General features: G+C 44.0%; 1 protein-coding gene, 1 long non-coding RNA gene and 1 other non-coding gene across 4 annotated transcripts in view; all 3 read right to left on the reverse strand.

Annotated features, from left to right (window-relative positions):
* Positions 1–13,651: 13,651 nt before the first annotated feature.
* Positions 13,652–70,170, reverse strand: LOC132209349 (ral guanine nucleotide dissociation stimulator-like 1). Of its 2 annotated transcripts, XM_059644474.1 has the most exons (26): positions 70,036–70,170; positions 68,878–68,936; positions 67,445–67,518; positions 63,407–63,606; positions 59,906–59,968; positions 58,405–58,485; positions 55,988–56,065; positions 53,624–53,701; positions 51,474–51,551; positions 48,083–48,160; positions 46,028–46,114; positions 45,293–45,370; positions 39,976–40,169; positions 39,222–39,349; positions 36,862–37,077; positions 34,748–34,851; positions 33,882–33,960; positions 31,341–31,427; positions 30,747–30,779; positions 28,756–28,907; positions 26,966–27,025; positions 24,315–24,489; positions 22,344–22,559; positions 18,810–18,924; positions 17,232–17,346; positions 13,652–13,937 (listed from the first exon to the last, which is right to left on the reverse strand). In XM_059644474.1, the coding sequence occupies exons 1-25, from the start codon at positions 70,137–70,139 to the stop codon at positions 17,234–17,236; spliced, it is 2,730 nt and encodes a 909-aa protein (XP_059500457.1). In that variant the 5' UTR covers positions 70,140–70,170; the 3' UTR covers positions 13,652–13,937; positions 17,232–17,233. The 2 variants fall into 2 exon arrangements, with proteins under 2 accessions (XP_059500457.1, XP_059500458.1); XM_059644475.1 differs by lacking the exon at positions 59,906–59,968.
* A 26,847-nt stretch (positions 70,171–97,017) lies between these two features.
* On the reverse strand, positions 97,018–97,209 carry LOC132209366 (U2 spliceosomal RNA). The gene has a single exon (XR_009445458.1). It is a non-coding gene; the product is annotated as a U2 spliceosomal RNA (small nuclear RNA).
* Positions 97,210–140,656: 43,447 nt separating this feature from the next.
* Positions 140,657–144,179, reverse strand: part of LOC132209350 (uncharacterized) — a 16,228-nt gene continuing 12,705 nt past the window's right edge. The window contains exon 3 of the long non-coding RNA XR_009445441.1: positions 140,657–141,581. This is a non-coding gene — a long non-coding RNA (uncharacterized LOC132209350). The remainder of the gene's footprint in view (positions 141,582–144,179) is intronic.

Raw genomic sequence — 144,179 nt, forward strand, 5'->3', positions numbered from 1 at the left:
ATCCCTGATGAGCGCGAGGCTCTTAGCTACCTTCCTGCCCGGCACAGCACAGGTTTGGTCAGGGTGAATCACCGACTCCAGGACAGACCTGACCCGGTTGGCTATGACCTTGGCCAGGATTTTGTAGTCCATGTTCAATAGTGAAATGGGACGCCAATTCTTAATTTCTTCCCTCTCCCCCTTCCTCTTGTAAATGAGGGTGATAATGCCCTTCCTCATGGACTTGCACATTTCCCCTGCCCGAAGCGCACTATCGTACACCACTAGCAGGTCCTGGCCGACCAGGTCCCACAGAGCGGAATACAGCTCGACCGGTAAGCCGTCACTCCCGGGAGTCCTATTCCTCTCCAAGGACTTGAAGGCTCTGGTCAGCTCGTCCAGGGATATCGGCCGGTCCAGCCACTCCCTCGTGCCGTCGTCTAAGACCTCCGTGATAGATGACGGAGGCCATGCTGTCCATGGGCTTCGTGTTGTACAGTCTGGCATAGAAGGATCTGCTGATCCTCAAAATGTCGGGCCGAGACGACGTCACCGAGCCGTCGTCCTCCTTCAGCTGGCTAAGCACAGAGCTCTCTTTGTGCACCTTCTGAAAGAAGAAACGCGAGCATGTCTCGTCCTGCTCCATGGAGCGGACCCTGGACCGGAAGATTATCCTGGAGGCCTCCGCGGCAAAGAGCGAGGCTTGCTGGCCCCTCACCTTGCGGAGTTCCTCAGTGACATCGCCCCCATCAACTGCAGAAGGAGCAGGTTCTTCACCCTTTTCTGGAGTCGCGACAGCTTTCCCCACCTCTCACTCGCCTTCCGAACACCCTTGAAGACAAAGAACCTCTTGATGTTCTCCTTTACCATCTCCCACCAGTCGCCCGGAGACTCAAAGAGGGGTTTCACGGTTCTCCAACCGGCGTACTCCCTTTTAAGGTCCTCGACGTTCTCTGGGGTCAACAGAGTCGTGTTGAGCTTCCACGTCCCCTTGCCGGCCGGCTGGTCATCCTGTAAGTGACAGTCCACCAGCAGGAGGCAGTGGTCAGAGAAGAACACCGGCTCGACCTGACTGGTGGACCTGACTGAGAACGCCTGTGACACAAACAGGAAGTCTATTCTTGAGCGAATAGACCCGTCTGGCCGCGACCAGGTGTACCTCCGCTGCGCTGCTTCTGCAGTGGTGCTGAAAATGTCGAGCAGCTTGGCGTCCTTCACCGTGCCCATCAGGAATCTGGACGTGACATCCAGTTGACTCCCCCCACCCGCTGTCCCCGCGCTGGATCTTCCATCTGCATCGATGATGCAGTTGAAGTCTCCGCCTAGGATGACCGGCCTGGACGTAGCCAGCAGGGGTGGAAGCCACTGCAGGACGGCCAACCGCTCACTCTGTACCACTGGGGCGTACACGTTGATCAGCCTCAGGGGAGCATTCCTGTAGGTGATGTCAGCCACTAGGAGGCGCCACCCCACCACCTCCTGAACTTGAGAGATGGTGAAGTCGCGCCCCTGCAGCAGAATAGCCAGGCCCGAGGACCAACATTCGTTACCCCCCAACCAGATCGAAGGCCCACAGTTCCACGCGCCGGACCATTTCCCGTACCTGCCGAGGTGCGGTATCCCGCACTCCTGCTGAAACAGGAGGTCCGCCTTGATGGTGGTCAGGTAGGCCAACGTGGATACACATCCTGCGCTGGTCTTGACACTGCGCACATTAATGCTCGCAACTCGTACCCCCATTGTGGGCAGTGACAGCAATACCCTCCCCAAGTCCAAGGTCCAGCCCCTCCATCTGTCCCTTCATGCCCATTGCCCGGGCTAACTGCTGGACACTCTCCAGGCTGAGGAAACCGTCCGTGCTGCCTTCCGGGTGGCATCCCCCCGTCGGGGGTACGGAGGCAGGAGAGTCCAGCTCTGGGTCAGGCTGGGGACGTGCTGTTTCCTCCTTCCCGCCTGGAAGTTCCGGGGGGCCCTCCAGCGCCCCAACGGCGCGTGGCTGGGTGCCGGAGGGAGCCTCAGGACGCCTCCCGTCACCTGGAAGTGTGGTGCTGCTTTCCTTCTCCCTTGAGATCTTTAACTTCTGCTTCGGGCGGGCCCTCTCCGAATCCCCCTTGTCAGAGGAGCTCTTATAGCCCCCCTGTAGCTGCCTCTTCCCACCTGATGGTTGCGGTTCCTGGGCCCGCCGACGCATCTTCCTCCTCGCTTTCCAGACCGTCGTCCACTCCCCTGGGTTGTGGTACTGTGCCTGTCCATTCATGGTCTGTCGTGTTAGTGAGTAAAGTTTTTTGGCGCGAAATTTCCAGGTTGTATTTACGGAGTCTGTTGTGGGCATCATTGATCATTTCTCTAAGCATTCTGCGGCCGTTTTGCTCTGCTATTCTTCTGTCTCGTGTGGTGTTAAGGGGAGGTTTGTATTTGAGACATTTAGGTAGTACCTGTTTCCTTAGGCATTCATGCAGGAAGTACAGCTGTTCGCGGGTGGCACTCTGTCGGATGGCATTGGTTTCCCATCTTCGGGCCAGTTTTAGCGTATTGCGCCCATAGGTGCCAGTGAGTTTTGAGAAGATTTGTAGCTCAGGTTGAGGTTCTGGATGTGAGTTTGCTCGCTGAGCTGGAAGGTTAGTTTTCAGACGTTTCGTCACCATTTCTAGGTAGCATCTGAAAAGATGAATTTCCAGTTCTCAGTCTAGCCGACATTACCACAATTCCCACATGATCAATTTGGGAAATCTCAAGGAGGTGTAAATGTCAGGAGGTCATCCAGGAAACTAAACTGTTTAGAACATGTTGCAGAGATAATGGGAACTGCAGGTGCTGGAGAATCCAAGATAACAAAGTGTGGAGCTGGATGAACACAGCAGGCCAAGCAGCATCTCAGGAGCACAAAAGCTGACGTTTCGGGCCTAGACCCTTCATCAGAGATGAAGATGCTCTCTGATGAAGGGTCAAGGCTCGAAACATCAGCTTTTGTGCTCCTGAGATACTGCTTGGCCTTCTGTGTTCATCCAGTTTCACACTTTATTATACTGGACTATTAGTTTTTTTTTCCATGCAGTGTATTTCAATGGCAACGAACTGTGGACAGGACAGATACAAACCATGTGCAACCTGCCTTAGCTGCATTGAATCTTAGTTATGTTTCAAGCTTTTCTCAGAAAATATGTTGTTTGCTGCTCCAACTGTTTCAGCTGCCTCTGCAGAAATGGACAATATGTGCTGCTACAATGCGATCCTCTTCCAAATTATTTTTTGGTTTTCAGTTCTCCATTCATTCACTACACCTAATCACTATAGAGGCCAAACCAACCCTGTATGAAGAACTGAATATTCTGCTTGCTGCAAATCGCATATTCCAACAGAAATTTAACAGGGATGAGGAATGACTGTTTCAATAGTTAAGGGTCGGCGGTTGAAAGGCTGATGTTTTCCAAGCCGTTTGATATTGCTGGGACAGTTTTTTTTTGTAATATGCAAAAAAAAATTACTCAGGCCTTTCACAGGCCAACTCAACCTAAATGTAATTTACCGAAATACTACAGATGCAGGACATCAGAATGTGGGGAAGTTGGGAAAACAGAAAGTGCTGGAAATATTCAAGCAACATCTGTGAAGAGACAAAGCTAACATTTCAGGATGCAATCCTTCACCCTGCTTTGGTCCCAGATGCATTTTCCAATAAAACAGCTGACCCACCTCAGAGCTCAGTCACTGCAAAAATGAACATGCAGCTTTTGTTTTAAGAAAAGGGAACAAGATGTAAGCAATGAGCATCAAACATCATTTTGATAAAGACCTTGTGACCAAAGCTTCATCACCACGGGGTAGCTAATGCTCTAAACAGAGCTCAGTGTGCAGAAGTTATAAAGAGCAGAATTCAACTGCTAACCTTGAAGAATAATTTCTACTTTGCAGAAAATATTAAGGTTGTATGGACAGGGAGCCTTGCTGGGGAATTCAGTAATGAACAGGAACTGGGTGGGTAGCTTTATCAAACATATTGCGATCATCTGATTTGATAAATACCATAATTTGCCTTCATGTACCTGCCATTTGTGTTCTGAAACTGTGCTGATGACTGCCAAACGTGATGCAGCGGAGATTATACAAATACACCCATGTTGGAATTATTGAGAAAATCCCCCATATCAGCTGCCATGGGTCACCTTCACAACTTAAGCAATTAGCTGGTTTCCCTGCAGAACAGGACACATCAGATTTGTCACTGCAGCCAAGTTAAATCTTTCAGTGGGGATGTCTGAGCTCAGATTTTTGCAAACATCTGTATCAGGCCATGGGAAACATACATTACTGAAAGCAAGTTTGCATTTCATATTTCCACTTAAGGATTGCAGGAATATCCACTAGTTCCAATAATGAAGGGTAGTAATATAAACATGAGCATTTATTAGAGTCTCAGAGTCATACAGCACAGAAATAGACCCTTCTGTCCAACTTGTCTGTGCCGACCAAGTTTCCCAAACTGTACTAATCCCAGATATAATGGGAACTGCAGATGCTGGAGATTCCAAGATAATAAAATGTGAGGCTGGATGAACACAGCAGGCCAAGCAGCATCTCAGGAGCACAAAAGCTGACGTTTCGGGCCTAGACCCTTCATCAGGGAGGGGGATGGGGGGAGGGAACTGGAATAAATAGGGAGAGAGGGGGAGGCGGACCGAAGATGGAGAGTAAAGAAGACAGGTGGAGAGGGTGTAGGTGGGGAGGTAGGGAGGGGATAGGTCAGTCCAGGGAAGACGGACAGGTCAAGGAGGTGGGATGAGGTTAGTAGGTAGCTGGGGGTGCGGCTTGGGGTGGGAGGAAGGGATGGGTGAGAGGAAGAACCGGTTAGGGAGGCAGAGACAGGTTGGACTGGTTTTGGGATGCAGTGGGTGGGGGGGAAGAGCTGGGCTGGTTGTGTGGTGCAGTGGGGGGAGGGGATGAACTGGGCTGGTTTAGGGATGCAGTGGGGGAAGGGGAGATTTTGAAACTGGTGAAGTCCACATTGATACCATATGGCTGCAGGGTTCCCAGGCGGAATATGAGTTGCTGTTCCTGCAACCTTCGGGTGGCATCATTGTGGCAGTGCAGGAGGCCCATGATGGACATGTCATCAAGAGAATGGGAGGGGGAGTGGAAATGGTTTGCGACTGGGAGGTGCAGTTGTTTGTTGCGAACTGAGCGGAGGTGTTCTGCAAAGCGGTCCCCAAGCCTCCGCTTGGTTTCCCCAATGTAGAGAAAGCCGCACCGGGTACAGTGGATGCAGTATACCACATTGGCAGATGTGCAGGTGAACCTCTGCTTAATGTGGAATGTCATCTTGGGGCCTGGGATGGGGGTGAGGGAGGAGGTGTGGGGACAAGTGTAGCATTTCCTGCGGTTGCAGGGGAAGGTGCCGGGTGTGGTGGGGTTGGAGGGCAGTGTGGAGCGAACAAGGGAGTCACGGAGAGAGTGGTCTCTCCGGAAAGCAGACGGGGGTGGGGATGGAAAAATGTCTTGGGTGGTGGGGTCGGATTGTAAATGGCGGAAGTGTCGGAGGATAATGCGTTGTATCCGGAGGTTGGTGGGGTGGTGTGTGAGAACGAGGGGGATCCTCTTGGGGCGGTTGTGGCGGGGGCGGGGTGTGAGGGATGTGTCGCGGGAAATGCGGGAGACGCGGTCAAGGGCATTCTCAATCACCGTGGGGGGGAAGTTGCGGTCCTGAAAGAACTTGGACATCTGGGATGTGCGGGAGTGGAATGTCTTATCGTGGGAGCAGATGCGGCGGAGGCGGAGGAATTGGGAATAGGGGATGGAATTTTTGCAGGAGGGTGGGTGGGAGGAGGTGTATTCTAGGTAGCTGTGGGAGTCGGTGGGCTTGAAATGGACATCAGTTACAAGCTGGTTGCCTGAGATGGAGACTGAGAGGTCCAGGAAGGTGAGGGATGTGCTGGAGATGGCCCAGGTGAACTGAAGGTTGGGGTGGAAGGTGTTGGTGAAGTGGATGAACTGTTCGAGCTCCTCTGGGGAGCATGAGGCGGCGCCGATACAGTCATCAATGTACCGGAGGAAGAGGTGGGGTTTGGGGCCTGTGTAGGTGCGGAAGATGGACTGTTCCACGTAACCTACAAAGAGGCAGGCATAGCTGGGGCCCATGCGGGTGCCCATGGCCACCCCCTAGGTCTGTAGGAAGTGGGAGGAGTCAAAAGAGAAGTTGTTGAGTGTGAGGACGAGTTCCGCTAGGCGGATGAGAGTGTCGGTGGAGGGGGCCTGGTCGGGCCTGCGGGACAGGAAGAAGCGGAGGGCCTTGAGGCCATCTCCATGCGGAATGCAGGTGTACAGGGACTGGACGCTCCCAGTCGCAAACCATTTCCACTCCCCCTCCCATTCTCTTGATGACATGTCCATCATGGGCCTCCTGCACTGCCACAATGATGCCACCCGAAGGTTGCAGGAACAGCAACTCATATTCCGCCTGGGAACCCTGCAGCCCAATGGTATCAATGTGGACTTCACCAGTTTCAAAATCTCCCCTTCCCCCACTGCATCCCTAAACCAGCCCAGTTCATCCCCTCCCCCCACTGCACCACACAACCAGCCCAGCTCTTCCCCCCCACCCACTGCATCCCAAAACCAGTCCAACCTGTCTCTGCCTCCCTAACCGGTTCTTCCTCTCACCCATCCCTTCCTCCCACCCCAAGCCGCACCCCCAGCTACCTACTAACCTCATCCCACCTCCTTGACCTGTCCGTCTTCCCTGGACTGACCTATCCCCTCCCTACCTCCCCACCTACACCCTCTCCACCTATCTTCTTTACTCTCCATCTTCGGTCCGCCTCCCCCTCTCTCCCTATTTATTCCAGTTCCCTCCCCCCATCCCCCTCTCTGATGAAGGGTCTAGGCCCGAAACGTCAGCTTTTGTGCTCCTGAGATGCTGCTTGGCCTGCTGTGTTCATCCAGCCTCACATTTTATTATCCTGTACTAATCCCAGTTGCTTTTATATCCCTGTAAAGTTTTCCTCTTTTAGGTAATTGTCCAAATGTCTTTTGAACTTTGTAATAAGCAGAATTCAACTGTACATGTATGTGCCGCTTCCTCTGGCAGTTCATTCCACATGCGATCCACCCTCTGTGTGAAAATATTGCCCCACAGGTCCCTGCTGCTTCCCTCATGCAAATAATGTGTTTGGGCCTTCAGAAAACATCAGTAAGATTTTGAAAAATATAATTAAATAGGTTATTACTCAAAATTAGAGCTCGGGATTGGGGTTAAATATCAACACTTATTGGAAATTTCTTAAAGGACTTAAATTTGACACCAGGATTAAACAGCTTTGTTTGTGGATGATATGAGGGACTTAAGGGGAGGAAAGAGAGGAGGGGGAGTGGTGATTTTTGTTTGGGATAACATTATGGCTGTACTTAGCGAGTACTTAGGGAGGATTCCTGGGAGTTTGCCCAAGGAAATTATTTGCGTTGAACTATGAAATAAGAAAGGGATGACCGTCTTGTTGGGATTGTACAAAAGGCACCCCCAGTAGTCAATGGGAAATTGAGATGAAAAAGTAAGGAGATCTCAGATGTCTGTGAGAATAACAAGGTTGTAATGGTTGGGGCTTTTAACTTTCCAAACATAGACTGGGCCTGGCATAGTGTTAAGAGGTGGGATGGGAAGGAATTTTTTCAGTGTGTGAAAGAAAACTTTCTTATTCAGTCTGTGGATGTACGTACAAGAGAAGGAGCAAAACTTGACCTGTTAGGAATAAGGCAGGCAAACGATTGAGGTGACAGGAAGGGAGTACTTTGGGGCAAGTGATCGTAATTCTACCAGTTTTAAAATAGTTATGGAAAAGGACAGACTGATCAAAAAGTTAAATTGAAAAAAAATAATAATTTTCATAGTATTAGGCAGGAACTTCCAAAAGTTACGAAAACAGCAATTGCTGGTAAAGCTCAGCGGGTGTTACTGCATCTGTTGAGAGAAATCAGACGCTCATTAGTGACATTTAAGCAACTGCTGGACATGCACATGGACAGCAATGAATTGAGGGGAAGGCAGGTTAGGTTATTTTGTTTTTGGATTAGGATTACTCCACGGCACAACATTGTGGGCCGAAGGGCCTGTACTGTGCTGTACTTTTCTATGTTCTATGTTTCAGGTCGAGTGACCCTTCCTTAGCTCTGAGGGAGTGTCAATCGACCTGAAACGCAAACACTGATTTCTCTCCACAGATTCTGCCAGACTTTTCCAGCAATTTCAGCTTTTGTTTCCAATTTAGAGCATCCACAGTTTCTTCCACATTATTACTTTCAAAATCTGACTAGGAGAGATTATTTGCAGGTAAAGATTGGGAATCAGGACTCCTTTCAAAAAGAGATAAGGAGAGTCCAGAGACAGTTTGTTGACGGTAATGTGAAGGGCAGGGCTGGTAGGTGCCGGGAATGCTGAAAATAGAGAAAGTGAGGGTCTGGTTAAGAAAAACGAAGCATATGCTGTGTTGTTACAGCTGGGATTGAGTGAATCCTTGGACGAGCATAAGGACAATAAGTGTATATTTAGGAGCGAAATCAAGCGTGCATAAAAGGGACATGAAATAGCTTTGGCAAGTACAGTTAAGGAGCATCCAAAGAGATTCTATAACAATAATAAGGGCAAAACAGTAATGAGGGAGAGAGTAGAGCACTTTAAAGATCAAAAAGGCCGTCTGTGTGTGAAACCGCAGGAGATGGGTGAGATACTAAATGAATATTTCACATCAGTATTTCCCCTGGAGAAAGACATGGAAGCTTGGGAACCTGGGGAAATAAATAGTGATGTCCTGAAAACAGTCCATATTACAGAGGAGGTGCTGGAGGTTTTAAAATACATAAAGGTGGATAAGTCCCTGGGACCTGATCAGGTGTAACCCAGAGCTTTGTGGGAAGCTCGGGTAAATTACTGGGCCCTTTGCTGAGGTATTTGTATCATTAAAAACCATGTGCAAGGTGCCAGCAGACTGGGGGTTGTCTAACGCGGTGCCATTATTTCAGAAAGGTGGTAAGAAAAAGCCAGGGAACTATAGACTAGTGAGCCTGACTCCAGTGGTGGATAAGTTGTTGGAAGGGATCCTGAGGCACAGGATTTACAGGTATTTGGAAAGTCAACCACCGACTACAGATGGTGAACATGGCTTTGTGCATGCAGAATTGTCTCTCACGAACTTGTTTGAGTATTTTTTAAAGAAGTAATGAAGAAGATTGTTGAAGGTGGAGCAGTGGATGTTGTTTATATGAACTTGTCAGGCATTCAACAAGGTACTGCATGGGTAGACTGCGAAGCAACGTTTGATTACATGGAAAACGGGGACAGCTAGCCAGTTGGGCACAAAATTGGCTCAAAAGTAGGAGACAGAGGGTGATAGAAGGTTCCTTTTCGGACTGAAGGCCTGTGACCAGTGGTGTGCTACAAGGATGAATGCTGGCTCCACTGCTTTCTGTCATTTATGTAAATGGTTTGGATGTGAACAGAGGAAGTATGGATAGTAGAAATGTGGACGGCACCGAAATTGGAGGTGTAGTGGACAGCGAAGAAGGTTATCTGAGAGTACAACAGGACATTGATCAGCTGGGCCAGTGGGCCAAGGAGTGGCAAATGGAGTTTAATTTAGAGAAAGGTGAGGGTCTGCATTTTGGAAAGTCAAATTACAGCAGGGCTTATAAACTTAACAGTAAGATCCTGGGGAGTGTTGCAGAACAAAGAGACATTGGGGTGCAGGTGCATTGTTCTTTGAAAGTGCAGTTGCAGGTAGATAGGATAGTGAAGAGGGTTTTTGGTGTGCTTGCCTTTATTGCTCAGTGCATTGAGCAGAGGAGTTGCAAGGTCATGTTGTAGCTGTACAGAACATTGGTTAGCCTACTTTTGGAATACTGCATCCAATTCTGGTCTCTCTGCTATAGGAAAGATGTGAAACTTGACACAATTCATATTCCTGTCATTACGAGGATTCATTACAAGGATATTGCCAGGTTTGGAGGGTTTGAGCTATGAGGAGGGGCTCGGGCTATTTTCCATGGAATGTCAAAGACTGAGGGGAGAGATTTTTTAAAAATCATGATAGACATGGGGAGGGTGAATAGCCAAGGTCTTTTTTCCCAGGGGAGGGCAGTTGAAAACTACAGCACATAAGTTTAGGGTTAGAGGAAAAAGATTTGAAAAAGACCTAAGGGGTAATGTTTTCACGCAGAGGGTGTTGCATATATCGAACAAGCTGCCAGAGGAAGTGGTGGAAGTGGGTACAATGACAGTTAAAAGGAATCTGGATGGGTATATAAATAGGGAGGTTTAGAGGGATATGGGCCAAATGTTGACAAATCGGACTCGATCAGTTCAGGATATTTGGTTGGCATGGACAATTGGACCAAACGGTCGGTTTCAGTGCTGTACAGCTCAATGACTCCATGAGTACCAGAGACCAAAGTCCTCCTCACCTCAGTCTTAGGCTGAGGAGTAGGACCTGTCCACTCTGTCCATTTCTTTTCTGTTTCTTCCCTCCTTTTTTTGCTTCTTTCTTCTCAGTAATGTCCTGAATGTCAGGCCTCAGTGTGGATCTGGCAAGCTGATCTGTCGGCTGACATGCCCTCAGCGTGGTCTTCTGGCCTTGATGTGATTCCAGAGCAGTCTCCCGGCCTCGAGAGGCTCAAAGTGAAGCCTGGCATGGTCAGGTGTCAAAACTCAAACTGGAGGCTCGGTGCCAGCGCGAACTGGGTTAAAACGACTGACATTCTGAACTTTACATTTATATTTTAAAATTTATTCCTATGATCTATCATGGTGATTTTTAAAAATTTACTGTTCTCACTTATTCCTCTGATCTATAATCCTGGAACTTTTCTTTCTTTATTTTTCTAATTGTCTTCCTGACCAAGACTTTGTACTTAAGAATCTTAACCTGGCTACTTCTGGACCTAAAATGGCCCAGTACTTGGCATTTGAGTATATGTGACAATAAAGCTACTTCTCAGATTCAGTTCTAACATGGCACCTTATATTTGGGGACTACGCCCTCTGGTCATATAGTCTCCCATGAAGGGAATATCCTTTCAACATTCACCCTGTCAAGCCTCTTAAGAATCCTGTACAATTCAACTGGGTCAGCAAGTTTGCAGACGACACAAAGGTCGGAGGTGTCGTTGACAGTATAGAGGGCTGTTGTCGGCTGCAGCGGGATATTGACAGGATGCAGAGATGGGCTGAGAGGTGGCAGATGGAGGTCAACCTGGATAAATGTGAGGTGATGCATTTTGGAAGGTCGAATTTGAAAACTGAGTACAGTATTAAGGATAGGATTCTTGGCAGTGTGGAGGAACAGAGGGATCTTGGTGTGCAGATACATAGATCCCTTAAAATGGCCACCCAAGTGGACAGGGTTGTTAAGAAAGCATATGGTGTTTTGGCTTTCATTAACAGGGGGATTGAGTTTAAGAGTCGTGAGATCTTGTTGCAGCTCTATAAAACTTTGGTTAGACCGCACTTGGAATACTGCGTCCAGTTCTGGTCGCCCTATTATAGGAAAGATGTGGATGCTTTGGAGAGGGTGCAGAGGAGGTGTACCAGGATGCTGCCTGGACTGGAGGGCTTATCTTATGAAGAGAGGTTAACTCAGCTCGGTCTCTTTTCATTGGAGAAAAGGAGGAGGAGAGGGGACCTAATTGAGGTATATAAGATAATGAGAGGCATAGATAGAGTTGATAGCCAGAGACTATTTCCCAGGGCAGAAATGGCTAAAACGAGGGGTCATAGTTTTAAGCTGGTTAGAGGAAAGTAGAGAGGGGATGTCAGAGGCGGGTTCTTTACACAGAGAGTTGTGAGAGCATGGAATGTGTTGCCAGCAGCGGTTGTGGAAGCAAGGTCATTGGGGTCATTTAAGAGACTGCTGGACATGCATATGGTCACAGAAATTTGAGGGTGCTTACATGAGGATCAATGGTCGGCACAAATTGTGGGCTGAAGGGCCTGTTCTGTGCTGTACTGTTCTATGTTCTATGTTCTAACAAAATCACATCCTCGTTTTTTTTAAAATTCCAGACAGTCGTGTCCCAATCTGTTTAGCCTTTGCTCATAAGGTCATCCCAACACATTGGAGATCATCTAGTGACCGTTCTTAGTGCTGCCTCCAGTAAAATGATATCTTTTAAATAAGGGAGGAAAAACTGCTGACATAGTCCAAATGTGTCCCACCAGCACACCTCCCTCGTCTTACATTCCAACCCCTTAAAGTAAGGGCCAATATTCGATTAGTCTTCATGTTTACCTGCTGCATCTGTGTGCTAGCTTCCTGTGTTTTGTGCACAAGGAACTCAATTACCTTTGTTGCAGATTTCTGCTTTTTTTTCATTTGAATAAAACAACTCCTTTATTCGTCTTTCCAAATATACCAAATTTGCACTTTCCCACATTATAATCCATTTGCTTTTCGTCTACTCAAATAGCAATATTTCATTGTGAACTGTTTGTATCTCTCTCACAACCCGCCTTTCTACTTATTTTTATGTTTTCTGCAAATTTGGCCCAGGTGCTTACACTCTATTGACCCAAGTTATTTATATTTGTTGTAAACAGTTGCCGTCCCAGTACTGATCCCTGTGAAACTCCACTGGTCACCAAGTTGGAAAAGAACCTCTAATCCCTGCTCACTGCTTCCTGGCTGTTAGCCAATTCTCCATCCATGTCAACTTACCACCTCCAACACCATGGTTTTTATCGTAAGGCTGAACCTTTTGTGAGGCACCTTGTTGAACACATACTCAAAGTCCAAATACAACACATGTACTGGTTCCTCCCGAACTGCTCTGGTTCAGCATTCTTCAAAAAACTAATAGTCAGACATGATTTCTCTTTCATGGAGTCATGATGACTCTGTTTAATTAGATTATTGCTTTCCAAATGCACTGTTATTACTTCCTTAATGATTGATCCCAACACCTTTTCAACATTAAATGTTTGGCCTAAAGTTACCTGCCTTTTGCCTCCCTCTCTTTTTGAATAGGGGTGTCACATTGGCAGTTTTCCAGATACTTCCCCAGAATCCAAAGATGAGGAAAACTACAACAGTACACCCACTATTCCTGGAGCTATCTCTTTTATCTGTACCACCAATGCTTGTGCCAGCACGAGTTTCCCCACAGCACTGATGTGACAGTCACTGCAAACACCATTATTCAACAGTCTTGCACAGAAATTCTTTGAAAGTGCATCAAGGCCAATGTGGCCTTTGCACTAAAGCTTGCATTTTACAAATGGCATGGGGTCAGTGATGCAAGTGAGTAGACGGATATCAGAGGCCATTTTTAATGGAGGCACCTTTCCCACATATTGCAAACAAACTCTTCCAATTCTGTCAGAGCCATTATTTGTTCAACCAGTTTGTCCATCAGCTGCCCCCCCCACCCCACAAATAGAGATTTCCTGTGTGGTGCCAAGGTACCTGCCTTGCTCTCCAGGATTATGACTGTCAATTGCCCCTGATACATGGTTCGTGGAGGTGAGCTCTCAACACAAATTGCTGATAGGAGGTTATATTTAGTGAGGCAGCACTAATTAGATATGAAGTATACTCCCTCAGCCCAGAATTTGTCTTCTACTTCAAAAGAATGAAACAAAAGATTGCAATTTAAGTTTTTTAATTTAAAACAAATGTAAGAACATTGAAAACATTTATTGAACACTATTTTTAGAAACAAACTTAGACAAAGAACTCAGATGATTTTCTCTTCTATCTGTGGCTGGTATTGTTGGCATAGCCTCGATGTTGAACCATTTTAATTTTAAAGTGGTTATGTGTAAATGTCTAATTAGTGAATCCTATGTCGAGCACCAAGCGATTTACAGGAGGAGAAGGAAATAAAATACATACGACCTCTCAAAAATCAGGGCGGTGAGCTCTCTAAAGCCCTTCCTCACTAGAGCTCATTGATTCACATTGGGAAGGAGGCTCGAACATTGCCTGTGGAAGAAAGGAATGCCAGAAATGTTAAAGTGCTTGTTGTTCCTGGTGTTAATTTATACATCGTGCAAATGTGAATTTGACAGAGACTCAAATACTGTTAAAAATTCCTGATATTTTGCTACTTTGAATGGATTTTTGTTTTGGATCCATTTGAAAAGTGAATATACATAACCAACACTGTTCTGCACGTGAGATGTGATTGCATGAAGATAAAAAGGTCAATGAATGAGTGTCAGATTAGGCTGTTAACCAATGAGACCCACTTGAAACAATGACAGGTCTGAGTAATGGAACATAAGCAGATAAACTAGGAACAACAAGTGTCTTACAGTATTCATGTCTGAGGTGATCTGGTCCCCTGTGCATCTTTTAAATACCTTTTATCCCCAAAATGGTTTGCACTTTACAAATATATATTCTCTTATACGCGCGCGCATCTCACAATATCACCATTCAAAATAAATTCATTATAAAGCTGAGCACTAATTAAAGTCTCAAACAAGTGCAATACCACTGGCAAAAATACACAATGCTGTTATTTCTTGCAGTTGCAGTCAGTTGAAAACATATCAATGGGTTTTTAATGCAGAATTAGTTAAAGCCTCTGGAAACAAAAGGTTGGCTGGAGACTTTAAAGGCCGAGCCAAACTGGCCAGCTGAAGTACTCATCATCCCACCTAATGGTCTGGATAAATGGTTAGTTTGTTAGTTTTTTTTTCCCCTGAGATGGCTTGCACTTTACAGATATATCCTCTCATACACACACTCTCTCACTCTTACACTCTGACAGTTTCATTCAGTCTCAGACTTACACACATAGTCTCACTCAGCCTGTTATAGTCACTCACACACACTCAGTCAGTCTGACTCACACTTCACGCAGCCTCACTCACACTCAGTTTCACTCACAAATAATCGACTCATTCACACACGTGGACTGACTCCCTTCCCTCACACTCTCAAACAGTCTTATTCACACTCAGTCTCACACAGTATCACAAGCACAATCTCAAGGGTGGCACGGTGTCTTAGTGGTTAGCACTGCAGCCTCACAGCGCCAGGGACCCGGGTTCGATTCCAGCCTCCGGTGAGTGTCTGTGTGGAGTTTGTACATTCTCCCCATGTCTGCGTGGGTTTCCTCTGGGTGCTCCGGTTTCCTCCCACAGTCCAAAGATGTGCAGGCGAGGTGCATCGGCCACGCTAAATTGCCCGTAGTGTTCGGGGGTGTGTGGGTTGTAGGGGGATGGGTCTGGGTGGGATGCTTCAAGGGGCAGTGTGGACTTGTGGGGTCAAAGGTCCTGTTTCCACACTGTATGGAATCCAACCTAATCTCACGCACTCTCACTCATACAGTATCACGCTGACTTTGCAGCTTCAGTCACACGCATACACAGTCTCACTCTGACTTTTTCACACATACAGTCTCATTCTCACTTCACACAGTCTCATACACGTAGTTTGACTCCCTCCCACACAGACACTCACATTGTGTCACACGCACAAACTCAGGCTCAATAACACACATGCCCAATTTTGACTCTCACGCACCAACTCAGTCTCACTCACACAGGCTGTCTCTGATACTTTAGCCAGTCTCATTTGAGGGCACAGTCTCACCCACACAGAGACTCACTCACACAGAGTCTCACCTGCGCACAGTCTCACTCGCACGCAATCTCACCTGTACATAATCTCACTCGCACACAGTCTCACTCATAACGCTGTCTCACTCGCATGCAGTCTCACCCGTACATAGTCTCACCCTCACACGGTCTTACTTGGAGGTTCAAACACACAGTATCACTCTGACTTCCCACGATTTCACTCTCACACACCTTGCCTCTCACATTCACATAGCCTCACTCATACACAATCTCACTCTGAGTTCACAGTCTCAATCACACATGGTCTTGTTCAAACTCACTCAATTACACATGCTCTCTCACTCATACATTCTCACACAATCTTATTCAGTCTGACTAATATTCAGTCTCACACTCAATCGTACATTCTCAATTAATCTCACTGTGTCACTCAAACTCTCACTCACAGTCACACTCACATCGGATCACTCGCAGTCTCACTAACACAGTCTCACTCACACACAATCTCTCTCAATCTCTCTCACACACACACATTCTTATTCACACACATGGCCTCACTCTCACAAATGCACGGTCTCATTCACATACAAATTCCTACTCTTTCTCTCTCAGTCTCACTCTGACTCACTCACACACGGGCCCACTCAGACTCTCTCACTTACACACATGTTCTTAGTCACACACACGTTTTCACTCTCACAAATGCATGGTCTCATTCACATACAAATTCCTACTCTCTCTCTTAATCTAACTCTGACTCTCTCTCTCACAGTCTCACTCACACATATGGTCTCACTCACAGTCTCACTCTGACTTCATACAGTCCCACTCTCTCACACCCACTCACACAAACTCTCAGCATCACTCACACAGTCTCACACTGACTGTCATTCAGTCTCACTCACACATACAGTCTTACTCTAACTTCACAGTCTCACTCTTTCACACACTCACAGTCTCACTCACACATCGCTTACTCTGACTCTCACTCACACAGTCTCACTCATATGTCCCACTATGGCACAATAATTTTATGTTAAATTGTTGTAAAATTGAACATTAAGTAAAAACAGTTAAGGTCTCAAACAAGTGCAATATGACTGGCAGTAATAAACAACTCTATTATTTCTTGTAGTTACCCTTTGTTGAAGGCATGTCAATGGCATTCTGTCCAAATTAGTTGAAACCACTGGAGAAATAAAAATATTGAAGGCAGGAATGGAGTGCTGAAGAGTTTAAAGGCCAAACCAAACACTTCAGTTGAAGTATTCATCATCCTGCCATTGGCTGAACAAATGGCTGGTTTGCTTTTTAACCAAACAACCATTGAGGAACCCAGGCAAATTCAATCACAATTGGTCAACAAGATTGATAAGTAGAAGATTCTTTTTCTCATCCAACCAATTGATACATGACTGTGATGTTCATAGAAGACCGGTGGCAGGGTTCAATTCTCCAGCATTCCAGAAAAAATAGCTGATGTGCAAGATGTTTGAAAAGGACAAAAAAGCACTGGACTCAAAAGTTAATGTTAAGCAATTGTCTGAAGTCAAGTCACTCTCTCCAAATTGTCCAATAATTTAAAGTAGAACACTGCCAAAGTAATTTATTCATATATTGCAGGGTTTTTGATACTGAGCAGAGATTTTAGATCCAATAGAGTCTCATGAAACATTATGTTCCTTACAGCTAAAACTTGCATAGACATGAAGATCTTCTTTCAGTGAATCTCAGGATGAAGTCGTGATTCACTTTCTTGTCCATTGCGTAATACAGGATGGCATCGGCCGGAAGTATGAGCACTGAAAAAGCAGAGGGAAAGCACATTATTATTCACACGTGTTTTCATCATATTAATTGTGCACAGGTCCAACTGCTTCCTGGGTACGGAAATATCAATGGCTGGGAGGAACAGAACAAATGTACTGCAAGGATTCAGAATGTATTACAAAACACAAGAGAAAATCTTGGAGTTATACCAAATTAGGTAAACTCAATAACTGAGAACCATTGTATCTGAGACCCATTCTCAGGATGAGCATTGTTTGTCAAGACTAAAATCCATTTCAAACCTCTCACTGTCCGATGGCACATGCCTTCTTCATGACAGTTTGTACAATTCAGTGGCTTCATTGGGCCAGATATGAGGCTGTGAAGAGTCAGCATACAGTAGCCCAGGTAAAGATGTCAGATTTTCCTTACTACAGAACAATGCAAAACCCCAACTGATTCACGAATGACCCAGCAGCTGCAAGGTCACTTCTGCTGATACCAGCATCAAACACAAAAAGGTGCAGTGTGATCAATGCGAAAACACTGAGAAAAGCTATCCTCCCCTTCAGCATTGTGTTGGAATCTTGAAACTAACACCACTGAGGGCACCTAAATCAAACACGAGTTACTGATCCAGTGAATGGCCATTTTCTGAGGGCTATGATGGATGCAGAATAAATTCCAGCTTTGTCAGTGAGACTTACATCCAGGGAACTGATTTTTCTTTTCTGTGAAATCTGACAGGGATAGCATGCTGCAAAGGCATTGGGACCTTTCATTTTCATAAGGCATTCTGCTTAACACAGCCTGGATGGCAAGTTTTAAACCACAGCAGAATTAAACCCATGAGACCTCGTTTCTACTTTTCACCAGGAAATGGTTGGGGGAGGGTTGCGACAGATTAGCAACTTGACAGCAGTGACCCCATCCATGTTTCTGGTCTCTCAGCCACGGGCCAAAAAGAAGGGAAGAACAGATTAATTTCAGCAACAGGAAACATTTATTTTGGAATAACCAGTTAAAATAAGAATGAACAAAGCAGAACAATGTGCTAACAATGCGAATAATTCAGGATTTAATGCCACACCCAAATCCTGATGTACATCCTTCACTCAATATGGCTTTAGGTAGTTTTACAAAAGGGCTACTGGACTCCAAACACTAACCCTGACTTCTCTCTACAAGTGCTGCTACTTCTGCTGTGCTTTTCCAGCAGTTTCTGATTTCCAGCATTTGTGGTTCTTTGTTCTGATTTGGCTTTAGGGCAATCTGATGAAATAATTTGCTTTTATGAGGTGCAGATATTAGTTGTTTATTGGCTTTACATTCCTCAGACTTGAATCCTGCTGAACATGCTTGGATATGTTCAATGATACAAATTTAGATATCTGCAGCTTTTTGGTGAAATCAAAAGAAAATATCAATTCCCTTGCAGTGGTTATGCTGTTCAGAAATAGATTTAACTTAAATTGAAGCAATTTCCACTGCTCACCTTTATTTGATTCAATGATCTGTGCTAGAGCAAATTGCTGAGGACGCTCGGGTTCAAATTTGAGCGCGGTGATGGCTTTGTTGAGAACTTCAGATACACGATCTTGATTAGTCACCTAATTAAAACAACATTCACTTTTCATTAATGCATTAGACACACACACCAAATGAAATATATAATGCCTCAATTTCCAAAGGGCTTATAAATATAGCTGCTTTCACCCAGAAAACTAATTGGGACATTACACTGAAAGCTGTAAAAGTTACATTAATGAAATAATATCTGGTAGGACAGTTATTGTAAAATCTGCATTCGATGCTCCATAACACAGTTACTGTGAACAGTAAAGGTTGGAATTTGAATGGAAACAGAGCCCAGTGATCAAGTTTACTTATACACACAGTTTGAAACAAGTAACTAATGACGAAATTCATAATTTAAATAATCCACTTCCATCCCCTCCCACCCAAAACCCCCATACCATTTGACATAATGGGAACTGCAGATGATGGAGAGTCCGAGATAACAAAATGTGGAGCTGGATGAACACAGTAGGCCAAGCAGCATCTCAGGAGCACAAAAGCTGATGTTTCGGACACAGACCCTTCAACAGAAAAGCTTTGTTTCAAGGCTGAAGAGATGACAAGAGAGTTGCAGTGGGAGAGAGATCCACTGAGGTTTTTCCGGAGAGAGGAGGGTAACTTCTTCAGGTTAGGTATCCCTGGAAGCGGCTTCACAATGAGGTTAAAATTGTATCAGAGATAATGGGAACTGCAGATGCTGGAGAATCCAAGATAACAAAGTGTGGAGCTGGATGAACACAGCAGGTCAAGAAGCATCTTTGGAGCACAAAAGCTGATGTTTCAGGCCTAGACCCTTCATCAGAAAAGGGTCTAGGCCTGAAAGGCCAGACTGTGTGCTCCTGAGATGCTCTGCTGCTTGGCCTGCTGTGTTCATCCAGCTTCCCACATTGTTACCCCCATACAATTTGCCTGCTTTTAACATTTATTGTCATTACAGCAAATGGCTCAATGTTGTTTGTGAAGTCTGACATTTCCTAATGTTATGCTTATTCATATAAATTATTCATAAAATTGCTTTAACAGTTTGAAACATTTAGCAATTTGTGATTTGAAGACAGTGCAAATATTTAATATTCAATCATAATGTGACTGTACAGGAATAATATTTGATAGGCAGGATATTGAGAAGACCAGTTTTTTGGGCAATTGTCTGCTTTTGTTTAATTCTGTGTTATATTTGGAGATTGCTTTTCTCAGCTCAAATTTGAGCAATGACCTGGAAGATGAAATGCACCAGCAAATTTTCTGTTTCTTCTGGAGAACTGCAATGTTTTCTGGTTGAGTAAACTCACACTTAATTCTACTTTAATTTTGCTATAGTTCATGGCTAAAAAAATTACTTTTGCCACCCAGTCTAAAGCAAAGATCATATTAAATATATTAATGGATAGCAAATCCGAAAAATCCAAAAAATGTAGTGGAATTAAATTCCTGAGGAAGTGGCAGATGCAGACACAATTACAATGTTTAAAAGACATTTGAATAAGTACATAAATAGGAAAGGTTTGGGGGGATATTTTGTTCGGTACGTCTCGACAATTCTATAAGTGGTAGAGTCAAATATTACACAACTAGAGATTAGATGAACTACATTATCTTTCTAAAGAAGGGTCTAGGCCTGAAACGTCAGCCTTCCTGCTCCTCTGATGCTGCTTGGCCTGCACTGTTCATCCAGCGCGACACCTTGTTATTTTACATTAACTAACATCTCCAAAAGTGATCTTTTTTGAATCACCAATATCTTTTCCACTCTGTATGCTCAGACTTTAAATGATTAATCACTAATTTTAGTGATTCATTGGTGATAAATTGGATTTTCTAAATTATGTTCGAAGAAGTGCCACGCAAGTGTGCAAGCAAAATTGAAGCCTGTGGAATGAAATGGGCAGTGGCAGTATAGACTCAAAATTGGGTGAGGATTAGAACATAGAATCATGAAGAACAGTCATTTGCTCAGGCTAACTAAAGTAAATGAGGGAAACTGTTCACTGGTCCTTCTGACACTATGTACCAAGGTCAAAATCTAAGGTAATTGGTGGGGAGAAAAACCAAAAACAAAAAAGAATCCTGCTTTTTCCAAACTGCAATATCTGAATAGGTGGTTAAAGCAGATTAAATTACTTTCATAAGACGACTGAATAATTACATGGAGCAAAATTTGCAGGGCAGGGCTAAAAAGGGCAATGGTGGTGGTGGTGGGGGAGGTGGGTGGCGAATTTAGCTACTTCTTACTGAGATTTAACACAGACACAATAAGTCAAGCTTTTTTTTGCTTTGTGATAACATTCCACGATTCTCTAGTTGGCCTCTCATGACTGTATTAGTTGGCAACAATTTGTTGCACATTCATCAGGAGACATTTTGGTTGAGAATTTTGTTTTCTGTGTTTCATAGATGTTCAATTTAAACAAGCTGTTTGCCATTTGCTTATCCAAATTCTGCCTCAGATCTTAGGCTGGTTCTGCCCCATCTCCAGCTCACTGACAAGCTAACAAATATTCTCTTTACCAGAGTAAAGAGGCGCTGTTTGTTAACAATATTTAAACACTAGAAGCAATTTCCACACATCACACTGACCTCTGTGGAGGCACAATCAGAGTACGACTGATCCTGTCAAGGAAAATGCATGACCAAACATAACAATCTATGTGCCTTCTAATTTGGCCAATATTCCTTCGGCTTCCCTGAACTAGCCAGTAGGCAAGTATTCTGTTTTGGATTGCACTCTTGCTATTGGAACGCTTTGCCTGCAACGGTAGTAGATTCACCAACTTTAGGTACATTTAAGTCATCATTGGACAAGCATATGGACGTACATGGAATAGTGTAGGTTAGATTGGCTTCAGATTGGTATGACAGGTCGGCACAACATCGAAGGCCGAAGGGCCTGTACTGTGCTGTAATGTTCTATGTTCTTCTCCAACCCATTTTTGATGTGCTTTCTTCCATGTACCAGCCTTTTAAATTTCACATGAGCCAAAGCCAGGAAAGAAATATTCAATATCTCTGTTAGTATTACTCGATTGGCTTACAGATGGACCAAAGTGCCTGTGGTCAGCTAACTGAAGATCTGGTAACTCCTTGCTGATTTATTGTACAGTTAATGGTGCGTGTTAATTTGTGATATTTCCTCTTCAATAGTTATCAGCCAGTCCCCAAAATGGGGCAACAGAGTGCTGCACCTTGCCATGTACACTTAAAGGAGAAATGCAAGGAAAATGTGTTCAGGCCTAAAACCTAAACATTGCTACTGCATTACAAAACAGGATCAAAATGATGGTCAAAGCACTCTCATAGAGCAAAAAAGGCTTCAGCAATGTGGAAAATACACACTGAATATGACTGCATGGCAACAAATAATTGGGATAAAAATTCCTCTTGCGATACTGGCAGAGAGCAATGGCAATTATTTGGACCGAGCATGACGACAGCAAACAGTCCAGGGACTTACCAAAATAGTTTTGAATTCTTGTGCTCTGTCCTCCTCTAATCTGACTCGGATGAGGCAGCTTTTCTCATTCTGGCGGTTGTCCCTCCGACGTGTTGCACACCAGCAGCTGCCCAAACCCGCACGCCTACGAGACTTGGCTTTGTCATAATTTGGTTTTGCTGATGCACCACTGTTGGATAAACCTCCAGAGGAGGCAGTATCCACGGATCTTAATGACTGTGGAATAATTATTTTGTTTAAGAAAACGTTTGTCAATTGTTGCATATTAGATACTTCCCCCTTTCCAGTTATATATATTATTACACAAAATATGCTCTCCTGCTGCCCACAAAGGTGAAGGCATTCTGCGCATGACAGCCTAATTGCAAGAACATGAAGTTGCACATGAATTCTTGGTCATTGCTGTCTTGTGAAATATTTAACTTGCAGTTCTTTCCTCTACCCGTAAAGATCACTTCTGAGGAATTATACTCCCGCTTGTGTTTACTAGCTGTTCAGTCAACATCAACAATTCAGTACTTAGCATGCCCATAAATTACTAATTAGTTTCCTTCGGCACAATAATTGTGGTCATTTCACTTGACCATGTAAACTGGTGCTTCAATTCTAAGTTTGTCAGATAAACCTTTGGGGTTTCAGTTTGCACACAGTATGTGAACATGCTTACATAAATATTTATTTGCCCACTTCACCCTGCTACGCACAGAAATCTTGAATACAACTACACTGTTTGAAGTTAAAACACACATTTATGAATTGCAGGTGACTGCGAATGGGCCAACCAGTGCATTGTGCAGGTCAGAATGTGTGCGGCACAGCACCACTGGCAGAAAGAAAGACAGACAGCAACAGCAAACCATACAGCAGAGAACTAAAGAAACCAGAAGTGAAATCATCCAAGTCACTGCAGCTCTCAGTTTATGATTAACATACAGGGAGTCACAACACTAAACAGGAGAATCCATAAAAAGGAAGAGGGTATTTTGAAACAAAGAAATACCACTCCAAAACACCTAAATGTGACCTAATAATACTTAGCCCAATTCTTAGGGGAATACATTATGAAAATATCCCTGGGACAAGTCCTAGACATATTCTGTAAACAATAACCATAACACAACTTTGATAATCTCCCAAGATACAATGGTCTTCAGCAGAGAACGCACTAATCAACAGCTCAAAGCCCAAATATTGAAGAAAAACAAAAGGTGCAGTCACGAGGACTCCATGCAGAGAGCTGCATTACTTTGTTGCAATTGCTGGATCAAGACTTATCCAACATACTCTAAATACTGTTTTTGTGGGCAGTGCGCTTCAAGCTGCGACAGATGTACCCCATGCACTAAAATTTACTGAGTAGAAATTAAACATGCTGTGAATAATTAAAGATGAAATATTTTGGCTATTAGTATAAAATCATATAAAATATCTAAGCAAAACAAAGCCAACAGCACAACTCAAAAAAAAACAAATAAAATCAGCTCTCACTTCGTGAGCGAATAATACCTTTTCTGGAATCAAATGCTTCAGTAACCAGCACAAAGGTTGAATTTTGCTGGCAATTGCACAGCTGTCTTGCCTTCGTTCTGAAAGCAAGTAACCCAACTTTGGCAAGTGGGACCTGGGATGGAAAATTGCTGGCAGCAGCCAGTTATGAAGATGCTTGGTGGAACGGCATTCACATTAAGGATTTCAGTCTGGCTGAAACATCAAAATGGCTATTCGGCTAATAGCTCTTAAAAGAAAGGCGAAGGAGATTGGCTAGGCAGCCATCTAGCTCCAGTGGCTGGGACGGTATCACTGAGTACCCTTGTATCCTCTTGACTGCCAAAGTGTAGTCAGGATAATAGACGGCAGGAAGACAGAAGAAAGGAAGGAAAGAAAGAAGAAAAAAAGTGTCTGGACATTATTAGACAAACCAGAGTCTCCAAGAACAACATATTTTACGTGATGAGTGCCTCACTGTCTCACCTTTTCCAGCGCTTTTTGCGAAGTGCTCGGCTCTTCCATTTCCAAGTGGCTGGAATCGGATAAAATGTTGGCTGCGGTAATGCTGTTGTCTGAATCCTCATTCTGAAGGGATGCTCGCTGCTCAGAGCTTTTAGTTTGAGTGTTGTGTATTTTAACACCTCTCTTTGAAAACAGGCTGCACAAGGGAAAGGGGACACAACAAACATGAAAATGTCATTGCATTCTAGAGAAACTGTTAAAAAAAATTAAACTAGAATGAAGGTATATTGATGATGTGAGTACCAGGAGTTTGATGTTCGCCACATTTGACCTGTGAGAAATTAATAGTGGCACACTCATACCAAGAGCTCGCATTACTAGTATTGAACACCGTTACATTGTCTCATCGTTAGGGAGTATATGAATAGGTTACAATGTTTGCATATTCCAATGGCACAAGAATCTGGACTTTTTGCAGTGTTTGTTCAACTTGCTATCAACCTCAATCTCATGAAAGGCAAAATGTGGATTTGAATACCCACAGGGTGGAAAATTTCCCCCAACCTGGCCACATGCTAATGTGTATGTAATTTCATCCCAAAAGCTGCAGTTTATTAAAAATAAAACGTAAAACAAAGTAACACCATTGATAATTGATAGAAAACTGTATACAACACTTTGTAAGGTAGGACAGTGTACTCTGAATTTGGCCTTCAGTATATTGGTACTGCAAACATTAGGATTTCTATTCAGCAATTTGCATTTATATTGCATGATTTACATTGAAAATTTTCCAAAACTCCCAAAAGAAGTACAGCAGATGGCATGATAAATAAATTCCCACACTGAAAATCCCGATTGTTGGTATATTAAGCATTAAATAGTACAGGGAGCAAGAGCAGATGGCTGCTGAAATGTGAGATTGCACAATAATGCCGCAATGTTGATTGCCTGCACTTCGAGAATCACAATTAAGCCACGGAAGCCTAAATCACATCCATGTAACATCCACACTCATGTAAAGAGAAGATATCCTAGGAAGTGAATAAGTGTTTCCCTTCTCTTTCTTGGTTTCTATATAACAATAGTCACATGTCACAGTCCAGATCACTGCAAGGCACAACACAGCAACAAGGCATGGTTTTGCTTCTCTGAAACTCTACACGGGTAGGTGGTGGAAAATCTGACTTTGCTGAGTTCTGGTCAGTCCTTACCTATTGAACAGAAATATAAGATAATATCCCCAACTCAGGAAAATTATCAAAAACAATAACTTTGAAGTCTTTACACATGTATGCACAACAACACAAACACATACTTTCACGTCACCCACATGGAAAGAGATTTGAGTTTTATAGACAATAGGTGCTGGAGTAGGCCATTCGGCCCTTCGAGCCAGCACCACCATTCATTATGATCATGGCTGATCATCCACAATCAGTATCCTGTTCCTGCCTTATCCCCATAACCCTTGATTCCACTATCTTTAACAGCTCTGTTTATCTCTTTCTTGAAAGCATCCAGAGAGTTGGCCTCCACTGCCTTCTGGGGCAGAGCATTCCATATATCCACCACTCTCTGGGTGAAGAAGTTTTTCCTCAACTCTGTTCTAAATGGCCTTCCCCTCATTTTTAAACTGTGTCCTCTGGTCCTGGACTCACCCATCAGCGGAAACATGCTTCCTGCCTCCACAGTGTCCAATCCCTTAATAATCTTATACGTCTCAATCAGATCCCCTCTCATCCTTCTAAACTCAAGTCTCCAAGACCAGTCGCTCCAATCTTTCAACATATAATAGTCCCGCCATTCTGGGAATTGACCTTGTGAACCTACGCTGCACTCCCTCAATAGCAAGAATGTCCTTCCTCAAATTGGGAGACCAAAACTGCACACAATACTCCAGGTGCGGTCTCACCAGGGCCCTGTACAGCTGCAGAAGGATCTCTTTGCTCCTGTACTCAATTCCTCTTGTTATGAAGGCCAGCATGCTATTAGCTTTCTTCACTACCTGCTGTACCTGCATGCTTGCTTTCATTGACTGATGTACAAGAACGCCTGGATCTCGTGTGCTTCTCCTTTACCTAACTTGACTCCATTGAGACAGTAATTTTGAGGTGGAGCTTCAAATGTGAGAAGCATGGCTGATAATTTTTCAACAGAAGATATTTCTGCTGCCTGCTGGCCCACAAAGTAGAACACAAATCTGATTTTTCACTCAAAATCGTTAAACATTGCTAGTTTTCATTATACAGGCCCACAAATATGCAAATTTAATTCACTGTAACACCTTTTTTGCTTACTTGTCTCTCATAAACAAATTTATTCCGGTGAAATTTAGCCATGGTGCAGAAACTTCTCTGGATAAATGAGAATCACTAGGCAATACCAAGCTCATCACAGGTCCACATTCTACACTCATGGTCATAGCAAAGAATCTCTATCAATCAGTCTACACTAGACACATGCACGAGGTGAGAATAACAGCACCACTCCTTGCATCATCTCAAATTACTCGAACAGTTACTAAAAAATCTCACTCCAATGAAGCAATAATGACCACACATCAAATGTCTCTATTTGTCAAGGAACAGATGTAATTACCTTTCTGTCCATTCATCCCAATAATAAAGGAAATAATGAGATATTTGCGTTGCTTAACATGGGATACTTACCAGCTGAGGCGTTTAAACACACTCTTTTTGGGCTTTGGCGGTTTCTCGAGTTCAGAGGAGCTGCAGGGTGGCAAATAAACATTTTCAGACAAGATTCATTTAAAAAGAATCAGATGCTTTTGTTCAATATTCTTATTATTTATGGCAAAATCAATCATTTACATAGATTTGAAATTGCAGAATGATAATTTTGTTTGCAAAAGGCACGTGATTTCAGGCAGGAGAACACTTAACATTACTTTGACTAATGAGCGACAAAAGTTCTCACTGTAGGCACATCGATCTTTTCTGCTTTATGAACAGCAGATCAAGACAATAAGAGTTCTGAAGAAATGTCACCAGACCCGAAGGATAACTCTGCTTTCTTTCCACAGATGCTGCCAGACCTGCTGAATGTTTTCAGCAATTTCTCTTTGTGTTTTTGATTCCCAGCATCTGCGGTTCCTTTGCGTAATTTTTTACCAAGATTATAACCCCCTCAGTCTTTTTGCAGAACACGTGGAATTGAACAAAATGGTCGAATTTCTACAGCAGGAACAGAAAAAATTAACAAGGACTGGGCTTGAAAAAAGTTAACTGGAAAACATGAGAATCAAACTTCCAGTGCCGAAGGTGATACATTAGGTTGTAAAGTTATACAGGAGTTTCTCTGGGCCTCATCCACACTGTCATGTGAATGTACAGACAATGTCAAACAATGAAAGGTAGTCATGAATCAGTCACTTCAGGTGACTAAAACACCACATGCCACATCTCGGAGGTAGTAAAATGAGGAGTATATCTCTTGACCAGACTTTCTGTTGCTGATATTTTCAGACAAACTGTCCGAAAATCAACTAAACTATCCGAGAAGTCCAAAAGAACTTTAAATATAACTTATGATCCATGCAAAGTGAATTTCGGTAACATTTTGTAATTACTGTTATAAATAAATACCATGTTTGACGTTGGCCCAATACTGACTGTGCCACTGATGGAACTGACGATAATGCCAGGTGCTTGCTGCACATGGGCATCCATAGCCTGAGGATGGGCTTAATAGTGAGCTTTGATTTTCAAAGCAGGAATGTAAATTGCTACATCACGTACATTTTATATAAGAACTTCGGTCCACCAATTTATGAAGAAGCAAACTGTTTTCAAACAATGTAATTATTACAAAGCCTGCTCTGTCAAAACTAAAAAATAGTTTCAGTGATCTATAATCTGGTTCCTTAATCAACTCTGGTCCAGGAATGGCAAAGTGTTTTGTTTTTCAGTTGGAGATTATTTTTGGTTGCATTATTAAAAATATACTGTGGCTATTTCGAGATGAGGGAATGATGTTTTTAGGCAACCATTGAAAGATACTTTAAAATGCTGGCCAATTGTGTAGGGTTATTGTTAATTTTATGTTAGTAATAGGATTATGTATTTGAAAAGAAATTGGAAGGTAAAGAAACATTTCTCAAAACTGGTACAATTTACATCTGGATTTGTAGGTGCACCCACAATAGGAGCTCTTGGACATGTTGCTAAAATTGGTCACTCATCAAGTTTTTTGCATTTTCCTGCAATCATTGGCTTAGTGGTAGTATACTCTGCATTATTATATACCTTTGAAATGCATTTTGATGCACTACAACAGAATTGATTCATTGAGCAACTGGCTTTATCCTCATAGGTCAGAATTCATTGTCAAAACTTTGAAACCAAGGAAAAGGAAGACAGTAAGTAAACTGGCAGCTCACTAGCATTAAACAGCAATTATAACTAGAGAAGATTTCACACACAACCCTTAACTGTTTTACCTGCACACTCCTACAATACCAGTTACGTACTCGCTATCCTCACTTAAGTATTGTTGCAGAAAGAACAAGTCTAGAAAATTCTCGTTTGGACGAAGGGTGTAAGATGAGCAAGCAAACTGCAGGGATTTGATACCCAAAATTATTTCATATTCCTGAAAGAACACAAATAAATAATGAGCTGTTAAAGCAAGTTTAAACTGCTATAATTGCTCCTGCTAAATCCGAGTCCATGGTATTTTGAACAGCATCGATAACTTTATTCAAAGTGCATAGTACATCATGTCACAAAAATATTTCTGCTTTGGAAATAAATGACACGAACGTGATTTTTGAAGGAGATATTTCTGTACAAATTATCCAGGATGGTTTCAGGACACTAACTCCCAAAACAGTGCTTCAAAGATGGATTATTTTTAAAAATGATTCATTTAAGAACCATAAGCTGATTTAGGGTGAAGACAAGAAATGTTATGAAAGATCATTCATCCATGCAAAAGGAAGTCTGCCAAGTACAAAATAAGTGGCTGATCTATAGTAACTGATACCAAGACAGACGGTGAAAATGTTGAGTTAATTTTTCAAGGTTGCACCACCATGAAATTGAATGGACCATGAGCAGCTCGAAGTTACTGGACTATTTTCTTTCAACCACAGTGGCTTCTTGGTTGAATCTTGTCACAATTTGACATGTAAAAAGGGGCAGACCTTTCTAAGTCAAACTCTGACAACATGTTACTGCCAAGTTGTAAAGTGCCAGCCAGTTTTCAACAGGTCAGTGAAAAGAAACACTTCACTACATCCACATCAGCCACGACAAATGGCGGGCCATTTGACAGATTACATTCCGAGCTGGTGAATTGGAGTCACACAGCGTTGGATGCCTATTTTACCACCCAGCTGATTTTACATCACATAGCCCAGTTTGGCAAATTCAGCATCAGCTGCTTCTGATCGGAACCTATTCTATTCATAGGGACCTCAAGTTACAGCTCTGTAAGCAAGAATTCATTGTTTGCCATAAGGTCAAATTCCTCTCAAATTCATATTCTCAGGTTGCCTGCTGAATGTTGCAGTACAAGATGAAAATACAATCTGAGTGGGTTATCTCTGGGTGCTCTGGTTTCCTCCCAAGGTCCAAAGATGTGCATGTTAGGTGGATTGCCCATGCTAAATTGCCCGTAGTGCCCAGGGATATTTAGCTTCAGTGAGTTAGACATGGGGAATGGGTCTGGGTGGGACCCTCTTCAGAGTGGCCCTATGAACTTGTTGGGCCGCATGGCCTGTTTCCACACTATAGGGATTTGATGATACCCTCAACAGTAGCCATGACAACAGGGATGTTTGAGAATTTGGTATTACCAAATTCAGAAATATGGAGTAAAACATACTGCCCAGTCAGTGAGAATCCAAACAGGTGCACTCCCTCAATTTCTGACATCCCATGATGAAATGATGCCTCTCATATAAAGGAAAATACTAATATGGAGAGATTGTTTACCCAGTGTCTTCAATAATGAAATAGCTTCCATGACACTGAGATTATTTGAACAACATCTTCATTCACATAACGCCTAGCATATCCTGTACATGGCTGTGACTGTTCAAAGGTAAATTGCAGCACATTAGCAGCGCAAAAGCAGTCTATTTGACTGAACTGCTCCATGCTGATCTATACACCTCTCCCACCTTGCTTCAAACTCTAAATATGCCGTTGTGTCCTTTCTGACATCTAACTTTCTCTCAAATACATCTGTGCTCATCCTCTCAACGAGTCCTGGTAGCAGCAGCTTCTGCATTCTGGCTGCTCTGAGCAACAAAGCATCTCCTTAATTCTTTATTGGATTTATTAGTGACCATATACATTTAGGATGCTGTTGGGGACTCCCCCTACACCCCCATCAAGCAAATAAAGCAGCACAAGATTGAAAAGCATGCTTTTCCCCTTTCATACAATTCCAAACATTTTGTACAGTGCAATTTTCAGTACTAACTTTTTGTCTCTTGTCAAAGTTGATCAAGCCATTCTGTAAGAGATAGACAAGGACTAAGAAAATTAATTCAAATGTACAAAGGTCAAACAGTACTACAAGATCATGAAATTTAAAAGATCAGAAGTGAAATACAAGCTCTGTAAACTTGGTTCCGTTTTAGTATATCGTCAAAGGCCAATCACAAATGATCTATCATACCACCAGGTCATATCTTGGACACTACATAGAGTCCTTTGCTCCAGTCAAGTAGATCAGTACCAAGCTGAAGACATTCTCAGCTGTTCAACTGCTCAATAGGCAGTGACATCCAGGTAACCAATTTACCTGTACAGAATAAAAATGATGTGCAATTTATCCAACCTTTTGAAAAACTAAACCCATATTCAATTAACTGCAAAGTGATTTGCATGTTCCTTTGTTTACAAATTGTTTGATTCACAGCACAAAGCATCAAATTATTCTGATTGGGATTATTAATCAAGCTCATTCATTTTTTTATTGCTTTGATTCTCATCTACAAGCAGCTTGCAATGAAACCATAATAATAGCGCTCATCAGCAAATAAGGAATCCAAATCTTGTAAGAGAGACTTACTGAATGGTAATTCGGGAAAGCCGAATCCAGCGCTGAAAATTCTGTTAAGAAAGTTCCCAGGTACGGCACAATTCCCTGAACAATATCCTGGAAAAAGAGAGGTGAATTTGTTTAATCCATTGTGAACTCATTGTCCTATTTCTCAAAATTACTACTCCATGTCTTATTTATTCCCTTGATCATACAACTAAATCTATTTAGAATCAAAATTTAGGACTCAAAATTTTAGACAGTTATACAGTGGAATGCAAAGTTAGATCTATAAAGGCCAGGCAAGTTCAACGTTTGATCCCTGATCTGTGAACTGGAAACCAAACTCAATATTTGTGTAACCTCATCATTTGGAGATTGGAAATGTTCTACGTAGTGTGCAATTTCGCTTGAAGATAAAAACAATTTACCTCACCAGATCTCCAAAACTTTGTCTCAACAAGTTTAAATGTCATTTTTTTTCTAAACTCAAGAATATAATTCTTCTCAATGTCTTTTCATAGGACACCTCTCTTACCCAAAGAAATAATTTAATGGTCTCAGACGGTGGGTTGGTTAAGAACCTAACAGCCTAGGAGATCTATCGGAATTGGCAAATTGGAACCAATATTGGGTTTGTGGCAGGAAGTAAATGCGATTTTTGAGGGGCTTTTCGGCAACTTGATGCTTTCATCCAGCAGCATACCACAGGACACAGTAATAGTTCTTACTGTGCGTACATTAATGTTGAAGGCACGAAAGCTCCAAGTATGAACAGCCGGTTCACAGATGACACAAGAATTGGACGGTTGTAAACAGCAAAAAGCCTTAGTCTCTCGGGTTACACATATGGGCTGGTTAGAAGGCTTGAACAGAGGCAAATAGAATTCAATCCAGAAAAGTGTGAGGTGAAGCATTTTGGGAGTCTAATAAGTCAGGACAATATATGTTCAATGAGATAATAAGGTGTGGAGCTGGATGAACACAGCAGGCCAGGCAGCATCAGAGGAGCAGGAAAGTTGATGTTTTGGGTCTGGATGACAGAGGATCAGAAGGACCTTGGTGTGTGCATAAACATATTCTTGAAGGCAGGAGGACCTGTGGATAAGTTGATAAAATATTGGATACTTGCCTGAATATAAGAGCAAAGAAGTAATGATGGAACTGTAAATAACATTAGTTGAGCCACAGCTGGAACAATGTGTGCCGAGAAACGAAGGCATTTTGCTACTTACTACCGCTCCAATTCTTGTGTCATCTGTGAACCTGCTGTTCATACTTGGAGCTTTTGTGTCTTGAACATTAATGTACTCACAGCAAGAACTATTGCGGTGCCCTGCACCATTGCCAAAGCACATTTGTGTAAGATGCTGCAAGATTAGCAAACCATGCACTGTCATTCACTGCATAATCTGGGAGAAAGCTTTATGGAAGTTATACAACTGTCCAATCATGAACTCACATTTTCCCCTGTATACTTACAGAATTTTGCACCACAAAAACAATCATCACGCAGAGCACACATTTTTGATTATAAAAGCAAACCTACTTTTAGATTCAATCTAGATCAGAAAAATATGTTGAAATTCTGCACAGTGCACCAATCACAACACACAATAAACAAAGTGTGACAGCAGGGCAGTAGAAATTCTGGGGCAAACATCTGGAAAGCAATGTAAAAAGATCGTTCACTGCAACTGGAACATTGAGCAGTTTGAAACATGGAGTGTCTGTCAAACTGACAACATGCTAGCATGATTACTGCATTTCTCCCTCTTCAAATACCAGCTTAAAAATGCTTCAATTCCATCTAAGAATGATTTAGAGAATAAGAAAACTTTGACAATTTTCTGAGCTGGACAACTAGTTTGGTAAAGTGGCACCAAAATATTTATATCTGACCAATTATTTTGTTCTTTTATCAAATTCAGGAGCAAAATGAGTGGACAAAGAGCATGATAAAAGGAGTGAGGAGGAATGGCTAGAAACTTGTCAGTTTTCGTCCAAGCTAGTTGAAACTAGATAGTTGATGTCTGAAATACTGAACAAACAAAGAGATATGAATATCTCTCCATTCCGACGCAGCAAATAGTCCTTACTGCGGAGAACAATAAAAGGAAAACATGGTAATTGAGTAAAAACACTTATGAGAACCAGTTAAATCTCTTAATGTTTTTATTAATTACAAGGCCCTTGAAGTGTACAAAGCAAAAGAAAAAGAAATTGGCACATATCGCACTTTAGACATTGCTTCAGTTCAAATTTCCAAGATAATGAACACTGAGAAAGATAATCTATGAAGGCTGCATCACTGCAGTATAACCACATTTGATGTTGATTAAAATGTTAACTGCAATATCATCAGCAATTACAAGAATCATGGCAAAACAATCTTGGAAGACTTGAGCCAAGCCAGACCACCTGGACTGCAATACATATATTCCTGTTGCAGTATTGATTGACAGAATCTGTACGCATTCAGTCACCAACTGAGTTCATTGCAGATATTTTACTATAAACTGTTGATCATGCCCTGAATATAGTCACACTGGGCCAAGTGCAACACCTTACCTCCATTAGCAGCTCTCTACTTGCCATAAAGTTATCTTCTTCATTGTTTGAAAGGTCTTCAAATGTTATCTTACTGCTCCTAGTCAAGAGAATGAGACAAATTACTCTTGACAGAATAGAGTCAAGATAACAAACAGCTGATACGGAATCTGACAAATAAGCAAGTAATACAGACAGTGAATGGCAGTGAAGCATTTTTACAGTAAGTATAGTTATTTTAGCCAAATTGTTCAGAAATGTTTTGGCAATCTCTGGGGCAGGTAGAACTTGAACCCTGATTGTTGAAACCCAGGGATGGGGATACTGCCATTGTGCCGCAAAAGCTCTTGAGTGCAGTCGTTTTGGTGAATCTCATTGTAGCAAGAGAGATTTCATTCCCAAGCTGCCTACAAAAAACAACCATGATCAAATGGTCTGAGGCACACGAACATAAACTACAGGTGTGCACTTCAAAGTGTTATAGAGTGCTTTCTTGGGAGATTAAAATAATTGTTGTCTTTGTATTTTAGCATCCCACACAAACCTCTGGCTTATATCACCCCATCACAGCATATCCACAGGAAACTGTGTTACGTTCCATCCAACAGCAGATCAGTTTTGGAACACGATAGTTAAATATTTCAAGTTGCCAAACAGTTTTCTTTTTCCACTTAAACAAATTAACTCTTCGCTCCTTCGTGAAAGAATGAAAGATTCTGCCAATTAGCCAATTGTTAGGATTGCACTGTAGTGCCTCTGGTAATCCTGTTAATGCACCGAGTGTGTGAAGATCACTTGTGCAAGTAAACCTGGAGGTCAAACCTGCAATTTCCTACCTCATACTTATCAAATAAAAATTACATGGCTCTTTCTGAACAATGACTTACTTTGACACGGCTGCCCAAGTCTTCTTCAAATTGAACACACTATTCGATTGCAATGCAGTGGTAATTGCATGCACTGACGAGAAATTCTGCAAAGTCCTACATTCCTGTCAGAGAAAAAAAGCCGTGAGTTCTGTGGAAAAAGCAGTGACTCCCCATTACCCAACACCTCAGACTTTTTAAAAAGGTTCTATCAGAAAAATGTTAGCTGAGAAAATAACAACATTAACAAACAAACTTTTTGAGGGAAAGAATTCCATGATTCTTGGCAACTCAAACCTTGATATTTGTTTTGTATCCCTCTGAGACAACCTCTTCAGTTCCCTTGCTGCCAGCCTGTGACTGGTTAGATATGATTACTGACACCAAAGGAGAGCTCAAAAAGAGTAGGATTGAGACATGGACATCTGAGTGGTAGAAGTGGCGAAGGTAGGGGGGTGGAGGCGGGGTAATCATCTTTGGTATATCCATCACATTTAGCTCATAAATGAATTTTAGGTTGTATTATCTGACAGAATAGGAGGGCAGGACCAGTCACGTGAGATACTCATTCGAGGGAAAACAAACAAATCAGGAAATTGGGTCTACTTTTATGAGTCACTACGTTATTGATACTGAGTTAACTAATCTTACATAGATTAGCAGCTGAATGTCCTTCATCTGTTTCCACCACCCCCCCAACCTGTTGGAGGCAGGGAGAAAACTGGATCAAATCAAACCTCCCAAATGTGTACTTTGGGTTGTGGTGGAGACGAGGAGGAAGCCTGCGAGTGTTTGTTATCAGGTCTCAAAGCCACTTCTGCTTGGGGAGGAAGGCCAGGGAGGGGCAGGGTGATCACACCATTTGGGATTTCTTTGGAGGTGCGTCAATTGGCATAATCATAAGTGCCTTATCTGATTAAGGCCAGCAGGTAGGTTCTCAAGCCCAGAGTCTTCCGGCTTCAGGGAAATAAAGCTGCTGCAGTAAAATGGAAGTAATGGAGGGCACTTCAACATGGAAGCCACTCCTTGTCAACTATTGTAAAAACTCAAAATCAGAACTAGAAAAGTCAGCCAAGTGATCAAGTGATTCCTCTTCAGAATAGCCTTTGATAGTGCCAGTGGATATGTCAGGAACTCTTTCATCCATGTCTACGACTGGGTGTCAGCCTACATTCGGTTGAACTGCTCCATATTGTAAAACTGGAGACAGACTTTCAAATCCCCATCAAGGTCCCATTAATGCCTCAAGACTCTTAACGAGTCAAAACTGATGCAGGCAGTGTTGCCAAGACCCAAACCAGACTTCTCTAAATTAGCTGGCAACAGAATTATTGTGAACTTTCATTCCAAACCTTACTAATGAATGAATATTTTGTTGTCACGTGTATACGGGAAAATACATTGAAAGTACAGTTTTGTTGCAAAATCCAGTGCAATTTAGGATTACAAAATCAGTAAGAATCAATTACTTCCTTTACTTAATTAGTTAATTACTCGGTTCCTATCCTGATCCTTTCCAAATGTACGAGTGGGAATGCCACATGTTGGCGACAAGTACAAACCTGGTATCAGATCTGACAGCCCTTCCTCACTCTTTTACCGATTGCTGACTAACATGCTGAGACAAATTCCTTTGGCAAACACATAAGAAACAGACAACCAGGCAAGTTACTGAAGTGCCGTCATGTAGGCATACAGAATGCAGAACATTGGGAATAAAATGTACACTGTTTCGTAGACTGATTACAGCTTGGAAGGGAGGCAAATAACACTATGTAATGCCCAATAACTAACTTCATTTTTGAAGGGCCAGTAAAAATCTGAAATCAGTTTGCCTTTTTTATCCACATAAATATTTTTGATGAGAAAAAAATACATTAATACTTCAATGCAACTGTAAACTGAGGCAAGAACTATTAGCAGCCAGCACTACAGAAATTATGAATGCTAGGATTTTCCATGAAGCATTCAACTCTTATTCAGAAAAGTATTCTGCTTGCCAGTTCAAGAGGCTTTCAAACCTTGGACATATCAACACATAGTGTTAATGGCTTGCTCTCTTCCACCATGGTTGTTTCATGCACTGTGGACTTTAACATGTCACAAAGGCTAAAAACCAATAAAGAATAGTGTACCTGGGCAACATCAATCCATTTCTCAATGATTTTAGCCCTCTGCCGTGGTTTCAGCTGTTGAGGTCTTAATATGGTGCTGGTGACACATTTTGTAACATTATTGAACTGTGTAATGGTGGCCTGGACGGTTGATACCAGATGCTGTTTTTCTTCCTTCCCTCGTTGAGACCAGATGGACCCTAAACATTGGCTGGGCACAAGTTTCCGAAAAAGATCCTGATCAAAAATAAAAAGGAAACAAAGGGTAAAGGTATCAGTCGTGCCATGTTTTTAGCAATGAACGACAAACAAGATTTGTCCGTCCATGGGTACATTCGTCCTGCTAGTTTGCAATTGTACATTAAAACTGCGTGCTATATTGTCAACGACTGGCTACATAATACTCACATTGATGCACAAGCGCACATTGGCTATTCAGACAGATCAAAACCCTCGAATTTTCAGTCATCTGCTTCCTATTTGTAGGTTAGATTTAAAATCACTGGTTATCTCCACCCAACTCCGACTGGGCTCCACGCACACCATCATGCATGGCTCTGCTGGCAATAGTCACTGCTACAGATGCTCAGCCCTGGTGGCCCACAGGCTAGACAGGCTGGGCATCAGTATAGCGGCCCTGCATCATGTCTACTTCTCGCACCAAGGCAGGTTGACAGAACACAATGGCAGCCCGGCCCTCTGTTGGTTCAACAGATCTCAATGTCAACACTTCCCCACTGTTGGTTTCATGCTGAACACGAATATTGCCAAACGTCCAAGCTTGTCAACTGGCCATTCAGATTACATTGTGTCCTTCTGTCTCCCTCTTCAAGATGAGCAACTCCCATCAACAATTATGCCCCAACAGTGAAAGTTAACACAACCGGCAAATAGTTCCTTCAGATCCCCGTAAACTCATTCAGAATGGAGAAATTTGTCAGTCTCGTCACTTTCAAAGCCAGAGTTGGCTGTGACAGGCTGCAGTAGAAAGGAGTGCTCAGAAACCATCGAGTGGGAAACTGTTGCATGTTTATGCAAGCATGGTGGGCTCTCACTTTTAACAGTCTGATCACGTCACAATGATGTCATCGATCATTTCTGGCAAGGAATAGCTTAGGGTAACCCTGCTGCCTCGACAGCAAACTACATAATAAAACTCCTGCTGTTTAATGCTTCAGCCCCCTGGACCTGTGCGGTAAAGGAAAAAAAAAAAGAACTGGCAATGAGGATCAAAAAAAACCGCTTTGAGATTCATCAGGTCAAACCACTGATTTGAAAAAAGACTCTCAGCCCTCACTGCAGATCTCTATGATTCAACAAAAGAAAAGCAGCTACATTCCTCGACAGACACCCAACGAGGTTGCTGCCCACCAAAAATGGCTGCTGTCATCATTATGTCACATGATTAGACTCTAAATGCCAGTCGGTATATACATACACATATGCAACAGAAACTGCAGTGAAAACAGACAGTTACCTTTGGAACTCTGTGCAGAAAAGCAGCTGCCCCTCAACAAACTGAGATAACAAAGTGTGGAGTTGGAGGAACACAGCAGGCCAAGCAGCATCTTAGGAGCAACTGTGCTCACCCAGCTCTGCACTTTGTTATCTCGGGTTCTTCAGCATCTGCAGTTCCCATTATCTCTTATCCCATAACCAAAACCAACTTTTGACAAAGTGGTCACTTCCAGATGAGATCGCTGCACCCCTGTTCTGAACACTAACATATGCTTGGGATTTTTGAGACCTAGAGGACTACTTACATTCTAGAGTCACACCCAATGCTGACATACAGACCACTGAACTTCCACTTCAAGCCTAAGCCTATGACCAGACTTTGACATAACTCAAATTTTGATTCAGCAACTACGAGTCTCATTTTTTAGAGGTAGACATCAAGCCACCTTGCAGACAAGACTGGAATACCCTGTGGCTGATTCCACTCCAGAAGATTCTGGGAAAACAACAAAATTGCCATCCTGGATACTTCAAACAAAATCAGTGGACTCTTGAAGAAACAGTGACTGTTATGATGAAACAATTAAACTTTTACCCTGAAATACTATTCATTTTGTAAAGGTTCAACACTAAGTTACAAAGGATTTTCAGTGCTCTCTCAGGTCACTTATTTCACATGACGTTCATTCAAAACAAATGACAAGTGCTGAAGTATTAGTTGGCAGGTATTTCAAGCGAGATACTGAAGTTACACGTCAAACAACACATTTTAACATCTTGGAAGACTGCATTTTGAAGGGAATTCAGTTATAACGACTGGTGGAGCAGTAATAGCATTAAACAACACAGAGAGATTCAGATGCCTACTGCTGACTGAAATATCTTATTCAGAATGACTGGGCCCCAGATTCCTGTTTACTCACAGCATCCATAAAAGTCAGCTGCTCTGCAATGAAGCGTGATGGGTAGGACAGGAGCTTTTCGTCAACTTGTTCGATGGTTTGGTCGTGTTCTTCTCCAATATAGAATCTAACTCTTCTACGGTAGCCTTCTGTGCAAGTGAAGATAGACATTTATTTTGTGCCCAAAGTTCACATTGCTCTAAAATATCTCACAAACTTGTGAATAGAAGTCATGCATTGGTTTACAATAGTTATCTAATATTCATACTTCTAAATCTAGATTTGGTGAAATTAATATGATATTGCACTGAAATCCTCTTGTTGGGAGCATCTCAATTGCAAAAGAAATTGTATTTAATGACAGATTCCCATCCCAATTTCTAGCTTTAGGAAATCTTCCGAATCACAATCTATTGTTTCACAATAACTTGCAAACTTATTACATCAGATTATAAAATAAAATGTCATTGACGGCAACAGTTCAAAAGGAAATTGTCCAGAAAGTCGTATTACATGCTGCTGGGTCTTAGCGGACCATATTAGAGTATCAAATCTATGCAGAATTTGGTCTTGTACATCACGTAGTACAGGGGTAATCATTCAGCAATAATTTTAATTAACTTCGTTTACCCAAAAATTTGGAAGTAATTTTGAAGCTTGTCAAAGGAAACCAAAATGAACTAAATCCTGAGACAGAGGGGCAAGCCGCACACAAACTTGTAGGGAGGCACCCTGAATTAAAACCACATTTTTGCAACATAATTATAAATCTTACTGAACATCTCTTTCTCCGCTGTTTCCTCCACCAAAAACCGACTCAGGAGTTTCTGGGCCCGATGTTCAGCATCTGACCCCGGCACTGTCTGGTTCAAGTAGCAAAGTACCTTCCGGAGACAAGAGTAAGTTGGAACTTGACGAAAGTCTTCGGCAGACTCCTCCAGCCAGATTTCAAGAATTTCAGGTATAGCACTGGAAATAAAGTCAGAGTTTATATCTGTTTATCAGGGAAGCAAAACGTGTGGGAAAAAAGCTTCTAATTCTACAAATGTAAATGCAATAGATTAAAGTTGGAATATGGGGTCATCGTGCTCACACAGGAGATGAGCTGCCATCTTGAGCTGCTGCAGTGCACATGGCAATGGTGATCCTGCTGTGCCATCAGAGGGGGGCTGTGTGGCACTTTGACCCAATGATGAAGAAATGACTGTCCAAGTTCGAATTACGCTGGCCATGGATGGAAACTGCAAGTTGGCCATGTTTCCAAGTTTTCTTCCAGGTAGATTGCACAAGTAAGCTTAAGGCTCACGTATAAAGTGATTTCACATGGGTCTGAGGTTACTTATTACACCAGCAGGACCTCTTGGTGTTTAGAGTTTGCTAGTAAAGAGAAAGTGAGCTTTGACAAAAAATCTTCTTTATAAAAGTCAAATGGGACAAATCAGATGAACAAAGAAAAACACAAGGATAATGATGATTTGTTTGGCTTTGTTCTGGGAGTTGCATTGCCAGCAGTTGGATACCTCGGTAACATGGATAAATTGGGTCCAGCTGAGGATGAATAATGAAATACTCCAACATAGTCAGCTTTCAATTCACTTATTTTAACTGCCTGCCTGGCTAATACTGAGAGGCCACGTAGCATTATTTCACAGGTAAATCAATGGTTACTTTTTTGCAACAAGACGTCAGCGGCACAGAGAAGTCATCACACCACTGAAATCGAACCCTTTGCACAGAAAAACTCCCCAGGGCACTTCACAGCAGATTAACCATTCAAAAACTGACAAAGGAGGAGATATTCAAACAGGTGTCCAAACATTTGGTCATAGTGACTCTTCATGAGTTTCTTAAAGGCGAGAGATGGTGATGTCTAGAGGAAGAAACTATACATCTGCAGGAAGAAGCACTAACGGTGGTGGGCTGATGAAAAAAATAAGAAGTACACAGCACACTGGACGTGGCAGAACAGAAATGTACCAGGCAAAGTTTGGGACTTAAAATAATTCCAGACAAAAGCAAAATAAGAACGTGAAAGGATGTGAACACAAGAATTGAAAGTTTTTTTCGAAAAAAAATCTAAAGTTCAGACATTGGTCAACCGAGAGACAACGTGGGCCAGCATGGACTGAGTTGCAGCTATGGTCTATGATGCAATAGGCAGAAGAAACCTTTGATGTTCCAAAGACTCCAAAAAGTAAACATTTGTTTGATTGGCATCCCCAATTTACATGGAATATTTTACACTGAAAGTGCTGTTCTAGTTTTTAATTTGGAATTTCCTTATCTGCAGCCCTACACTGAAACAGATGATCACTTATTTGAGTCCGTTCATAATAGATCATTACAGCACAGAAATTATATGATGTGAAACATTACACACAGACATTGGGGCTTCACTCAGACTTTAACAGCTCCATTCCTGTTAAACAGTGGTTGGTGTAGGAAGTGCTAGGCAGCCATAGTGCCATATGCAGCAATAGCCTCTTGTTGTTTGAGAAAGATATACGACTTAGAAATAGTTTACACTGGAGGGACTATTTTGACTTCATCTGCTTTCAGGTCAGTTGGCATAGGTCGTACTCTTTTGCAATGATTCAAAAACACAGCTGGCCCACACTGCTAAGATGCTGAATGATATTAACTAGTGAACATGGCAAATTATGAAATGAAGTGACTCATTTTTGGAAATGTCAAGAGATTGTTTTTCAGTGAGGTCAGAAGAATTATGAAAAGCTTGATAAAAGGTGAAGTTTTTAATCAGCTTTTTAAAAAATGGAAAAAAGCATACTGTGCATTTCAGATTTTAGAGTCTAAACAGCTGAAGCCATGGCTGGTAACAACAGGACAAACATAATCTGGGATAGGCAAAAAAGTGAAACTGGACAGGAAAAAAGAGAAACGCCTGAAGTGGACACAAGGAAATTGCAGAGATGGAGGGACAAGGCTGTGGAAATGTTATTTGTTATGTTACCTCTCGGAAACAGTGACTAACTGAAACACACTGGAAATGTGACTTAAGGAAGTTGCCTGGGCTCATTTGGTCCTGAATCTTTCAGAAATGCTTCGATCACATTACAAACACTCGAACAGTAACCCTCCAAAAATATATAGAAAGAAAAATCAATTCAAAAGATCACAAAACCAAAAAATTCCATATCCTACTGAAAGCCTTCGTGGCTGGGAAATAGGTTGCTGAGCTAAAGAGCCTCTACCCTGCTGACAATATGGTAGAACTTAATTAGTACTGTGCAGAGTCCAAAATTTGACCCAAAACACTTTTCTGTCGTCCCACTAGAATTAAAGTCTCTGTTTCCAATAGATTCATTAACAAGTTACTACATCCCTACCGAGTAATCTGAAACCTCTAATCAGCTGCAGTGTACAACATCATTTCATTTAATTACTCATTATCATCCTTCCACCATCTAAAAGGATCATTTCCGAAAGCGAGCACAACATAAACTTAGATTGCAATGGCACTGGAGAGAAGTGTATTCTTAAAGTATTAGAGTCTTCCAGAATTGAAATAATTATGTACAGGTGCACTTTTGTCTTTCTTTTCAATTCTGGCCACTTGCGCATCTGAGATTAATTGTTTCATCGATGACAACTTCACTGGATATGTTCCTGCCACTTCTGCCCTCACTCAAGATGTTCCTTTAAAACCATGTTTTGACCATGCTTTTACTCAACCCCCAAATATCTGTGTTTTCTGCAATGTCAAACTGACAGGTTGTAAGCTACTATTCTGTAGAAAACAAAAATGATATTTTTCTACATTACTCAACCCAAAAAACTTGAATTCAAAAGGAGATTAACATACCAAATAACATGCCAAACCAGCACATTACTTTCATGAGGATTACACTGTCCTCAATCGGGGATCAGGATAATTTAGGTTCCTTCATACACTTCATCCCTATATGTCTCTTGAGACATTAGTACAGGAATATTGTGAAATTAATCAGGACCAATTTGGTATCCACAATTAGCTGTGTTCATCCAGACATGAATAGCTAGGTGTTGGAGAAAAATGTCCAGATAACCACCATGCCCTGTGGCTTAGATTTCTAAAACTTTGTTTCATTTACCCAAAAAGCCAACTGGGTGGGTTAGAGTGAATAGCAATGCACAAGGCATCCCAACTGTGTTCTGAGTTAGTAGGTACTGCTGATGCTGGAGTCTGAGATAACAAGGTGTGGAACTGGATGAACACAGCAGGCTAGCAGGCTAGGGCCTCAGGAAAGCTGGCATTTCAGGTCTGGACCATTCTTCAGAAAATTTCTGGTGGAGGGCCCAGACCCGAAACATCAGTTTTCCTGCTCCTCTGATGCTGCCTGGCCAACTGTGTCCTATTTGTTTGATTAACAAGAGGGATTTTTCCTTTGCTGCATTTTTCATAAATTGTTTGAGCTTTCTTTCAAACTTCAGTGCAGCCCAGTTGTGAACGCTTGCTATTGCATCTGAAGTAAAAATATTCCCTGAAAATCCTCACTCCCTCAAATTGACCATTTTTCTCAAAGCAATACTGCAAAAATTTGCCTTTGTATTTGCTCACAAGTAATTTATCTGTGCTGGGCCCTTCAGGCATTGGCTTTCTTGATTATAAAAATGACAAACAATATCAACTCAAGAAAACAAAATAAATGAATAAGCAAACCATGTACAAAAGAAAATAAATCACTGTATATATAAAGATAAGAATTTCAAACTTTAAAGTCCCCAAGTCCAGTCCAGCACTCAAATCTATTGGATAAGTGTTCTTTTGTCTTAATCAAAAAGCACAGAATTTAATCGAACGGCCAGACAAACCAGAATAATCCTATCTTTAATCCCATGCTGCCAAAGTGTCATGCAGGGCAGCATGGTGGCTCAGTGGTTAGCACTGCCACCTCACAGCTCCAGGGTCCCGGGTTTGATTCCAGCTTTGGGTGACTGTCTGTGAGGAGTTTGCACATTCTCCCCATGTCTGAGTGAGTTTCCTCCAAGTGATCCAGTTTCCTCCCACAGTCCAAAGATATGCAGGCTGGGTGGATCAGCCGTGTGCTAAATTGCCCTTCGTGTTCGGGGAATGGGTCTGAGTGGGATGCTTCAAGGGGCAGTGTGGACCTGTTGGGCCGAAGGGCCTGTTTACACACTGTAGGTAATCTAATCTTATTCAGAGCAGTAAAACAACCTCAGCAATCTGGTATAGCTCAAAAATAACTAGAATTCCAGCTAGAGATGCATTTGTGCGATGCTTTCTACAGTCAAATATCTTTGAAAGCACTTCGTTGACAAACTTCAAACATGAAAAATGATTTCACGAGATTATTTGGATTTCATAGATTCAGGAAGTATTAATTCAAGATCGATTATATGCAAAACGTACAACAGCAGCACGGAGTGGGAGGGCTACCAAAGTCAGGACACCACAAACAAACCACTTGCCAAGTATCTGACTGCTCTAGACAGCGGTATCATTTGGTTTCAACTATTCACAGGAAGTTTGCAGGATAACTTCTAATAAAGTGGTGTGAAGAGGAAAACCATTCCTGCAATAATGCATCATTATCACAAACTAGACTAATGACAATCTGAGATAAACAACCCCAAAAGCGTGATCATGTAGGACAAACAATTCCAAAAGATAAAGAATTTTGGATGATTTACACTGAAAAATATTAACAAGCCAATCTCTAGGAATAATGCAATCATTGGACATGCAAGGCAAGCAGCTTCTTTAATGCAAAAACAGAGTTAACATTTTGGGTCCAGCGACCCTCCCTCAGAACTGGAAGGGTCACCCGGACCTGAAACATTAACTCCGTTCTTACCTTCACAGATGTTGCCAGAAATGCTGAGCTTTTCCAACAACTTTGTTTTTGTCCCTGAGTTGCAGTGTCCGTGATTCTTTCAGTTATTATTTAGCTTCTTGAATGTGATTGTTATGGGTTGGAGTGCCGTTTGCCATCCTGTTCTGGGTGCCTCATATCTTCATGACAAAGGCTCTACATTATTTTACAGGTCTTTCTGGCTCTCCAGCAATTCTTCTCACATTCTTAAATTTCACATTGAAAATACAATTTCACTACATGTCAAATCAAACTTACATTTTCATTAGTGTTTCCTTTTCTGCAGGACTGAAATTATATTCTTCTAGAAAGCTTGATCTGTTGAAGTCTATGCTTCTGCAATTGATCATAAACCACAAAAGAAAAAGCAAATTAAAATGGTGTTTAGGTCTACAGTTGGTTGCCAGACGTAAAATAAAAAAATGAAGTCTCAAAATTCAGCATCCCAAACTGTGATCAGCTAACTTTATGAAACAAGGTCACACTCTAATTGTAAAACTGCATAAAATAGTGAATACGTTCTTTAAATTTCCTCAGGAAGTTTACCAGAAATGCCCTTGAGGGCCAAAGCAGCTCACCAGCAGTGGTGGCGGCTGGTGGTAACAGGGGAAAGGAGCAGGTGCAAGGAGTGAAGCCACTTCTTCAATAGCTTACATTTGCTACTAGTCCAGAAATTTCAGTCTGAGATAAACTCAACACCTTCACACGCAACTGCTGCTTGTGCTTTGTATTGCTTGTTCCTCAGAATTAGGGAGAGAATAGGCAAAGAACTCAGAAGCTGTTTCTTCATCAATGTGCCATGATCTGGAATGATATCCGTGTTTTTGTTTCTGTGGTATGTGTTACAGAGTCATACAGCATGGAAACATCTCTGCCTTCATGAAGAGATTTCTGATTATCCAACCTATGGCCACCAGCTCTCCAGCCATTCCCTTTATACACTACTGTATTGCAAATGAAGCATAACATGGTCACATTTTGGATCAAACTCACTTCTTGACTGTCGCTCCCTTTTCTGGTGAACTTAAATTCTGAATTTCATCAGAATTCGGACAGTGTTCAGACTCAATGCTTTCACAGCTGCAAATGAACATGAAGAACAATTTAAAACACCTCAAGCAAACCCTTTCATCTTCAGTTAAATCCAGTAAAATACCCATGAAAATTGAAGATTCAGAATTACAAGCCTCCATCAGATGGTTTTATAAAACAGGTTACACACCAGATGGTGAAGATTTCTGAGTCAGCATAAAATGTGAGCCCATATGCTCCCCAAGTATTCTTGCTTGAGACTGGGATTACAGTTCCTGTGATGCTGTCCCACCAATAAGATGAATCTAGTTGCTGGATTTATCCACACACTTTTGAACATAAACATAGTACATGTTGTAATCCTCCACTCCTCTGATACCACCCCCTGTATTCAAACAGGATTAGGTTGTTGTGCAAAGTGCCACTGCAGCCTCAAGCTATTTTTTTCTTTCTCAGTATCCTCAGTTGTCTACAATTCACTTCCTTCTGAGTTACCAACACCAGGGACAACCAGCCGTTCTAATCAAAGCAGAAATTGCTGTAAAAGCTCAGTGGCTCAAATTACTCAAAAATGTTAACTCTGCTTTCTCGCCACAGATGCTGCCAGACCTGCTTAGCTTTTCCAGCAATTTCCATTTTCGTTTCAGTTTTCCAGCATCTGCAGTTGTTTTATTTTCACATTTCTAAAATGCTGTCCAACCTCAGCTCATCCTTGTCTCAACTATTTACTTTTCATCGTGAATTGGACATCAACTTCTTCTGAATAGTATCTCAGCCAGGCCCTTACCTCTGTGAAGATTAAACAGTGGATTTATGACCATTAGCCCCACTTTTGCGACCCTTTCACTGCTCACAATGGAGGACGACATTCGGATTCCCTGTTAACATGAGCTGCCAGCATCATTTAGTTCAACACTTCCCTTCTGAACTACTTATAATTAACTCGGTACACATTGGGGTCATCAATAATCCTCATCATTTGTACCATTTGCCACTATTTCCTGCTTGTGGAAACATTCTGACACTGTCACTAAACAACCTCCTTCTGTAAGACAGACTGCTGTTTCATTGCAGTTTTCCCTGAACTTGTGTTCAACCTTACTTGCTGCAAACGCCTTCTTGCTCCTTTTGAAGTTGGACCTCCTCCAAATCAAAATTATTCTGGATTGTTCCTTCTTCTCTTCTGGAGCCAAAATAAATATCTTATGATATGGTGCTTCCTGAAATGATCCATGTCTGATATTTGATCGATAGTGTGTGTGTATGTGTGTGCACAATAATTATAGAAGTGGTAGTGCAGGTTGAAGATATCATCAGGATTCTGAACTTCAAAAATTGGAGCATTGTATGAAAAACAAATATGTTCTGACTAATCATGATTAAACAAAAACCTCCTGATTTCCCCTCAACTCTGGTATTTACCAACCACACTTCAGGAAGGGATTTGAGAGGGTGCACAAAACATTCACAAAAAATATTACCAGAGATGACAAACTAGACAGCCCTGTGGAGAGGCTGAAGGAGCTTGGGCTGCTCTTGGAGAAAACTAAGAAGTGATTTTAAAAGTGTTCAAAATTATAAGGGATTTGGTTGGAATGGATAAGAACAATCGGTTCCTTGTGACAGAAGGCTTAAGGAGAAAAGGACACTGATTTAAGATGATCAGCAAAAAGAACCAATGGTGACAAGGATTTTTTTTAAAAATAGCATCATTAGAAACTGGAAAGCTCTGCCTCATTGTGTGGTGGATGCAGCTTCAATTGCGGTCTTCAAAAGTGAGCTACAATTTTCGAAAGGAGAGGTTTCGCAGTATTACACAGTAAAAGGACTTAGGAGTGAACGTAGGCAAGTCCCTCTTTGAGAGCTGGTACAAACATTATCAAATCATTGTCTCTGGGCTATTACCATTTGATGGCTGTACAACATTGCACAAACTGCTGGCTCCCCAGCTATTTCCTACCGCTTTGTCATATTCTGAATAATGACTCACTTTGTCATGCATGCAGTTAAACTTACTTAGCAATTATTTCGCTGGATCCTGAAGAACCACAACTTCCATTTTCCTCACCATTTGCACTGTCAACATTTCCAGAACTGCAATTGATCAAAGAGGACAAATTAAGTCATTTAGAATAGGCAAACTCATCCAGAATTAAATCCAACTCAATTCAACACAAAAAAATCACAGTCTTGAGAGCAGGTTCTTTTGACTTCCACAGGATGCCCACAGGTCTTCATATTGAGGCAGTGCTGGGGTGGGGGTTGGAAGAGACAGAGCAGGGCAATAAGGAGAGAAAACCATTTCTTCAGTATTTCACCCTTGTTGAAAGCCGTTCCTGCGCTGTGCAAGAACTTGATACTGAAAGACAAGGAAAATTCAATCTACCATTGAAAAGCTTTGAAAGCTTTATGCTAATTCAACATTATCCCATCTCTCAAAGTAAGCCAAACATTGCAGAAGCAGTCAAGCAATTGCTTCATGTGATTGCTATTGTCTGGATTGGTGCTCACTGCACTGCCAATTGGGGTATCTTCCTGAGGCAACCCTGACATAATCTTACAGCAAATCCCAACAGTTTCCTTTGACAGTATTAGATCCCAAATACCATACAACAGGATTAATCTGACGTCACATCAAATTTACTTGTCAATTACTCCTTCAGTTTCTGACAAACTTAGGTTTCTACCCACCACACAGTGTGACATGTCAACATTTTCACAGCTGCAAATGGTCACAAAACACCAAATAAATCATTTTACTTGTGCATATTATCATAATGTTAATTTCTGGCACTCTTATCAACATTGGGATTTTTGGCTGAGAGGGGGAATGAGTCAGTAGATGAGGTGTAAAGATGTCAAATAAAGAACCTCTGCACTGGGACAGACAATAAACATCCCAAAAGAGAGGATTTAAGTTTAACTTCCTCATCTCTGAAAAAGAAACACAAGCTCTTTACAGACTATTGACAATTCAACTCTCACAAGCACAGCTTGTAACTCAAAGTTTGATTCGGAGCACTGATGTAGGAATTTGTCATTGCTCAAATTCACTGAAGCTTAAAGGTCAGATTAGTCACCAGTGGCTGTTTTGCTGAAAAAAAAATCATTTTTCTATCCTGCTTCTTTAACAGTTCTGAGTTTAGTTAAAGATCTGGACAGAATAAGCTCAGGATTAATTCCAGGTCTCTGACTTGGGAAAGTGCCTGACTCCATGAATACACATGGCAAATGGCCAAATTAGATAATTAAAAATGCAAACTATTCAATGGCAATATTGTATGGGAGATATACCAAGGCTCGGACACGGGGAGCAGGTCACATTCTTAATTGACGACATATTTCTTCAAATGTTACGGACATTTGGAGGACACTTCAATGAACTTGGAGGAAGTTTGTGGGGAGGGTGCAGCTGAAGCAGGAAGGAGGAACACAGAGAAGTGCTGAGGTGGGGTAGAGGAGATTAACTCATTTCTTTAGCAATTTTACCAGAGCCACATTGTCCAGAAATATAACCTCAATATTGATCTGAAAACAATTTCCCATCTAAGTGTTTTGGATGCTTCAATGGTGATGCTATTATTTTAGACAACTGTCTCTGTTATAAATTTTCCAGGGAGGCAGCCCAGCAGACACTTTATTGTGAGAGAGATAATGGGAACTGCAGATGCTGGAGATTCCAAGACAACAAAATGTGAGGCTGGATGAACACAGCAGGCCAAGCAGCATCTCAGGAGCACAAAAGCTGACGTTTCGGGCCTAGACCCTTCATCAGAGAGGGGGATGGGGGGAGGGAACTGGAATAAATAGGGAGAGAGGGGGAGGCGGACCGAAGATGGAGAGTAAAGAAGATAGGTGGAGAGGGTGTAGGTGGGGAGGTAGGGAGGGGATAGGTCAGTCCAGGGAAGACGGACAGGTCAAGGAGGTGGGATGAGGTTAGTAGGTAGCTGGGGGTGCGGCTTGGGGTGGGAGGAAGGGATGGGTGAGAGGAAGAACCGGTTAGGGAGGCAGAGACAGGTTGGACTGGTTTTGGGATGCAGTGGGTGGGGGGGAAGAGCTGGGCTGGTTGTGTGGTGCAGTGGGGGGAGGGGATGAACTGGGCTGGTTTAGGGATGCAGTAGGGGAAGGGGAGATTTTGAAACTGGTGAAGTCCACATTGATACCATATGGCTGCAGGGTTCCCAGGCGGAATATGAGTTGCTGTTCCTGCAACCTTTGGGTGGCATCATTGTGGCAGTGCAGGAGGCCCATGATGGACATGTCATCAAGAGAATGGGAGGGGGAGTGGAAATGGTTTGCGACTGGGAGGTGCAGTTGTTTGTTGCGAACTGAGCGGAGGTGTTCTGCAAAGCGGTCCCCAAGCCTCCGCTTGGTTTCCCCAATGTAGAGGAAGCCGCACCGGGTACAGTGGATGCAGTATACCACATTGGCAGATGTGCAGGTGAACCTCTGCTTAATGTGGAATGTCATCTTGGGGCCTGGGATGGGGGTGAGGGAGGAGGTGTGGGGACAAGTGTAGCATTTCCTGCGGTTGCAGGGGAAGGTGCCGGGTGTGGTGGGGTTGGAGGGCAGTGTGGAGCGAACAAGGGAGTCACGGAGAGAGTGGTCTCTCCGGAAAGCAGACAGGGGAGGGGATGGAAAAATGTCTTGGGTGGTGGGGTCGGATTGTAATTTGTGACTGCTATAGTCTGGAGTGGCACTCATCACATTGCACTAAAAATTTTGAAGAAATCAATGGTTCCCCATCATTCTCTTTTCACACTGCTGCATTCCAAATGAAGCAGAATTAAAACACATCAAAATTATTTCCGATCAACCTTGCTTCCTCATGGTTACACAGATGCCTGGCAAACTTTGATTCCCACCCACCCGACAATCTATACGGCCAAAATATCTGCAGCTGCAAGTGCTCATGAAGCACAAATTAAGAAAAGGATTTGCATCTACAACTGATTTATAAACACTGAAAATAAATTTTGAAGCCCAAAATGCTCAGTATTTCAAGTCCTCATTCGGTTAAAGTCCAGATGAATGACTACACTGGATGGTTTGCTTTCCAAATTTTCAGAGAAAATATGTCGGTCACTCCAGTTACGTAGGCTGGTGCATTTGACGGGAGGTGGGAGGTTTCGCAGTTTAGCATTGTTGCAAGTTAGACCACCAAGGTCTGGATGTTGAGGGCCAATCAAATTTTCACTGAACATTTTTGAATGTTTTCTATAGATCAAAGGCTGAAATGTGTCATTGATTTAATTACTGGCAATGGCCTCGGAGGGAATAAAGCTGTTTCTTTAATGTGATTTTTATCGTCTCGAATGGCGACATAATCTTTCAAGAGCTACTATATTCACAGCAATTTCTTTTCATGGTATGTATTACGAATGAAGCACAGAAGGATGAAACTTACTTTGAAATTTCTGCAGTCGCTTTCGGTGAACTTGGTTCTTCAACTTTATCAGAGTTTGGGCTGTCAAAGGTTTTGGACCTGCAATTCATTAAGACCATAAGACCATCAGACATTGGAGCAGAAATTAGGCCATTCGGCCCATTGAGTCAGTTCTGCCATTCAGTCATGTGTGATAAGTTCCTCAACACCATTCTCCTGCTTTCTCCCCATAACCCTTAATCCCCTCGATAATCTGTCTCAGTTTTAAATGTACTCAATGACCTGGCCCCCACAGCCTTCTGTGGCAGTGAATTTCACAGATTCAACACTCTCTGGCTGAAAAAGTTTCTCCAAATCTCCATTTGAAAAGATCTCCTCTTTATTCTAAATGTGGGCCCTTGGGTCCTAGTCTGTCCTACCAATGAAAGCATCTTCCCAACATCCACTCTGTCCAGGCCATTCAGTATTCTGAAAGTTTCAATTAGATACCCCTCATCCATCTAATCTCCAATGAGTGTAGTCTCACAGTCCTCAAACGTTCCTCATATTTTAAGCTTTCCATTCCCTGGACCTTTCTCATGAACCTCCTCTGAACCCGTTCCAGGTACAGTGCATACTTCCTGAGATACGGGGCCCAAGTCTGTACACAGTACTCCAAGTATGGCCTGACCAGAGCCTCATAAAGCCTCAGAGGTACAGCCCTGCTGTTACATTCAAGTCCTTTCAAAATAAATGCCAACATTACATTTGCCTTCCTGACTATATAAGGCAAAAATTAAAGACATTGTAAACAAGCACTTGCACCCAGAAATGGCTTCCTTACAAAACGAACATTGAAAAATTTCATGTGGAATCCATAAGGCCATAAGTTTTGGGGGCAGGAATAGCTCATTCGGCCTACTGAGTCTGTTTTGCCATTTGATTCTGGCTGAGATCTTTCTCAAGCCCAATTTCCAGCCTTCTTCTCGAAACCTTGATCCTCTTATTAATCAAGAACGCTTCTCTCTCTCTATCTTAAATAGACCTAATGACTTGGCCTCCACGGCTTTCTGCAATGTTTTCCTCAGATTAGCCACTCCTTGACTGAAGAAATTCTTTCTGACCTGAGTTCTAATGGTTGGTCTCTTCACTCCACGACTGTGCCCGCATGTCCTAATCTCTCCTACTCGTGGAAGCATCTTCTCCGTTCCACGTGCAATCCTTCCAGGCCTCTCAGTATGCTGTAAGTTTCAATGAAATTCCAACCCATCCTTCTAAACTCCATCCTGTACAGAACCAAAACCCTCAACCACTCTTCAAATGAGAAGCCCTCTCAAGTTTTCAAGTACTTATCAACTGGATTTGTTAAACAGGCAACATTTCTGATGTGTATAACTACAATAGATCGTGATTTGTTTTCCCCCTCCAAGTTTTAACTGGTGGTATACAAGTGATTGTGACTGAGTCTGGAAGAGTAGCTGGGGGGAAGCTGCAAGGAAGAAGGAATTTCACCTTTCACACAAGTTTTCAGAACACCACGGTCTGTTTATTTTTGGGCAATGGGGGGAGGTGGGGCATGTAATAACACTGGAAAGCAGAGAGTTAGAGAGTCAAGTTTTTCAATACGTTTACCTGCATTGCATAGTCCAATGTTTGGAAAAGAAACATTCCATTAAAGATCCTGTGGAGAGGCTGAAGAAGCTCCGGCTGCTCTTGGAGAAGACTAAAAAGTGGTTTTAAAAGTGTTCAAAATCATGAGGGATTTGGTTAGAATGGATAAGAACAATCGGTTCTTTGTGACAGAAGGCTTAAGAAGAAAAGGACACTGATTTAAGATGATCAGCAAGAAGAACCAATGGTGACAAGGATTTTTTATTAAATAGCCTATTTAGGAACTGGAAAGCTCGACCTAATAGTGTGGTGGATGCAGCTTCAAATGGGGTCTTCAAAAGTGAGCTACAATTTTCGAAAGGAGATGTTTCGCAGTGTTACACAGTAAAGGGATTTAGGACTGAACATCGGCAAGTCCCTCTTTGAGAGCTGGTACAAACATTATCAAATCATTGTCTCTGGGCTATTACCATTTGATGGCTGTACAACATTGCACAAACTGCTAGCTCCCCAGCTATTTCCTACCGCTTTGTCATATTCTGAATAATGACTCACTTTGTCATGCATGCAGTTAAACTTACTTAGCAATTATTTCGCTGGATCCTGAAGAACCACAACTTCCATTTTCCTCACCATTTGCACTGTCAACATTTCCAAAACTGCAATTGATCAAAGAGGACAAATTAAGTCATTTAGAACAGGCAAACTCGTCCAGAATTAAATCCAACCCAATTCAACACAAAAAAATCACAGTCTTGAGAGATGGATTGTTTTGACTTCCACAGGATGCCCACAGGTCTTCATATTGAGGCAGTGCTGGGGTGGGGCTTGGAAGAGACAGAGCAGGGCAAAAAGGAGAGAAAGCCATTTCTTCAGTATTTCACCCTTGTTGAAAGTTGTTTCTGGGCTATGCAAGAACTAAATACTGAAAGACAAGCAAAATTCAATCTACCACTGAAAAGCTTTGAAAGCCTTATGCTAATTCAACATTATCTCACCTCCCAAAATAAGCCAAACATTGCAGAAGCAGTCAAGCAGTTGCTTCATGTGATTGCTATTGTCTGGACTGGTGCTCACTGCACTGCCAATTGGGGTATCTTCCTGAAGCAACCCTGACATAATCTTACAGCAAATCCCAACAGTTTCCTTTCACAGTATTAGATCCCAAATACTGTACAACAGGTTTAATCTGACGTCACATCAAATTTACTTGTCAATTACTCTTTCAGTTTCTGACAAACTTAGGATTCCACCCACTACACAGTGTGACATGTCAACATTTTCACAGCTGCAAATGGTCACAAAACACCAAATAAATCATTTTAATTGTGCATGTGATCACAATTTTAATTTCTGGCACTCTTATCAACATTGGGATTTTTGGCTGTGAGGGGGAGCCAGTGGGTAGATGAGATGTAAAGATGTCAAATAAAGAACCTCTGCACTGGGACAGACAATAAATATCCCAAAAGAGACGATTTAAGTTTAACTTCCTCATCTCTGACAAAGAAACTCAAGCTCTTTACAGACTATTGACAATTCAACCCTCACAAGCACAGCTTGTAACTCAAAGTTTGATTCGGAGCCCTGATGTAGGAATTTGTCATTGCTCAAATTCACTGAAGCTTAATGTCAGATTAGTCACCAGTGGCTGTTTTGCTGAAAAATTAATTTTATTCATTTTTCTTTCCTGCTCCTTTAATAGTTCTGAGTTTAGTTAAAGATTTGGACAAAATAAGCTCAGGATTAATTCCAGGTCTCTGACTTGGGAAAGTGCCTGACTTCATGGATGCACATGGCAGATGGCCAGATTAGATAATTAAAAACGCAAACTATTCAATGGCAATATTGTATGGGAGAAATACCAAGGCTCGGACACGGGGAGCAGGTCACATTCTTAATTGTAGGAATATTTATTCAAATGTCACGGAAGTTTGGAGGACACTTCAATGAACTTGGAGGAAGTTTGTAGGGAGGGTGCAGCTGAAGCAGGAAAGAGGAACAAAGAGAAGTGCTGAGGTGGGGTAGAGGAGATTAACCCATTTCTTTCATATTTTTTTACCAGAGCCACATTGTCCAGAAATATAACCTCAATATTGATCTGAAAACAATTTCCCATCTCAGTGTTTTGGATGCTTCAATGGTGATGCTATCATTTAAGGCAAATGTCTCTGTTATAAATTTTCCAGGGAGGCAGTCCAGCAGCCACTTTAATGTGATTGCTATAGTCTGGAGTGGCATTCCTTACATTGCAACAAAAAATTTGAAATCAATGATTCTCCATCATTCCTTTTTCACACTGCTGCATTCCAAATGAAGCAGAATTAAAACACATCAAAATTATTTCCGATCAACCTTGCTTCCTCATGGTTACACAGATGCCTGGCAAACTTTGATTCCCACCCACCCGACAATCTGTACGGCCAAAATATCTGCAGCTGCAAGTGCTCATGAAGCACAAATTAAGGAAAGGATCTGCATCTACAACTGACTTATAAACATTGAAAATAAATACTGAATCCCAAAATGCTCTGTATTTCAAGTCCCCAATTGGTCAAAGTCCAGACGAATGACTACACTAGATGGTTTGCTTTCCAAATTTTCAGAGAAAATATGTAGGTCACTCCAGTTACGTAGGCTGGTGCATTTGACGGGAGGTGGGAGGTTTCGCAGTTTAGCATTGTTGCAAGTTAGACCACCAAGGTCTGGATGTTGAGGGCCAATCAAATTTTCACTGAACATTTTTGAATGTTTTCTATAGATCAAAGGCTGAAATGTGTCATTGATTTAATTACTGGCAATGGCCGCAGAGGGAGTAAAGCTGTTTCTTTAATGTGATTTTTATCATTTCGAATGGTGACATAATCTTTCAGGAGCTACTATATTCACAGCAATTTCTTTTCATATTATGTATTATGAATGAAGCACAGAAGGATGAAACTTACTTTGAGATTTCTGCAGTCGCTTTTGGTGAACTTGGTTCTTCATCTTTCTCAGAGTTTGGGCTGTCAAAGGTTTTGGACCTGCAATTCATTAAGACCATAAGACCATCAGACATAGGAGCAGAAATTAGGCCATTCAGCCCATTGAATCTGTTCTGCCATTCAGTCATGGGTGATAAGTTCCTCAACATCATTCTCCTGCTTTCTCCCCATAGCCCTTGATCCCCTTGATAAACAGGAACCTATCTGTCTCAGTTTTAAATGTCCTGGCCTCCACAGCCTTCTGTGGCAGTGAATTTCATAGATTCAACACTCTCTGGCTGAAGAGGTTTCTCCAAATCTTCAATTGAAAAGGTCTCCTCTTTATTCTAAGACCGTGCCCTCGGGTCCTCGTCTCTCCTATCAATGGAAGCATCTTCCCAACATCCACTCTGTCCAGGCCATTCAGTATTCTGAAAGTTTCAATTAGATCACCCCTCATCCTTCTAAACTCCAATGAATATAGTTCTGGATTCCTCAAACGTTCCCTATATGTTTCGCTTTCCATTCCTGGGATAACTGTCGTGAATCTCCTCTGAACCCATTCCAGGGACAGTACATCCTTCCTGAGATATAGGACACAAATCTGCACGCAGCTCTCCAAGTACGACCTGACCAGAGCCTTACAAAGCCTCAGAGATACAGCCCTGTTTTTACATTCAAAATAAATGCCAACATTGCATTTGCCTTCCTGAATATATAAGGCAAAAATTAAAGACATTGTAAACAAGCACTTGCACCCAGAAATGGCTTACTCACAAAACGAACATTGAAGTATTTAGTGTGGATCCATAAGACTATGAGATATAGGGGCAGAATTAGCTCATTCGACCTGCTGAGTCTGCGTTGCCATTCAATTCTGACTGTGATGTTTCTCAAGCCCAATTGCCAGCCTTCTTCTGGTACCCTTGATCCTCTTATTAATCAAGAACCCTTCTCTCTATATATCTTAAATAGACCGAATGACTTGGCCTCGATGGCTTTCTGCAATGTTTTCCACAGATGAGCAACTCCCTGACTGAAGAAATTCTTTCTTACCTTAGTTCTAAAGGTTGGTCTCTTCACTGTGCGACTGCGCCGGCATGTCCTAATCTCTCCTACTAGTGGAAACATCTTCTCCATTCCATGTGCAATCCTTCCAGGTCTCTCAGTATTCTGAAAGTTTCAATGACATTCCCTCCCATCCTTCTAAACTGCATCCTGAACAGAACCAAAACCCTCAACCACTCTTCAGATGACAAGCTCTCCCAAGTTTTCAAGTGCTTATCAACTGGGTTTGTTAAACAGGCAACATTTCTGATGTATGTAACTACAATAGATCGAGATTTGTTTTTCACCTCCAAGCATTAAAAGGTGGTTTGCAAGTGACAGGAGTTGAGTCTGGAAGAGAAGCTGGGGAAGTTGCAAGAAAGAAGGAATTTCAACTTTCACACGTTTTCAAAACACCACGGTCTTCTTTTTTGGGCAACGGGGGGAGGTGGGGCATGTAATAACATTGGAAATAGAGTTAGAGAGTCAAATTTTTCAATATATTTACCGGCAGTGCACAGTCCAATGTTTGGAAAAGAAACATTCCATTAAAGATCGTGTGTAATGCATGCCCAATCATTCACTGGCAATTAAATGGGAGGCGGGAGGATTAGGAAAATGGCAGGGAGGGGGTTTGCCACCTATACATTGCAAAGCTATGTGACATGGGCCAGTTCTCTTTGACACCTGGACTCTCCTTGACTTCTAAGGACTGCCTCCCTCATTTCCCTGATGGCGCCCACCTACACAACCTCAGTGACAATCAGCATTAACAGTTGGGCTGAGAAAGATGCTGATCTGCCATCCCTTTCTCTGGACCAGCAGCTGTCAAAACTGAGCCAAACTGTCAACTGGTGAGTAACGCCGGCAGCAATCTCTGTATTGGTTACCGTTGGAATCGGCCAAGGCCTCCAGGTTTCAGATCCAGCAGAAGGCCTGCAGCATGAACCACAAGCTTCCATCTAAAATTTCTTTTTACAACACTAAGAACAGAGCAAATATTAGAACAACAGCCAACTGTTTCTTTAATATAAAAAAAACAAACTACGGACGCAGACAATCTGAAAGAAAAGCAGATGTTTCTGGAGAAACTCTACAGGTTTTGCAGCATCTGCAGACAGAAAACAGAGTTCAAGTTGAGCCAAGCGACACTTCTTCAGAGATGCAAAGTTCTGAACAGGGGAACCTCAACTCAAAGCGCCCACTCTGCTTTCTCTCCACAGATGCTGCTCAGTTTCAGGAGAAAGTCTCAAAATAATGTTCCTGAAAATGGTGGCCCTCCAGCAGCTGCCCTTCACATAGTTGTATTCTGATTAAAGCATTATTTCCTCACACATTGGATCAATACTTACTTTCTGATCTCTGTAACTGTCTCTGCAGGCACTGGATTTGCAAGCTCCTCACAGCTCGGAATGTTATCACTGTTTCCGCTGCTGAAATTAGTTGTGAAAAATGTCATTTTAAACAAACACTTGCAGCCAGTAATTGTTCGCACATCGGCAGTTTCCTTTGTATTCCTTGTACTCTGAATAAAGCAAAACCTTAACCGCTTGTTGTATTCAAACTTATTCCTTCATGATAGATTTTAGAGTGCATGGTTTCCCATCTACCTTGTTGTTTGCACTGTCAGGTATTCTGCAAATGGTCATAAAAGCGCTATCAAGTAAATTTAAGCGAACATCTACATCCACAATAAAATTATCGTCATACACCTGAAAGACATTGAGTCCGTAATTTGAGCCATTGACAGCTAATTTTGTAACAACAGGTCTAGACGCAACTACAGAATATGGTGATTTGTCTCCACAAAGCCCTTGACTGCAGTTTGCAGGATAAGACCGTGAGACTGGGGTATGGCAGTAAAGAAAGAGAGAGAGAGAGAGAGAGAGAGAGAGAGAGGGAAGGAGAGAGAGAGAGAGAGACGGATGTATCAGATCCATTTCTTCATCATTTTATATTTGTTGCAAAGTCGAATAATATCTTAAACAAAGAGCTCCAGGCCCAAATATAGAAAGGCAACCAACTGTCCGATGAAATACTTCAGATAGTGTCTCGACATACAGGGCTGCATTTCCCAAGTCAACTGGCCTTGGCCTGAGACATGACATTCTTGGTAAAGTGAAGGGGAGTTCATGAGGAAAGCTGAATTCTCTTCTGCACCATTATACTGTATTGTCAGCGGTGGGCAAAGTAGCTGGTTTCATGACTCACTGGGCATGAAGTAAGTCACCAGCTGAAAGCCACTTGTGCCTGTCTGTCTTGCAAATAAGAGAGTTCCACAACTCCCACAGTGGACATTGGCCTGCAAATCTCTTTTGTGTAAGCTCAGCAATACCAACCTTCATGACAGCAAAGAAAAGATTGCAGCTCTGCCTCTATTTCATTCTTTGGTCAACAGTTTTTATAAAATAGATCACCCTCCAGATGTACTGGGAGTAGGTTTTTCTTCAAAACCTTCACAGGAGATTTGAAAGACAGCACAGGCAGACTGAGGGGAGGGGAGGAGGTAGGAACCTCAATTCTTCAACATGTTGTATCCTTAATTCAGAGTTCAGCTATCTAAATGTTTGGCGACAAATGGAGATCTGAATAGTGAATAGATGAGCAATTTTTCACTGAACACTTTTGGATCTTTTCTGTTGATACAACTTTTCTTTTTAAACAAACAAAATCTGTGTAGATTTTTGATACAATCAAACAACTCTGTTCATGTGACTGCTGCTGTCTAGTGTTTGCTGCATTGCTGTGGGAGGAAGGCCCTCCACAGATCTTACAGGAAGTGCCAGCAGGTTTTTTAACATTGTTGTATTTTGGATGAAATTTAATTAAGTCACACATTAGACTAAAGCTTACTTTGTGCTCACTGAATCGATAACTGGAATCTCTTCTGCCTCTGAGGTGCCAAAGCTTCCATATCTGCAATTGGTCAGACAGCACAAACTAAGTGATTTTAAACAAGCTTGAATCTACAATTTGCATTCAGCCACTGAAAAACATCTGAAGGTTCAGGATTTTGGCATTTGAAGCCTTGATTACCAAGTTTGTTAATACTTTGCATTGAAACTCCAATTTGGCACTTTACAGCATACCTGCCTCATCCCCTGCCACAGAGAAGAGTAAAGCATTCAATGTGGTTCAATGTTTTTTTAAAAAATCACTGTTTTAAATTGACAACCACTGCCCTTTAGACACTCGCCCTTCATTCTAGTCTCTTCTACAGGAGGAAACATTGTCTCCATGTCTACCCTGTCCAAATCGTCAGGTTTTTTTTGTTTCAAACACGTTGCCTCTTCCTTCCCTAAACACCAACTGATGCAAGCCTTGCCTGTGCAAATTTTCCTTGTAAGACAAGTCACTTAGTCTTGGTGTTATTCTGGTAAACCTGCTCTGAACTGCGTCTAATATATTTACTTCCATCCTTGAAATACACTGACTAATATAAAGAAAATCATTCAAGATATTGGATAACCAGTGATCCCTAATTTTGTGCTTAAATTCCCTCATGATAAAATGAAAACATTTAATTGCTTTCCAAATTACTTAATGTGTCTGTACATGATCATTTTGTGATTCATGCACGAGGATACCCAGATTCCACTCTATCTCAGAGCAATGCAATCTCCCTCAATAAAAACAAAACTGCTATTCTTTCTGCCAAAATGGACTTCAAATTTACCCATGTACAACTCTATTTGTCATATCGTTGACTACTTGCTAAACCTATATTTCTCTGCAGTATTCCGAAGTCCTCTAAGGTTAATTTTTTAGCGCATCTTTGTCACATCACCAAATCTGTCAGTCATAAATTCATTCCTTCAGAAGTCATGGGCTGGTCGTCAACACTTGGAAAACTTGGGCAGGAACAGATTTTTTAAATTATACTCATACTATACGATCCTAACCATTTTGAACTCAAGTTAATTCTCACGTATAAAAGCACACGTAAAAAGGGATGAATTCCCTGGATCTAATTACAGAACACCAAAATAACTGTAGCAACTAGTCAGACTGTTTCTCCCTTTCACCATGGATAAAGGAAAATTTTGAAATGTAGGGTGCCTGTAAGGTGAACGGATGCTATAAACATCCGTTGAATTATGATGATCTTTTAGCCGAATTAAAATGGTTGGCTCAAACACTAATCTTAAACACAAAATCTGACCAATTGGTAAAATGGGTTTGAACTTTTGAATGGCATGGAAGCCACTTTGTTGTTGACTTTTTAAAAACTCCAAGAATCTCCCTGCAGATGGAGACTTTCACCAAAAGACAATGGACAAGTTAGAGATCTAAGCAGCCAAAGTCATAAACAGTTACACTGTGAAAGGAGGAGATAGTAAATATAACAGATGATTGTCTTAACCACAGCTACCTTAGAGTTTAATGAGAACCAAACTCCTCAAATTTCAACAAACCACAGTTTGCTGAGATTCCTTGGTTTTACGAAATTTTCACTTTACCTTTAAAAGAATACCATCATCTAAGATGACCACCGGCCTAACACAAAAGCAAATAAGAAAGTAATAACCTGCGAAGAATCGTTGTCCACTATCTCACCTCTGAGAGATAACGTGAGACACATGCGTGAGCTGTGATGTTTCAAATTCTACGGCAAGTATGGGTCATCTTTTTTTAAAAACTCAGAAGCTTCTGGTTGGAATTATTCTGCTGGAACATTTATTTACTTGGGCAAAGAATTGAGAATATTTTGGCAACAGGCAAAAAGAGAAACCCAAATTCCCTTTTGAAAGGTCCAGCTGGATCGATTTCTGCAACCTATTGGGTTCATGAAAGCCTGCTCATTAGCTTACTGCTTTGAAGAAAAATCTAATAATCTCTGGTTATTTGCTGATTTTCTCCAATTTTTTAACCATAGCACATTTGGGAAACTTTTCCTACCCAGGGATATCCCTCTAATGTCAGAGGTACATCAATTGCAGGTCAGCAGTGGTGAGAATCGCTTTGTCCCCGAACTGAGTTTTTATAAGTTACCCCAAAACACCATTTGTGAAGTACATAAACTGTTCAATGCTCACCCAACATGCAAAAAAACTAATGTATGAAAACTGAGGTGACAAGAGAAACCATCACTGATGTCATTTGAAAAACATTTCACCCATTATTACAGAACTGCGGTATTCCTGCATATTTCAGTTGGAAGCAGACATTCATTTGACCAACATTTCAGTTTTGCAATGAAGGTTCCTCACCCTGAACTCAGCTTCCAAACTTTGATTGTTATGCCCAACACAGACTTACAGACAATTGATCAGAGATAATGGGAACTGCAGATGCTGGAGAATCCGAGATTACAAAGTGTGGAGCTGGATGAACACAGCAGGCCAAGCAGCATGTTCGGAGCACAAAAGCTGGGTCTAGGCCTGACATGTCAGCGTGTGTGCTCCTAAGATGCTGCTTAGCCTGCTGTGTTCATCCAGCTCCACACTTTGTTATTACAGACAATTGATAGGCTTCTTTCAATTAAAATAACATTTTTCCATTCACTACATGCAGAAACTTAAACATTCCAAACATAGTTGTAGGAAGCTCCAAACTACATAAAAAGCATTGAAGGAAGTCAACGTCACTGTTTATCTTTAATACCAAGGTCCAGACATTGTCCTAATACATTCACCACACTTTTTAATCGTTGTATTGTACTGGTTCTCGATCGCTTCATTATTGCGAAAAAATAATCAAAAATACATTGGCAGCTGTCTCAGCATTATGTTTTGTGAGTATGTTTTATTCACTTCTGTCCCAAATCACTAGCCGGGTGCTTAAACATGATTTGTGCCACCATTTGGGATCAGGGATATTGGAAGGCGATGGGGGCACAAAACAGGAGAACTGAAGGACTGCTTTGCCTTGTTGTAAACAAACAAGCTCATCAGTCCCACTGCAGTCTCTCTTTATGAAGGACTTCAAGTCTAATTACTTTTAATCAAGTTATTCAAACTTATTATGACACATGACATAGGAGATAGAATTTGAATCCGGACCTTTTAGGCAGAAGGTGGAAGATAAAACCATCTGTGTGGAGGATAAAATCCTCCAGAATACTTTAAAAAATGTGGACTTTTCTGATGAAACTGGATGAAAGTTAAAGCCCAAATTTGCAGAGCTTAATGTCCAAGGGATTGGGGTGCAGGTAAGTTTGTGTCTTCAATGAACAAAAAATAGTCTCCCTAACTGAGGGTTGGATGGAGATTCTCAGTTTACTGAGAGTTGTTTCCATATGGCTAGTTTCAGCGATTCATTGCCAGAAGGATTAATAACAAAAATTACTCGACAGAACATACTTTTCTATCATTACCATTAAACAAAGGAGATGCTCATAAGATTTATGCTCACTTGTCCAGGAGGATGTACAACACACTTTCAGCAGTGGTATATGCTTTGTATGTCGAAAAGAATGTGCGGATGTAGAAACGCTCCTTGTTCATGAGAGCGATTACAAAATTTTCGACAAGTCTTTTTGAGGTCTCAGAGTGAAGAATTTGAACGTTGGAGGTATCGACAGCGAGATGGGATGGAAGCTCATCTCCTGATGCCTACAGAGAATACAAATTTAAAAAGTAAATGTGATGCAGGAACAATGTTTATTTGTATAGATCTCTGACATGGTAGAAATATTTCAAAATGCTTCACATTTACATAATCATTTAAAAATCGCTCCAAGATTCATGAAGCTAAAACTAGGGCAGGTCACCAAAAGCTTGGTCAGAAAGATTGGTTTTGAGGACAAAGAGGAGATGTTTTGGAACAGTGTCCCAGAACTGGGTAGCTGAACACACCAATGACAGGATAAAGAAGATCAAGCATGCAGGCAAGATCAAAGTGGCCGGAATTAGAAGTGCAAAGATATGAGCATTGAAGGGTTGGAGGGGAATACCATTGATGAGGAGATACAATATGTTCAATCCAATGATAAAGCAGCTGGTCACTTCATGTATTGCTTGAACCATTAAAAAAAACACAAAGTTAAAGTCAAAACATTACAGAAACATGGCCAGCTAGATTCATACAAAACAGAAATTTGAGCCTTGGAGTTATTTTGTGTCGATCTCAAGAATATTAAACCATCATTTTAAGTAAATAAACATTTAATATTAAATCCCTTCAGCTGACTACCCACTATTTCTCAATTTCTACTTTAATCCAGTCATCAGACGGGCCAGAAAGTTTCCACAACAGAGAAAATGTGGAATTATGTGCAGCAACTTCTGTCTACAGCTCGAGGCCACAGCCAGCAACAGGAAACATGACAGTCTGGCTTCAATCCTGTTTGAATTCTCTGCTAACAATATCACTGACTTCACATTTCTGAACAATATTGTTCTGAGGAATCTAATTACTCTTGAAAGCAAGCTTACATAACTGGAAGGAAAGCAGAGAGGTGTAAAATGTTTGCTGACTTGGCGGAAAATAGAAGGAGGGAGAAACTGAAGAAAAAGGAAACCTCTGTTTTTTTTTTGTTCCACAACTCGTGCCATGCAAGGTCTCTTCCAATGTGCTGCCGAAGGGTTATCATACTTGATACTGTGGAGTGTGCAAAAGAAATTAAGAACTCTCACAAAGAACTTCATAGTTCAAATCACATCAAGCACCCCTATATCAAATTCAGTTTCCTTCATGTCAGCAGATGAATATACCTTTGGGATTGGGCAGGGGTCAGGGTGGAGCATGTCAGCAAAGGAGGGAATTGGAGCACTCTTGAAGGAGCCTGATTTGAAATTTGAAATCCAATGCGAACCTCTCAACTTTGCCAGAGTAGCTGACCGGTTCTGTCAGAATTATGAATCGTCTGTATTCACAGGAAATGTATTTCCAAGACTTGTTCCAAGTAATAGAAAATTGTACAAAATGTGTTTCAATTAAATGAAGTTGCCGTTTTAAGAACTTTACCCCACACAAGTATAAAAAAGCATGACTGCAGAAAAGCATAACCTCCAAACAAAGATAACAAAGTGTGGAGCTGGATGAACACAGCAGGCCAGGCAGCATCTTTGGAGCACAAAAGCTGACGTTTCGGGCCTAGACGCTCCATCAGAAAAGGGGGAGGGGGAGAGGGTTCTGAAATAAATGGGGAGAGAGGGGGAGGCGGACCGAAGATGGGTAGAGGAGAATATAGGTGGAGAGGAGACAGACAAATTTCGAGGCAGGAATGGAGCCAGTAGAGGTGATTGTAGGTAGGGAGGTAGGGAGGGGATAGGTCAGGCTGGGGAGGTCGAATAGGTCAAGTGGGTGGGATGAGGTTAGACAGAAGGAAATGGGTGTGTTGCTTGGGGTGGGAGGAGGGGATAGATGAGAGGAAGAACAGGTTAGGGAGGCAGGGGCAAGGTGGGCTGGTATTGGGATGCGGTAGGGGAAGGGGAGATTTTGAAGCTCAATTTGTTTATGTGTCATCATATTTTGATCCAGAAAGACAAATAACATTAAAAATAAATTGATGTTTTATGACGATGATGACAATCTCAGTGAGAGAAATTATGTAATGTCCATCTTTAAATATTAAAAGAGCAAAACTATTGAATGTTTGCAATACATTACTAAAACAAAGGCTACCAGCTGCCAATACATTGCCTTCAACATTTTTAATGGTGAAATCTCTGTTCCTTTCTCTCTCACCCTACTACTCATTCCTTCCATCTGTTCTGCTGTTGTGGTAAAAGGCTATCAGCTCCCCTACTCAAATTTACTTCATAATCATTCTTCCCGCTCCTTTCCTTCCCATTCATTGCACGGTGTAACAGAAGAAAGGACAGGATATCTATGGAAGGATGTGCCCTCCAGTGTTCTAAGTTTTCACAATTCCAGCAAAAAGGAAAAAAAAATACAATCGAGCGCAGTAAATCACGGTCCCTCAACGCACAGTTTTTGCGGCGATAAATCAAAACTGGTGCGTTTTCTCAGTATATTGTACACATGCAGTCAGTAAGCAATCAACAGGCATGGAGGAAATCTCTCAAGCAGATATTAATATGTCAATAAAAGCAGGATGGAAGAGTTGAAGTTAATTATGCAGCGGAGAGAATCAACTGAAGTGTGCACATTCAGGTTTCAAATATTAAGTAGAGTTCCACATGAACATTGTTTTATTTCCCTCTCGTAGTCAAAATGCCACAACACACTAGCTTGCCTGACAGATGACATGTTCTTTTCTTGTTTCGAATTCAGGAACTGGTTTGCAAATCTGGTTCAGATTTGGACTTTGTTCACTGAAGGTTGCCAGGCACAGCATGTGGCAGAGCAGTGGAAAGTGGCCAGTGATTGAAACACCATCTAATGCCCACTCTTAACCCCTATTAACACACTCCAGTTTGTGGCGACAAGTTAGTTCTAGTCATGATGATTGTCAAAAATTTATGAAAAACATGACAGTTATTTTCACCACCCCCACTACACGACATCAAGGGACACAATTCCTCTTCATGATTATATCGTTGCTCTATGTTCATCATGAATGTAAATTGGGTGACTATTCTATCTCAGTCTTAAATTGAAAAGAAGAATTTGCACATGTCGCTTACTTAATTAATAACAATTAGAAAAGTTTGAACAGATCTCTATCCTAGTACACAGCATACTTTTGTTACTCCATTTGTCTTACAGTTTGCTTGCTGAATATCTCAGAACTTAAACTATATTTTTTGAATTCATAGGAATAAGGTCTCTTGAGCTTGCTCCATTGTATCACATCATGATGCATTTCTCTCTTAACTCCATTTATCCATTTACTGTGAATACACTAGCGTAACATAAATGGCAGTCTTGAAGTTCTGAATGAACCCAACAGACTTCAACTTCAGAACCTCCAATGGACGACATTTTTTGGAAAAACGTCTGTCGCCAGATTTCACACCCATCGGACGTAGCTCGGATTTGAAAAGTGCAGCAATAGATATTTCCTGACATAAACAGTCAGTGATTATCACAAAAAAACCCAGCTTGTCTGTTCCAAAGTGACCCACCTTCGAAAAAAAAGTCACCATTACCACACCACATCATAGGGCTGTGCTCACATGAGTGAGAGAGAGAGAGACAGCTGGTGATTGTTTAACCAGCATGTCAGGCACGGGGAGAAGTCGATAAGGACAAACCCTCATGGTCAACACAAATGTTTATTTCCTCTTTCAATATCACCTTGCTCTTCCTTAGAACAATTGAAACTTTAAAAGGCCAAGTGAGCAGATGAGAGCATCAGCCTTCAAACATTTCAGCTCCCTCAAAATAAAACGGGACAAACCTGTGACCAAATATATAAAACATCTTGCACATCGTGGAAGAATGTGCGAGTGAGTGAGTGTTGGATGGTGTAGAGGAATATGAAGAATAAGTAATCAGGGGATTGGAATTTGTTGTGTGTGAAAAAGCAAGGATAGTACATACCATTTTTATTCTGAGTAGTATGACGGAAATCTGACTGCTTCGGCAAGCTGACTGACCGGAAACAACAGTCAAATCTATAAGATAAGTGAAAACATCATGAGAGACAAAACCAAATTCAACATATAAAGAGAAAGACTGCCATAAAAAAATTAAATACTGGACCAAAAAAGATAAAATGCTGACTTCAGTGTAGTTACATGTGTCCATGATCTGTTTGCTCTTCTGATATCATGTTGCTCTTGTTCAGAAAACACAACTTTAAAATCCTAACTGAGCCAACACGGACGTCAGGATTCAGACTTTTTAGGCCACTCAAAATAAAAATCAACAAAGCTTTCACATCAATATATGAATAAAAATCACTCTACACACCCTGGAAGCACTGTCTCAGAATCTAAAGGGAGTAACCCAGAGTCAAAGCAAGCGAGGCTGCCTTCATGCAGGATCGGTTCACCAAGAGCAGTCTCTGGCATTAATACAGGGTAATGGGCTCTGCCAGATGGACACCTGAGGCAGTCAGCTTCTCAGAATCCACACCTCTGCAGTCCAGTGAGTGGGACACAGTCAGCCCAGTGGGAGACCGAACCCGGTGTGGGGAGTGGGGAGAAAACAGCTGGGAAACTGTAGAGACATCAGTTAGATGTCGGGTCACCTATTGCTCAGTCTGTCAAGGTCGCAAAAGGGGGCTGCCACATCAGTCCTCATTGTGCTCAAAGATATTACACTGAGAACTGTCTGACTCCAGGGTCAGGCTGCTGTCATTGATGCAAGGCTGACAACTACTACTTTTCACAGGTGTCATGGACCGCTGCTGTTTTAATCTCGTCGGATACGGGAGGCACGGTGGCTCAGTGATTAGCACTGCAGCCTCACAGTGCCAGGAACCCGGGCTCGATTCCAGGCTCAGGCTGACTGTGTGGAGTTTGCATATTCTCCCCGTGTCTGCATGGGTTTCCCCTGGGTGCTCCCACAGTCCAAAGATGTGTCGGCTAGGTGGATCGGCCATGCTAATTTGCCCGTAGTGTTGAAGGGTGTGTGGGTGAAAGGAAGATGGGTCTGGGTGGGATGCTTCAAGGGGCGGTTTGGACTTGTTGGGCTGAAGGGCCTGTTTCCACACCGTAGGGAATCTAATCTAATTTAATATGTCACAGATGAGTATGAGCAAATGGAACAAAGGAGCAGGAATATTTCCAAGATAACAAAGTGTGGGGCTGGATGAACACAGCAGGCCAAGCAGCTGCAGTTCCCTGCTGTGTTCATCCAGCTCCACACTTTGTTATCTTGGATTCTCCAGCATCTGTAGTTCCCATTGTCTCTAAAGGCAAATTTCCATGTGAGGTCTGGAATAAGTGAGTCGATGCCTGACTGAACACAGGGAGACAAGGAACTGGATTGAAGCTTGTGCTTTGTGAAAAATTAATGATAACTCATACCTTTCAGAATCAAAGTGGGTTGGAGTCTGAGGAATGAGAAAGGTGAAGTATCGTCAAACCTAAAAGACAAATGAAAACACCATAAAAGTAAAAACCAAATTCAACATGAAAAGAGAAAGAGTACGATCACACTTAAATACTAGACCAAAAAATATGCTGACTTCAGCCTCATTACATATGTCAAATATTCATTTGCGCCTTCACTGTCTACTTGGTCTTCCTTCAACAATTTAACATTTTAACATGTCAACTGAGCAGCCAGGACATCACCCTTCAGATACTTCAGTTCAAAATGAAACTCAACAAAGCTTTGCTCTAATCCAACACCTTGAACATCTGGAATGATTTCCCAAAGGGCCTTTTTCATCTAAATACTATTTTTTGGCTGCTGTAATGTAGGAAAGGCACTGGTTAATGTGCAGAAAGCACGTTTTCATGAATAACAATTGGTAATGATTAGCTTTTCCATTGAAATAACATTCACTGAGGGATAAATAGTAGATGATTTATACGGGAGAATTCCATTCTTGTTTTTTTTGCGAATTGTTGTGATAATGGGATCTTGCGGTCATCCGAGATGAACATTTTTCCTGCTAACATCACCTTCAGCAAAGACCAGAAGAAACATTTTCCTCCATCAAAGAGCGGACACAAAAATGTGGCCAATATAATTTTGGTTTTGGCAAGTACTGGAACCATTGCGACCCACAACATACACGCATTAATTCAATCGGGTTACCCCAAATTCACATCATTTTTCCAGTTTTCCCGTCTTTGAAATTCGTACTAAAATCCAATTTCTTTACAAATAGTGTCCAGTATATATTGAATTCAAATTACCTCAAAACTCTTCTCACAACCAAGAGTGATACCACAAAGGTATTGCTCCTTTCCCTCCGCTTCAATTAGTGTTAGTTCTAATTACACTGATGAGGGAGAGAAAAGAAATAAGCGATTCGCACTTGAAACTGCAGAGCTACAAGTCTGCAATGTTCACCTCACGTTGTCTCAACATGAAGTGAAGACACACAGCAGTTATTGTTTATTCTTGTTTGTGTTTATGACATCACAGGCAAACCATTGTGATGTCACTGGGCTTATTCTTTTTTAAAAGAAAACCTTCCCGAGAAAGAACACAAAACCTGTTCGAGCAGTTACCTGCTGTTTTCCACTTCATCTCCGTGTACGCGGTTGTCATGTGGGGAGGGCTTGTTTGTAAACGTGGGCATCATAACATGGATGCAGTTTCCCATCTTCACCATCTTCCCTTAACAGCCTTCCTGGGATATTGCCCATGGGGGTGAAGGCACCAGGAGGCCTGCCCACATGTGACCAATACGTCTATTAATTTATTTGGTGGCCAGACTGGCTGGTCAGCTGTCAAGAGGATGGATGGTCTCATCTGTCCTGAAAGTCCCTTAAAAACATCCCTGAGGTTAATTTAACCTTTATATTCACCTTCGAATCCTTTGCACTCCTCTCATCACAGTCACAACAACACTTACTGTTATGTCCTGCATGTTCACCAACTCTCTATTCATGCTCATACATTACCTTCAGTTCCAGAGCCCTTATCTTATCTATTAGCCACCAGTGTGACACCCTACAAAGTGCCTCTTGGGAATCCAAGTGTTATGCAGCTGTTGGTTTCCTCTTTGCGACCTCACTTGTTTGACTCTGAAAAAGGAATGAAATTGTCAAACATGCCTGGCCCCAGGGTGACCTTGAACTTACCTGCAACTGCCCTGTCTCCATCATGGAATGTCTTCTTCTGGATTGACCACGTTGATTTAATCAGATGATACGATTTTTGTTTTAAAAGCATTGCTGAAACATACTTAATGAAGAGACATTATTAAGCACTTTCCCAACTGATTGAAATCATGTTAACTGGCTTTATCCCTTATTTTTGCTCCTCTTTCTTTCTTACATAGCAGTGTTACAACTGCTAATTTCTACTGAACTCAGACTTTTCCAGAATCCAGGATATTTTGGTAAATCAGAAACCAAAATATCTACGATGTCTGAAGCTGGGCTCCAGGGGTATTCAGTTTCTTGGAAGGACTGACAAGAAGGAGGAGGTAGGTCAGCATTACTGGTTACGGAATAAAATTAATATGGTAATGACAATGGATATTAGTTCTGGTGAAATGGAGTCTGGGTACAGTTTAGAAACATCAAGGGACAGAAATTGACAGTGGTCGATGTATATCCACCCCAGTCAACTCAAGTGGTAATTTTAGCAGAAGGCACTAAACAGGAAATTGAAGACACCAGCAGAAAGGGAGAGCTCTAACTGTGATGAAAGGTCACTGACTTCAAGAGTCAGGTGACTTCAGTCTGCATAAAGATTGGGCAAAGCAAATCAGTTATCATTGCATACAGGAGGAATTCCTGACATACTTATTAAATTCATTCACGGGATGAGGGCATCACTGGCTAGGGTAACATTTATTACCAATTCCTAAATGTCCAGAGAGCAGTTAAGAGTCAACCACATTGCTGTGGGTCAGGAGTTACATGTAAGCAAGGCTGGCAGTTTACTTCCCTTAAAGGACAACAGATTCATGCTCATCATTAGACGCTTAATTCCAGGTTTGTATTGAATTCAAATTCCGCCGTCTGCTGCAACTGGATTCAAACACAAGTCCCCAAAGTACTATCTGGGTCTCTGGATTAAGTGTCCAGTGATAACAATCTCAGGCCACTGTCTCCCCAATGAAGTGTGTGCAGTGCGGGTTTCTGGGTCAACACTTTGAGGAACCAACAAGCAAAACTGAAGTTTGAGGTGGGAAGACTGTGTCCATGCCCCCTCGGGGAAGTGACCCTCATTTTCACCCACAGAAGGAAACTAACAAGGACACCTTCCACTGAGAGTGCCAGAGGCTTTCGGAGAGAGCAACCCCCAGAAAGCAGAACGTCACTCACTTGGCTCTATTGTCCCATTCCAGACTCCAAAACTAGAACCTGTTTACAGCAACAAATGGAAGTATTTGATGGATGCCCTGGGTTTGTGCTCCTCCCCCATTGCTCACCTGCAGTTTTCCTGCTTCACCTTGTACTTCCAGCCAAACATCACTGATGTCAGCTGCTTCCTGCCATTCCAAATGCTGCTCCTCAAGTGGAAGGACAAACAGCAATGTGGAAATTCACACATATTTCTGGTCTGTGGAGGAAATGATACTGTTATAATTTCAGATAATTTTTAAAGGGCTCTTTTTGACCTTTGAAGCAGGGGGTGTGCAAACACTATCACAGGCTCGAACTCACAACCACTTGTTTCTGAGACCAGTGCTCTGACCACTGAGCTGTGCAGCCAGGCACAAGGCATGGAAAGAGGGTCTCATGTATTGGAAATAGCAAAAGAATAGATAACTGGAGACTATTATATATCAAGACGTAACAAAACCGAAACAGAGCAGAGGGGCATCATGTGCAGAAGGTTGGGAGAATGCAAGGCCGAATCAGACAGTGTCCTGAGTGCCATAAACTGATCTTTCCTGCTGGTCCAGAGATTACGATTCAGTGCCTTCACTGTCGTAGCCTGTTCATGGTTATCATTTAAAGTAATAATCACAAAATATTGACTGATCTTGAGAAGCAGAATTATGTCATTGATCAGTCAAAATCAATTCACTCCATGTTACAGTTCCACAGCAGCAATGCCAGCTGAAACTGCCTGGTGTGCAATCAGTTTAAAACAAGAATAGAGGGGAGGTCAGGAAAAGTGAAGGGCAATGGTAGTTTGTGAGAGGTGACTGGAGGCCAAGTGGAGCCAGGTTCAATGTGGGTGTTGAAGACCAGTCTTCACTGTTACCCTGGCATACAGATCACATTGGATCAATCACACAAGGATCCTCCTTTGTGTGTTGTCTTTTGCACACAACAACTCGGGTCAGTGCCTCGAGGGGCTCGGATATTTTTAATTTGGCAACTAACTCAGGTCAGTGGTGCACAAACTAAGCTGTGTCGGGACACTATTTAAATGGGTCACCACTCATTGCAATGACCCAGAACTATGCAGAAAGAGGAAGAACACCAATACAAAATCTTCGCTTTGAATGGCTATCCCTGCAATTTCATCCACAGGTACTGACTAAACAGCAACACGAAGAGGACACATTATGCCCTAACACACTGGACACACTGCCACACATCAAGAACATATCAGAACTGACAACTCCTATGACCACTAGGAATTACGGTAGCACACAAGCCCAAAGCCATGCTACGACAAACATTCTCAAGGATTAAAGACACCATACCCACGACATGCAGAACTGACAGTGTTTACAAAATACTGTGCAACGATTGCCACAAACATTATATCAGACAGACAGGAAGGAAACTAGCCGTCAGTGTACATGAACATCAGCCGGCAGCAAAATGACATGACAAACTTTCCCTAATATCAGTACACCCGGATAATGAAGGCCATCAGTTTAACTGGGACAACATAACCGTAGTAGTGCAATCCAAACATAGCCACACATGGGAATTCCTAGAGGCATGGTTCTCAATCCATAATGCAGTCGGCACACATATAGAATTGGACCCCATATGCAACCCATACAGAACAGAATGCGAAATGACACAAGTTGCCGGAACAGACCGGGCAGTATAAATTTCAAGTGGAGGAGAACAACATCGCTTCTTCGGAAGTCTCACTCATGACGTTACCTTGCGTGGTGACGAAAAGTCTGAACGAAAACAAGCCAGCTGGGTGAGCAAGTTTACAACTTTACTTGTTATCTTTACCGTTTAATGTGTGGCTCAGTGTCAGTCTTATACACACAGTGTTCTACCCGCTTCTCCTGCTGTACACAAGGTTTCCCAGCAAAAGGCAGCTTTGTGTGGAACACATGCAGTTTCTCCTGACAATGGGTACTGTTGCCATGAGCTGGGATATGAAATATACAATGAGCTGAAGTAGCCCCACACTCAAGTTACTCATTTACCTTTTAATTTCAATTTTCAATTTCCAAAACCCAGCAATCCATTCACTTAAGCTGCTGGGAACCTGACAAAAACAGCGTTGGCCAGACATTCCTCTTCGGGAGTGTCTGTCAATTTGCAAGGGTAGAAAAGCTGTCAACTTCACTCGAGTGAGAGAGGATACAATATTCCAAACTTCCAATTCAAAATCAGATGCCGTCTCAATTACACCACTGGCTCCACACGTCTTGCTGCAGCTTTCATCCTGTCGATTGCGATGTAATCAGGGATACTGGCGGAAAAACCATTTGCAAGGTGAATATCCTGCAAAATAATCACCGTCGCTGCTGCACTTCAACGTTCTCCACTTTGTGAAGCGGTGAATGTCACTGGCAAACGAAACACATTAGCCCTCACATGCCTGGTTCACTGTCACCTGTTTCTTTGCCACCCGTTTCTCTGCTGGAACTTGCCATTGCTTTGTTCACAGTCACTGCAAAGTTCTGCCTTGCATATTTTTTTTATTAAATTATCTCCTCCCAACTTAAAGACATTCCCTAGTCTTGAAATCTCCCATCCTTGGGAAATGACGACCACAATTCATACTATCTACATGTCTCATTATTTTATGAACTTCTAACAGGCCGCCTCTCAACCTCCTAAGCACCAGCAAGAAAAGTCAAAGTCTATCCAACCTTTCTTTATAAATCAAAGCTTCCATACCAGGCAACATCCTGGTAAACCTCTTCTTAACGCTCACCAGCTTCATGATATGCCTCCTGTAATTGTGTGACAGAAACCGCACATTGTATTCCAGAAGAGGTCTCATCAACATCCTGTGCAACCTCAATATGACTTCCCAACTCCTAAACTGAAACAATTGAGCAATGAAGGCTGCCGTGCCAAAAGACTGTTTAACCACTGTCTAAATGAGATGTAAACTTCAAATAATCATGTACCTGGATCCCCTAAGTCCATGAGTAGGCACCTTAACAGTGAGAGAAAGTCTGTGGGAGGATGAGGAATAGTTTTGAATTTCTTTGACCTCACATCTGAAGAAATTTATTGGACACATGCAGCTGAATAAGTTCAACAATTCATACTCCGTGAAGAACTATAAATGAACCTGAAGATTTTTCAATTAAAAAGTAAAGTTAGACCCTCTCGAGTCAGAAGGAAGCCATCGCAGTTCTGTTTCTGAACTTCTCCTACCCAACAGGTTCTGCAACATGTCCATATGAAGATGGATAAGGGAGAACCAGTGGATGTAGTGTACCTGGACTTTCAGAAAGCCTTTGATAAAGTCCCACATAGGAGATTGGTGAATAAAATTCGGGCACATGGTACTGGGGGCAAAATACTGAGTTGGATTGAAAATTGGCTGGCTGACAGGAAGCAAAATGTAGTGATAAACGGGTCCCTTTCAGAATGGCAGGCAGTGGCCAGTGGGGTACCACAAGGTTCAGTGCTGGGACCGCAGCTGTTTACGATATATATTAATGATATAGACGAAGGCATTAGAAGTAATATTAGCAAATTTGCTGATGACACAAAATTGGGTGGCAGTGTGAAATGTGAGGAGGATGTTATGAGAATACAGGGTGAGTTGGACAAGCTAGGTGAGTGGACGGATACGTGGCAGATGCAGTTTAATGTGGATAAATGTGTGGTTATACACTTTGGTGGCAAGAACAGGAAGGCAGATTACTATCTCAATGCAGTCAAGTTCGGTAAAAGGGAAGTACAACGAGATCTAGGTGTTCTTGTACATCAGTCAATGAAAGCAAGCATGCATGTACAGCAAGCAGTGAAGAAAGCTAATAGCATGCTGGCCTCATAACAAGAGGAATTGAGTACAGGAGCAAAGAGGACCTTCTGCAGCTGTACAGGGCCCTGGTGAGACCGCACCTGGAGTATTGTGTGCTGCTTTGGTCTCCAAATTTGAGGAAGGACATTCTGGCTATTCAGGGAGTGCAGCGTAGGTTCACGAGGTCAATTCCTGGAATGGCGTCCGGGACTATCATATGTTGAAAGATTGGAGCGACTGGGCTTGTATACACTTGAGTTTACAAGGATGAGAGGGGATCTGATTGAGGCGTATAAGATTATTAAGGGATTGGACACTCTGGAGGCAGGAAGCATGTTTCCGCTGATGGGTGAGTCCAGAACAGAAGACACAGTTTAAAAATAAGGGGTAGGCCATTTAGAGCAGAGTTGAGGAAAAACTTCTTCACCCAGAGAGCGATGGATATATGGAATGCACTGCCCCAGAAGGCAGTGGAGGCCAACTCTCTGGATACTTTCAAGAAAGAGATAGATAGAGCACTTAAAGATAGTGGAATCAAGGGTTATGAGGATAAGGCAGGAACAGGATACTGATTGTGGATGATCAGCCATGATCGTAATGAATGGTGGTGCTGGCTCGAAGGGTCGAACGGCCTACTCCAGCACCTATTGTCTATTCATTCACCATATCCAGATACATGAACGTTGGATCACTCTCCAAAGGTATCAGTAACTATTGCCAATCCTCAGTTACATCTGGAGAACTTGATGTTTGACCTTTCTGAACCAGTGCAGGTCATGTGGTGAAGTCGCACTTGCAATGATATTAGGTAACGAGTTCCCAAATGATCGTAAAGGATTAGTGATGTTTTCCAAAAGAACAATTTAAATGTTTTCACATTTTTGATTCAATCCAACGATCTGACATATTACACAAGGTTGTCACAAAACAATATTTGATACCAGGTACTTATTAGGACAAGTGACCCAAAACTGGCCAAAGAAGTAGGTTTCAAGGAATATCCTGAACAAACAAGGGGACTTTGAAAACCACGGATGTTTAGGGAGTAAATTCAAGAGCTTATGGCCTTAGGAACTGAAAACATGAAAAAGGTGGGAGTTAAAACCAGAAATCCACAGGAGGTTGGAAGTCAGGGAGAACAAATGTCTTGAAGGAAAAAGCAAAAGGACAGTAGATGCTTGAAAGTTGTAACACAAGCAGAAATTGATGTAAAACTCAGCTTATCTGGCAGTGCTTGTGGAGAGAGAGAGAGCAGCATTACTGTTTTGTGTCCAGTGACCCTTCTTCAGATATATCTCAGAGGGGTTTGCAACTGGAGGGACTATCAAACGAAAGTGGTGTGATGCCAAAATTTCAAAATAAGGATATGAATTTCAAAACCTTGGTGCTTTGCCACTGAGAAAATGTTTATGTTAGTGAGCACAGAATGGCAAAACTTGAAGATGTTAAAATCGGTGAGAATAAACACATGGGCAGCAGATTTTTGGATCAGTTCAAGATTTCAGGGAAGTAGTATTAAGAAGCCGGCCAGGAGTGTGTTTGGGGAGTTAAGTCGAGAGGTAGCAAAGGAATGGATGAGAGTTTCAGCAGCAGATGACCTGAGATGCTGTTGAGGTTGAAATTGTATGTGGTCTTTGTGATAATGAGTGTGGGGGTGAGTAATGTGGTTAGAAGCTCATCTTGGGGTGAAATATTGCACCCTGACTGTGACCAGTGTGTTACCTGCCAGTTACCCGGGGCAGGGATGGAGTCAGTGGCGAGGGAGTAGAATTTTGCTCCCAGCCTGGATTGACATTTTTCATTGTCTATTTAAATGTGATCTATACCCCTTTTCAAACAAGAACAGACTTGGCAGCAGAACTAATTGGTGAACCAACTGTCAGCTTTATTGAGACAAAGTGTGGAGTTTATCTGTTATGAAGTAAACTACAGTGACAAACTCAGACAGCTACACAGTTGAATGTGGATTATACTGCTTAAGTCAATAACTAGGCAGTAGAGCAGTGAAACAACTTATTGGAGTTTCTGCAGCCGCGGTCTTCAAACTTTTTCTTGTGTTGGGCTTTTATCTTCTGATTCTCGTTGCTTTCCATTGCACAGACCTTTCTTGAGAGTCTCTTTTCTGCTTGTTCTTTTTTGATTAACCTCCCTCTCTGTCCAATCACAGTTCATATGAACAACACTCACCTCACTTCACCACGTGATGTTCTTCATATTCATAATTATTCCCTTTACATCTTACCTGAGGACTGCTAGACCTGTATTTATTACCCTTATTTCATCGCTATTTCTCTATTGGCTGACAGAGCGGTATCAAGAGTACCTTTAGCTTTGAGCTGCCGGAAGCCTTTTCAATCGCGACTTATTAAAAAATAACAAAAGAACTGGGATGTTGTCAATCAGGAACAAAAACAAAGTTGCTGGAAAAGCTCAGCAGGTCTGGCAGCATCTGTGAAGGTAAAAAGACAGATCCAGTTTTCAGTCTCATTCGTCTCAAAATGCAACATTGCGACGACGTTCATTTGCTTCCAACAATAACACAAAGCACTGCGCATGCTCCAGCTCACAGTGAAGTCCGGCTGATTGATGTCAGTGCGCGACCAATAGGAGCACAGGTGTGCCGTGCATGACCGGACGGATGTCGCCCAATCGGAATGAAGGGAGGGCGGGATCAGTGAAAACCACGTGATCATCCACGAGTGCGGTGCAGAGTCGCTGAGATAACCGGAACTGCAGATGCTGGAGAATCCGAGATAACACGGTGTGCAGCTGGATGTACACAGCAGGAAAGCTGACGTTTCGGGCCTAGATCCTTCGCTGAGACCAAGATTTGTGCAATTGAGGTAAGAGCAGGCCACAGTAAAGAAAGCAAAACGGTAGAAAGCTGGAGGGAAGTGATATTCGTATGGGTTTGGAAGTTTTACAAACAGTTAGTGCACGTCGGAAAACACACCCATTTGAAACTCCCAGACTCACGTTTGCAGAAAACAAATCAACGCCTCAGATGGCGATAGGCCCGTGTGACCGTCACCATCTTTATTGGGGGCAGTGATCCGCGGGGCGCATGCGCGACAGCTTTGAAACTTTAAAAGGGCCGGGGGTGAAGCTGGAGGAACATAACAGGACAGGCAGCATCAGAGAAACAGGAAAACTGACGTATTCGGGCCCACACCCTTCAGAAATGGGGGAGGGGAAGGGGATGCTGAAACAAACAGGGAGAGAGTGGGAGACAAGTGGAGAGGAGACAGACAAGTTAAAGAGGTGAGGATGGAGCAGGTAAAGGTGAGTGTAGGTGGGGAGGGGATGGGTCAGTCTATGGAGGACCAACAAGTCAAAGGGGTGGGATGAGGTTAGCAAGTAGGAAATGGGGGTGTGGCTTGAGATGGGAGGAGGGGATAGGTGAGAGGAAGAGCAGGTTAGGGAGGTGGGGATGAGCAATTGTTTATTGCGAACTGAGTGTAGGTGTTCTGTAAAGTGGTCCCCAAGCCTCTGCTTGGTTTCCCTGATATAGAGGAGGCCAGAACGGGTGCAGCGGTGCAGTATACCACATTAGCACCTGCATACCCCATACAGATTGCCTCAAAGCCCTACGCTATTTCCTGTCCTGCAGGTCTGACCAGTTCCCCTCCACTGACCCCATTATGTGCTTCGGTGAACTCGTCCCACTGCCTACAGACAAAGGGGGTGGCCATGGGTACCTGCGTGGGCCCAAGCTTTGCCTGCCTCTTTGTTGGAACAATCCCTCTTCCGTACCTCTTCCTCCAGTACATGGATGACTGTATCGGCGCTGCCTCGTGCTCCTATGAGGAGCTCGAACAGTTCGCCCACTTCACCAACACCTTCCACCCCAACCTTAAGTTCACCTGGACCATCTCTAACCACCTCTCTCACCTTCCTGGTCCTCTATTTCCATCTTGGGGAACAATCTCAAAACCGATATATATTTCAAGCCCACTGACTCCCACAGCTACCTAGAATACACCTCCTCCCACCTGTCAAGTTTGTTTTCGGAGACCCTCACGGACGTGCTGCAATAACAAGACACTGACCTGTTTAGAAAAACACCAATCATTTTCTTACCAAGCAAGTACAAGCTGTGAAGAATCACTGTACTCAACCCGGCACACAGTGCAAAGTCTCACAAGGAGTTCTCCCCGGACAGTCCCTGCTTTTTATACTTTACAAAAGACATGATACAGAAAACGATTTCACAACCTCCAATGACATGATACATAAAACAATTACTACAACAGACAAAAACAGGATACCAAGCAATTATTACATCGACAACATAAAAGACCAGGATATAGTATCGATTGCTTGTGAAGTAGCTGCTCATGGCAGGAGGTGATTTTGAGTTGTTGTCCGGGACAGATTGTGATTTCAAGTTGCCAGTGTGTCTGGCTAGGACAAAGTCAGTGCCCTGGCTCCTTAGTCAGCGACAGAAGTTACATGCTTTAGAGGTTTCACACCTTTACAAAATTTCCCCACCTAACCCTATTTGATACAGATTGATTCTAATTTCAGTTCAGTCAGGAAACTTAAGACAGTGTCTGCATGCCGATGTGTGAGAAGATAAGGAGTTACAAAAGCTTTACACTGAATTCCTAGCTGGGCAGGAAGCTTCAGGGCAGTGTCTGCATACCGATGTGAGTAGATAAAAGACTTTACTTCTATAAATCGAAGTCTCTGTATAGGAATCAAATGCAGATGAAAGACTTTGATTTCTATACTTCTTTAAATTAATGGGATGTTATCACATTAACATCTCACACCCACCCACCGTCCTGCAAAAATGCCATCTCCTATTCCCAATTGCTTCACCTCTGCCGCATCTGCTCCCAGGATTCCACTCCCGTACATCTATGATGCCCTTGTTTTTCAAGGACCGCAACTCCACTCCCCACCTCCCCACCAGAGTGGTCAAGAACACCCTTGACCGTGTCTCCTGCATTTTTCTACAACTCCTCCCTCGCACCCTGTCCCTGCAATAACAACTGAAAAAGAATCCCCCTCATCCTCACATACCACTCCACCAATCTCCGGATCGAACACGTCATCCTCTGACACTTCCGCCATCAGCAATCCGACCTCACCATCAAAGACATTTTTCCCTCCCCACCCTTGCTTGCCTTCCGGAGAGACCAGTCTCTCCGTGACTCCCTTGTCCGCTGCACGCTGCCCTCCAACCCCACTACTCCCAGCACCTTCCCCTGCAACCAAAGGAAGTGCTACACTTGCCTCCACACCTCCTCCCTCTTCTCTTCTCCCCCCCCCCCCCCCCCCCCCCATCCCAGGCCCCAAGAAGACTTTCTACATCGAGCAGATGTTCACCTGCACATCTGCCAATGTGGTATACTGCATCCCCTGTACCCGTTGTGGCCTCCTCTACATTGGGGAAACCAAGCGGAGACTTGGGGACCGCTTTGCAGAACACCTACGCTCAGTTCGCAAGAAACAACTGCACCTCCCAGTCGCGAACCATTTCAACTCCCCATCCCATTCCTCAGATGACATGTCCATCCTGGGCCACCTGCAGTGCCACAATGATGCCACCCAAGGGTTGCAGGAACAGCAACACATATTCTGCCTGGGAACCCTGCAGCCCAATGGTGTCCATGTGGATTTCAGAAGCCTCAAAATCTCCCCTCCCCCAACTGCATCCCAAAACTAGCCCAGCTTGTCCCTGCCTCCCTAACCTGTTCTTCCTCTCTCCTATCGCCTCCTCCCACCTCAAGCTGCACCCCTATTTCCTGCTTACTAACTTCATCCCACCCCCTTGACCTGTCTGTCCTCCCTGGACTGACCTATCACCTCCCTACCTCCCCACCTCTCCTCATCTTTACCTGCTCCATGCCCGCCTCTTTAACTTGTCTGTCTCCTCTCCAAATATCTTTTCTCTCCATCTTTGATCTGTCTCCCCCCTCTCCCTATTTCGTTCAGAATCCTCTTCCCCTCCCCCGTTTCTGATGAAGTGTCCAGGCCCAAAACGTCAGCTTTCCTGCTCCTAAGATGCTCCTTGGCCTGCTGTGTTCATCCAGCTCCACACCTTGTTATCTTGGACTCTCCAGCATCTGCAGTTCCTATTATCTCTTATCCAAGAGAAATGTTTGTTTCTTATGGATTTTTTTTCCCAGACTGTTGGATCATAGCAGCTCACACTGCTCTTGCTCACTTCTGTGCTCCCTGATCACCTTTGTCGGTGTCTAATCTCTTCAGTCTCTACTGATGGATAGATTTGATCTCTGTAGTATTTTACTGTAATTTCCTTGTACCTTTTTTGTAAATAAATTTTCCTCTGCTGCCCACCCCCTGACCATGTGCTGCTCTCTGACCAGATTAATTTTTGAATGGTATCTTTCACAGTCAGGAAATATTTTCCCAGAAAGAGTGTATTTTTCTTCCATTTCAGACCACCAAATTCTACAGCGTTTTTATCTGTCATTCATTTTGCACTTCTGCAACATTTACTGTGTGTTTCTCCTTCCACAGATACCAGCGATCGTTGCCAAAGCCCTGTTACCTGTGGAGAAGGTGATGTTTAACTTTCGTGTGCTACTGCAGTTTGTATGATAAAGGTGCTCTCACAATGCTCCATTTGAGAAGTTACAGATCATTCATCTAGCGATACTGAAGAGCTACTGAAGAGCTAATGGTGTATGTCCAAATCAACAAACTATTTGTATTTTTATCATGTTTTATAATTTCACAAAAATATTATCAACAAACTTTTGACGTAAGGCCATATTAGGTCAGGTGACCAAAAAGTTACCAAATCTACAGGTTTTCCTGACTCTCTCAAGGAAAGCAAACCTAAGAGGTTTATCAGGGGAATTCCAGATCACGTTTTCTGGCAACTTTAGAAACAGCCTCCAATAGTGAAGGGATGATTAAACGCATTGTTGGAGTCTGGAACTAAATGAGTTATCCAAGTCTTGAAGGTTGTTTGGTGCAGGGAGATAGGGCTCATCACAGCCAGGAATTAAATCACTGGTGAGAATTTTAAATTGTTGCTTATAAATAGGAGCCTTTGTGGGTCAGGGAGCACAGCAGTGATGGTGAACAGGTCTTGGTACAAATGAACTTGTGTGCAGCAGAATTTTAGGTATTCTTGAGGTTGCAGGGATGTTGAATGTGGGAGGCCGACTGGCAGTGAGTTTGGATAGTTAAGTCTAGAGGTAACACAGGAATAGATGAGAGGTTCAGCAGATGAGCTGAAACTAAGGTGTCACTGTCAGTCATTGTCACTGAAGTGGAAGTAAGTGGTTTTTGTGCAGAGCTCTGCTGTTTACCCTCCCCTCACCTCAGGAATTCAGCTGTTTGTGAATTTGCGGATCAAGTCTGTAATAAGATCAGGAACCGAGTGCCCACCATGGCCCATGCTGGGTGTCACTGAGCAGGTTACTGCTGAGTAAGTGCTGCTTACGACCGCTGTCGACGACGCCTTCCATCACTTTACTGATGATAGAGAGTAGATTGCTTGAGGGGAAATTGGTCGGGTTCAATTTTCAGTGTTTCTGTGCTGAACAGACCTGGGCAGTTTCCCAAATTGTTAGTAGATGCCAGCGCTGTAGCAGAACTGAAATAGTTTGGCTTGGATGCTAGCAAGCTCTAGAGCACTAGTCATCGCTACTATTGTCAGAGTGTTGCCAGGGCCCATAACCTTTGCACTGTTCATTCATTTCTTTAATATCATGTGAAATGAATCAAATTGGATGAAAACTCACATCTCTGTTGGGGACCTCTGGAGAAGGCTGAGATGGATCATCCAGTTGGCACTTCTGGCTGAAGATTGCTGCAGACTTGTCTTTTGCATGGATAGGTTGGGGTCCTGTGTCGGGTAAAGATGGGGATTTTTGGCATTCTTCCTCCAGTGAGTTGTTTAATTGTCCATCACCGTTCACGACTGGGTGTGGCAGAACTGCAGAGCTTGCATCTGATCTATTGGTTATGGGGTGGCTTAGCTCTAACTCTTGCTGCTTATGCTATTTGGCATGCAGATAGTCCTGTTTGGTGGTTTTACCAGGTTGGCACCTTATTTTTTAGGTATGCCTGGTGCTGCCCTTGGCGTGCCCTCCAATACTCTCCGTTCAACCAGTGTTGGTCCCCTGGATCAATGGCAATGGCTGTCTGTAGGATATGCTGGGCCATGAGGTTACAGATTGTGCTGGAGAAGGTCTGCTACTGTTGCAGTCTCTCTCAAAGCCTCATAGATATCTGGTTTTGAGCTCCTGTGTCTGTTCCAAGTCTGTCCCTTTTAGCCGAAGTTAGTGCCACCCAACGCAATGGGGGGTATTCTCAAGTTTAAGATGAGGCTTTGTCTCCACAGGACTGTGCGGTGGTTGCTGTTAACAATCCTGTCATGGACAGATGCCTCTGCAGCTGGGAAATTGGTGATGATGAGATCAGCTATATTTTCCCCGTTTTGGTGCGTCAGCACCTGCTGCAGTCCCAGCCAAGCAGCTTTGTCCTTCAGGACCCGACCAGCCTGATTGGTAATCCTCCTGCAAACTACTCCTGATGTGGACATTGAGTCCATTTAGTGCTATTCACACTCGCAGTGCTTTCTCTAAGTGCTGTTCAACATGATGGAGTTTTTTGTTTCTTAAAATTCCCTCTTGGGATGTGGAAATCGCTGGCTGGACCAGCGTTTATAACCTGGAAGGCAGTTAAGAGTCAAGCACATCACTATGGGTTTGGAGTCACATGTCATCCAGACCAGGTAAGGATGGCACATTTCCGGAAAGGGCATAAGTGAACCAGATGGGTCTTTCCTGATAATTGGCAATGGTTTCATGGTCATCATGAGAATCTTAGTTCCAGATCATTATTTAATTCATGTTTCACCATCTGCCATGGCAGGATGCGAACCCAGGTCCCCAGAATGTTACCTGGGTCTCTGGATTAATAATCTAGCGATAATACTACTGCTGATTTATCAACCAAGGGAGGATGGTACATGGTAATCAGCAGGAGCCGTGAGACTTCCAGGCGTCAGAGTCAAAGTTGAGTACTCCCAGGTCAAATAATCTGGTCAGAATAGCACTGTGCTGTCACGTCTGCTGGGACAGGGCTTCACTAAGGACAATGATAGTGGTGTGTGTCATTGTTTGCCAGGTATGTTTCCATGAGTCTGACACTGTTCCTTGACTCGTCTTTGAAGCGGCTCTCCAAATTTTGCCACTAGCCCCCAGATATTATTAAGCAGGAGTTTGGGGGGCCGATAGGGCTGATTCTGCAGTTGTCTTTCCTAGTTCCCTGGTAGATGCCAAATGGGCCACCCAGCTTCATTCCTTTGTTGAAACTTTGCAGTGATTTGCAACTGAGTGGCTTGCTGAGGTTGGCAAATTTCTTTCCCCAAAGGACATTAGATTTTTTTTTCACTCTGTCATCAGCAATTGTTGCCATGGCAACCAGTTGATTCTTCCAGTTTTTTTAATTGAATTCAAATTCCACCATCTGCTGAGATAGGATTTGAACCTGGACTTCTGTTGTACATTTTAACATTCTGGATAAAAGTTAGTCATCAGGTTTGTTCACTCATTTTTAAATATCACTAACACAGGCATTGTTTCTTTGCAAAACACTGTCCATCATCCTGTCTCCTCCATCCTCCGCTCCAACAGCAAGTGAAGGAGACACATGCAGTTTCTATGTCACTAAGATTGAGACAATCCAATCAGCTGCCTCTGCTGCTTCCCTCTCTTCCACAAGCCCACCAAACCAAATTGCCTAGCATGTTGCTCCTCGTTTTAGGCTTAAACTTGCATCTTTGTCCAGTTTCATGTCAAGCCTTATCAGAGCTCATCTTAACCCTTTGCCCTATTCTCACTAAACTACAAATATTCCAACTCTTATTTCTCCTCCTCCTCCTCCCTGCCTCTTCCCCCATGCCAATTCACAGATATTGTTACTTGTTCTGTCTGTTTCTCTTTTCTGGTTATGTCCTTCTCACCCATTCTGTTTAAAACCAATGTTCGACCTCACCGTCATTGGAAAATCCCACTCCATCTCTCTTTCCTGTCTGAAATCCATGTAGTAAATGTCCCTCAAGGATCTATCCTTGGCCCATGCTGTTTCTCACCAACATACTTCCAGGAGGTGAGATCTTCGACAAGCACTGTGTTAACTTTCACATGTATTCTACAATGTTCAGATCTAACTCGTCTCCATCACTTTGCTCCACTGTTACTCAATTATAAAACTGCTTTTCATGCTTCCACTACTTGATTAGCTGAAATTTCCTCCAATAACACTTTGTGATAGTAAAACACATTGCCTTCAGTTATTATTACAAATTATTTTTCCTTACTATTGTACTGAATCCATCCCTCTCATTGGGAACTGTCTGAGGCTGAACTGCACCCTTCTCAATAATGCTCTCATATCTGGTCTCAAGATGAACATCTTACCGTACATTTCAATCACAAATGCCAGAAATTTCAATCTCTAAAATGCTCCTTCTCTCCACCTCACTCCAGCTCATTCGCGACTGAAACCCCTTACCCATGTCTGTGTTGCCTTAAGCTTGACAATTCCAAAAGAGAACCCTCTCCTCTGCCTTATCAAGAATCTGCTCCCACGATGAGAAATATTTCCTCAGCATTTATCCTGTCAACTCCCTTGAGAATCCTCTATTTTTAATTAGAACATCTCTCATTCTTCAAAAAAATCTAGTTAGTATATTCCAGACCTGTTTAGTCTTAGCTTAAAACATAATCCCTCCAAACCAATGATCATCTTAGTTCAACTTCTTTGAAATGCCTCCAGTGAAGTGATATACTTGCTCGAATAAGTGGACCAAAAAAGCTGCTCACATTCTTCCAGATGTGGTCTTGCCAGCAAGTTGTATATTTGTCCTAAGACATGTATTCCAAACTCTTCTACTGCAAACACCTTGACATAAGGATAACATCCCATGACCCTTCCCGATTACCTGTTGCAACTGTGTGCTCGCTTCATGCTTCCTGCACAATTATTCCTGAATCCCTTTTGTGTTGCAGTTTTCCACAGTTTTTACATTTTTAAATAACACTGTTCTTCGGTCATCTCCTCAAAAAATAGCAACTTCTCATTTTCCCAAATTATACTCCATTTGCCGACTTGTCGCCCATTTATCAATATCTCTCCATAAACTCTAACCCTCATGGAACTTGACTGTTATCCCTTTTTATGAGATCCTCCCTCATTCTTCTCATCTTTTTGTTGGGAGCACTGGGCAACATGACACATATGTAATTGCTGCCTTTTTAAGGGGCGTTTTTTCAAATGACTGGGAGAAGCTTACTGCCCATTTCTCAGAATCGAGACAACTTGTTCATCAAGTTGCATTGGGCCGGAAAAGCTGATGTCTCATTGTGGCAGTGCAGCAGCACAGAAGGAAAGAAAAGGAAGCAAATCCTGCTGCCTGCATCGCACTAAATCTTGGCCATTCTTTGCCTTGTGTCAAACACCTGTTGTTCTGTTCAGTGACATGAAGCCCCAATGTGGAAATTCCAAGAAACCCAAATAGAAATCCCTCAAATCAGCTGCTGACTCCCACAAGGAATAATGTGCAGCAGGAACAATGCACAGTTACCCTCGGCCAGGAGGAGGGGATGTTGTGGATTTCTACTCTGACAGTGATGGATTTTATGAATTTGTGTTACAGGATATTACAAGTGGACTTTCAGGTAGGAAGCTCAATAATTGTAACACCAAACTCTGACAGAATTACTCAATTCATCAGGACCTGGATATTCGCATTGTGTGTGAGTATTGTGTTCCTGCTCATTCCCATTTGCCATGTAAAATTTCTCTCTTATTACTCCATTCTCTCAATAGATCTTTCCTACAACTTTCAATATATGTCCTGTAGTCCTTTTTTATGGCCAGTTGTGTACGTTTTACCATTCTAATGTTTATCTTTTGTAAACACCTCCTATCAAAGGTCCCCTCAAAATCCTTTGTTACAAGGAGATCAATCTCCGTTTCCCCAAGCACCTGATTACCCAATGACAGTTTGCTTCTTGTGTGTGAGGCACTCATCCACTTTTCATTTCCACTTACCTGCATGAGTACAGCCCCAACAATATTAAAGGAAGTTAACATCCTCCAGATGAAGCAGTGTCGGAGTGGTGTCCCATCCACCACATTCAACATTCCCCTCTACACCACTGAGGCAAAGTGGCATCACTGTGCCTAAGGTGAAGTCACCATTATCCTACCTGACCATAGGGCTAGTTTAACCTGAAGATTACCACACCCCAGGCAAGGGGAGAGGTTGAGAATGAGAGTCCATCTATTGTCGATGGATATTCTCAATATGTACCAGCAATACCTAAGTCACATGAAATTATAACTTTAAAAAAAACCCTATCCATGCAACTAAAAACCCTCTTCGTACAAACCATTCTGTTAAATCTCCTCTGCCCCCTATCAGGGACCCTCCCGTCCTTCACGGTGTGTGGGGGATCTTTGGTTTGCACAGACTCAGCTCGTCTCTGTTCCTGTCTGTGATGTCATCATGCTGTGACAATGGCACTGAGCCTCACTCTCTGTGAGGGTGGTAGGCACAGAGATCCTCATAGCGTTTAAGGCATATTTAGATGCACACTTGTGATGCCAACACAGACAAGTGTATGGGCCAAGTGCTGGAAAATTAGATTAGAATAGTTAGGGTGTGGTTTTTAACCAGCCCAGGCTGTATGGGCCACAAAGCCTTTTTCTGTGCTGTAGACCTCCGAGACTCTTCACATAGGAAGATGCCCAGCAATATTTCAAGTTATTTCAGAAAATGAGATATTAGACTAAATGACTCATGATTGGTCAGTGTTTTCGGGAGTAAAGTGAGGTATAGAGGGAAAGCGGTTGACTTCAATTCTGGGGCCTGAAGCCCAGGAAATTGAAAGTGCTGCCATCATGTGGATGAATAAAAATAAGGATTGTATTAGAGGAAAGAAATATCGTTCTTGTATCACTGATCTGTGAGGCTGGATGATATGAGAGACAGGAAGGGTTCTGAGACTGGAGAAGACTACAAAAATAGAGAAAAGTGAGCTTGGAGGAGATTACAGAAATGGGGAAGATTGTGAGGCTGGAGGAGACCAGACAGAGGGAGTTTGTGACGGTAAAGACAATTATAGAGCTAAAGAAGTTTGTGGGCTGGAGGAGATGACAGATAAGGTGGTCTGTGAGACTGGAGGAATCTAGATAGATGGTGTGAGTTGAGGCTGGAGGGGGATTCCAACGATAGGCAGGTCATGAGGCTGGAGAGGGATTCCACAGATGTGAAGGGTGTTGAGACTCGAGAATGATGCCTGCAACAATGCAGGTAGTGAGGCTTGAGGGCATGATCTGGAGGGTAGTGAGGTCTGAGGTATGATTCCTGCAGTAGGGAGGGTAGTGAGGCTCCAGGGTGGATTATTATCATAACAGCACAGTGGTGTACTTACAGCAGATGGAGTGCAGCAGTAATAGAAAGTACCACTTTCTCCAAATTGAATAAAAGTGGAAATCAATATTAGCCTGTGCAGCAAAGGCCACATCCCATAAGTCAATTAAAATTGATGGGTCTCTGGTTTGGAGAGAGTGAACAAAAGCTCAGGTAATTCTCCATTGTAGCAATGTTTGGTAACCGTGGAGTACAACATTCAGATAATTGGCAAAAAATGCAGAGTGAAAATGTGAAGAGTGTTTGACTCAGCAAGTTCCCAGGATCTGGAACAGTCTGAATGGCAGCTGGATGCAGATTTAGCAGTTATTCTCAAAAAAGAGTTTGGATTTAACTTTTCAAGGAATGATGGGCAAATGGTGGGGGAATTGTTTCAGTTTTGCAGCACCTCCAGAGTGAGAGTGAAGCCTTTGACACGATTCCACATGGTAGACTGATACGTAAAGTTAGATCACATGTGATTCAGGAAGAGCTCGCTAATTGGAAGCGGAATTGGCTCAGTTGGAGGAGAGACGGTGGTGCTGGAGGATTTTTCAGAGTGGAGTTCTGTGACCAGCATGTTCCACAGCATTTGGCACAGGGTCCACTTTTGTTTCTCATTTATATTAATGATTTGGATGAGAATTTAAGGGACAAGATTAGTAAGTTTGCAGATGATACTAGAATTAGTGGTATGAAATGTTGGTATAGTGGTCAGTGAAGGTTATCGAAGATGACAGCAAGATCTTGATCAATTATGTCAATGGGTTGAGGAGTGGAGGATGAAGTTCAATTTGAATAAATGTGAGACATTGTATTTTGGTAAAATGAACCGGGTAGGACTTGCACAATTGATGGTTGCACCCAGGGTAGTGTTGTGGAACAGAGAAATGCTGAGATTCAAGTGCATAATTCTTTGAAGTTTATGTAGACAAGTAGACAGAGTGATTAATAAGTTGTTTAGCTCACTTCCTTTCATTGCTCAGACCTTAGAGTCTCAGAGTTGGGATGTTATGTTGAGGTTGTACAGGACATTGTTTTGGCTTCATTTGAGGTATTGTGTGCAGCTCTGGTCGCCCTGTTACAGGAAGGACATTATTATTAAACTGGAGACAGTTCAGAATAGACTTGCTGGGATGTTGCCAGGAATGGAGGGCTTGATTATCAAATAGACGGCCAAAGCTGGCACTTTTCTCACTGCAGCATAATGGGTTAACGAGTGGCCTTGGAGGTTCATAAAATCATGAGGGCACAGATTATGCAAATAGCAAGGGTTTATTCACAAGGTTGGCTGATTTCAAGACAAGCGGACATGTGTGTAAGGTGAGAGGAGAAAGACATATTTAAAAAGACATGAGGGAAACTTTTATTTTTATGGAGTTTTCCATGTGTGGAACAAACTTTCAGAGGAAGTGGCAGATACAGGTACAGCCACGTTGTTTAAAAGACATTTGAATTAGGACATAGACAAGAGAGGTTTAGAGGAGTATATGCCAGATGCAGGCAGATGTGATCAGTTTAAAATAAAACTTATTTATTTAATATACATTTCAAAATTCTAAATTGGAGTAAGGCCAACTTTGACATTGTTGGGCAAGAACTTGCAAAAGATGATCCAGAGAGGTAATATGCAGGTCAAGGAATGCTTGGAAAGTGGGAGGTCTTCAAAACTAAAATAAGGAGAGCCCAGACACAATATGTTCCTGTTCATGTGAAGGGCAAGGCTGGTAAATGTAGGGGATACTGGCTGACTGGAGAAATTGAGGCTGTGGTCAAGAAAAAGGCGGCAGCACATGTCGGGTATTGACAGCAGGAATTAGGTCAATCCCTCGAAGTACAAGGGCAGTAGGATTATACTCGAGAAATCAGGACGGCAAAAAGGAGACATGAGCTATCTTTGGCAAATCAAGTTAAGGGGAATCCCAAGAGATTCTGAAACTTCATTTGGGACAAAAAAGCAACTAGGGAGAAAATAGGGCCCCTTTAAAGATCAACGAGGCTGTCTGTGTGGAACTGCAGGCTGAGATAGTGAATGAGTATTTCGCATTAGTATTTACTGCAGAGAAGGATATGGAAGTGAGAGAGCTTGGAAACATAAATAGTGAGTCGTGAGAAGTGTCTATATTACAGAGATCTAGGTGCTAGATGTCTTAAAATGCATAAAGGTGGATAGGTTCCTGGCACCTGATCAGGTGTTACCCACAAACTCTGGGAGAAGCTGGGGAAGCAATTGCTGGCCCCTTGCTGAGGTATTTGTATCACTGACACTAGTGAAGTGCCAGAAGGCCGGGTGGCTAATGTGGTGTCATTCTTTAAGGAAAAGCCACGGGACCATCGACCGTTGAGCCTGATGTCAGTGGTGGGTAAGTTGCTGGTGGGGATTCTGAGGGACAGGATTTGCATGTGTTTAGAGAAGCAAAGACTGATTAGGGATAGTCAACATGGCTTTGTGAGTAGGAAATCTTGTCTCATTAACTTGATTGCCTTCTTCGTCACTTCTTCAAAAAACTCAAAGCAGTGGACATTGTCTATTATGGACTTCAGCAAGGCATTCACCAAAGCTCCACATGACAGATTGGTTAGCAAGATTAGATCAAATGGAACCCAGGGAGAGTTAGCTATTTGAAACAAAATTGGCTTGAAGGTAGGAGACAAGATCATGGTCAGCTGGGGGAGAGTGGATTCAGTCTAGATGACTATGAACAGCAGTGTGCTGCAAGGATCGGTGCTGGGTCCACTGCTTTTTTTTAATCATTGATGCAAATCATGCGGAATGAATATTGGAGGAATGGTTAGTAAGTTTGCAGATGACACTAAAATTGTTGTTGTAGTAGACAGCAAAGGCGTTTACTTCCCAAGCACAATGGGAACATAATCACATGGGTTGATGTGCCAAGGAGTGATAGAAATAAGTTTTTAGTTCAGATAAATGTGAGCAATTGCATTATGGTAATGCAAATCAGCGCAGGACTTAAACAGTTAATGATGAGGCCCTGGGGACTGTTATGCAACAGGGACTCCTTGGGGTGCATGTGCACAGTTCCTTGAAGGTGGATTGCAGGTACAGAAGGTAGTGAAGATGATATTTGCTCTGCTTGCATTTATTGGTCAGTGCATTGAGCGTAGGAGTTGGGAGGTCAATGTTATAGGCTGAACAAGGCATTGATGATGCTGCTTTTGGAATACTGTGTTCAGTTCTGGTCTCCCTGCTATAGGAATGATGCTGTTGAACTTGGCAGGGTGCAGAAAAGATTTACAAGGATGTTGCAAGAGGTGGAATTTTGAGCTGTAGGGAGAAGTTGAATATGCTGGGTCTATTTTCCCTGGAGCATTGAAGGCTGAGGGGTGACCTTATAGAGGTTGTTAAAATTATGGTGGGCGTAGGGTGAATGGCCAAGATTGTTTTCCCAGGTTAGGGGAGACTAGAACTAATAACATTGGCTTTAGCCGAGAGGGAAAGTCTTAAAAGGGAACCAAAAGAACTGCAGATGCCTTAAATCTTAAAAAAAAACAAATTTGCTGGAAAAGCCTAGCAGGTTTGGCAGCATCTGTGGAGGAGAGAAGAGTTTCGGGTTCTGAGGAAGGGTCACCGGTCCTGAAATGTTAACTTTTTTTCCTCCTTAACAGATGCTACAGGCCTGCTGAGCTTTTCCAGCGAATTTGTTTTTTTTAAAAAGGGAAAGTGGGTGGTGCCTGTGTAGAATGAGCTGCCAAAGGAACTGGTGGAAGCTGGTACAGTTACCCATCCAGATACCTTTTAAATGTTGTATGTGAATAGGAAGGGTGTCGCAGAGTATAGGTCAAATGCTTGCAAATGGGATTAGATTAATTTGGGATATCTAGTCAGCATGGACAACTGGGACCAAAGGGATTGTTTTGTGCTGTACAATGCTGATGAAGCATTTTTTGTTTTCATTTCAGATTCCCACAATTTTACTTCTGCACTATTCTTAACCTTTCGATCCCTCTGAAAGACTGAGTTACAGATCTATACAATGACTGTCCTTCCTCGCTGGCTTCCCCCACCTCTCTTTTGGTAGTTTTATGCAAACACTGACTGGATCCCTTACCTGGAGGATATTTATGAATGAATTTGTTCTAATGGTGATCCAGCATTTTCCCCAAGTATCGCTCCACACATGCCCAGAGAATTTCTCAGTTTCACAATCTGTGTCCTTCTGGTTTCTTACTCGCTACACTTAACTTTCTGTTTGAAAGTATAGTCTGCAGTTGGAGAATTTTAACAGGTCCACATCCAGGTCTGACGGTCACTTTGTTTATCACAACCCAATTATCTCAGGGTTTTGAACATTGAAGGAAAACGCAGCACTCACATTGGGGAGAAATGCACATGGTGTGTGTGTTGAAGAGTCTGTGAAGATTCATCTGAAATGTCCGAACACCAGTGCAGTGACACTGGGAGACAGTGTGGAAATGTGCAGATTGCAGGAAGGAATTTCTTCATCCATCCCAGCTAGAAACTGACCACCAGAGTCACACTGGAGAGAGACCATTGGCCTGTTCTGCATGAGGGAAAGGCTTTGCTGATTCGAATTCCCCGCTGATACACCAGCGAGTTCACTCTGGGGAGAGACCTTTCATGAGCTCTGAGTGTGGGAAGGGATTCATTGTCATCCAAACTGTTAACACACCAGCGAGTTCACAGACAACCACAGTTGAAGAACTTTGCTGTCACTCTCACTATCAAATGAACCATGGTTTTGGGCTGTTTGTACAGATGTTACCGACCCCTGCTCAATTAAAGGTGCTGGTATTGTGAATAAAATGTCACACTAACAGTTGTGTAAGGTAGAGCTTGGAAATAGTCACGTTGTCACAACACGTCGACACATTCGCACTGACTAAAGACTATCCACCTGCACGATATGTGAAAAGGGACTTGCTGGTTCATCAGGACTGGTTAACTGCCAGCAAATTTCTGAATAAGTTGATTGGTTTGAATATAGCTAACAGTAGAATCAAAAATAGTATCAGTGATAATGGGAACTGCAGATGCTGGAGAATCCAAGACAACGAAGTGTGGAGCTGGATGAACACAGCAGGCCAAGCAGCATCTCAGGAGCACAAAAGCTGACTTTTCGGGCCTAGAGAAGGGTCAAGGCCTGAAACGTCAGCTTTTGTGCTCCTGAGATGCTGCTTGACCTGTTGTGTTCATCCAGCTCCACACATTGTTATAGTAGATTCAAAAACCATGTGTTTTGGGCTTGTTGCTGGAGATCATAGAATCCCTCCAGTGTGGGAGCAGACCATTTAGCCCATCATGTCCGCACTGACCTGACAAACAGTGTCCTACCCAGACACTGTCTGCGTGAGTTTCCTCCAGATGCTCTGGTTTCCTCCCACAGTCCAAAACTGTGCAAATTATGTAGATTGACTATGCTAAATTGCCCATAGTATCTTGTGTGCAAAATGCAGGCATAGGGTGGGTAGGGTGTGAGACTGGGTGGGATGCTCTTTGCAGGGTTGATATTGACTGAATGGCCATCTTCCACACTGTAGGAATTCTGTGATGATCTCGATGGCCCTTTATTTGTTAGACAGGTCTGCACACCTTTACAATGACGGATTCTGTTGCTCTCCACAGACATTTGTTTATTGGAAACAATGTAATCTTTCATTTTGTGGATAAAAATCAAAGGAAAGTTTTAAATCCAAACATAGGATTGGGCTGAGTCATGTCCTATAATCCCTGATTGCATTTTCCCAGTCGGCTATGAAACCTGGTGACCGCTGTGACTCTGCCTGGGGGCATTGCAGTCTCTTCAGCTCTTTACCTGGTGTCCATAGCAGTGATGGATCTCATGATGGAAACATAAACCAAGACATTGTATGATTTCTAGTACATATTTTCTATTTAGTCTTCTGTCCGTCACTTCCCTAGAGGCTGAGATACTGTTCTGGGGACCTAGGTGTGAATCCATCTGGAAATAAGAATTTGATGATGACTGTGAATCCATTGTCTTTGTTGGAAAAAACCCATCTGTTCACCAACGGCCTTTAGGGAAGGAAACTGCCATTCTTATCCAGTGATGTGATCATCCCATGAATGAATTTTTTTTAAAAAAATGTAAAAAAAACTCCTGCCAATACGTTTAACTCTGTCTTAATTTATTTGACAGCTGATGGTTCAAACTGCTTGTTGGTCACTTTCTCTTTTGATCAAGTTGTGGCCATTTCGTGGTTGAAACCATAGTAATTCTCGTACAAATAGTGCATGCTCTGACATGCCACTTAGGAACCAGACATCCACGTTGACCATATCCTGATGCTGTTTACCATGAAAGCGAAATTCTTCACCATCTTATCTACTTGTGCTGCTGTTTCAGGGAGCTATGGACTTGAACCTCCCAAACTCCCAAAAACCTTGAGCATTTCATCAAACTGACCTCCAATGGCAGGAATGGACAGGGTCAGCTTGGATTGATGAACATAATTCAGGCTCAACAAGTCTATTGCAGCATTTTGAGAATGTAATTAGTGAGTGTGGCCACCTCTCTGTACTGTAGTGATACAGATTCCCTGATCCTGATTGCCCCAATGGCTGACTGACACTGTCAAAGTCCCTGGGCTGATATCAAATGATTCCTTGGACATGCTGTGTCAGGATCCCCTGACTGAATCCTGTCTCCCTTGCCCTGACTGAGAACTGTTTCCCTGAGACTTGTAGACGTGACCATTTGGTTGAAAAAAATGCATTAGTTGCCACAGCTGCTGACCAGCCCTTGACTGACTGCTGGTAATAACGATGCTAAGCTGCCTGACTTATGCCTGTGATAAGCAACCAGGCAAGACAGGAGCACTGTGGGACATTAGGTTCTAGTTGAGACATCAAAGTGCAAAAATGCCAGGGAAAGGCAGAGACATTGTGCCAGGCCCTGAGCAGAACATGCCTCAGGTGCTGAAAAGCATGTAGAGTTCTGACAGCAACAATGTACTTTTTGGGCATCTTGATGTAGCATTTTTATTTCACTCTGGCTCATTTTGCTAGATCCGCAAATATCTATTGGTCTGGCTAATGTGAGAAATGGCTTTTGGCGTAATATGCCACTGACTTGGTCATTCACAGTTGTGTCCCACATCAGTGAGTCAGTAATCTGATTAAACTCATAGGCCTCGACTTGCGAAAAATAAAGCAGCCACGTGCACATCTGTTTGATTGGTTGCTTTTGCACTCAAATGAAAAATGTGCGTTGTATACACCATATCCTTTCCTGGCTCACAGTGTTCCCAAAATCTCTCATTCAATACATCCAAGTCATCATCATCAAATTCAAAATTAGTGAATACTTCGATAGCATTTTTTTGTGAAATGCTATTTGTAATGAGGTAGTGTTGGCAGGTGATTTTCTTTTACTTCTGATGCCATGTGTGAATATTCAGGGATGGTGTTGGTGGGAAGGTGCAGCATGTACCAGGGATGAGGCAATAATATTCAGAGTAAGTGCTGACCATGCAGAAAAGGAGAGATTAACGTTTACCTTGGAACAAGCATATTTAGAGAAAGTTGGGTGAAAGTACTGAGAGAAAGCATTTCAGTGGTACGGTGGCTCAGTGGTTTGCACTGCTGCCTCACAGCACTCGGACCCGGGTTCGATTCCAGCCTTGGGCGACTGCCTGTGTAGAGTTTGCACATTCTCCCCATTTCTGTGTGAGTTTACTCCCACAGTCCAAAGATGTGCAGGTTAGGTGGACTGGCTGTGCTAAATTGCCTGTTGTATTCAGGGAGGGGTACATTAGGAGGGTTATAGATCTGGCTGGGATGCTGTGAGGTTTGGTGTGGACTTGTTGGGCTGAAGGGCCTGTTTCCACACTGTAGGAATTCCATGATTATGGTTCCAGAGCATTGAGCATATCCCAGCATATCGAGGATAGTAGGAACTTCAAATGCTGGAGAATCTGAGATAACAAGGTGTTTGGACCTAGGATTTTTCAAGTTTTGATCAGTCTGCTTTTAAAATTGGTTTAATAAGACTTCATCATTCCTGGGAACACTGCAATACCACAATAATGCATGGAGAAAGCTCGTATTCCAACTCCCTGCTCCAAAAATCAGTTTAATATAGGGTCCTTAGGCAAAGGACATATCAGATATTAAAGCTGATAGGGACAAATGCTTTTTCTGTGGTGTTGTCTTCACACCAAAACCACTAAAAGCAAGGCCATGTTTCCACACATGAGATAGCCACCAACTGTGAACACTTGGTATAATAAACACTTGATCCTATTTTCCACCAGCCTGACTGTGTGCAAAGACTTGTAAATCACTGCTGACAGTTTTTACTGTTGTTCCCAAACTCCTGGGTTTCTTAACCAGGGCAAAGAAGTCAGATTGCACCAGTGCTTTTTCATCACTTTTCTAGAAAACATCTTCGTAGTGAATGTAGATCATCGAAAATGTACCAATCAGATGAGGTAGGGCAGAGCTGACGTCACCAACAAGCCTCATCAACCAGCTCCATGACTAGCAGCGGGTCAGTGAGATTGCAGCAACAATCGGCAGAGAACGGCACGCTCAGAGAATGTCCCAGCACAGAGGAAGGTGCTTCAGCCTGTCACTCTCTGCATCAGCTTTCTGTATGGGTAACTTCACCAGTCCCTCCCGATGCCCTGTAAATCTCATCATTCAACTCTCTCCTGAGGGCCATGAATAATTCTGCTTCCAGCGCCCTCTCAGGCAGTGCACAGCCGGCAGGAACCACTCGCTGAAGATGGTGGGTCCCCCTCCCTTGATAAATGTGACTCTTTGTTACAAAAAAAAGGCGAATCACTATCCCCTCCCTCCAAATCCATCCCACCCCGTCTATTTCTTTGGAATGTGTAACTGCCTGCAGTGTCAATGTGCCTGCAGTTGCTAAAAGGGTCTGATTTTTATGCCATTCTATTCTGTGCACTAAGCAAACTGAACTGTTAGCAATGCATAAAAATGCCTGCCTCTTCCCAAATCAAATCAAATACTTGAAACAAATTCTAATTCTGATCAAGTAATATCCCTGTCAGGAAGTACTGGGTCACAGTTACAAACAGAATTTCTTAGACTAATCCATCTGACCTGGAATATATGAACTCTGGTCCCCAAACCACTCCAACATCCCTAACGTCACTCCCCGCCCTTCATGGAAATGAGCAGCGTGATGCTGCTGGATATTAAGTTCAGTACCTTGAAAAGTCACAAATGGTTTGGCTTCGACTCCAAACATTCCAATTACAATCTGGTAATTTAGAATTGCAAATTAAGATCCAAGAGCTGCAGAGATATAAAGGATGGAAACAGACTGATTGCTGCAACTTGTCTATTCGAACCAGATATCCTAAGTTATTTTAGTCCCATTTGCCAACATTTGGCCCCTATCCCTCCGTCCCCTTCCTATTCATTTACCAATCCTGATGCTGTTTAAGAGCTGGGATTGTACCACCTCCTCCGTACATGCAGCATTCTCTACATGTAAAACTGTCCCTCAGGTCCCTTTTAAACCTTTCGCCTGTCAACTTAAACCATGCTCTCAGGTTTGGATTCCTTTCCTTGAGAAAAAGATATTGACAATTCACCCCATCCAAGCCCCTCATGATTTTATAAACCTCTGTAAGGTCACGCCTCAGCCTATGACGTTACAGGGAATCAGCTCCGGCCTATTCAGCCGCCTCTTCCTGTCGCTCAAACTATTCAATCCAAGCACCACTCTTGTAAATGTTTTTTTTCCTGAAACCTTTCAGTTAAACAATTTTCCTGTAGCAGGGATATTATAACTGAATGCAGTATTCGAAAAGTGGCAATGTTCTGTACACCTGCATTATAACGTCCAAACTCCGATACTCAATACATTGATCAATAAAAGCAAGCGTGCCAAATGCCTTCTTCACCACCCTGTCTAACTGTGGCTCCGCTTTCAAGGAATTTTGCATCTGCACCCCAATGTCTCTGTTTGGTGACACTCCCCAAGGCCTTACCATTAACTTGTAAGTCCTGCCCTAGTTTGCCTTACCAAATCGCATCACATCACATTTATCTGAACTCTATCTGTCACTCATAGGCCCATCTGATCAAGGTCCCGTTGTACTCTGAGATAACATTCTTCACTATCCACAACAACATGAATTTTGGGGCCATCGGCAAACTTACTAACCACCCCTCCTATGCTTCCATCTAAATCATTTATATAAAGTTATGGCTAAGCAGTGTCCCAGCACTGATTCTTGTGACACACCACAGGTCACAGGTCTCCAGTCTGAAATATAATACTCCGCCATCACTCTGTGCCTCCTGCCTTCAAGCCAGTCTTGGATCCAAACCATTAGCTTCCACTGGATTCCATGTGATCTAACCAGTCTACCATGAGGAACCTTTTCAAACACCTTTCCAAAGTGCATCCAAACAATTTTTACCCGCTCTGTCTTCACCAACCTTCTTTGTCACCTCTGCAAAATCCTCATGTTAGTGGGACATGATTTACATCACACCAACACCAGAGTCAGATGACTGGGAACAGTATGTGAAGCAAAATGTGTACATGAGATAACAAAATGTGGAGCTGGATGAATACAGCAGGCCAAACAGCCCACAGCCTCCACAGCCAGCAGCCCCAGAGGAGACAGCCACGCTGAGCCCTGCCGAATTTTCACCATCCCCCAGACCTCCCACTGACTGAGGTCAAACGGTTAGTCCTCAGTAAGGGGCTCACCTTTGTCCTCATTCACCCACACATCCACGAATGACAGTCACGTTAGGACATTGAGCAGTTTTTCTGCCACCTTTGCCTCTCCAGCTATCTTCTCCTCAATCCATCTTTAATCCGCCTCTCCCTCACTCCCTATTTATATCAGAACCCTCTCCCCATTCCGCTTTTCTGATGAAGGGTCCAAGCCCGAAACGTCAGCTTTTGTGCTCCTAAGATGTTGCTTCGCCTTCTGTGTTCATCCAGCTCCACACTTTGTTATCTCGGATTCTCCAGCATCTGCAGTTCCTATTATCTCTGATACAAAATGTGTACATTACTGGTTGAAAATAATGAAATAATTTCATTGTCTTCAACTTTAAAATCAAATGCTGGAGTCTGCAGCTCAAAAGATATCAGAGCCACTGGGATCAGAGGAAACCCACAGTTCATGAAATGCCCAGGATTCAGGGTGATGTCACTGAGCAATTGCCCGTGTGTGATAACATCACCCACTTGAACACAGAGCATTCGGGTCTGCACAAACAGGTGGTGTGCACCAAGGAAGTGAGGGTCTGTGGAGTGATTGAAAGGAGATTGATCAGAATGATTCAGGAACTGAGGGATATTAATTGTAAGGTCAGGTTGGTGAAACTGAAGATGTTCTGCACAAAGCGAAGGAGACTGATGATCTTTGACAAAGATGTCTCGGCCTATGATACTCCCAAACATCCCAGATGTCCTCTTTTTTCAAAAACCGCCACTTCCCCTCCACAGTGATCAAAAATACCCTCGACCATGTCTCCCGCATTTCCCGCAACTCATCCCTCACACCCCCTATTCGCAATAATAACCAAAATTGAATACCCATTATCCTTACATACCACATGACCAACCTCCAAATCCAACGCATCTTCGTCTGACATTTCTGCCATCTGCAATCCGACCCCACCACCAAAGACATTTTTCCGTTCCTGCCCTTATCTGCTTTCCGGAAGGACCGCTCTCTCTGTGACTCCCTTGTCCGCTCCACACTCCCCTCCAGCCCCACCACCCCGGGCATGTTTCCCTGCAACCGAAGCAAGTGCCATGCCTGCCCCTATATCTCCCCCTTCACCCGCATCCCAGGCCCGAGGAAGACTTTTCACATCAAACAGATGTTCACCTGCACATCTGTCAATGTTATACACTGTATCCGCTGTTCCCGTTGTGGCCTCCTCTACATTGAGGAAACTATACGGAGGCTTGGGGACCGCTTTGTGGAACACCTATCCTCTGTTCGCAACAAACAACTACACCTCCCAATTGCGAACCATTTCAATTTCCAACCCCCCCAACTCCTCGGATGGCATGTCCATCCTGGGCCTCCTGCATTGCCACAATGATGCCACCCGAAAGATGCAGGAACTGCATCTCATATTTCGCTTGGGAACCCTGCAGCCCAAGGGTATCAATGTGGATTTCACAAGCTTCAAAATCTCCCTTCCCTCGACCACATGCCAAAACCAGCCCAGCTAGTCCCTGCCTCCCTAACCATTCCTCCCTTCTCAAGCCCCACCCCCATCCCCTATCCACTATCCTCACGCAACACCCTCCCAACCTATCCATCCTCCCTGGACTGACCTATCTCCCCTTAACTCCACACCTACAGTCACCTTCACTGGTTTGAACCCCAACTCTTTGACCTGTCTGTCTCCTTTCACCCTATCTTCTCCTTTGTCCACCTTCTATCCGCCTCCCTGTCTCCCTATTTATTTCAGAATCCCCTTCCTCTCACCCATTTTTGAATAAGGGTCCCGATCTGAAACGTCAAAATTTCCTGCTCCCCTGAATCTGCTTGGCCTGCTGTGTTCATCCAGCTTCACACCGTGTTATCTCGAATGCTTGGAGACTGCTTTGTGGAGCACCTACACTCCCCCCTCACTGACCAACCTCCAGCCCCACTTCCCACCTACACTAACCTCACCTCTACTAGTCTCATTCCTGCCTCCTCGACCTGTCCGTCTTCCCTCCCACTACTCGCCCCTCCCTCCTCACTGACCAACCCCCGTCAAATCTCCCTACCTACCTCACCTTTACTGGCTTTATCCCCAACTCCTTGACCTGTCCATCCTCTCTCCACCTATCTGCTCCACTATCTACCTTCTATCACTGCCTCCCCCTCTCTCTATTTCAGAGCTCTGTTCCCCTACTTTTTTTCTGAAGAAGGGTCCAGACCTGAAACATCAGCTTTCCTGCTCCTCTGATGCTGCCTGGCCTGCTGTGTTCATCCAACTTCACAGCTTGTTATCTCAAATTCTAGCATCGGCAGTTCCTGCTGCCCCCATCACCATTCATGACTGGTTGTAGCAGAATAGTTGCAATCCTTCCACCCTGTCTGTAATGCATTAGTTCTGCTGTTTGTAATGCAAGCAGTTGAATGCAGTCGCTATAATGGGTTGGCATCAGTTTCAGGTACGCATGGTTCTGACCCCGGCATGTTTGCCTGCACTCGTCACTGAACCATTGATCAGCTTCATGGGAATCATAGACTGAGGGATTATCCGGGACAAAGAGTCACAGATTCTGGTGGAATACAATTCTGCTTCTGCTGCTGCTGCTGTGGTTTCCATCACCACATGGATGCCCAGTTTTGAGCTGCAATAAGTGCAATGTAATGTTCCCCAGTTCAGACTGAGTCCCCATTGCCCTTGTACGCAGTGACCTACTCTATTTTCTGATGTGGTAACACTTACATTTTAATATTCTCATTCTACTGACAGTCTCTCCATGGTGTCACATCTCCAATTTGTCACGTTGCTCAAAACCCTTTAACATATTCATCTGAACCTTTCCCTTTCCAGTAGGAACATCTTTGGGTGGCACAGTGGCTCAGTGGTTAACACTGCTGCCTCACAGCCCCTGTGATGTCGGCTCAATTCTACCCTCAGGCGACTGTGTGGAGTTTGCATGTTCTTCCATGTTTGCGTGGGTGTCCTCCAGGTGGTCCACTTTCCACCCACAGACCTAAGCTGTGCAGGCTCGGTGAATTGCCCATGCTAAAGTGCCCATTGTGTGGATTAGGTGAGTAATAGGGGGCTGGGTCTGGATGGCATGCTGTGAGAGTCGGTGTGGATTTGTTAGGCTGGTGGGCTTGTTTCCACACTGTCGGAAGGTTTTTAAAGTGAATGTTTCTCTCCCTGACCATGATTAAGAGCTCTGTACTGTCAGTGAGGCTAGAGTTATGTAGTTTCAGAACCAAGTAATTTTTTCACCTTGCACTGTCACTCACTTCTCAGTGTTTGGTGATCCATGTTGGAAAGGGTATTTGAGCAACTTTGACACACGTTTTTGGGATTTATTCAAAAACACAATTTGCTGAAGAAACTCAGCAGGTCTGGCAGTGTCTGTAGAGTGAAAGCAAAGTTAAGCTGTTGGACCCAGTGATGCCTTTTCAAAGCTTCCAGTTTCTGCAGCAATTTTTCATTTTTCAGATTTCCAGCATGCATGGTTCTTTGTTTTGTTGAAAATTCAGTCAGTGCTGATTCATTTCTGGAGAAATTCAGCAGGTCGAGATGCATCGGTGGAGACAGAGAAACAGGGTTAAGGCTTTAAGTCCAGCAAGACCCTTTTTCAGAACTGAACAGGTTCGGGAAATGGCCTTTTTAATACCTTACGAGAGGTGGAGGAGGGCTAACAGAAAACAGAGGGTGTTGGGGTGCCGTGCAAAATACAAATCGGCTTTTAATTGTGTTGAAAGAGAAGCAGATGTACAATGGGAGTAAATAAAGTTATGAATGGGGGAGATGGGTTCCCTCAACTGAATGCAATGTTAACAAGACACAAACAAGACAAGGTCACATCGCCTATGCCATATTGTGTACATCATATCTTCATTAATAACCCTGAGTGTGTTGAGCATATGTGAACAATCTTATATGTCTCCACACATACGCTGATTAAACAGTGTATATAAAATCATTTCTCCTCCGTTCCGTTGCAACCTATCGTGTTTTGTTCACCTTGTCAGTCGCCATTCCTTCAGCCAAATTTATTCTGTCTCTTTCTCTGCATTTTGTTTTATTCCATCTATGAAGAAGAAATTGCCTACTGGGCAATATCAAGTTCATCCTGTCCAGACTGCACAGCCACTGTCCCCTCTTCCTTACTGTTTCTTAATCAATCACATAGATATTGTCTCTGACCCTTTCCTCCCAATAAGCAAAGCTATTGGAAATGTAATGTTTACTTTTGGGCTCAGGCTAAAAAAATTGGTCAGGAAAGGCTGTATAAACTGCAAAAAAATTGTTTGCAACTTTAGAAGCAAATTGTTGAAAATATTGTGTTAAAGATAAAATGTTGCCTTATTAGGGCAGTGAGAGGAAAGTTCAGCAAAACCCACATTTCCTGTCTTTCTCCAGGTTGTCGTGGCCAGAGACAGTGTTTGGATTGGCAGTTGTTGTGGTGGAGGAGACTTCGGTGAAATAACAACCTCTCATTTGGCTCTCAGGAAAATGGTTACATACATCATCACATGTGGATAACACGGCAGAATCATTGAGCCTGTGCAGAGAAAGTATCAACTTTCTCCTCTGTCTCTATCATTGTGAGAGGAATTGGAGATGGGCATTGAGTCCAATAGCAGGCAATGTCACCCAAACCAGGTATTGTTGTTACATTAAAAGTGTCAGAGTGGAAGGGGTTAACTGGAGCTGTTTGTTCAGTGACTCGAATTAATGTCAGTCTCCATGGATACTAACTGTGTCACTGGAGGGTTTCCCTCTTCTGTTAATAAGGGGTTTCTCCCAATGCGTTATCCCACAGTATCTGTGGCTGTGGCATATTCAACACAATTGGGATCAGCAGCTCCAGAGATGTGGAGAGATCAGAATCTGTGACCAGCAGATTGGGATGTTCCAAATGATGGATCAGAATCTCAGAACCACAGCCGGGAATGTGACAACAATGTATAAGAAACTGAGAGGAATAGATTGGAATGTTCCAACAATGGACAGGAGTTTATCCTCTGGCCTTTACTATCTTTCTATCAATTGGTTACCATTAACATTGTGGATAGAAGCTGTCCTGATGGTTATTCAGGCGGGTTACTATCCCATCCTCGCTATTGTCGGTGTTCCCGGTAAGTCTCTCTATCTCTGTCCATTCATTTATTCTGTGACCAGCGACTCAATTTCTAAGCTCTGTATTTGGCAACGAAGGAAACTATTGTATTCACTTTCAGTGACAAACTCAACTCTTATTCCAGGGTTTTTTTCACCTTCACTTACAAACACCCGAGGAGGAAGAAAAGTGTTCATAACCACCATTGGCCCATTTTGTCCTGATCTGATTTATATCACAATATTCCCTTTATCACTAATAATATCCTCAGTTTTCACTTCCGCTTCAGTGCTGTTTCTGATTAAATCATAATCTGCTCCTTTCCAGTTGCAGCTCTCTTCTGGCCACACTTGCAGTTACTAATATTTTGATTGTATTCTTATTTTTATCTCTACCTCGACCTATGCCAGTTGCAAAGTGTGGAGCCAGTTTGATTCTAAAATGAGGAGGTTACAGCTTTGTGTCAGTGGTTTCAGCATAACCCGTCGATGGCCATCAAATGACAGTTCATTGAACTGTTTAGATTCTAGAACTTTCCAAGTAGCAGTGGTGCCATGTCCATTATCTCTGAAGTGCAGTGCTCCGATGTGTTCACTTGTTGAAGGAGGCAGTGTCTCTTCACCCCAACCCCCACTGACCCACTGCTGAGTGGGATACATTACTCTGTCTCCACAGAATAAGATATAGGAAATCTTCCAGAAATTCTACAGGACTGTGACTGTGAAAATGAGAAACTGTGGGAGATTAGAATTAATAAAGCGGAACTGCTCAAAACTAATTGAACTGAAGTTTGGTACTTTGCTCTGGTATGTCCCAGAGATTACATGGAGGTGGGAATAGAGCTTGTGAAAGAGTTACAGGGTCAGACAGCTCTTCAGTCCAACCAGTCCATGTCAAACATAATCCCAAACTATCCCAGTCCCACCTGCCTGGGCTTGGCCCATATCTCTCCAACTGTTTCCTGTTCATGAACTTGTCCAAATGTCATTTAAAACTTGTAACTACGAGAAAGAATTATTGATTACCATTCAGAATTCTTCAGATTCAGGAATTGCCAGTTCCTGCAGAATGGAAGTAGCTGTTGTAACGCACATTAAAAAAAAACTGGAGTGAGAGGGAAATCAAAATAAAAATAAATTTTGGACAACTTGATATCTGTTATGAGAAAAATATGGAACCTTTTTTGAGGGCTGTAAAAACTAGACACTTGGGAAATCATGATATGACTTGGCAGAGTCAACTTCGATTCAGGAAAGGGAAGTTATCTTTGGTAAACCTGTGCAGTTTATGTTAATTGAAACATCCAAAAATTTCAGATGTGTGTCCAAATTATCCCCAGAAATGTCTTCCATTGCTACTCCACCATCTTCCCTAAGATTCTATTCCTATTAACTCTAGCCCGTTCCTTCCTCATGATGTTTTTTTAGTTTCATCACTCAGTTGTAATTGTGTCACATCCAAATGCAAACAATACATTTAAACTGAAAGAGGGAGCTTTGAGAGATAAAACATGGAGAAAGATTGGAGTATTCATTAACTTGATTTATGTCATGTATGTATGAGATAGAGAGAGAGAGAATATGGGTGATGAGATGTGAAAATAGAGAAAACTGCATTATCGACTGAAGTTGATGTACTTTCCAACTTGTTTTGGCAATTCCTGTGTGTTGTGATCCTTTGCCCAGTGCATGTACGACTGAGTAATATGTATATAATAGTTGAAGTATCCACACATGAGAACCAGTGAGAGCGGTGTATTTGAATTTACAGAGTACTTTTGATATGGTTGCACACAGGTGAGTGAATAAAATTAGAGTTGAGAGGTAAGGTGGAATATACTACATGGATTGAGAATTGTTTAGTTGACGCAATACAGAGAGTGGAGCCCTTTTCCAGGCTGAATGCTGCTCGTTATGGGGTATCACATGAATCAGTGTTTGGACCACAGTAATTTAAAAGGCATACAAACTATTTGGATGTGGCCAGCAACAGCATACATCTCATTTTGTAATGATTAAATGATGTGAGGTTGGGAAGTGTTGTGGTCACAAAAGGGCCTGCATGTCCTTGATCGTAGGTCACCAAAATTGGTACATGCAGCGCTATCAGTCATGTGGGAAGTAAATGGTATGTTGTCCTTCATTGTAAGATGATTCATGTACATGAATAAAACCATATGTCTGCACATGTACAGCCTTGATGAAAGACTATTTATGGGCACTGTGCATAGGCTTGATCCCTTTTGTAATGAAAGAACTCCTTGCCACAGACACGGTACAAATGGTCATCACCAGTCTAATCCCTGAGATGATGGTACCATGAGGAGCGAGTGAAGAAAGTGAGTGTTTAATATGTTGTGCTGTGAGAGAATCAGAGATTACTGCATTAAAATTACAAAGTTGGTGATGAACTCTTTTATCCACAAAAGAAATTGATAGGGTGAGAAATCCCATACGTGACCCATGTAAATACATGTGGATTTTACATATAAAATGACATAGAGCCCCACAGTGATTCAGAGAGAAGCACAGGCTCTGAATGAACTCTCCCCACATTAATCTGTGACCTTACACTGAACCCGATGTTGTTCACAATCCTGACAGCAGCCCAAATACCCTCTTTGTGACATTAGCCAGACCAACCAGATTCTGATCTCCATAGAGAACGGAAGCATGTATTTTCAGAGGATGCCACTTGTGATTTTGCACAAAACATTAGTCTTCCCACCACACTACTGTAAAACTGCATTAAAGTACTGCATGTGTACCATGAACAATGGAGGCATGTTGACCAGCGTGAAGCAGACTATCTGTACAGCCTAGCTCCATTTGCTTGTCATGTTACCTAAGTCTGTTTACATGTAAGTGACTGTAGGGTCTCAATGGCCTTCTCCTTTTCATATGTAGGGACGCAAGGGGCTGTAGAGCAGGGCCAAATGCTGAATTGATCCACCCTGGGCTCCTGAGGAACAGTTCGATGTGTTCATGTGACATTGCTGTAACTGTAAGATATTATTTTATTTTGGTTTCTTTTAAGAGAAGGATTGAACGAGAGGCACAAAGCTGTCTAGTTAAGACCATTGAGTAAACAGTCTTGAGAGGGTTCGGGTTTTTTTTAAATGCAGCCTGAATGAGTGCGACGAGCTCTCACAGATCAGAATTTCTGAGTTTTGCTTTTCTGTTGCATCAGAAGCTATTGGTGTCTCAATGGAGTTGGAAGCTTCAGTGAATGTCTCCTGACTGCAGAATTTTCTTTGGATGATTATTTTCTCCTCCTGAATTGGAGAACCGCATGTGAGAACCTTCTCTGAATTTTATTTCTGACCAAAGTGTCTGTTTATGGGCTGCTACTATGCTGGAACAGTTAATTAGTAATATTTGCTATAGCTATTATACTATAAGTTTATCCACCAGAGCGAGGTTATTCTAAATTCCTTTTTTTTGGTTCTACTTTGACTACAGTGTTTAAATAAATTGTGTTTTGTTTAACATCTGTCAACTATTTCATTAATGTATCTCTGAATAAATGTCAACACAAAGGCAGCACAGACCTCTAGGGAAGAGAATTCCCACTCCAAATGCCCTTTTCAAATTTCTTCTCATCTACCTGATGGAATCAGAAAGTCACACAACGCAGAAACAGATTATTTGCCCCCACTGACTTGATATGTAATCTGATCTATTCCCATTTGCCAATATTTGGTCCATATCCCCCTCAACTTTTCCTATTCTTGTACCAATCCAGATACTTTTTTAGCTGTGTAATTGCACACACCTTCACCACTTCTGACAGCACTTTCTGATCACACACCTCTCTCTGCGTGAAAATGTTGCCCGAAGTTTCCTTCTAAGTCGCTCCCCTCTCACCTTCAACATCAGCACTTTACTTTTGGCCTCCCCTCTCCTGGGAAACCGACCTTGGCTATTCAGGCTATTCATGCCCCTCATGATCTTATAAACATCTGTCATGTCACCCCTCAGCCTCCACACTCCGGGGAAAACACTTCAAATTGTTCAGCCTCTCCCTACAGTTCAGACCCTCCTGTCCTTGAACATCCTTGTAAATCTGTTTTTTTCTGCACCTCTCAAGGTTAACAACATCTTTCCTTTAGCAGAGCCAACCGATGTGTGCGCAGTATTCTTAAAGTGGCCTCATCAATGTCCTGTACAGAAGCAACATGCCATCCCAACCCCTATACCCAATGCTCTGACTGATTAGGGCAACCATGACAAATGTGAGACATTTTTCCATCCCCATCCCTGTCTGCTTTCCGGAGAGACCACTCTCTCTGTGACTCCCTTGTTTGCTCCACACTGCCCTCCAACCCCACAACACCCAGCACCTTCCCCTTAAACAGCAGGAAATGCTACACTTGCCCCCACACCTCCTCCCTCACCCCTATCCGAGGCCCCAGGATGACTTTCCATACTAAGCAGAGGTTCACCTGCACATGTGCCAATGTGGTATACTGCATCCACTGTACCCGGTGTGGCTTCCTCTACATTGGGGAAACCAAGCGGAGGCTTGGGGACCGCTTTGCAGAACACCTCCAATCGGTTTGCAACAAACAACTGCACCTCCCACTCGCGAACCATTTCCACTCCCCCTCCCATTCTTTAGATGACATGTCCATCATGGGCCTCCTGCAGTGCCACAATGATGCCACCCGAAGATTGCAGGAACAGCAACGCATATTCCGCTTGGGAACCCTGCAGCGCAATGGTATCAATGTGGACTTGACCAGCTTCAAAATCTCCTCTTCCCCCACCGCATCCCAAAACCAGCCCAGTTCGTCCCCTCCCCACACTGCACCACACAACCAGCCCAGCTCTTCCCCTCCACCCACTGCATCCCAAAACCAGTCCAACCTGTCTCTGCCTCCCTAACCTGTTCTTCCTCTCACCCATCCCTTCCTCCCACCCCAAGCCGCACCCCCATCTCCTACCTACTAACCTCATCCCACCTCCTTGACCTGTCCGTCTTCCCTGGACTGACCTATCCCCTCCCTACCTCCACACCTATACTCTCCTCTCCACCTATCTTCTTTACTCTCCATCTTTGGTCCGCCTCCCCCCTCTCCCTATTTATTCCAGAACCCTCACCCCATCCCCCTCTCTGATGAAGGGTCTAGGCCCGAAACGTCAGCTATTGTGCTCCTGAGATGCTGCTGGGCCTGCTGTGGTCATCCAGCCTCACATTTTATTATCTTGGATTCTCCAGCATCTGCAGTTCCCACTATCACTGTCCTTCCCTACCCTGTCTCACATGCTACTCCACCTTCAAGGAACTATGTGTGTGCACTAAAGGTCTCTTTATTCAGTAACAGTCCCCAGGGCTGTCTAAGTCCTGCCCAGCATCACCTTACCAAATGCAAAGCCTCTCATTTATCTAAATTAAACTCCATCCGCCATTCCTTGGCCCATTGGCCCATTTGATCAATGTCCCATTGCACTCTGAGATAATCTTCACCACTGTCCACTGCATCACATTTTAATATCATCTGTAAACTTACTAACCATGCCTCTGATATTCACACCCAAACCCTTTATATTAATGATGGACAGCAGTGAACTCAGCACTGATACTTGCAGCACGCCGCTGGTCACTGGTCTCCAGTCTGTAAAACAATCCTCTGCCTTCAAGCCAATTTTGAATTCAATTGGCTATCTCCCCCCGGATCCCATGTGATTACCCATTACTAATCTGTCTACCATTCGGAACGTTACCGAACACCTTCCTGAAGCCCATATAGAAAATGTCTGCCACACTGCCTTCATCAAACTTCTTTATCACCTCTTCAAAATAATCAAGTTAGTGAGACACGATTTTCACTGCGCAAAGCAATGTTTACTATCCCGAATCAATACTTGCCTTTCCAAATGCATGTAAATCCTATCCCTCAGAATCCCCTCCAACAACTTACCCAGCTCTCATGTCAGCCTCACTGGTCTATGGTTCACTGGCTTGGCTGATCATTGTTTCCTTTTCGAGTCCCACTCCTCCACTGGTCACAGCAAATTTTAAATGCAACCAGGTTGGTGATGTGGCCGATGATATAGGGCTCAGACTGTGTCAGCATCAGTGTAAGGAGCAAGTCAGGCAGTTTACTTTGATCTGCGAAAACAACATGTTTATGATCAAAACAAATTTACTCAAACTATGATGGAATGAAGAATGACACATGCAGTTCACAAACACACACACACGCACACACACACACACACACAAAGAAATGTGATCAATTCTCACAAATGTTATTCTGGTGCAAAATTTATTCTGTTCGCACAAGTTGTTGGCAATGGGATTACTTCCTGCAGCCCTTAGATTTGGCTGAATTCCCTTTGCTACAGCTGGTGGGAGATTACAATTAATCCTCATCATGAATCCTCCATGAGTGGTAAAGATGATTGGTGCATTTTCAGCTCTCATACATTGATGTGATGAGGAACAAGGAAATAGAGACGGAGCAACAGGCTGTTGCTTTCGAGGCAGGTTACTTTTTTTTCCTCTGAGTTGAATCGCACAATAACACTATCCAACCCACAAACTGGAACATGTGAGGTCTCCTTGAACATTGTCTCCATTATATGCGTACATCACATTCCCTGCTCCACGTAGATGTATCATTGCTGCTGTAATACACAGAGCCACATATGACCGCACTCGTTATAAAGGTATGTTTATATGTGCCTGCATAATATAAAAATAACATGTTTAATATATGTTTAATACATATATAATCTGTGTTAACAAGAATGTGTCTTATTCCTAAAGAAATACAAAAATTACTGGAAAAGCTCAGCAGCCTGGCGGCATCCATGAAGAGAAATGAGAATTAATGTTTCAGGTTCAGTGATCCTTCCTCAGAAACTGTTTTATTTTTAAAATTATTTCCCCAGTTTTATTCTCCCATACAAGAGGAAATATCAGTCAGGTCTTCACCATTAACACTCACCTCAAGCTCTTACATAGTCAAGAACATTTCTCGTTCTCAGGCCTAAACTGTTAATCCTCCAGGAACTGAATGCCTTCATCACAGGACGGTATATACAAGTTAGCAAGGAAGGAGCTGAAGGAAGGGCTTAGGAGAGCTATAAAGGGGCATGAGAAACCCTTGGTGGATAGCATCAAGGAAAACCCCAAGGCTTTTTGCACGTATGTGCAGAACAAGAGAATGAACAGAGGAATGGTAGGGCCGATCAAGAATTGTAAAGGGAATTTGTGCACAGAGCCGAAAGAGATAGGAGGGGTCCTTAATGAATACTTTTCTTCAGTATTCACAACTGAGAGGGACCTCATTGTAGAGGAGGACATTGTGAAACAGGTAGGCTAGAGGACGTGGATGTTCGTAAAGAAGATGTACTATGAATTCTGAGGAAGTTGAAGGTAGATATGTCATGCAGCCCTGATGGGATTTATCCAAGGATTCTGTGGGAAGTGAAGGACAAGATCACAGGGCCTGTGGCAATGATCTTTTCATCCTCACTGTCCATGGTTATATTGCTGGAAGATTGGAAAGAGGCAAACATCATTCCCTTGTTCATAAAAGGGAACAGGGATAACCCCAGAAATTACAGAACACTTAGTCTTACTTCAGTGCTGGGCAAGTTATTGGAAAGGGCTCTGAGAGATAGAGTTTATGATCACTTGGACAGGCACAGTTTGATTCGTGATATGCAGCATGGACTTGTAAGGGTTAGATCATGCCTCACAAACCTTACTGAATTCTTTGAAGTGGTGACCAAACACATGGATGTAGGTGGAGCAGTGGATGTGGTATCTGCGGATTTGACCCAGGCCTTTGATAAGGTTCCCCAGGGTAGGCTTATGCAGAAGGTAAGGAGACATGGGATATGGGGAAATGTGGCAGATTGGCTGACCCTTATAGGACAAAGGGTGGTAATGGATGGGAAATATTCAACATGGTGCTCTGTCACAAGTGGTGTACTACAAGGATCTGTTCTGGGTGTTCTTCTGTTTGTGACGTTTGTAAATGATTTGGATGAAGGGGTGGAATGATGGATTAGTAAGTTTGTGGATGATATAAAGGTGGGTAACTGTGGACAGTGTGGACGGCTGCTGTAGGTTACAAAGCGACATTGATAGGATGCAGAGCTGGGCTGAGAAGTGGCAAATGGATTATAACCCTGAAAAGTGTGACGTGATTCATTTCTGAAGGACAAATTTGAAAGCAGAATACAGGGTTAACGGAAAGATTCTTGGCAGTGTGGAGGAGTAGGGGGATCTTGGGCTTCATGTCCACAGTTCCCTGAAAGATGCCACCCAGGTGGATAGAGTTGTTAAGAAGGCACATGGTGTGTTAGCTTTCATTAATAGAGGGATTATGTTCAAGTGCCATGAAGTTTATGCTCCAGCTGTACAAAAGCTTGGTTCTGCCACATCTGGAGTAATGTGTTCAGTTCTGATCACCTCATTACAGGGAAGATCTGGAAGCATTGTAAAAAGGTGCAGAGGAGATTTTCCAGGATGTCGCCTGGAATGGAGGGAAGGTCTTCTGAGGAACGGTTGAGAGAGCTAGGGCTTTCCTCCCTAGAATGACAAAGGATGAGAGGTGACTTGATAGAAGTGTACAAAATGATCGGAGGTGTAGATAGAGTGGAGAGCCAGAGACTTTTCCTAGGGTGGAGGTAGCTTTTATGAGGGGACATAGTTTTAATGTGAGTGGAAGTAGATATAGTGGAGACGTCAGAGGTAGGTTCTTTACTCAGAGAGTGGTAGGGGCTTGGAATGCATTGCCAGAGAGGGTAGTGGAGTCAGCCTCATTAGGGGCATTTAAGTGGCTATTAGACATGTAAAAATGTGATAGTATAAGGTGGGGGTGGAGGTTAGATAGACCTTAGGTTTAGGGTAAAGGTCTGGCACAACATTGTGGGCCGAAAACCCTACACTGTGCTGCACTGTTCTGTTCTATATAGAGACCCATCTTTGAAAAGTTTCAAAGGCCATCATTTTTTATTAGTTTAGGGCATGATACCTACAGACAGTGCATTGGGTAGAATCTCAGCAATGTCCTGTAGAAATGCAGGGAAATATGCCTAAGATCATACCCAGCACCCTTTGCAGGAAACAGCACCATTCCATTTCCTTTCCAAATCACTTGTGACATCTTCAGATTAACTTTATCTGATTTATGTACCAGGACCCACAACTCCCTCTTTCGCACGCAAACTCTGTGTTCTCCCTCCAGTTAAATAATTTACTGCCGTTTTACCCTTTCCCCAAAACACAAACTTCCCATAACCCACACTGTACTGTTTTATTTGCAATGCTGAAAGTTCGCTCATTATCATCCCCTGTCTACAGCCCGTTATAGATGCTCCGCCTCCACTTGACATCTTATTGAATGACTGTACTGGTGTACTAGCAAATTGAGCTCCAATCTTGTCAGACCTTCGTCCAAATCGTTAATCTAGATTGTGAACTGTTGATGACCTCGCACTCATCCCCAAGGAATTCCAGTCGCTGCAGCTTTTCAAACTGAAAATAAATAATTATCTCTACTCTGCATTTCCTGTTAGCGAACCAGGGCTTGCTGTGTAGCAGCCAAGAAAGGTTGCAGGGCCTCTACTGCAGTGTGTAACTCGTAGACGAGGTGTATTTGAGCTCAGCAACACACCATTAGGGCTATTTGTTGTCAGATCATCAGGTAGAGGTTGTATTGTCAATGATTCCGATCCTTGAGCATTTAAAAAATCAAGCATAGAATATAGACTGACATTTGAGTAGAATGCTGTACGGTCAAAAATGCTGTCTTTTAGATGCAGCAATAAATCTAGTCTACCCTCTCAATCAGGTGCTCAATTTTCCCTGGACACATATTGAGGAGGAGCGGAGATTTCCTATCAGCCTGGTTAACATTCGCCCCTTTACAAACACCACAAATACAGATAATCTTCTTAATTAATTTCATTTCTGGCTGTAGGTGCTGTGTGGAAAATTTCCCATAACAAAATAGAACAAAGTCTTTGACGAGTGACCTTGCAGACGTTTGCAAAGTCATAAGGGGCACAGATGTGCAAAGAGCCAAGGTCTTTTCCCTGGGGTGGGGGAGTACAAACCGAGAGGGCACAGCTTTAAGGAGAGAGGGGAAAGGTTTAAAAGGGACTTAAGGGACAACATTTTCATGCAGAGGGTGATGTGTTTATGGAATGAGCTGCCAGAGGAAGTGGTGGAGGCTGGTCCAATTACAACATTTAAAATTATCAGGATGAGTATATGTTTCGGAACAGTTTATAGATGTATGAACCAAGTGCTGCCAAATGGGCCTAGATTTATTTGGGATATCTGTATGGCATGGACGAGTTGGACCGAAGGGTCTGTTTGGATGCTGTCTATCTCGATGTCTCTCTGAATCCATGTTTGACTGCTCCATTTGTGTAACTCCTGAGAGGGGAAGAATGATCCCCTATCTCATTATAACTTCCTTTCCCTTTGTAACAGCTTTGAGGGGTGGAGTGAGAGAACAACACACAGGATAGGAACTGCAGTTGGCCATTCAGACCCTCGAGCCTGCTGCTCAACTTAGAAAGATCATGGCTGATCTGTTTGTGGCTGAACACCCGTTTCCTGTTTATTCCCAATAATGGACTCTCTTGTCCATTAAAGGTCAGTTGATCTCTGCATTGAATATCTTCACTAACCCAGTCTTCACTGTTCCCTGCGGATGAAAACACCACAGACAGCACAATATTAAAGAGAAAGATAAATTCTTATCTCAATCTTAATTGGGCAACTCCTTAAAGTGGGTTACCCTCACAGCAAGTTACCTCCTCTTTAAAGAGCACAACAAATAGGAGCAGATGTAGGCCATTCATTCCCTCAAACCTATTCCATATTCCGATTGGCTCTGTTCAGTAAAGTATTTATCAATCTCAGCCATCACTGCTCTCTTGGGAAAACATTCCCGATACCTTCAGACCAGACAGCAGAAGAAGTTCGAGCAGAATTAGCCATTTGGCCCGTCAGGTCTGCTCTACTGTTCGATCCTGCTTGCCAAGTTTCTCAAAATAATTCTCTTGCCTTCTCACCATAACCCTCAATCTGCTCATTGATCAAAACGTATCTATCTTTATCTTAAAGACGCGAGTGTGTCTGTGTCTCTGTGTGTGTGTGTGTGTGTGTGTGTGTGTGTGTGTGTGTGTGTGTGTGTGTGTGTCTGTCTGTGTGTCTGTGTATTTCTGCTTTATGGCAGGAAATATCATGGTCATGTGGGATTGTCCATCAGACTGGAAGCCTGTGATTCGCTGTGATCCACAGGGATTGGTGCTGGATTTATTTTTGGTTGTCATTTCAATAAATGATTTAGATGAAAATGATAGAAGGCATGGGTAGCAAGTTTACATATAACACTGAGATTATTTCAACTGTCAACAGGGAAGGCTTTCCAAGATTACAAAGTGAACTTGATTAATTGAATGAATGAATCATAAAGATGTACAGTATGGGAACAAATCCTTTGGCCCAACATGTCCATGCTGACCAGGTATCTGAAATTAATCTAGTCCCATTTTCCAGTGTTTGGCCTATATTCCTCTGAACCATTCCAATTCATATACCTATCCAGATACCTTTAAAATGGTGTTTCAACAAGCCTCTAGCATGTCATCTGGCAGTTCAATCAAATGTTTTTAAAATCTTTCCCCTCGCACCTTAAACCTGTGCCTTCTAATGTTTGACTCCCCATACTCTGGGAAAAAGACCCTGACTATTCACCCTATCCATGCCCTTCATGATTTTATAAACATATATAAGGTGCACATTTTACTCCAGTCCACACGAATGGCTGTGCTTTCTGTTATCCCGGGCCTGAATTCTGTAATTCAACACTGATCCTTCTCAATCAAGTCACAATTCTGGAAAAAAGTTGAACCAATTTGTTCAGACATTTTATGAAACACTGCTGTGGGAATTGAACCCAGACCTTTGGGCCCAAAGGTGGAGACACTGCCACCACACTGCAAAGGCCCCTGAATCTGCAACATTACTCTCCTGTAAATTTGCTCATCAGCCTGTTCTGACAGGCTGTGACACACCTCTGTGACTGGCAGCACTTGAATCCAGAACTTTTGCTCCGGGGCTAGTGACATTGCCACAGGTTCAAGGACGGAAATCGAATCCAGAGCTGTAGCACAGAGGCATTGGCACTACCCATTACACAAGGCCTAAGTCATGTTCAGATTTTGAGTCACATTTTGCCTGCCAGCTGTCAACTGAGTTTTGGTTTATCAAATCCTGGTTAACTTTTCTGAAGTACACAGGGAAGATTTTTCAGTGTTGACCAAATGCAAGGTACTTGCCTCAACTATTAGCATGTTGAGTGCATTTCTGTGCCATTGAGATCAACTAATAACATCTTGAATTGCTTGGCTATGATTTCCAACTTTCATGGTTATTATCTGAAACCCTCCCTCCACTGACCCCTTCTCTCTCTCCTCCTGGACACCACCCCAAGGCCTCTTACTCTCCCTTGACCTCTTCATTTCCAACTGCCATTGAGACATCAAACACCTCAACCTCTCCAGCCTCTCACCCACTCCAACGTCTCCCCCACAGAGCATTCAGCCCTTTGCACCCTCCGCTCCAATCCTAACCTCAGTATAAAACCCACGGACAAGGGAGGTGCCGTTGTAATATGGCGCACTGACCTCTCCATCACCGAGGCCAGGACCAGCTCTCTGAAATCTCCTCCTACCGCCCCCTGGATCATGACGCCACCCCCGACCACCAAAACATCATCCCCCAGACCATCCACAACCTCATCGCTTCAGGTGGCCTCCCACCCACAGCCTCCAACTTCATGGTTCCCCAACCCCGCACCACCCGCTTCTATCTCCTTCCCAAAATCCACAAACCGGACTGACCTAGTCGACCAATTGTCTCTGCCTGCTCCAGCCCCACCGACGTTGTCTCCACCCTTGTAGACTCAACTTTCTCCCCCTTGGTCTGGGAACTCCCTACCAACGTCTGTGACACCACCCACGCCTTCCACTGCCTCCAAAACTTCCGACTCCCTGGTCCCCAACACCTCATCTTCAGAATGGACGCCCGATTCCTACATACTTGCAGTCCCCATGCAGACGGCCTGCAGACCCTCTGCTCCTTCATGTCCCGCAGGCCCGACCAGTCCCCCTCCACTGACAGCCTTGTCTGTTTAGCTGAACTCATCCTCAACCTTAACAACTTCTCTTTCAATTTCTCCCACTTCCTACAGACAAAGGGGGTGGCCATGGGTAGCCGCATGGGCCCCAGCTATGCCTGCCTCTGTGTAGGGTACGTGGAACAGTCCCTCTTCTGAAGCTACACCGGCCCTATCCCCCACCTCTTCCTCCGGTACATTGATGACTGTATCGGTGCCGCCTCATGCTCCCACGAGGAACTCGAACAGTTCATCCACTTCAACAACTCCTTCCACTCCAACCTTAAAATTATCTGGACCACCTCTGACACCTCTCTCTCCATCCAGGACCTCTCTGTTTCCATCTCTGGCAACCACCTGGAAACCAATATCCATTTCAAGCCTACTGACTCCCACAGCTACCTAGAATACACCTCCTCCCACCCACCTTCCTTGCAAAAATGCCATCCCCTATTCCCAATTCCTTCGCCTCCGCCGCATCTGCTCCCGAGATGAGGCATTCCACTCCCGTACATCTCAGATGTCCTCGTTTTTCAAGGGCTGCAACTTCCCCTCCAAGTGGTCAAAAACCCTGTCGACCGGACCTCCTGTGTTTCCCACAACTCATCCCTCACACCCCCTCCACGCAATAACAACAAAAACAGAATCCCCCTTCTCCTCACGTACCACACCACGAACATCCGGACCCATTGCATCATCCTCCGGCACTTCCGCCACCTGCAATCGGACCCCACTACCAAATCTGCTTTCCAGAGGGACCACTCTTCCCCCTGACTCCCTTGTCCGCTCCACACTCCCCACCAGCCCCACCATCCCCGGCACTTTTCCCTGCAACCGCAAGAAGTGCAACAGCTGCCCCCACACCTCCTCCCTCACCCCCATCCCAGGCCTCATGGAAACCTTCCACATCAAATAGATGATCACCTGCACATCTGCTAATGTGGTATATTGTATCCCCTGTTCCTGATGGGGCATCCTCTACGTTGGGAAACCAAGCGGAGGCTTGGAGACCACTTTGTGGATCACCTACGCTTGGTCTGCAACAAACAATTACACCTCCCAGTTGCAAACCACTTCAACTTACCCTCCCACTCTTTGGACGACATGTCCATCATGGGCCTCCTCCAGTGCCACACGATGCCATCTGAAGGCTGCAGGAACAGCACCTCATATTTCGCTTGGGAACCCTGCAGCCTAATGGCATCAATGTGGACTTCACAAGCTTCAAAATCTCCCCTCACGCTACTGCATCCCAAAACCAGCCCAGCTTGTCCCTGCCCCTGTAACCTGTCTGCTCTTTCTCCCACCCATCCACTCCTCCCACCTCAACTCCTACCCCCACCTCATACCTACCGGCCTCATCACTGTCTCCTTGAGCTGTCCTTCTCCTCTGCATCTATCTGATCCTTTATCCATCTTCCATGTGACTTCCCCTCTCTCTCTATTTATTCTAGAATCCCGTTCCCCTCTCCCATTTCTGAAGAAGGGCCCAGACCTGAAACGTCAGCTTTCCTGCTCCTCTGATGCTGCTTGGCCTGCTGTGTCCATCCGGCTCTAAACCTTATTATCTCCGATTCTCCAGCATTGGCAGTTCCGACTCTGTCTGTAAACTTCAATGTTAGCGAAACAAACTCTGCAGACATATTCTGCACTATAGAGAATCTCGATTAGACATTACTGAACACCAGACATGACCAAAGAGCATAATTTCCAACCCCGAAAGAGCATATTGCAGATCACGATTTCCTGTCTCTAATGTGTGGCTGCCCTACCCTAAAACCATTAAATGTTACAAGGCAACAAACTATATTCGAGGAACAAAAGCAAAGTTGCTGGAAAAGCTCAGCAGGTCTGGCAGCATCTGTGAAGGCCAAAGAAAACAGAGCTAATGTTTGGGGTCCAGTGACCCTTCCCCAGAAGTTATGGCTGCTGGGAAAATGTCAGTTTGTCTGCCGAAAATAGGGAGGTGGGTCGGGTAGGGAGTAAACAATAGGATAGGGCGCAAAGAGCGAGAAAGAAGTTGGACAGACAAAGGAGTTAATAACGATCAGGCTGGGAGGGTGAGTAGTTGCTAATAGGGACTGTTAGTGACTGACAACAGGGAGTGTGTAATGGCAGGGTATGTGGTAACAAGGCCTGGTGTGTGCAGTGGGGTGTGGGACATGGGAGAGTTTAGGCCCTAAAATTATTGAACTCAATACTGAGTCCGGAGGGCTGCAGGGTCCCCAAGTGGAAAATGAGGTGTTGTTCCTCCAGCTTGCATTGGACTTTTCTGGAACAGTGCAGCAAGCCAGAGACAGAGATGTTGGCCAGGGAGCTGGATGGTGCATTGATGTGGCAGGCAACAGGTAATTCAGGGATAATAAAATGTGAGGCTGGATGAACACAGCAGGCCAAGCAGCATCTCAGGAGCACAAAAGCTGACGTTTCGGGCCTAGACCCTTCATCAGAGATCTCTGATGAAGGGTCTAGGCCCGAAACGTCAGCTTTTGTGCTCCTGAGATGCTGCTTGGCCTGCTGTGTTCACCCAGCCTCACATTTTATTATCTTGGAATTCTCCAGCATCTGCAGTTCCCATTATCTCAGGTAATTCAGGGACTTTTCTTGGGAGCAAAATGTAGATGTTCTACAAAGCAGTCTCCAAGTCTACACTTTGTTTCCCCAGTGTAGAGGAGACCACATTGTGAGCAGCAAATGCAGTAGACACGATTCTGGGAAGTGCAAGTGAAGTGTTGCTTCACCTGGAAGGTATGTTTGTGTCCTTGGATACTGGGGAGGGAGGGGGTAAATGGGCAGGTGTTGCACCTTCACCGGTTACAGCGGAAGGTGCCGTAGGGCTGTGGGGAGGTTGGCGGTTTGGACCAGGGTGTCCCAGAGGGAATGGCCCTGTAGAAGGCAGACAAGGAAAGGGAGGGGGATCTGAGTTTGATGCTGGCAGCTCGCAGAAAGTGGCGGAAATGGTTTCTGACGATCTTCTGGATGTGGATGCTGGTGGGATGGTCGTTGAGAATAAGGGAAACTCTATCGCTGTTGCGGGAGGGAAGAGAAGGGATGAGGGCAGAAGTGTGGGAGATGGGTCAGACCTGGCTGAGGGCCCTGTCGACAACGGAGCTGGGGAATCCTCGATTGAGGAAGGAGGTGGACATGTCAGACGATCCCTTTTTGAAGTTGGCTTCATCTGAACATATGCGACCGAGACGGGGGCACTGACAGCATGGGATGGAGTCTTTACAGGAAGTGGGATTGAGGAGGTATAGTCCAGGTAGCTGTGGGAGTCTGTGGGTTTGTAATGGACGTTAGTGGCCAATCTCTCCCCAGGAATGGAAACAGAAATGTTAAAGAAGGGAAAGGAGGGGTCAGAGATAGACCAGGTGAAAGTGAGGGCAGGGTGGAAATTGGAAGCAAAATAGCTGAAGTTTTCTAATTCCAGATGAGAGAGAGAAGCAGTACCGATGATATCATTGATGCATTGGAGAAAGATTAGTGGGTGGAGGCTAGAATAGGACTGGAAAACGGAATGTTCCACGTACCCCATGAAGAGACAGGCAAAACTTGGGCCCATCCAGGTACCCATGGCAACCCCTCTTTCCTGAAGAAAATTAGTCTCCTCATTTGGTCAGCAATCCACCCTCCACCCATCTCCTCCTGCCCACACAAGGCAAACCAAGCTCAGGGTCTTTGGGAAAATGCAGACTGGAGTTTGTAGAGATTCTGGAGATGGGAGGGTCTTTCAAAACATGTCAGTGTTGTGTGGGGGTGGTGGTGGGAATATCACTCACTGGGCTTTGGTGGGGCAGATTGTGTTTAATTTGCATAAATGCGAGACATTGTTTTTGGTGAAACAAACAAGGGCAGGACTGATACAATTTAAATTAGGGCCTTTGGTAGTGTTGCAGAACAGAGACTAGACTGTCAGGTATAATTCTGTGAAGTCTTTGTCACATATAGACAGGCTGGTTAAGAAGGTGCTCAGTTTACTGTCTTCATCGCTCAGGCCTTTGAGTTTGGGAGTTGGGATGCCATTTTCAGATTGTACAGTACGTTGGTGAGGCATCTTCTGAAGAACTGTGTCCACTTCTGGTCGCACTGTTATAGGAAGGATAGTATTAATCTGGAGAGAGAACAGCAGAGATTTACCAGGATGTCGGTGGGAATTGATGGTTTGAGTTATAAAGAGAGGCTGGACAGGCTGGGACTTTTCTCAGTTGTGCTTTGGAGATTGCGGAGAGACCTGATTGAGGTTTACAAAGCTTGAGGGGCACAGATAAGTTGAAAGTTAGTCATCTTTTCTTGGGGGTGGAGGATTTCAAGATGATGGGGATATTTAATTTTTTGAGGAACAAATATCTGAAAAGACATGAGGAACAATTATTTTACAGAGTTGTTCGTGTATGGAACAAACTTCCAGACAAAATGGTGAAAGTGCCGACAGTTACCATGTTTAAAAGACATTTAGATAAGTACATGAGGAAGAAATCAGTTTGGATGGTGTTGTGAGCTGCTGCCTTCCCAGGCCCTCTCTGAATAAATCCCAGATGGTCCTCATCCTCTGCTGCTGCCTGTGCAGTGGCGTGTGGAGACCAGCAGAGGGTGGCATTGCATCACACCAAACAGCACAGAGACTGTCAGACCTGACCCACACAGAGACACACAGATACACACACAAATACACCGATACTTACACAAATAAGGGGAGCCTATCAGAATTTCTCTGGCTCTGTGGTTTGTCAATATTTCATTCATTCCATCTGGTGTGTGTCAGGATTCCTGTTATTCCGTGGACAGCATTTCATTATTTGAGTCACTCCATGAGAGTACATCAGTATTTGCTCTCTCCAGTGAGTGTGACAGTCTTTCAGTTGTTCCATGGGGACTGTGACTCTGTGAGATTTTCAATGCTTGATTATTGAAGATGTAGGGACAAGTTGGGAGACTAGTAAATATTACAGGTTAGATTCAGTATCTGACCTGTCTGAAGGAGGAGGTGTAGGAGGGAGACTCCGTGCTCCCTTCCTGGGAGCTGGTGGAGACGATGTGTTGTGAGCCCACCCTCCTGCCCACCGAGACCGTGGGGATTCCATTTATACCGGCTCGATATAAAAGGGAGATGGCATCAGGGACACAGTTTCTAAGCTGTGCCAGGTGGAAATGGAACTGACAGTGGGGTTAAAGTGAGAATTACCCTTCACTGAACATTGCTGCTTACTCGGTCGGTGGGACATGTATATTTTGGAATCTCCACACGGGTCGTCCTGGTTCTCTCCAGCTCATTCCAGGGTCCACCCCATGCGGCGGGGGAAGGTGGGTGAGGGAACTGATGTGGGGAACACCACCGCCCTGCTTGGCCTTTTCTGTCCTATCCCAGGCTGTTCCTCCTGGAATGAGGGAAAGGGAGGGTTGGAATGAAGGTGAATGTGCATGGCCCTGCTGTTAGTGATGGTGTAGGTGAGGGGGAATTGGTGAGGTGTCCGGATTGAATCAGTTGACAATGTTGATTCCATGCAATGTTTTCAGTGTAGGGGAGTAGCGGAGGTGGTGTGTGTGTGTGTGAGAGAGACAGAGAGAGAGAGTGAGAGAGACACAGAGGCAGAGAGAGAGAGAGAAGGAGAGATGGAGCAGTGAGAATACAGTGTTGTTTATCCTGACGGAGCGGGGAAGGCTATTGTTGCCCTGTGTTGCTGGACATTTCTTCAGACTGCAGGTACTGCACTGGGCTGTGTGGTGAGCTCAGGCCATACTCGGTGGGTCTGGTGGTGTGGTTTCCTCTGCTAAAAGAATGGTCCTCCTTTGTACTCGCCCATGCACCAGGATCTCCGTGTCCCTTTCGATCAATCTTGGTGCAATTGCTCCTGATCTGCCAGGCTCGGGGTAAACCGTGTAGGCTGGCACCAAACTAAGAAAGTTCTAATGTGTGCCCATTGGCCTTTTAAAGAATGGCACCTGCACCAGGGATGGAATACCTGGGCCATCCAGGCGATGGGAACTATTACCAGCCATGATGGGTGGGAGAGTCAGGCTGGCATTGAATGAGAGGAATGGCATGTGCTGGGTGAGGGAGAAAATGAGGGGAGTTTGATAACATAGCATCAAAAAACTAGCTCGGCCTCCTGCAGACTATCCTTCTGTCAAACTCAATTGAAATGTCACTGAGACAAATTATTGTTAGATTCAGCCCAATGAGTCAAAAACTGTGCTCACCACACTGTCTGTCACAAATGCAGAACAAATGCTCATTCAAAACTCTCCATCATCTGAACTCACAGCAATATCCTATTCACACATCATTCCTGAAACACTGACCCATGTTGCAAGATGCTATCAAAATGTCTACATGTCAGTATTCTAAAACTTGTGAGCACATCCTTCCATGACACAGTCTCTCAATCTCCCCGTCTCTGTCTAGAAATCCAATCCATCCCATTTGTTTGTATTTAAACTGATTCCCCACCATCTCTCTCTGGCAGTGATTTTCACACCCATGGCACCCCTTGTCATGGCACATTGGAGATATGGAGCTGTAAATGGATGGGAGCAGCACATCCTGTCACTTCCAGCATGGGCTGCAAGTTTCCCCAAACTGGGCAGCGATTTAACGCAGCGTTAACCGAGCACCGCACTGGAGTGGTCTGTACAGATCTACACGCTGGGAGGGTAACTGCTCCGGGTTTAGAGATCAGTTCAGTGGTGTTCACTTCACAGCCCCCCGTGCTGGAGAGGTACCTGATCCAGGGTTATAGATCGATGCACTGGTGTGGTCTGCACAGCTCCCCGTGCTGGGCTGATATCTATGTGACTGGTGAGGCCTGCACAGTGTCCCACTCTGGGCAAATTGCCGGGTTGCATTGAGCAGGACACTAGCCTGGTCTGCACAGTGCTCCATGCTGAACAGATATTCCATCTGGGTTTGTGGTGTCTGGGCTGGTTCCGTGAGGTGAATTGAGAATGTAAGATAACTGACCACTTCAGCTGATCTGGCAATGCCTTCAGTTTGTGTTTGCCAGTTGTGTTGAGTTTGGGGAGAGATTTCCACCGCGAGGCTGTGTTTCTCAACAAAACTGATGGACAGAAGGGCCTTTGTGATGTGGATCTTTATGACTCCATCACATTCTGTAACCGACATTCCCCGGAACATTCTGTCACCGACTTTCCCCGGAACATTCTGTAACCGAATTTATTTGTGAATGTTTGGATGTCAGTTAATTGAACAAAAGATAAGATCCTGAGGGAAATGATCCCTTTCCAGGGAGAAGGAGATACTGTTTCAAAATTTCCTCAGGCAGTTAAAGGGGTGAATACATTTTCCCTGTGTTCATGTTTCTTCACATCTGAAAATTGACCACAATTTAGACAAACAGACAGAATTTTTTATACTCTGTTGTCTTCAAGGAACTGGGAAAGAATCCTTCAGGAATGCAATGTCTTCACCCTCTGTATCAGGAACTGTGAAGAAGTGACCTGTGACTGTGCAGGTGGGAATGTTCCAGAAAACATCCGTTCTTATGGATGTGTGTCTGTGTGTTTCGGGTGGGAGTGCTTCTTGTGTTTCATGTTGCGTTTTTCACAAACAAAATTGAGAAATTACTATTTGTTATATCAGCTTTTTTTCCCCGCAATAAATCAGCGACACATTTGAAAATGTCACTCGGTCCTCAATCAAACTGGTAACTTTGCTTCCAGGCTGGTGTATGATTTGTTTGTTTTCCTTCCTCACAGTTAACGTAGTGACAATCTACGTCCTGCTTTATAAAGATTGTGGATTGTCTCCTTGTGTCAGACGTTACCTGGGGGCTATGGCAGTGGCGGATCTACTGGTCATTATCCTCGATCTGATACTGAGACACATTCCCATTGTTTATGAGGAACAGTTTTATTTCCTGTTCTCCATCCCTGTGTGTAATATCCACGCCGTCCTGCTTTATGCAGCCACTGACTGTTCTGTCTGGTTCACCGTCACTTTCACCTTTGATCGATTTGTGGCCATTTGTTGCCAGAAGCTGAAAAGTAAATATTGCAGTGAGAAAACGGCGGCTGTGGTTCTGGGAACAGTGACTGTGCTGAGCTGTTTAAAGAACATTTTCTGGTATTTTATGCTCACAGCTCACTATTCGCTGGCGAACGACCCCTGGTTTTGTGTGCAAACAATCGATGTTCAATCATCTCGTGCCTGGACCACAATCGAGTTCCTCCACCACATTCTAACCCCGACTCTCCCATTTCTCCTGATTCTGCTGCTCAATGTTTTCACCGTCAGACACATTTTAGTGGCCAGCAGAGCCCGCAGGAGACTCCGGGCTCACACCAATGGGGACGGTCAGTGTGACACAGAAATGAGAAATCGAAAAAAATCCATCATTTTACTGTTTGTGATCTCGGCCAATTTCATCCTGTTATGGTCAACGTTAATGGTGTATTCTATATGGTCCCGGATGTGGGAGTTTGGGTATCGGTCTGTGTATCTAGGTTACTTTGTGCAGGAATTGGGCTTCATGCTGCAGCTCCTCAGCTGCTGCACAAACACCGCGATTTATGCCGTGACCCAGACTAAGTTCAGGCAGCAGCTGAAGAATGTGCTGAAATATCCCTTTACCCAAATTCATCCATCAATCAAATTCACTCATTAATCAATCCATCCAGGATTTTCTCATTTCAGTTCAATGTTTCAGCAATGAAGCAGCCTGTCGCTATGGTAACAGACTGAGGGTAGTGCTGGTCCAAACTTATCTCGCAGGGGGTTACAGGGAAACATTTCGATGATTGTCTCAATTCAGTGGGCCAGTGAGAAAAGGCACCATTCCACTGACTGTACCTATCACTTCAATTTGTAATTGATAAATATGTACATTAAAGAGAGCCAAGCAGCAGAGAGAACTGTATTATTGTTGCTGTTCCTCCAGTTTCCAGGTGCCATCAATGTGACACTGGAGGAGGCCCAGGATGGGCATGTCGTCCGAGGAGTGGGAGGGAATGTTGAACTCGTTCGCTACTGGGACGTGCAGTCGTTTGTCACAAACCGAGCGTGGGTGTTCCACAAAGAGGTCTCTGAGCCTCCGTTTGGTTTCCCTGACATTGAGGAGCCCACATCGGGAACAGCGGATAAAATCGACCACATTTGGGGATGTGCAGGTGAACATCTGTTTAACGTGGACGGTATTTTGGGGCCTGGGATGGGGGTGAGGAGGGAGGTGCAGGGGCAGGTGTAGCACCTCCTGCGGTTGCAAGGAAATGTGCCGGAGTTGGTGGGGTTAGTGGGGGGTGTGGAGCGCACGAAGGAATCGCGGAGACAGCAGTTCCTCAAAAGGCAGATAGGGGTGGAGAGGGAAGTATATCCTTCATATCCTTCACACTCCTCACCAGATCTCATCCCAAGACCAGCAGCAACCCCCAATCCCTGTCTCCTTGACCGGTCCATCTTCCCTCCCACATATCCGCTCCTCCCACCTACCCGCTCCTCACACCTATCCACTCCCTCCACCTCACTGACCATCCCCACCACCCACACTCACCTCTCCTGGCTTTATCCATGCCTTCTTGACCTGTCCGTCTTCTCTCCCACCGTATCGCTCTACTACGTACCTGCTATCACTGCCGCCCCCTCTCTATTTATTTTACAGCCTCCTTCCCCCCCCCCCCACCCCATTTCTGAAGAAGGCTCCTGACCCGAAACAGCAGCTTTCCTGCTCCTCTGATGCTGCCGGCCTGCTGTGTCTCTCCAGCTCCACACTGTGTTATCTCAGACTCCAGCATCAGCAGTTCCTACTGTCTCCCAGTGAGTTATCTTCAATGTTCAGTGAAGTGATGGAAGGGAAGCGGACAGGGCTCTCAGGCATCACATTCTCAACAATAAGCTGCTCACTGACACTCACTATCTTCTAATGTTCGCAGTCTTTGTTTGTCCATAGTCCCATTTTGCTTCTCGCATCAGATTTATCACCTTCCTTCCGTTCACCCACCATCACATCAAACATGAGCTTTCCTCATGGTGGGCCAAACTCGAAGGATCAGACAGAGAGAGAGAGGGAGAGAGAAAGGGAGGGAGGAGAGAGATGGAGTGAGAGAGCAGGAGAGGCAGAGAGAGGGGGGGGCAAAGACAGAATGAGGTGGGGGATATATATATATAGAGAGAGAGAGGGGGATCTATGTCTCACTCCCGATTGCTCCAGAATCTGCAGTTCCCATGATCTCTGATACAATGTTAACCTCACTGTGAAGCCTCTTCCTGGGATACCTAACCTGAAGAAGTTACCCTCCTCCCTCCGGACCAACCTCAGGGGATCTCTCTCCCACTGCAAACCATCTTCGGTCCGCTTCCCCCTCTCTCCCTATTTATTCCAGAATCGTCTCCCCATCCCACTTTTCTGATGAAGGGTCTAGGCCCGAAACGTCAGCTTTTGTGCCCCTGAGATGCTGCTTGACCTGCTGTGTCCATCAAGCTCCACACTTTGTTACCTCTGATCCCGATTGCTCCCTCGTGTTTTAAGTGAAACAATACCCCCCTCTGCTGGCCTCCTCACGCCACTGCACAGGGATGATCGATGGTGAAAGCCAGCAGGGGCTCAGTCAAAGAGAGAGAGAGTAGCCCACAGCAGCGTCAATACACACACACAGACACATGCACATATAGGCACAGCCATGGAGACACACAGATACATTTATGCACACACATGTACACTCAGACCCAGTCATGCAAAGACAGAAACACACAGATAGACACAGCCACACACAAACGCAAAAGCACACACCACAAACACACGCAAACACAGACACAAAGAAACAAAATGACACACACAGATTCCATGTGCAGTAGCAGGCACAGCCCTGAGATTAACCACCTTTAAGACAGTTTTTGTCAATCAGATAATTCCCAGCTTTTATGAATGAAATGCCGATGAGAAAGTGGGACAGTGCTGTGATGCCCCTTGGCTACTGCCAGGGAGAAGGTGAATGTGTTTAAGAAACACATGATCATTTGTGCAATGTACATACGCCCAATGGTGCAACAGATCCATGGCATCATTTGATGTCCATCTGTGAAACTGATTGATGTTCATTCTCAGAAAATCATTCAAAGTAAACTCGCCAACTCTACTGGTTAAGTTCAATCCCACTCTCATCTTGTGTTTGTGTGAAAGTGTTGTGTTCCCCTGTGGGATAAATCTGGGTTCCCTGGCTGCAGAAAACTCTGTTCCCTTGTCTGAATGAAAGGGTGTTGTAGCTAGTTTGAATAGTAGCTTTGTATCTATGTGGATTTCAGGCCTGGTGTGTGTGTGTGTGTGTGTGTGTGTGTGTGTGTGTGTGTGTGTGTGTGTGTGTGTGTGTGTGTGTGTGTGTGTGTGTGTGCGAGAGAGAGAGAGAGAGTGAAGGAGTGTGAGAGAAAGGGAGTGACTGTTTAAGGGAGAGACAGACAGGAGCCACTGGACAGAACTTTTGAGTTGTTGCTTTTTCTCACACCACCTCACATCCTGCTTTAATCTCACAAAGAAGCCTCTTACTCTGCTCTGTACCTTCGGGAGGTATATGTCAGGTAGAGAGAGCTGGGAACTTACTGGAAGAACTGGGACCTGGGAGGACAGAAGGGAGTGAGGCACAGGCCTGGGACAGAGACAGAGAGGGAGTAGAGAGCAAAAGAAACCAGCGAGAGAGACAAGACAAAACCCAAAGAAAGTAGCAGAGAGAGAACAATAAAGCCACGGGGTGAGAGAGAGAAGAGAGAGAAATGCCATTCAGAACAAGGAAAAGGGCAGAGAGGTGGGAGTGGGGTATAAATCCAGAGTACAGACAGAAGGACTGACAGAGAGAGAGAGAGAGAGATCCCAGGAAGAGAACGAGAAAGGACAGGTACAGAGAGAAATCGAAGGAGAGGAGAGCAAATAGATACCATGGAGAGTGAGTGATGGAGATACAGATGATCACAGATAGGATGACCATCAGGCAGAGAGAAAGGAAAAGGGCAGAGAGGTGGACTGGGAAGTTCAGAAATGAGAAAGGCTGAACGTTAAAACAGTTCCTGCAAAAACTGGGGAAAGGGGTGAGAGAGTTGCGGGAGAGACTTGAGGAGGTGGGGTATTGGTGAACTGGGAGATGTGAAGGATGTGGGGGAGACAGATTTATAGAAAGCTGTGGGAGGTACAGGAAGCTGAGAGTATGGAGGCAGAGAGAAAGGGAGGCAGTGAAATCTGTGGGATCAGACTGTGCAGCAGCCCCACATTGTCTGGAGTTTCAGCTCCCAAGTCAAATCTCCTCAGGGGCAGGGTGTGGAAAGACAGAGAAATGAAAATTGATTAAATAAATAAAAGCATCAAAAGCACAGCAAGATCCCATTGCTGCTTGGACTTCATAACCTGACATCTTCCCACTCCCCCAGCAGAGCCCCTGATGTTAACCTGAGAGAACGGCGAACAGGACGGTGTCTCAACCTGTCTCAGGCCTGTCCCAGTGTTTCTGGTTGAGGGGAGGGGGCAGGAGAAATGTTTACTCCAGAGGCTGGGATTCACACCCCCATCCTCACTCCCAGACTCTGTTTGTCTCCCTCTGTCTGTGCCCAAGTTTCAGTCTCTCAGAAATCCCCCAGGGAGAGAGAGATGAAAATTGATCACATCAAAACCAATATATTTTGAAACAAAAATAACAAGGATCAAAACGAGGTCCCATCGCTGACTGACTTCCAAAAGCTCTCCAATTTCTCAGCACTTCCCCCTGACTTTTAAATCCAGAGAATGGGAACAGATTTCATCTGGATTCGAGGGGCAAATGCTTTCTGACTGCCCCCAGGGTTTATTTTCTGAGAGGCTGGGTAATGACTCAGTGGGAGGAGTGACCCCACAGGGCCTGTGTCTCTCCCTCCCTCCGTGTTTAACCTGCCCCCTCCAGCTGGTTCTCTGACATTATGGGGTGGGGGGGTGTGTTGAAAAACAAAACCAATACCCCTCCCCCAGTCCACTCCCATTCACCGGGCTCAGCCCCCATGTCCATTCTGTCTGGGGTTGGTGCTGTTTCTATCTTAAATATTAGACGTGGATCTTCCGCTGGTACAGTCACCTCTCTCTCTCTCTCTTTCCTTTCCATCCCTTCCCCTTTCTCACTCTCTCTCTGTCCGTATCAATGTCTCCATCTCTGTTGAGCTTTCTCTTGCTCGATAATTGCTCAATGCCTCCCTCTCTCTCTATTTCCTCTCTGTTTTGACAGGGATGCCCTCTCCTGCCTCACATTTGCCACGTGTTCCCATCTCCCCGCTGTGTCTGGGAGGCATGACACTGTCACATGTTGGTGGGCGAGGGGGTGACGAGAGGTGGTGGGGAGGGGCGTGTCTGACGGGTGGGGGCGTACAGCAAAAGGGAGGGATGTTACACCCCACCCACTATCAGACTGTCAGAAAATTCAGCCTGGGTCCCTGCAGACAGCCTGAGGGTGACATGCTGCCAAAGGGGATACACAGCAAGATCCCACAGACTACAGTATGCAGGACCTCCAATGGATTCCCTTAACAACCTGTTGGAGCCCATCCCCCTACGCCCACAGCGCCCCCCACAAGGAGAGGAGCTGACATAGGAATGAAGGACATTCTGCACAGCAGGATCCCACCTGCTGTCCCCTGCAATGCCCTTACCCCACACTGAAGAAGCCTGAACGTTTCTGCATCATTTCCACCCACTTTCGGAAGCCCTCCCTCCTCACCCGCCCCACCACATCTGAATTTGGAAAGTGTAGCCTCGCTACTGTAAAGAAACAGCTGCAGGCTGTCCCCACACAGCAAGATCCCACAGGCTGCAAAGCGCAAAAAGGGGCCTCCCCCACCAGCAAACACTGAACTCTCCCATTTCAACTTGGAGCTGGGCTCGGCCTGAACACTGGAGGAACCTCCTTTCCCCTATCCCCCCACCCCAGATCCTGTACCTATCACCCCCCCCACCACACCCACCTCTCCCTCTTTCAGCTGTTTCCCTTTTCCCTCCTGCACCCCCATCCTCCCCTTACCCTACTCAGCTCGGTGAGATCCCACAAGTAGCTCCCTCCACCCCCTCGAGTGTACCTCGAACATAACACAGTACAGGCTCTTTGGCCCACGATGTTGTGCCAAAAGTTTACCCGAAAACCAAGGCCTATCTAACCTCCAACCCTACCTGAGGTTATCATCCACATGCCGATCTAATAGCCACTCAAATGTCCCTACTGAGGCCGACTCCACTCTCTGCTCCAGAAATGCATTCCATGCCCCAACCACCCTCTGAGTGAAGAACCTCCCTCTGACGTCTCCTCTATATCTGCCGCCACTCACTTTAAATCTATGCCCCATCATAACAACTACCTCCACCCTAGGAAAAAGTCTCTGGCTGTCCACACTATCTATATCGCTCATCATTTTGTACACCTCTATCAAGTCACCTCTCATTCTCCTTCGTTCTAAAGAGAAAAGCCCTGGCTCTCTCAACCTTTCCTTGTAAGACATTCCTTCCATTCCAGGCAACATCCTGGTAAATCTCCTCTGAACCTTTTCCAATGATTCCACATCTTTCCTGTAATGAGGCGACCAGAACTGGACACAATACTCCAGATGTGGCCGGACCAGGCTTTTGTACAGCTGGAGCATAACTTCACGGCTCTTGAACTCAATCCCTCTATTAATGAAAGCTAACACACTATGTGCCTTCTTAACAACTCTATCCACCTGGGTGGCAGCTCTCAGGGAGCTGTGGACATGAAGCCCAAGGTCCCTCTGCTCCTCCACACTGCCAAGAATCTTTCTGTTAACCCTTTATTCTGCTTTCAAATTTGTCCTTCCAAAATGAATCACCTCACACTTTTCAGGGTTCAACACCATCTGTCACTTTTCTGCCCAGCTCTGCATCCTATCAATGTCCCTTTGTAACCTAGAACAGCCATCCACACTATCCACAACTCAACACCCCTTCATGTCATCTGTGAACTTAATAATCCACCCTTTCACTCCTTCATCCAAACCATTCACAACAATCACAAATAGAAGAGGATCCAGAACAGATCCTTGAGGTACACCACTTGTAACTAAGCACCATGTTGAATATTTCCCATCCACTACCACCCTTTGTCTTCTAAGGGTCAGCCAATTCTGAATCCAATCTGCCACATTTCCCCCGATCCCATGCCCCCTTACTTTCTGCATGAGCCTACCATGGGGAACCTTATCAAACACCTTCCTTAAATGTATGCTTCCCAATATGCTCCCCTGAAATGACCCCTGCCAAAATGACCCCTAGAATTTTGTGGCATGCAATTTTGAACCATCCTCATTTCACATTCTCCTCTCCTCCATTTTCTGCCTCCTGCCCAAATCTTCTGCCCAACATGTTTCACAGCCTCCACGTTTTGCCCCTTTTTACCTCCCCAGAAATGTGTCCTCCACTTTTTCCCTACCATCACAATATTGTACCCCATCTCCAAATCCTGTGCCTCCCCAAAACAATATTGCACTCCCCCCCCATAAGTAATTTGCCCCGACCTGTCAAATATTGTTCCCTCATATTGTTATTTCCCCCATTTCAGTTACTCTCCACAATATTGCCCCCAAAGCTTGCCCTCCTTCCCAATTTTGGGACTCCCCCACTTTGCACTCCTTCTAATATTGTCCCCTCAACAAATGTTTGCAACCCCTTTCAAAATTCCCCATCTTGAGTTTTACCCCACAAATATTTTGCCCTTCACAAAATGTTTCAACGCTCAGTTTGTAACTGCCACCCCGCCATAGAGCTTCTCTCCCCTCCCAGTTCCTTCGTGACCACAACTCCACTGTATATAAATGGCCCTCTGCATTTCCTTCTGTGGACAATTCCCCCCTCCACATCACCAAGTCGTTGCACCCACCCTGGGGGCAGAGATCATAGGGCATAGGGCGAGACACTCAGGGGCCTTTTCACTGACTGCCTTACAGTACAGCAAGATCCTGGTCCCCAGGCAGACCCTGCCCCCCTCATTGAGACAGGTAACCCCCCACCCTTTCAGTTTAGAGAGAGCAGGCAAGGGTGAAACTCAGGTGGGGCAGGGAACAGGAAGATCAGAGGGTGAGACAAGTGATGGGGAGAGAAGGTCATTGATAGAAAGGGAGGGAGAGAACCTCAGAGGAGAAAAGAGGCACAGACAGGCCAAGGGAGAGACAAGACATGGGGAGTGAGAGGTGGGAATAGACAGAGGGAGGGAGAAGGGTGAGAGACAGGGCGAGAGAGACAGAGCGAGAGAGTGACAGAGAGAGAGAGAGAAGAGGCATAGAGAGACAGAAGAAGAATGAGGTCATGAGGAGGGGGGACAGACAAAGAGAGAGAGGGAGAGAGGAAAACAGGGAGGATCCCACTCCAACAACTATTCACCCCTCTGCTCTCTGGCACAAGGCCCAAATCCACCCTAGGGAGAGAGACAGAGAGATGCAGGCAGTCAGAGTGGCACACCCCCAGGGATGGAGACAGACCAATGGGCAGGCAGGCAGATGAACCCAGGGAGGGAGGGAAAGTGAGAGAGTGACAGAGAGAAGCGGGGGGAGGGGAAAGGAGAGAAAGATACCAGGGTGTAGGACAGAGACAGAGGGAGATGGAAAGATAGGGAGAGAGAAACAGAGGGACAGAGAGACCCCAGAGAGAGACAGAAGGACAGACAAGCGAGAAAGAAACATGGACCGAGAGACAGTGAAACCTGAGGCTGGGAAAGCAGGACACACAGAGAAAGATAGAGGAGAGAGACAGAGGAACAGAAAGGGAGAGAGACAGAGGGAGCCAGAAAGATCCCAGGGAGGGAGACATAATGAGGAAACCCAGGGGCAGAGACAGAGCAAGAGAGAACAAAAATACCACAGGGAGAGACAGAAGGGCAGACAGGGAAGAGAGAGAAATCCCATTGAGAACAAGAAAAAGGGCAGAGAGAGAGTGGGAGAGAGGGGGAGAAATAAACTCAGGGAGAGAAACAGAAAGCAACTTAGAGTGAGAGAAAACCCAGGGATAGAATGGAAAAGGACAGGTAGGGAGGGAGAAATCCGAGGGAGAGAACAAGAAAAGACGGACAGAGAGAGAGAGAGAAATCCCAGGGAGAAAATAGGAAAGGATAGGGGGAGAGAGAGAGAGAGAGAGAGAGAGAGAGAGAGAGACAGAGGGACAGAGAGAAATCGAGTGAAAGAAGAGCAGGCAGAGAGATACCATCGAGAGTAGGTAATGGAGAGACAGTGAGGGAGCATGCAGATAGAATGACCGTCAGGCAGGAACAGCAAGATCCCATAGAACAGCGAGAGAGTGAAAGTATAGAGAGAGGTGAATGGGGAAGGTCAGAGTTCAGAAAGATTGAACGATGGAACTGGAAGAGAGCAAATGATTTGAAAAATGGATATCAGAGGGTCGGGGGAGAGCAGATGGGGGAGATTTGAAGGATGTGGGGGAGGTGGAGATTTATAGAAAGCTGTGAGAGATTTAAGAAGCTGTGAATATGGAGGCAGAGGAAGGCAGTGAAATCTGTGGGATCAGACTGTGCAGCAGCCCCATTTTTATCCCTTTGTCTCCCCCAAGCCCCAGCCCAGGTCTCACGCCCTTGTGGTCCAAACTCCAGAGACTGCCTGAACCCCATAATTCATTTCCCCCGTGAGCATGTGAGTGTGGAATTGAACGACAAGGACACGGGATGGTTTATTATAATTCTCTCGGTCTCGCTCTCTCTGGTCCCAGCTCCTGTCTGACGATTCCTCACTGCAGAATGATTTGATTCTCTCTGTCTCTGCATCATCCCGAGTTTCAGCTCCTGAATAAAATCTCCTTGGGAGTGGAGGTAAGACAGAGAGAAATGAAAATGGACTAATATTTTTAAAAAGCACTGAAAGCACAGCAAAATCTCACCACTTGCTGACTTCAGCAATCTGAGACATTCCCCACCCAGCACAGCAAGATCCCACTGCTGAACATGCCTGAACACCCACAACCTCACACTCTCCTCACCTCACCTCACCCCGCCCTCCCCACCCTAACACCAGCACAGCTCCTGATTTTAAACCCAGAGAACGGGGAACAGGAAGATGTCTCAAACTGCCTCAGGACTGTCCCAGTGTTTCTGTTTGAGGGGAAGGGCAGGAGAGATATTTACTCCAGGGCTGAGATTCACAACCCCTCACACATCCGCCATCCCCACTCCCAGAATCTGTGTGCCTCACTCTGTCTGCAAGCTTCAGTGTCAGATATCTCCCCGCCTGCCCCAGCACAGAGACAGAGAGACAGAGACAGAGGTGCCCTGTTTTTTTGGGAGGGGATGTGGGGGAAGAGAGAGAGAAAAACAGACAGACAGAAATTGATCAAATTAAATGGAAATAAAAACAAACAGAAACAAAGGGAATCCCGCCACTGACTGACCTCCAACATTTCCCCATTTTATCAGCATTTCCCCTGGGTTTGAACCCAGAGAAATGGAAGAGATTTCAACTGAGATCAAGGGGCAGATGCTTTCTGACTGCCCCCAGGCTTTATTTCCTGAGAGGCTGGGCAGAGACTCAGTGGTGGGAGTCACTCCCCGGAGCCTGTGTCTCTGTCCATCTCCATCTCCCCACTCAGAGTTTAACCTGTCCCCACCAGCTTGTTCTCTGACACTCTGGCGAGGCAGTAAAAAAACACGAAGAAATGACCAATGCTCCCCTCTGCCCACTCCCATTAACCAGGCACAAACCTCTTGCCCACTCCACCTGGGATTGGTGCTGTTTCTACATGAAATATTAATGATGAACCTTTCAAAGTGTCCAGTCGCCTGTCTCTCTCCCTCCCCGTCTCTGTCTCTGCCCCTATCCATGGATCCATCTCTGTTGACTGTCTCCTGCTCGAGAATGATCAATGTCCCTCACTCCCCCCATTTCCTCGATGTTTCAGTAGCAATGCCCTCTCCTGCCTCACGTTTGCCATGTGTTCCCATCTCCCCGCTGTGTCTCATGGATATCTGCAATGTCAATGTCACATTTTGGAGGTTGAGGGGGTGATGGGAGATGGGGTGGGTCTCGGCTGAGGTAGTGGGGGTGATAGAGGGACAACACACCCACTCAGTACAGTCACGATCAGGCCATCAGCAGACTCAGCCCAGGGCCCTGTGGATAGCATTGCATCACATGTGAGGGTGACCTACAGGCTGCAGTGGTGCACAGTAAGATCCCACCGGCAGCTGTGTGTGGGACTGCTGAGGGTTTCCCTCAACACCTTGTCGGAGCCCGGCCCACCCCCTCCACGGGCTGCAATGTGAAAACAGGCCTCTCCCCCACTGAACCCGCCAGCAAATATTACACTCCCCCATTTCAACTTGGAGCTGGCTCAGACTGAACAAGGGAGTTAACCCCTCACCACCACCTCCCTAGATCCTCTACCTAGCCCCCACAAACATGCCCACCTCTACCTGTTTCAGCTGTATTCCTTTTCCCCCCAACACTCCCATCTTCATCCCAACCCCACCTCCACACTCCCCGCTGTGCATGGTCACACAAACAGCAAAATGTGAAAATGGCCACACGTTACTGGAGAAGGTTAAGCTCATCCTGAACACTGATGTAGAGGGATTGGGGGTGGGACATCAGACCCTGCAGTTTCTGCCCCTTTCTAATGCTGAGCCCTCCCCCTGTCCCAGAGCCTGCACTGACCCCACTCCCTCACTCCCACTCCTCCCAGAGATCAGAATAAGGTCCCAGTCAATGGAAACTATTCCCTCCATTCACCCCCAGACCTCACAGACAGGCCGAGAGGGGCCAAGTGGTGGGATTGGGACATGGGGCAGTGGGGCGAGGTCGTGGGATCCTACTCCTCCTTTCCCACATCCTGGCATCCCCATCCTACCCACGCACCTCTCCATTAAAATGACAATAAGTCCCAGCAGAGTTTCTCCCAGATATTCCAAGATGAAATGCAGGAGAGGAAACAGTTTGACGGATGGACAGGAGTACCCAGCTCACCCCTCCCCTCCCGTCTCCTATTGCCTTCAGCTCGCCAATACACTTCATTCGAGTGGTGCCTGTACCTTCCATATATTGCTTGCTGCCACGTGGCCCCATCTGAAACACAGATATGACTCACAAAGCTTCATATAGGGTTAGGATTCCTGATCTCCCCCAGCCCTCCTTTCTCCCCATCCCATATACAACACCCAGAAGGGGCTAAAGTTGGAATGACCAAACAACAGCACAGCAAGATCCCAATGACTAGAGATCCCCACCCCCAGCCCTTGTATCTATTCCCCACCTCCCGTACATCCCCACCTTCCCACTCCCACTGCCCTCCGATCTCACTCCCATCCCCGCCTTTCTAAGCTTTTCCTCTCTGTCTCCATCTCCCTTTCCCCCCAACACTGTCTCTGAATTATACCTCTGTGTCTGAAATGTTGTCACCCCTGCCATTTAGTAACCCTGGCCTGTCACACTGCAGCATTGACTGTCTAAAATGGTGGAACGGTCTGGAGAGAGTGGTGGGAGTGGGGAAGCCCTAAACTGAGGAATGGCAATGGAGAGAGGGAAAGGGGGAAGAGATAAAGTAAGAGAGAAAGAAAGAGCCAGAATATGGTCAGAGAGAAAGGGAGGAAGACCCCATTCTGAGGAAGGTGCGTGGAGAAGGAGACGGGCAGAGTGAGACAGAGAGACAAAGAAAATGTAATAGCAAAGGCTCTGTAAACAACATTTGGACACTGAGCATCTTGTTGCAATGTAGGCCACACTGCAGGTAATTTGACACACAGCAAGATCCCACAGGCAGCAGTGTGGCTGCAGACAGATTGTGTGTCTCACTGATGCTGGGTAAGGGTTCAATTCTGGCTCCATATTGACAGAGAGGGACCAATCCTGCTATTTACAAAATTTAAAGTACTTCTTTCTTTCTCTGCCTCTTTCCCCTGCACCTCTGATATCTCTCTCTCACTCTCTCTTTCCAACCTCTTTGTGTGCCGTTCTCTCTCTCCCTGCTAAATCTCTTATCTTTCTGTCTTTGTTCCTCTCTCACTTCTTCCCTCCCCCGCCCCTCATCTCTGATCTTTTTTTCTCGCTCTCCCAGATTTAATCTTGAGCATTGTAATCTTTATCTTTTAAAAAGACTGTGGCATTGATATTTGAGGATATTCTGTTTGATAAATGGGGGCACTGTTTCCCAGCATTCTGTGCCAGTAATGCTGCAGGCCATTGATACACAGTGTGATCCCACAGGTCACCCCTTCCTGCTCCACAATGTGTTGAAATCACAATTTCCATTCAGAGAAGAGGCTATCAGTTTCTTTGGGACAAAAAACACCCCCTCCATCCCAGGATTTGAGTTGGTGGGTGGCACTTTCTAGAACAAAGTGATTGGAGCTGGGCAGTGAAGAGATATTGGAGACCCCAGTTCTCTCCCCCACAACATGCCCCCTCCCCCAGACCCTGTCTCCCTTTCCCAGCACAGATACAAAGACACATCTTGTCCCTTTATCCCTCGGACCCTCCCGCTCAGTCTTTTTGTCTACATCTGTGTTTTTTTTGTTGATCGAAAACTTTTGTGTTGCAAATTATTTCTAACTCCCCCACTGTTTCTGTTTGTTTGAAAAAAACAATTGGAGGAAGCTGGAGGGGGTTCAGGAGAGGAGACAGGGAGAGAAAGACTGAGATGCCCTCGCAGTTACTCAGGGGATTGAAGTAAAATGTCCAAATAATGTTTTAGTTAGTGATAATGGGAACTGCAGATGCTGGAAAATCCAAGATAATGAAATGTGAGGCTGGATGAACACAGCAGGCCCTGCAGCATCTCGGGAGCACAAAAGCTGACGTTTCAGGCTCTCTGATGAAGGGTCTAGGCCCGAAACGTCAGCTTTTGTGCTCCTGAGATGCTGCTGGGCCTGCTGTGTTCATCCAGCCTCACATTTCATTATCTCTAAAGTTTTAGTTATGTGGTTATCAGTTTTTTTTCATCCTGGCCTACACACATCACATGTTACTCTGAAGTGAGAATGAGTCTTTGCAAAGAGTTTCACATTTATGGTTTTAATTTCCTCCATGGGGAATCCTGCTGTTAGACACTCACTGGGAGGAGAATTAACATGTTTGTGTCAAATCCCAGGCTTCTTTCTTCAACCGCAGGCTTCAAAAGGTTTTAAAAGTTACCTGGAGGCTCCTAAAAGAAAACCAGGGTACACCAGAGGAATTCAAACCTTGACAACAAACAAATACAACTCACATGTGCCCCGCGGTGTGCAGCCTGTTGAACAGGCCTCTGGCCAATGCCTGAACCCCACCCCTCCTCGCTCTGGAGGAAACCTGTGTCCAAGGGAAGGATTTCTTGTCCCATTGTGGTTTCAAAATAAATGGACAGAGCAAGAGGGGAGAAATTATTGGAACTGGAAAGGAAGGGCATTGTTAAAGAAATTTCACGGCAAGAGGTGAGGGTTTGATGTTTCTCCTTCACACAAGCCATCCCTTATCAATGCCAGGCTCTGTTTGAATTGGGGAAAAATTTGGGAAATTTCAATCCCAGACCCATCAGGCAAGGTTAACAGGAGGAGATTATCGAGACAGTCGCATTGCTGCAGGCCAATGAGGCACAGCAAGATCCCACTGCCAGCAATGTGTCAGGAACAAGATAAACCCAATCTTTGTAATGGAATATTGGTTAAATGGTCAATATTTTCTGTATCCCCAGGCACTACCATGACAGATACTTAAAAATCTCAAATGCCTCTCTCTCCGTCCCTCTCCCTTTTCCCCTGTCCCTCTCCCTGTTGCAAGTCTGTCTCTCACTCCCAATGTCGACTTCACATTCACACATTATTACTCTGACATCAGAACATGTCTTTTGTGAGATTTCACATTTACAGTTTTAATTTCCTCCTTGGGGAGTCCTGACACATGTTTGTGTCAAATCCCAAGGCCCCGATTACTTTAACCCCAAGCTTCAAACCCTGGGGCGCAGCCTGTCCAATAAGCCTCAGCATGATGTCCCCTTTGGAGAAAGCCCTTGTTCTATGCCTTGTGGGCCCCAAACGCTTCCCCTTTGGTTCTTCAAAAAAAAACTGGTCCCTTTGGAGAAAAAAAAGAGACAGCATTAGTTGCAAGGCAAAGCAGAGACAGTGCAGCAAGATCCTGGGATTTCCTCTCTGTCACACGGACAACGTCTTGGCAACATCTGAACACAAACATATCGGGTGATGCATTGAGTTTCCATGCCAGTCCCTTTGTAAAGCTTTGAAATGATGGGTTACCTGATCAAAACAGTCACGACCTGTAACAATGGCACTGGGACAATTAATACACAGCAAGATCCCACATGCAGCAGTGTCCCAGCAGCCAGATAATCTGATTTTTTTTCCCTTCTGTGATGCTGGCTCAGTTTAATTATTTCCTGTGACCCCAGAAACTGACATTACAGTTAATTCACAATCTCAAATACTCTCCCTGGCTCTCCTGTTTGACCTACTCTTTCAATTCTTCAAATCCTTCTCTCACTGTCACATTTTATCACGCTGCCCTCCTCCGTAACCCACATTAAACCTCAGGGTCAAAAAGAGACAGGACTCATATGGGCCCCTCATGGGATGCAGTGGGAACAGACATCAGGCCAATGTTGTAACCCTCTGGAAGTTGTTCTTTTTCAAAGCTTTCCTGGCCCCAGACATTTTGGATCTTCACGTTGTAGCTTTCCAAACCAGAAATTCCTGGGGATAGAAGAGAAAAGATTAGTTGAAAGGGGGAGCTAGAGCATTTTGCAGCAAAATTACACAAGAGGCCAGGTTTATCTTCATTACCCCACGTCCACAGCATTACAAAACATCACAGCAACATCAAACTACCAAATAAATCATAAGCTGGTAATAAACCAGAGGTTTAAAATAATAATAAACACACATACACACACACAATCTCAATCAAACAGGGAGAGCTGCTCACTCTCACAGTTTCAGAGATAATGGGAACTGCAGATGCTGGAGAATTCCAAGATAATAAAATGTGAGGCTGGATGAACACAGCAGGACAAGCAGCATCTCAGGAGCACAAAAGCTGACGTTTCGGGCCTAGACCCTGCATCAGAGGATAAATCTGATACATTTCTCAGTGAATGATTTGCAGACTCCACCTCTGACACATTGCAATGTCGCTCAGTCTGCTCATTAGGGAGGCCTCTGTGTGATAGAGATGGTAATTTCCAGGATTGGAGTCTTTTGTTGGATCTTCCTGGCCATTGAAATGTTAATTCTCCGGCAGCAAAGCTTTATTCGCAACAAACAACTGCACCTCCCAGTCGCAAACCATTTCCACACCCCCTCCCATTCTCGAGATGACATGTCCATCATGGGCCTCCTGCACTGCCACAATGATGCCACCCGAAGGTTGCAAGAACAGCAACTCATATTCCGCCTGGGAACCCTGCAGCCTAATGGTATCAATGTGGAGAGATAATGGGGACTGCAGATGCTGGAGATTCCAAGATAATAAAATGTGAGGCTGGATGAACACAGCAGGCCAAGCAGCATCTCAGGAGCACAAATCCTCATCAGGAGCCTCTCTGATGAAGGGTCTAGGCCCGAAACGTCAGCTTTTGTGCTCCTGAGATGCTGCTTGGCCTGCTGTGTTCATCCAGCCTCACATTTTATTATCTTGGTATCAATGTGGACTTCACCAGTTTCAAAATCTCCCCTTCCCCTACTGCATAGTTCCAGCCCAGTTCGTCCCCTCCCCCCACTGCACCACACAACCAGCCCAGCTCTTCCCCCCGACCCACTGCATCCCAAAACCAGTCCAACCTGTCTCTGCCTCCCTAACCGGTTCTTCCTCTCACCCATCCCTTCCTCCCACCCCAAGCCGCACCCCCATCTACCTACTAACCTCATCCCACCTCCCTGACCTGTCCGTCTTCCCTGGACTGACCTATCCCCTCCCTACCTCCCCACCTCTCCTCTCTCCACCTATCTTCTTTACTCTCCATCTTCGGTCCGCCTTCCCCTCTCTCCCTATTTATTCCAGTTCCCTCTCCCCATCCCCCTCTCTGATGAAGGGTCTAGGCCCGAAACGTCAGCTTTTGTGCTCCTGAGATGCTGCTTGGCCTGCTGTGTTCATGCAGCCTCACATTTTGTTGTCTTTACCAACCCTTGTTCTTTGAAACCTTTTTAAAGCCATGTTATCTCTGTCAGTGCAGTTTGAAAATATTTAACATTGGTCTCATAATAGCACTTAAGAGCCTGACTGCGGATGCCCCAAGAGACAGGAATAGAAAGATAATGGGGATATTTGCTGAGGATCTCTCAGTATTTTCCTACTGTCAGTGTGGCTCCCAGAATCAAACTCCTGAGATGCTGCTTGGCCTGCTGTGCTCATCCAGCTTCACACTTTGTTATCTCTTTCTCACTCTCTCTCTCTCTCTCTCTTCTGCCACTGTCTCTCCCTGGCCTGCACTCCATGCAGCCATTTCAAACTTGACAGTCAAAGCTTTGTTTATTCTCCTCCTTGGGAGCACTTTATAAAGGTTTTGTCAGGGGGTGTAGTCAGTGATGTTCTGAGCTCAAGGGGTCAGCGTGTTGTGTGTGTGTGCGTGTATGTGTGTGTGAGCGTGCAAGTATGTGCATGTACGTGTGAGCGTGAGTTTGTGTGAGTGTGCACATATGTGCATGTATCTGTGTGCATGTGTGTGTGAGCATGCAGGTGTGTGAGCGTGCACATGCATGTGAAAGTGCACGTGTTTTAGAGCGCATGCATGTGTGTATGAGCGCGCACATGTGTGACCACGCATGTGTGTGTGTGCTCATATGTGTGCGAGTGCTCACATGTGTGCATGTGTGTGTAAGTGTGCACGTGTGTGTGTGTGAGAGCATGCATGTTTGTGTGTGTGCGAGCACACACGTGTGTGAGTGCACGCGCATGTGTGTGAGTGTATGCGCATGTATGTATGTGTGTGTGCGTGCATATGTGCGTGTGTGTATGTGAGCATGTGCATGTGTGTGTGTGCATGTGTGAGCATGTGCCTGTGAGCGTGTGCTTGTGAGCATGTGCGTTTGTGTGAACGTGTGTGGGTATGTGCATGTGTCCGTATGTGTGTGCGTGTGAGTGCGCGCATGTGCAGGTGTGTATCTACATGTCATACAGTCCGACAGCACAAAAACAGATTCTTCGGTCCAACCAGTGCATGCCGAACATAATCCCAAATGAACCTAGTCTGACCTGCCTGCCACTGGCCCAAATGTATTTTAAGTGATATAATTGTACTCACACACACCTCTTACTCAGGAAATTTATTCCACACACTTACCACCCTCTGTGTA

This window comes from Stegostoma tigrinum, unplaced genomic scaffold (genome assembly GCF_030684315.1).
Source record: "Stegostoma tigrinum isolate sSteTig4 unplaced genomic scaffold, sSteTig4.hap1 scaffold_89, whole genome shotgun sequence".
Classification (NCBI taxonomy): Eukaryota; Metazoa; Chordata; class Chondrichthyes; order Orectolobiformes; family Stegostomatidae; genus Stegostoma; species Stegostoma tigrinum.

What these genes read in the sequence shown, in the direction of transcription:
- LOC132209349 (XM_059644474.1), bottom strand. Translation starts at nt 70,139, where the DNA reads ATGGTGAAGATGGGAAACTGCATCCATGTTATGATGCCCACGTTTACA. An exon ending in TCCAGCGAAATAATTGCTAA is followed by an intron (nt 51,552 to 53,623) that starts GTAAGTTTAACT and finishes AATGAATTGCAG; the next exon opens with GTCCAAAACCTTTGACAGCC. An exon ending in GCGACTGCAGAAATTTCAAA is followed by an intron (nt 48,161 to 51,473) that starts GTAAGTTTCATC and finishes GATCAATTGCAG; the next exon opens with TTCTGGAAATGTTGACAGTG.